The sequence below is a fragment of the Arachis hypogaea genome, chromosome 1 (genome assembly GCF_003086295.3).
Source record: "Arachis hypogaea cultivar Tifrunner chromosome 1, arahy.Tifrunner.gnm2.J5K5, whole genome shotgun sequence".
Classification (NCBI taxonomy): Eukaryota; Viridiplantae; Streptophyta; class Magnoliopsida; order Fabales; family Fabaceae; genus Arachis; species Arachis hypogaea.
The window spans coordinates 93842433-93985365 of NC_092036.1; the positions used below are offsets into that span (position 1 = coordinate 93842433).

Sequence of the window (142933 nt, forward strand, 5' to 3'; positions counted from 1 at the left end):
TCCTTGTTTTCAAAAATTTTGGAGGGAAAATACCAAGGAACACCAAACTTAAAAATTTTAAGATCAAAACACAAGAAAGACTCAAGAACACCTTGAAGATTCACAAGAACACCAAGAACAAAAGAAAGAACACCAAACTTAAAATTTTTAGAAAACCACGATAAAATTTTCGAAAATTATAAAAAGATTAACAAGAAAACACCAAACTTAAAGTTTGGCCCAAGATTCAATCAAAGAAAAATTATTTTTGAAAAAGATTTTAAAAAGAAGATACCTAATTACCAAGAACATAAACCAACGCTCTAGCCAATTGAGCTGTAAATGTAACACTTGTTTTAAAGAGGTAAATTTATTTTATTTTTTAATAAATAAAAATAATTTTTTTCAAAAACTAATGTTTTGAAAAAGCACAAGAAAAACAAGAAAAGACACAGAACAAGAAAAACTAAAGATCAAACAAGAAAAATAAACAAGAACAACTTGAAGATCCAGGAAAAACAAAGAACACAAATTCGAAAATTTAAAGAAAAATATAAAATATGCAATTGACACCAAACTTAAAATATAAAACTAATCTCACATAAAAATTGAAAATTAATAAGGAAAAATAATATTTTTGAAAAATTTTTTGAAAAGAAAATAAAGGACTCATTTAATGACTCTATAGCATCAAAAATAAATTATTCCTAATCTAAGCAACAAAATAAACCTTTAGTTGTTCAAACTCGAACAATCTCCGGCAACGGCGCCAAAAACTTGGTGCACGAAATTGTAAATCACACTTTTCACAACTTGTACCACTAACCAGCAAGTGCACTGGGTCGTCCAAGTAATACCTTACGTGAGTAAGGGTCGAATCCCACGGAGATTGTTGGCTTGAAGCAAGCTATGGTTATCTTATTATTCTTAGTCAGGATACCAATAGGGTTCTTTACCCTTGATTGTAAAAGATCAAAGAGCATGAAATAAATACTTATTATGCAATAATGGAGAATATGTTAGAGTTTTGGAGATGCTTTGTCTTCTGAATTCGTGTAACATAATGCTTCCTCACTTTCAAAAGTGCAAAGTTCCTTCCATGGCAAGCTGTATGTAGGGTGTCACCGTTGTCAATGGCTACTTCCCATCCTCTCAGTGAAAATGGTCCAAATGCTCTGTCACAGCACGGCTAATCATCTGTTGGTTCTCGATCATGTCAGAATAGAATTCATTGATTCTTTTGCGTTTGTCATCACGCCCAACAATCGCGAGTTTGAAGCTCGTCACAACCATTCAATCCTTGAATCCTACTCGGAATACCACAGACAAGGTTTAGACTTTCCGGATTCTCATGAATGCCGCCATCAATTCTAGCTTATACCACAAAGATTCTGATTAAGAAACCTAAGAGATACTCATTCAATCTAATGTAGAACGGATGTGGTTGTCAGGCACACGTTTGTGGATTGAGGAAGGTGATGAGTGTCACGGATCATCACCTTCTTCATGGTGAAGCGCGAATGAACATCTTAGATAAGAAAAAGCATGTTTGAATGGAAAACAGAATAATTGCATTAATTCATCGAGACGCTGCAAAGCTCCTCACCCCCAACAATGGAGTTTAGATACTCATGCCATCAAAGAGTATAAAATTCATATCTAAAAATGTCATGAGATACAAAATAAGTCTCTAAAAGTTGTTTAAATACTAAACTAATAACCTAGGTTTACAGAAAATGAGTAAACTAAGATGGATAGTGTAGAAATTCACTTCTGGGGCCCACTTGGTGTGTGCTGGGGCTGAGACTTAAGCTTCTCACATGCCTGGGCTGTTTCTGGAGTTGAACACCAGGTTGTAACCTGTTTCTGGTGTTGAACTCCAACTTGTAACCTGTTTCTGGCGTTGAACGCCAGACTGTAACATGGAACTGGCGTTGAACGCCAGTTTACGTCGTCTATTTTCGTGAAATGTATGAACTATTATATATTGCTGAAAATTCCTGGATGTCTACTTTCCAATCCAATTGAGAGCATGCCAATTGGACTTTTGTAGCTCCAAAAAATCCATTCCGAGTGCAGAGAGGTCAGAATCTAATAGCATCAGTAGTCATTTTTCAGCCTGAATCAGATTTTTGCTCAGCTCCCTCAATTTCAGCCAGAAAATACCTGAAATCGCAGAAAAACACACAAACTCATAGTAAAGTCCAGAAATATGATTTTTGCTTAAAAACTAATAAAAATCTACTAAAAACTAACTAAAACATACTAAAATCTACATGAAATTACCCCCAAAAAGCGTATAAAATATCCGCTCATCAGGGACCCACAGGCCGGGCCCCATATAGCCACAAATACTTTTTTTCAGTTTGGAAGGACATCACCATCAGAGCCAGGGAGAGTAGTCAGAGCACCACCAGAGTCAGGGAGAGAAATGTCCATAGGAGAAGGAGTGGAAGTTTCAAGAGCCTTCGAAGAACTCGGAGCATATTCTGGTCGGGGAGGGGATTCTATTATCCTCTGACCCCGAGTTTTTAACTCGGACTCAGACACAGGTCAAGGAGGAGAAACAATAGCCCCGTCGATTACGACCTTATCAGGATCCAAAGGGGAGAGATCCAGGTCGGGAGCAATAACCCCGACCTGCTCCTTAAAGACCCTCCATGCCTCCTCGGATCCCTCAGCAATGGAGTCCTCCAGATCCGTATAAGCATCCCGAGGTCTTACCAAATCTTTTTTAACCTCCACAAGGTCCTGGAACAAGCTCGAATAGCTCTGCTCCGCCTTCTCCCGCAGACCCTCCGCCATAGAGCACCGGCCCATCAAATTCTCCTCCTCTTTCCAGAGATTATCCCTCTCCTCATTCAGCTTGGTGACCTCCTCATTCAGACTCTTCTCAGCCTCCTGATACAAAAGAATCCTCCCCTCTAGCTCTTCAACCCTCAGGGATGAACCCAAAGAGATGAGGGGAGTCTTCTCAAAAATATCAAGGAACTTTGTGCACACCCCTGCCGCCCTAATACTCTCCTGAGCCAGAATAGTAAGGTGGTTTCAAACAGAAGCATCATTCATACTTATGCAAGTATGAGGATAGATATGCTTCCGAACGAACTGAGGCGCATCCACCTTGGCCTCACCTTCAAAAGAAGAGCTAGACTCTAAAGTCTTGTGCTCCTTCTTTTCTGGCTCAGGGGAAGATCGGGGAGGAGGAGACGGCAGAGAAGAGCCTCAAAAAAATGACAATAGGACGAGTGGGGGTCCCCAAATTGTGAGAAGGAGTGAGAGAGGAAGGACCAGTTGCCCTGGCACCGCCGACTCTGGCACGAGATCTCGCTTTGGCCTCCTGAACCCTCTGGTAAGACTCTCTGGAATTCTTCTTCGCCATTTCTACAAGAACAATTAGGTAGCTAAAGTCAGTAAAACAAGTCGGAAGAAATAGTCATACAAACATCAAGTTAGAAAATATGATAAACTAAGAAAAGCTACCTAATTGAGCCTGGACAAAGGTCGGAGACCCCTGGAGAAACTTTTTCATGTCCAGGTAGGGGGCTCTTCCCCATACTTCCCGGAGAAACCCCACACTGGCTGCCTCCACCTCATCCAAATCATCCAAACCATATTTTTCACAAAGAGAGACCTCTATCCAGTACAGGGGAAACGAGGAGAAGAAGTTTCATCCAGGAAAAAGGGGTGGTGACCCTCTATAGCTTGAACTTTGAAAAAGAAATTTTTGAAGTCATGAAAGGATTCATCAAAACGGGTAAAAACTCTCCGACCTTGTATGGCCCAGAAAGACACCCACTGCTGCTTATTATTTTGCCCACTGAAGGGCTTAGTCATGTGAAAGAGATAAAAGAAATTCTTCAAAGAAGTCGGAAAGTCTAAAGCATGACTGATAAACTGATAAATTTTCAAAAAACCTCAAGAATTGGGGTGGAGTTGGGTAGGAGCAACACGACAGTGGCATAAAACGACTATTTCGAAGTCGAAAAAAGGGAGAAAAATACCTAAACGGATAATCATGCTCTCATACATGTAGAAAAAATGAGGGGCTGCCTCAGAAGCCCTCCCAAAACAAACCCGGTCCTCTGGACCCGGGACAATCAGTTCATATTTCGGTTCATCCTCATCAGAAGTACAAAGCCTATGATGAGTGCGAAGGTTGGTGATGAAATCATTGTCAACAAGGGGTTCTTCCCCCAGAACCGTGACATCTACCCATTGAGCAAGGGTTTCAACAGAAGACATTTTGTTTTTCTAAGGGATAGCAAAACCTACAAAGGAAAAAGAAAAAGAATAAAAAATAGGGTCTCTAAGGGTCCGAGGCAAGTCTCTCAAACTAAGCAGAGAAACACCGAGACTACTATCTACACTCTACAGAACAAAACATGCAAAAAGAAAAACTCTATAAAGAAAGAGTAAGAAAAGAAACTGACCTTTTTCCTTGCACAGAAAGGTGGAAGCAACAGCACTCAAAAAGGAAGGAGTTTTCTTCTTTCAAACAGTAAAGGGTGCAGGTAGAAAAGTTTTCAGAAATGAAACAAGCGAGGAGAGGGAAAAGTATTTACAAACACGTTAGGAGCATAAAGGTAAAACGAAGCAAGCCATTTAAGAGTTGCACCGTTACCAATGTAACCGCCCCCGCGTATGAATGCTCAAACCTCTAAGAGACGCGACTTTTGATTAGACGCGACTGTTGAGAATTTTTAAAAAAAAAATATGTCGGTTCTGAAAAATCACGTCGGTTCCTTACCAGGTCGACTACGGTCCCGAGTTATAATACTCGACCCCATCTCTTAAAAGAAATTGGGCTCGAGTAGGGGCACTGTTCATACCCTGGCCCAACGCTAAGGACCAGGTCCAAACGACAGGCCCAACCCACAGGGTTGAGCCTCACAGTACACCGACCTTCCCCCGAGAAGTCGGTTCTCACCACGACTTGCTCTAAGGAAGTCGGAAACGAGGATTAGCTGGCAGATAATAACTGCCCCTAAAATCTCTCAACCCACTTCCAGGAGCCATATCGCAACTTCCCTAAGATAAAGGGACGGTTATCCACCTTAAAAGGTGGAACTACTCCAACGGTGGTTATTAGTTCACCACTATAAATACACTGACACTCCTCAGATATCTCTAAGTCCCAATACTCTCTAGACCTGCTCACACCCTTGCTGACTTAGGCATCGGAATGTCTTTGCAGGTACCACCTCCGTCCACTCACGCTCACAAGTCGGACGGAGGCCCCAAAGGTGCGAACCCATTCTCCGGTTACCCATCGTAACAGTATTATTACAAATATATTTAATAATAATAATTTATTATTATTATTAAAGAGTATTTTAATTAAATAAACTAAAATATATGTTATTTAATTATTGTAAAGAAGGAAGGTATCTATTTTAAAAGTAGTGGGGTGGAAAATGTGAAGTTAATATATTGCATACGTTATTATAACCGAAAAAGAAAGGAGGAAGAAAAGTGATAAGTATTCCATGCATAAATATGTAGCATGCATGCATCCAGCTCGATCACATACATGTGAAATAATATTATTATATTTGTAATTTTCTTAATATGATAATACCTACACATAGCGTGAGGCGTGTCGAAAGATAGAAGGAATTGGATTATAGTGGTGATGTGGCTGCATGGAGATAAATTAAGGAAATTAAAGGTACATATATATGTCAATTTAGGCAGGTAGGTTGTCACATTGCATTGCATAAACCTGGCCTATTCTGGGTCTTACACGATTATCGTATTAACTTGTTAGTATGTAGTATGTACACCTATAATTATAAATTTGTAACCCTTAATTTCTTGCTGTAATGTACCTCTTTCATTGAGAATTCACCTCTAATTGGTTTCTTTGAATTGGTAAACAATAGTTGTTTTAATTGGTTATGTGTGCATGCATGAATGAATAGATATAGTTTCATGTGATTCTGTTTTGAATTGAGAGTTATGGCATGCGTGTGCTGGAAGCCTTGTTTTGATTATTGGATTTGTTCTGCAAAAGACTTGCATCACAATAATTCAGATCCATTATTTGCTTAGAAGGCCCAAAATGGATATAATCTCAACTGCTATCAGATCCCACTTTTGTGGATAATATCTAATTCTTTAGACAATCATGTTGGTATCATAATTACATATTTCATCCGATAAATTCTTATTTTATTTTTATTATTTAAAAAAATATTGAATTGTAATTTTGAATGGAAAATAAGTATAATTTTGACTAAATTGGATCAGATTTGTTACGATATGCATAATGATGTGGATGTTCATTTAATGGGCAGTGGTTCACTCTTTTCACATATGAGAATTTACTTTTTCAATGTTAAATAAAATTAATTAACACTTTTTCTGTACACCTATAAAAGTTAATATTTTCCTTTCTCCCTCTATAGTAACAAAATAAATACAATTTTCTCTTTCTTTATTTTTAATACTTCTTTCTATCTTTATATATATATACATATTACAACATATAATATTAATGTATATATATATAAATCATTATTAAATTAATTATACTAGAACCTTTTATTTACATATTTTATTTTATATTTACATCTTTCTTATTTATTTAGTTGTTTTACAACAAGATTCGATTTGTGTAGACTCCAACATAAACCGAAGGATATAAATGTAATTTGAGAGTGAGCAAGAAATCACTTTCTGAAAGTGAAATAGGGTGGGGTCAGCTATGTTGTTCCTTTCAATAATGGGTGTCCAAATACATCCTTCATCCAACTATGCAAATACTTTCGAATCTTTCTTCTACCACAAATAAAGACAGTTTAATCTCGGATACTAAGGTTTTTTTTATTCTAATGTACTTTTAATATATTAGGTTTTTTTTATTCTAATGTACTTTTAATATATTAAGAATAGGGTAAAAAACACAAATAAATCATGGGAGAAAAATTTTTACATAAATAAGCCAAATTGAAGATTGATTCACGAATGAGCCAAAACATACTTATATGTAATTCGAACCTATTTGGTTCGAACTACATTTGCAGATAAATCGAACCTATTTGGTTCGAATTACACACGAATAGGTGTCATCACATAATTCGAACCTAATTGGTTCGAATTACGCATAGTTGTAAATCGAATCAACATGGTTCGAATTACTAAGGAACAGACCTGAGTATGTTACGTGCATGGGATCGTAATTGATGAATATGTTTCGTTTAAGGAGTTTTAAACGAAATGACTGTTGAACACACATGGGAATAAATTTGTCTACGAATTAAATTAATTAAGACATGATGCGGAAATTAAATAACATCAAAACGCAAAGTACAGATGTTTTCATAGTAACACATACATACATCTAAAGGTGGATACGAAGTAACACTGATAACAAAATATATAGACCAAGATAGGTAACATACAACTTGGCACAGAAATCATCTAAACAGGTGCGACCCCGTGAAGCAACGACGTGGAACCCGTGTCCTCTGACCTCTCCAGATAAGCGGCTCCTCATCCTCGATCTCGTCGTCCTCATCCTCGTCCTGTGGGGCTGGCTGTGCAGGCGTCCTAGGCTGGACATATACCGGTCGGGATGAGGATGGCCCGACAACTGAATGTGACCCAGCAGTATGTGCCGAAGCTGGGGTACCACCCAAAGCGAAATACTCAGGAGGAGGCACGGAGGGAGGCTCATTCAAATCGACATGTAACGGTGCCTGTGTCTCCGTCGTCTAACTCCGCCCACGGGCAGCATCATCATCATGCATGATGGCACTGATCTCATCTAAGAAGGGAGATCCACCAAAATCCCCATCATACCCAACACCGGCAAGGAAGTCTGAAAATGTGCTGTCCGGACTCACCCATGGCGTACTCTCCTGAAGTGTGTGGTCGTCAGAGGGAACTCCAACGAAGTAATCTCTGAGCGGCCCCTCCCCAAGTCCAGCCTCACCATGGGCAGTGGGATCTCCAGTGGCGTACCCCTCTCCACCAAGGCCACCATGATGGGGACTAACAACCCCGACTGCACCCCTACCCCCACCGTCCGACGAGGGCACCCGTTGCGGGCCACGACGATGGTGATCTTCGTCGTGGCCCGCAACGGGTGCCCTCATCCTCGACCACCACCCCTACCTACCTCATCAGCCTCCCCTATAGCCTGCTCTAGCCACCTCCACTCACGTTGGCTCCGTCGTGTCCCGACATGAGCTCTCCTCTCAACCCGACGCCTATCAGGGACGTCGTCGACTCGATCCATGTCAGGAACTTGCCCAGGACCCCTCTGTGACGCCTCGACAAGAATAGGAACACCCCTCGGATCCCCTAGATAAAACTCGGGTGATAAGAACCTCTTTCCATGCTGAATCCACCAGTCTAGGTAGGCGTGCGAAGGACCATGGTCGGCAACAACATTGAACCGGAGGACGTGGTCCGCACGGGTCTCCCAAAGAATATGCCAATGCTGTAAAGCGGACGGGAACCAACGATCACCGCCTCTCCCGTCCTTCGACATCAGAAAGTCGATGTTAAAGGTGGGATGTGGGAGGGGCTGCACACCACCGAACTGCGGTAGAACCCTATCTACCTAATACCACTCTACAACGGCAAAGTATATCAGCGACGTGACAGACCGCCATACCGCCATGTGTTGAGGCTCCAATGCCTCCGGATGCACAACCTGAAGTACCTCGGGTGAGCTATACGGCATTCAGATAAACTGCACAAAAAAATAGTTATGTTGTCACGTCAACTATTATTATACAGAAACATCTAATGTCTAGTTATTCAAATAAAAGTAACCAGAACAACACTCACATCCCAAGGCTGTAACATATCTATCTTCAGTCTCGTGCTCTGTACTCTAGAACCCTTCTCGCTGTAGGAAGGGCTGTAACCTGACCACCTGCAGCGCACATGAGTGTTATGTTTAATCAGAAGTATGACAGATTTGTAATACAGTACAAGCGTACATGATCATTAGCTATTTTAACTTGAAATAGAAAAGCTTGAGTAGCGTACCTAGATGCCAAAGGCCAGCTGCACGTATCATACCCAGCAGGCCTAAACCTGGAAAAGCGCCAGAAGATCCAGGACTGAAGTAGCTGAAGTGGGCCCGCTAACTTCACCACATGTCTATTTGCCACTCGGCACATGCACCGGTACAACCATGCCAATGCTGCAGACCCCCAACTGTAGGAACCCATCTCCTCAAGCCTAACTACGTAGGGAAGCCATCTGATGTGAATGTGGTTGCCGGACTTGTCGGCAAACAGCTGAGTGCCCAACAACATCATGATATAGGCACGAGCAAAGCGCCGCACAGTCTCCTCATCGGCTCCCTCGGGGCACTCTCCGAAAGTCTCCTGGAACCAGGTGCAGTTTACTGCGAACTTCTGAACCTGGCTCGGAGAAGGAATCACTCCAAGCAACTCCTCGAACCACACCCAAGCTGGACGTCCACCCTCGATATACATATGAAAATCTGTAAGTCAATCGCTGACATAACGCCCATCCACTGCCAACTCCAAATGGTACGCCACGTCCTGAAGCGTGATCGTGCACTCTCCGAAGGGCATATGGAAGGTGTGCGTCTCAGGACGCCACCGCTCGACGAAAGCGCTGACAAGGGGCTCATCCAACCGGAACCATCTATCGTTCAGCCTAGCCAGATGGTATAACCCTGCCATCTGCAGGTAGGGAACATAACGCTCATCGAGTGGCATGCCTTGTTGCCGCCGCATGCTCCTGATGCATCGCTGTGGCTGCGCATTAAATGGACCGCATTATAAGAACCACATACAATACTGGTAACAAAAATAAAACTAACATAATAAACCACTTAGATAAACCACTTACATAAACCACCAACACAACCGCATATAAAACCACTTACAAAAAACCACTTATCCCAAACCACCAACTAAACTGCATGCAAAACCACTAAAATAAACCATTTGCAATACCACTACAATAAACCACTAACAATACCACCTAACATAAACCACTTACATAAACCATTAACACAACCGCATATAAAACCACTTGACATAAACCACCAACTAAACCGCATGCAAAACCTCTAATATAAACCATTTGCAATACCACCACGATAAACCACTAACATAAACTGCCACTAAAATCACAGACAAAACCACTAACTCAAATAAACCGTGTGCACAAAGTTTTCTATGTACTAACCTCGTCGTTGATGATCCCGGCTATATGAGCAACCCCATCCAACCGGTACAGCCTTGCAGGATCGTCCCCCATCAGCTGAGTCTTTGGTTCTACTATTTCTCGGATCGAATCTGGGCCGTTTTCTCTGGGATTTAGTGGGGTATGGGAAATGAGAAATGGTTCGAATTTGCTTGATTCGAACTCCTTATATAGCTCAATTATTCGTAATTCAAACCAATTTGGTTCAAATTAGTAGTGGAGCTTAATAATGAGTAATTCGAACCTAATAGATTTGAATTATGTGATAGCACCTATTCGTGTGTAATTCGAACCAAATAGGTTCGATTCATGTGCAAATGTAGTTCGAACCAAATAGGTTCGAATTACATATAAGTATGCTTTGACTCATTCGTGAATCAATCTTCAATTTGACTTATTCATATAAAAACTTTCTTCCCAGAGTTTATTTGTGTTTTTTACCCTGAAGAATATAAAAAATATTAATTTGTGTTTTCGACAAGTATTCTTTAAATAATATCTTTTTTAACAAGTTAATTCCTACTTATAATAAACTCTGCCATTTAGTCCAAAGACTAGATAAATTATTAATATAATAAAAAAATTTAGCAGATTAATATTTTTTAGTTGATAATTTTATTTCTTTCTTTTAAAAAAAATATATTAATTAGTTGATTTTCTTTTTCTTTCTTTTGGTTAAATCTTAATCACATGTAGACTACAAAATTATTGATCATGTAACATAACTTATATATAATTATTCAAATTAAAGTTTAAATATATTGAACCTTGTTTTCTTTAAGATCCTATACCACTATGGCCCTATGGGTGTGTTTGAATTTGTGTTGGAGAAGAGAGAAGTGTGTTTGAGCTTCTTGAACATTTTATCTTTGTGTTTGGCAACATTTTTATACGGGTAAAAAACCATATTAAGCCAAATGAGTGAAAAAATAACGTAAATACGCCAAAGCAAAAATCGTTTCAGCAATAAGCCAGACCGCATTTTTATATAATTCGAACCAGCTTGGTTCGAACTCAAATTGGTAGTAAATCGAACCAGCTTAGTTCGAATTAGGGTAATAAATCGAACCAACCTGGTTTGAATTATGAATGAACATAATTCGAACCTAGGTGGTTCGAATTATAGAGAGAGGGTTTCTGTGTAATTCGAACCGGGCTGGTTCGAATTACACCAATCATAGGTCGAACCAGACCGGTTTGAATTAGTGTGAGACTGATTGAGCTGTGTATCTATGGACGAGGCAGATCCGAATCGGCCAAAGAGGTGCGGCCTATGTCGCCAACCCGGCCTATGTCACCAATCATAGTTCGAACCAGACCGGTTTGATTGTTTATGAATAATGCAACACTGTCCGTAGATGCACAATTTAATAAGAAAAAAATAAACACTAAACTGTTTCAAGATTTGTTGATCATACAAAGTGAATGTCCCACAAGAGAAATAAAAAAAAAACATAGGTGAACAGAGTATAACATAATAAAAAAAGTACAAACCACTATCATACATGATTGAACTTTAAAGAAAAAAATACATGAAACGTGAATCATCTAAACAGATGCGACCCAGTACCACGGCGACGGGGTACCCGTGCCCTCTGACCTCGGCGGATAAACGGCTCCTCATCCTCGATGTCATCCCCGTCATCCGGTGGGGCAGGCTGTGCTGGTGGCGCAACATGCAGGGGTGCCGCTGAAATCCCTGCGACAGACTCTGATGCAGCGGTGAAGGCGGATGGAGGAGTACCTCCGAGACAGAACTGGTGACCAGCGGATGAGGATGGAGGCTCATTCAGATCAACATCTAACGGGGCCTGTGTGCCTGAGGTCTGACCACCACTGCGCGGAGTCGCGTCCCCCTGCATGATGGCGGTGATCTCCTCAAGGAAGCGTGGACTCCCAAAGTCCCCAACAAGCGTGTCTGACCCAATGAAGTCTGACCACTGTGATCCGGAGATGCGCCAAGGTGTCCCCCCTGCTCAGGCTGGTCATCGGCTGCCACACCAACGAAGTAATCTCCAAGAGGGCCTGATCCAAGTACAGCGTCACCTGTGTCAGCCCCGGCACCCATCCCTGTACCATACCACTCACCTGCATGACCATGATCGTGTGTGGTAGTACCAGCAGATGCAGCAGCCCCTGAACCACCCCCACCAACGTGCCGATGCTGATCGTCGGTGTCGTCCCCATGGTCAGCACGACCCCTCGCCCTACCTCGCTGGCCTCGTCCTCCGCCTCTAGCGGGACCGGCGTCGTAATCATCGTGCACAGCATGGTCAGGCCACCTCCACTCACGCTGGCTCCTCCGTGTCCCCACACCCATCCTCCTCTCAACCCTACGCCTGTCCGGCACGTCCTCAGGACGATCCATGTCTGGAACTCGCCCCGGACCCCGCTGTGAGGCCTCTAATGGAATAGGAACTGCTCTAGGATCCCCCAACTGCGACTCCGGAGACAAGAACCTCTTCCCATGCTGACGCCACCAGTCAAGGAACGCATGCGAAGGTCCGGGGTCGCCTACAACGTCGAACCTCAACACACAGTCCTGACGAGAGTCCCAAAGGAGATGCCACCTCTGCAAAGTAGACGGGAACCATCGATCGCCGCCTCTACCGTCCTTGGACATCAAAAGGTCAATGTTCAGGGCGGGATGCGGAATGGGCTGAACCCCACCAAACTGCGGAAGAACACGATCTATCTGATGCCACTCTATCACAGCAAAGTAGATCAGCGCCGTCATAGAGCGCCACAACGCCATATGCCTAGGCTCCAACACCTCTGGATGCACAACCTGAAGTACGTCGGGAGTACTATACGGCATCCATAGAAACGGCAAAAGGAACTCACCCTTGTCAGGGCAACTTTACCACACAACTAGAAATGCTAGATTCTAAATGGACACTTATTAAGTAGCATACTCACCTCCCCATCCTGTAACCGGTCTATCCTGAGCCTCCACATCTGCACTCTAGGACCCTTCTCGCTCCCGGAAGGGTTGTAACCTGACCATCTGCACCATACACATTTGTTACATCAACAGAAATATTAATGACTACGCAGGTATGTATGTCAAATTGAAATAGAGAAGGCCTAGTATAGTACCTGGATGCCAAGGGCCAGCTCGACTCATCATATCCTGCAGGCCTAAACCGAGGAAAGCGCCAAAAGATCCAAGACTGGAGTAGCTGAAGCGGGCCCGCTAACTTGACAACATGTCTGTTCGCCACTCGGCACATGCACCGGTACAACCAAGCCAGTGCGGCAGAACCCCAGCTGTATGTACCCAGCTCCTCCAGTCTAGCTACGTACGGAAGCCATCTGATGTGAATCCGGTTCCCTGACTTGTCCGCAAACAGCTGCGTGCCCAACAACATCATGATGTACACACGGGCATACCGGCGCATAGTCTCATCATCTGCATCCTCAGGGCACTCCCCGAAGGTCTCCTGAAACCAGCTGCAGTTCACTGCGTACTTCTGAACCTGGTTGGGAGGAGGTATAACTCCGAGCAACTCCTGGAACCAGACCCAGGCTGGACGGCCACCCTCGATGTATATATGGAACTCGGACAAGCACCCGCTCACGTAACGGCCGTCCACTGGCAAACCCAGCTGGTATGCCACGTCCTGGAGTGTGATGGTGCACTCTCCGAACGGCATATGGAATGTGTGCGTCTCTGGACGCCATCGCTCTACGAAAGCACTAACAAGGGCCTCGTCTAGCCGGAACCATCGGTCGTTCAGCCTTGCAAGATGGTATAGACCTGCCATCTGCAAGTACGGAATGTATCTGTCATCAAGTCGCATGCCCTGCTGCCGCCGCATGCTCCTAATGCATCGCTGGGGCTGCTCACAAAATGAAACGCTCAGTTAGAACCGGCTTAAAATCCAACCGCAACCATAAGCAGCACGATAAATCATCAACATACCGTTCTGCTAAATAAGACCGCATAACATTACATCAAAGATAAGCAACTGGAAAACAAATCACCAACATAAAACCACTAACGGAAATCACCTACCATAAACCACTAACATAAACCGTTTGCATAAACCACTCGCAAAAACCGCTAACACAAACCACCAACATAAACCACTAACATAAACCGTTTGCATAAACCACTCGCAAAAACCGCTAACACAAACCACCAACATAAACGACTAACGTAAACCACTAGCATAAACCACTAACATAAACCGCTAACATATACCACCAAGAGATACCACTAACTTAAACCACTAGCATAAACCAATAACTTAAACCGCTAACTTAAACCACTAACATAAACCACTAACATAAACATAAACCACCTACATAAACCACTAACATAAACCACTAACATAAACATAAACCACCTACATAAACCACTAACATAAACAACTAACATTAATCACTAACATAAACCACCATCTAACCCACATGCAAAACCACTAAGCCACAAATACCGCTAGAATAAAAATTATTTCCATACTAACCTCCTCGTTGATGACCCCGGCTATATGAGCGACTCCGTCCAAGCGATATAACCGTGCCGGATCGTCCCCCATGAGCAGAGTATTCCGTTCAGCTATTATTAGGAGAGAATCTCGGTCGTTTTCTCTGAGATTTTGTTGGGCAGGGGGGAGGAATAATAGTTCGAATGAGGGTGATTCGAACTCCTTATATAGCCGAATCAATGGTAATTCGAACCACCTTGGTTCGATTTATGAAGGATCTCTCCAAGGGTAATTCGAACCAACTTGGTTCGAATTATATGCAACGCACAATTGGCCGTAGTTCGAACCAGCCTAGTTCGAATTACGTGGGACTTGGAGTTCGAACCACCTTGGTTCGAATTACATTGAAATCTGCACTCCTAATTCGAACCAACCTGGTTCGATTTATTCTAATACCTAGTTCGAACCGTCCTGGTTCGAATTACATAAAAATCGATTCTGGCTTATTGCTGAAACAATTTTCAGTTTGGCGTAATTAGGTTACACCATTCTTCTTGTGGCTTAATTAAGTTTTTTACCCTTTTTATACTCTAAATGTAGAAGTGATTTTTATGTTCAACCCACATTTACCAAAAGCTATAAATTCTAACTTTTCTGTTTAGCTTTTCACGTTGGATTAAAAATTGTTCTATCTACCAATTATATTCTTCATTATTCATATGTTTGTTTTTTTATAATATTTTTTCTAATACTCTCTTATACATATTATTGTTTTTTATAAAACTTCTATTTTTTTTTGTTTATATGAGTTTTTTTATTGTTATTGTTATTTTTTTTACATGGAATATTTTCTTACTTTGTATTATGATTCTATTAATCCTATTAGAGTACTAAAGAATATTGAGAATACTAAAAAAATATTAAAATTTATTTAAATATTTAAAATAAAATTATAAGATAACATAAAATAATTATTTAAATTCATGTCTTTTTCTGTAATTTTTCACCTAAAAGTGATTTTGAATAATGTAATCCAAACAATATTTAGTTTACTATAATCCATTTTGAATAAAAATTGCCAAATATAAATCACATTAATACTAACTCACTTTTGATCAAAATCAATTTTATATAAACCTCAATTTACAAACTGTATTCCAAACACACACACTATATCATTTGTAGTTGATTTTCTTCTGTCTAGTTGAATACATGTTTCTATTAAAATTAGTTTTGATATGTTGTTAATATAAAAATATAGTCCAGTTACACATTTAAATATTTTTGACAATCAAATTTAACTAAGTTGTTCCAAATTCAATAAAAATCACATTCATAACATTAGCATATACACATACGCATTTCAATAACGTAAAATATATCTTTCTTCATCTTCGTCTTCTTCTTCTTTTCCTTCTGTTCCTCCTCCTCCTTTTAAATTTGTGCACGTAGATTCTTTTTTCGTTATCGTCATCACCAACAATACCAATATTTTGCTAACATTTTTATTGTTTCTGATTTTTTCTGTGCTATCATTAAATAATTTTGATTCATTTTTTAGTTTATTTCGGTTCATTTGTGAATTAATTGAAGTTCACTGCTAATAAATATTGACCAAATTTTTTATCTCTTAAATAATTTTGGCTTATTTCTTAGTTTAATTGAGGTTTATTTGAATCCATAAATAAATTGTATGTGTTTTTATTGATAATTGAGTCTTTTTAATTATTTGTTCTAAATTGAACTGATTTTGATTCATTTACGTGTCAATTGAGGTTCACCTGATGCTTAAGTAATTTTGATTCATTTCTTAATTTTGACCAAATTTTTTATTCCTTAAGTAATTTTGATTCATTTCTTAGTTTGTTTGAGGTTTATTTGGATCCAGAAATGAATTTGTTATGTTTGTATTAATTGAAATTCACTTAATGCTGCTGATAAGAATTGACCAAATTTTTTAACAAAGAAAAATGAAATTATTCATTATCACTTTATTCAATTGCATTAGATTTCACTCTATTCCATTCAATCAGTTCAAATTTGAACAAGCATTAAAAAAATCTCAATCATCAACAAAAATTTATCAAATTCATTTTGAATCCAAATGAACCTCAATTAAACTAAGAAATGAATCGAAATTATTTAAGAAATAAAAAAAAAATTTGTCAATACTTATCAGTATCATCAAGTGAGCCTCAGTTAGTGCATAAATGAACCGAAATTAATTTAGATTTAAACAAATAATCAAAAAGTCTTAATCATTAACAAAAACACATCAAATTCATTTCTGGATCCAATTGAACCACAATTAAACTAAGAATTGAACCGAAATTACTTAAAAAAATAAAAAATTTGGTCAATACTTATCACTAGTATCAAGTGAATCTCAATTAACACACAAATAAACTGAAATAAATTAAGAAATAAATCGAAATTATTTAATGATAGCATAAGAGAACATCAAAACTAATTAAGATGTTTGCAAAATGTTGGTGTTATTGGTGACGAAAAAAGAAAAAAAAAAGAAAGAGGAGGAGGAGGAGGAGGAGAAGGAGAAGAAAGAGAAGGAGAAGGTGCGTAATTTAAAAAGTTATTATAACAATTTGGTTAAATTTGATTAAATATTTTACTTAAATATAAAGCTTTATTGATAAAAATATTTACACATATATTAAATCATATCTTATCACACTAGTTAGAATTCTATTAAGATTACAAGTTTAAAAACCATTTATACCAATAGAGGCACTATGTATAAAAAGAAATCATAATCTTTTAATTTTTACTATTAAGGATTTATTTTTTTCAAAATCTTTAATGCGAGTTGTGCATCCAACAATAAATAGATTTTTACACCAATATACTATACAATTATTATACCATAATCTGCTTAATTAAATAATAAGAGAGGAATAAAATATTAATGTTTGGTAGCAATCATACCCAGCATAATTCCAAGCAAAACTAGGTGCTTAGTCCAACCACTCCATGAATGATAATGATATTAACACATCCCACTAACATAACAAAACATAAACATCACTCTTATAAATACAACCCCTCAAGCACACATTTCCACTCCCCAAATTCTCACAAACAAATTAACAAACACCTCCCCTTCACTCACTAAACAACAACTTTTCCGATCATGTTGATGTTGGGGAAGAGGCCCAGCCCAATGATCGGAAAGTTGTCCGAATTATTGGTCTCCGGGGGAGGCCGTGCAGCCGCGGTGCTTCTAGACACCGCAGCAACCGGTAGCCCAAGAAGCCCCTTGGATATGAAAGCCCAGCAATCATCGCCAAGGGGCTTAAAGGGGTATGATCTCGGTGGTGTTGGTCTCAAAATTGTGGTGGCTCTTGATAACGAAGAGTTGCCCAAACGCACTGTTTGTGTCCCGAATCTGACCCGATCGAAGCCGATCCCGGTTTGTTCCATGAGAAAGCCAGATGGGTTCCAAAGGGTTTCTCCAAACGAGAATTTTGACGTGGGTAGAAGCTTGGAAGATTACACGTACGTGACATGCCACGTGCCTAACAAGACCTTCACTAAGGTGTACTATGATGGTGGTTATAGTGATGTTCCAAGACATGTACGGTGCTACAACAACAACAAAGGCGAAGAATTAGACGCTGGTGTTCTTAGAACCCCATCATCAGATTTTGTTGAACCTTCATGCGAACCAGTATTCCCCACATCAAATTTTCTGAGTTCATGCCATTTATGCAGAAAGAAACTTGATGGCAAAGACATATACATGTACAGGTAACGATTATTTTGATGTTTGGCAAGTGATACATATACCGGATGGAGTTTGGTTAATAATTGTTTGTGGATATGGCGTGTGCAGAGGAGAGAAAGGGTTTTGTAGCCCAGAGTGTCGTTCAAGACAGATGATGATGGAGGAACGCAAAGAGCTTTGTAGATCAGAAGCTGTAGAACTGTCATGGGAAGAACAAATATTCTCAACCGGGATTCTTGCCCTTTAATATAATCAATATACAACTCTATTTATCTACGTACATATATAGTGTACTATTAATTTGAGGCAGCTTGATTATCACTGTAACCATAAAAAGAAAATTTTGATCGGAAATAATGCTAGAGGATTCCGTTCCGTTGTACTTTTCCTGTATGCTAGTATGTTGCCAATAATTATCATGAACATGAGATGTCAAGTTTTTCTTCTTAAGTCCGTGGATACATTTAATCAAAGAATTTTTCTGGTGTGTGATAATAAATGTGATATTTGAGTTGAAAGCAACGGGAGTGGACTATGACGATGGAACCCACTGCCCACTTGCCATGGGCCCTACCATTCCCACTAACAAGCTAAGGATCACAAAAGTAGCCAACATAAATCATCAACACTTGATCAAAATCCCAGCTACTTTATGCTTCGCAACTCCCCTTTTAATTGTTCTTCCGAATATGCCATTAGCATATTGTATAAACCATTCTTTCTGGAAACAAAATGTATACAGAGAAATGCACCGGATTATTCAGTTTTTGCTCCGCACATCGGATAAAACATTAGGGCATGGAAGACAATTATTAAGGATACAAATAAACTTCACTAATTTGAGAAAAAAAATTAAAATCTGATTAAAGCATGCTTTATATCTCAATCAAGAATTTAAATTTGGCACAATCAATATAAAAGAGTTCATAAACATTTATTCGTTTATTAACATGTACACGAAAGCATTTGATTAGTGAGTATTGTCTTATTATGTTATGCCTTCAAACTAGTATAACTCTGGCCAAATTCATTTGCTGTTCATTTTAATTCTTTCCATTCTATATAAGCAAAGCAAAAATTACGAATTATACCATGCTTTATGCAAAAATAATTGTAATATGGTCCCAAAGCAGTTTATAGGTACTGTTGGTCACCCAAGAGTTAAACTAAATCTTGAACATATCCGCTTCCTTAACCTTTTCACGCTCCAATCCTATTAGTTTGGGTTTAACAATTTTCTTTAGTTTTAGAGCTAGCATAGTTGGCGTTCATTGGCATTAAAGATTAGAATATTACCAACTACCAAGTATCGTGGTCTCTCATTAAGAGCAAAATGGAGGTATCGTGTGTGTAATCTTTAGTCTCGCTAACAAACTAAAAATCATGGAATCAACAAGGCAAAACGGCCTACTTAACATCTATGTTTGAAGACCTTCTATAGAGGAAACCTGAGTAAGTTTGAGTATTTCTCCCGCAAGTGGAACTTGGCACATCTTTCGAGCATAGTTTATAGAAAAATATTAAAGGTTTAAAACATTTTGACATGGCGAGCAGGTTTTAATTTGTTATATATTAGGAAAAACACAATCATCGGCCACCCAACAGAATCATGCAATCTTTCCAATTAGAAAACAAGAGACACTATCGGTGCACACAGGACCAATTATAGTAATACACATGTACAAAAGCATAAATAGACGTACAACCAGCAACCGAAAAAATTATCTAATGGAAAGAGCTAAACATACGGGTGGAAGGAAGAGAAGAGAGAAAAGAGAAAGAGGGGGGGAGGAACCCCAAAAAAAAAGAGTAGATGATACTGTAGCTGTATTCTGGAGGTTCAATACTATATAATACTCCCTTCTTTAACTAGGGGAGTTGCATAACACATTTTACTGATAGTACATAAGGTGCTGGTTAGGAGCACCCATTCCCATGGCTGCCTGCTTCATGGCAGCATGCTGATTCTGCTGATGCATAAGTGCCGCATGCGCACCACCCATCTTGCTCAGAGCCATTTGACGTTCATACGCTGCAAGTCCCACAGGAGAAAAGCCAGGCACATGTGCAGTACTAGGTAGGGGAAGAGGAGTAGAGGCTGTTCCAGGAGGAGTGGGCTTGCTACCCCATGAACACTGCCGAAACACCAAAAATTTGGATCAGATACAATGCCATTATGCAGAGCCTTTTGAGTATGAAAGATTCCATTTTCCATGACAAAATTTATAGCAAGTTGTTTTGAGAGTTTGCGAGACAGGAGTTCCACGGTCAATAAGCTAGTTGGAATTTCACCAGATCAAATAATAATAATAATAATAATAAAGCCTCCAGTTGACAGCAAAATCCAGTTTAATAAACCCCTTAAACTTGAGATAGGAAAATATGAAACAACCAAGTCATATGCCACTAACACCATCTTAAATAACACAGAGAATAGCAATACGGCATCAAAGATAATAGAATTATCGGCAAACAAATATCCTGCAAACAGCATACCTTGACAGGTTTGCCAAACAGAATCCGAGCATTACCCATCTGGATAGCAAGAGCTGCTTCATCATGTGTACTGTATCTCACAAATCCAAAACCTTTGTCTCGTTGCACCCTAACATCTTCAATAATTCCAACACCAAGGGCATGAAAATGGTGATGAAGATCAACAGATGTAACCTGCAATTTCAATACCTATGAGAACTTCTAAAAAGTAATTTTCGATAAAGCTTAATTTGCATGAATATGTCGCATTTTATAGCTAGCAACCTAGCATATCTGTACTGCTAATACAGACAACTGACTGCCAAAGCACTCCACCTTTCAATAAAGCTATAAGACTAGGTTATATCAAAATGGCCAAAAAAAAAAAAAACCCTTGCCTCTGGAGCGAGATTGCCAACATAAACAGTGGTATATTGAGGATTCTTCTCTGGTGCATCATCACTGGTTACTTGCTGCGGTTCTTCTGCAATTAGAAAACAAGATAACCATGAAATGAAAATCATCCACCAAGCATAATCTACAATCAGGCAACTACAAACAATAAATGGAAAAGTATCCCTACATTAAAAAAATAATTATTTGAAAAACATCAACTATGAAATATTATGATACACATCAGCAGCATGAACACATAATATACTGAAGTGCCACCTTAAAATGATAATAAGAAAAAAAAATCATGATGTAATAGGAGCTTTCAAAAAGTAGGCAACGAATTCAACAATTTCTACAGTCTAGATGCAAACCACAGGAACAAAATGAAAAAGAGAAAGGGGGGGGGGGGGAGGAGCCACTAAATAGAATTTTAGAAGAATAAACTCAGTAGTCTCACCCGATGTTCCATTAGTTAACTCCACAACACTTTTAGAATCCGAACTCTGCTTTTCATCATTGCTGTTAGCCCCTTTAGTGGCCCAGTTACAACGTATCTGTCTACTTCCAAGCCACTTACCTAAAGTGTCAGAAAAATATTAAAAGTTTCATAAACAATGGAAGGTGCTAATGTGTGAACTACAAACTAGGAATGGGCAAAAATAAAAACAGCAGCTTATAACTCCAAGGAAAACTATCATTATCAATGATGAGAACCTCATCACCACAAAATATTTTCTCAACACTGATATAATTGGGAAAAAAAGGGTTATTTGATCCTTCAGCCCAAATATCTGGCCAATTAGGCCCCCGTCATCAGTTCCCCCCACCTGAGGCCTCGGCAGTAACAATATGGAGCAACATATATTAAATTTCACACAGTTCCTGAATAAGGTTTTCTATTATTAAGCTATCACATGGTTATAGCCTGTAGCAAGATTTGATATCGTAAGTTTTCCAAATATATATATATATATATATATATATATATATATATATATATATACACACAATGTTCCATTAAGGTGTAAAGAAGAAAAATATGTGATGAAAGAGACAAATTTTCTATAACAAATATAACATATAACAGACATAAACCAAAGACACAATGAGAGAGATAAAAATCTAGCAATTCCAAAACAAAAATCTTACCAGTTAAATCATTTATGGCACTTTGGGCATCCTGATAAAGTATATTACAAAATAAAGACGCTACATTAGCATGACAAACACACAAAATAATCCCAAAGAATATTAAGATAGGAAGAGAAAAATGTAATAAGTTGAAGAATTCATGCCTGCTGATTTCGAAAAGAAACAAAGCCAAATCCCCTTGACCGCCCTGTTTTCTGATCCCACATTACCTTCGCATCTCTGAAATCAATTTATCACAAGTTTATTGTTATTATGAATTGAATTCAGGTACATACTCAAGTCAAATTACTTCTCACGTCATGTTACATGTAACCTACAATAACAAAATGACATTTAGAAACTTACGAACAAGTGGGATACACAGAGAAGCAAGCAAACAAGGTTGCATCTGTAACCTCAGGGCTAAGGTCACCAACAAAAATATTAAAATGACCTGAATCCAAAACAAAACAAAGGGTAAAGTTGTTATTCCACAAAACAAGAACTGTAATAAGACATTGCAAAGTACATTTCAAGGAAAAATATATATATGTAACCTGAAGTATCCTCTCTCTGGCTGCTAGCATAAGCCCAGTTAACCTTAATAGGCTGGCCAAAGCTGCATAGTACATGCAACACATCATAATATGAATCTAGTAGAAGTTGTTCCATATCTCAAACAAAAAATTAAAATCAAACTTACATGTGCCTTCCATTGAGAGTTACAATTGCAAATGCAGCTGCACTGCGATCAAAGTAATCAACAAAGCCATAGGACGACTGCAAATTAAATGATTGAAGAAAACCATCATTGTGAGATGAGAAAGAAATACGTAGAAATATCTATTTCCAATAGCTGACAGGAATCATGGACTCAACTGTAAGTCATTTTATTGCATTTAAAAAGAATATTAAGAAAACTGACCTTATCTTTCCTAATGAGCTTGCATCCTTCAAGTGCGCCTGCACTTGAAAAAAGCTCTTGAAGAAGGGATTCTGAAACCTGAGGATGAATGTTGCCAACATAGCTGCATTTCATCAAATTTGATTAACGATTAGCAAATTAAAAAATCAATACACATCAAAGAAAAGCGCTTCATAAACCTAGAACATAAGAGAGTCAACTTGCCAACTACAAATACATAAACCAAGCAGAAACTTTTTTTGAGAAGAATTCTTGCAAAGGATATAATAAATTATCTAAGAGGCAGTGAAGTCAACGAGCCACTTCCTTACGGTACTAAAATACGGGAAGATGAACATGTCGAACTAAACAAAAATACTCGACATCTTAAAATACTATTTTTTAAAAAAAAAAGTAATAAAATGTTCATTAACACTCACACACTGCGGCATGAACTTGAATCAAAGCCAGGAGGCAGATTTCCACTCAAGATAGGCTCAATCTGCAAAATAAAAATGTAAAAACAAAGGGGAAAAAAACTAAAATCAAAATCATCTACTATTCTACTCTCCTCACAAGTAATCTAACTAAAACAATAGGAATCATAGCGTGAGTACCCAGCGTTTCACCTAAATTCTAGGGTAATTCAAACGTATCTAATCTAATACCAAAACATAACAAAAAAGCTTGAGCTTGACGAAATAGCTGAAAATTTAAGCAGCAAACAGTAATCACAAAGAAAACATGCTAAATTTTGAGAAGAAATGAAGCTGAAAAAAATCAACAATTAAAAACAAATAAATAAAGAGTAGATGAACCTGTGGAGGAGTTAGGAGAGCAGGGTGGTGGTAGAGAGAGTGCTGCATCATAGCATGCTGTCTCAACCTGTGTTGCTGCATCTTCGATTCCTAGGGTTAGGGTTTGAAGACGATGATGAAAGGATAATAACAAAAGGGAAGAACAAAAAAAAGGAAACGGAACAAATCAAAGTTGAAAACACAAAATATAAGACAAACAAAAAAAAAAAAGAGAGAAAACAAAAAGGAAAAAAAAAAGAAAAAAAAGGGAAAAGAAAAAACCCCTCGAAAGGGAGAGGGTGTGAGAGAAAACAGAGACAAACAAAGACGAAGAAGATGATACTGGAGAGGGACTCAGTCTCAGATACACTTACCCCCCTTTTAATACTTCAAAAATAAAATAAAAAATAAAAAACAAACAAACTAACTTCAATAATATTTTCCATTAAAAGAAATGGGGCCGGGGGTGAAAATGGAAAAGCATCCCAAAGCGTTTGCGGATAGATTTCTTTTACATATTTTTTAGGGGAGTTTTTTTTTTTTTTCTTTTTAAAATACCACGGCAAATAGGTTGTGTTTCACTGTACTGACCCTGTATTCAATTGAACTTTTTTTTTTTTTCGGTAAATCTTTTGTTGTTTTAAATTACAAAAAAAAAAGAAAAAGAAAAATACTCAACTAGCTCTCTTGTTTCGTACTAGCTTTGTTTTGTCATACTTTAGTTAAACTAACTTGGATTTTTGTCCAAATCATACTGGTCTGAAAATTATGTTCTTGTTTGTTGTTTAGTTTTTGAAGAATCTTGTTGGAATAAAAACAGGGACGTTCAATACCAATTCCATTATGCCGAAAAGAATCAAACAATAAAATAGGGCACTCTTTCTTTTTTGGTCATGGATTGGGTTGGACCCAGCCAACCAAACCAAGAAAGAAGACCCAGGTAAAGTTGTAGCAACTACATGACCAAATCGAAGGTTGTAGCAACAGGCAAGTGATAAAAAATTAAAAAGATAACAACTGGGCCTAAAGTGTACTCAATGTAAGTACCTTGACAAAAAATATAACATGTTTGATGGGGCAACCAAAAATACCAATTCTTTTATATTTTTCGTTTATTAGAATTATAAGTTCAATTTAAAATCTTAGTTCCTGTCCAAAAAAAAAAAATCTTAGTTTGTTGTATGATCCTATATTACTATGATAGTGATATCTACATATGCGTATAGTTAGGCCTTCGGTTTTATGTGAAATTTTGTTCTATTGTTATTGTTATTAGTTTTTGTGGCTGTAGAAAAATTCTAGTTAAGAGAGAAAAAAAGTGTTTGTTTATACCTTATACCTTATGGTTCTTGGCATCTTAGAAGAAAAAGAAAAATTCTATTCTCTGATTTGATAAACACCCTCCCTTCTCGTCACTTTTTTCTTTTTTCACTTGAGAAATGGAAAAATAAGTGCACATAAAATGGTAGAAAAGTGTAAAAGTGTCAATCTAGTGCCACTGCCTTGAAGAACGAAAATTCTTATATATTTAGTCGCAACACACAAAACATGCTTTTGACCTAATAAGATACGTGTGTGCAACTAATTCATTTCACTATCTATATATTTTTTATTTTTTGAAAAAATTAATCTCATTTTTCTGTAAAAGGTGAATGACCATCTTATATTAGGCATAAATATTTTTTTGTTTTATGTTTTTGATTTTCTACAAAATTATTCTTCAAATTTTGATCCTAAAATATTAAAAAGTGTTTATTTTAATATTCTTTCGTTAGTTAGTTTGTTTGTGCCATTAAATAATAATGTAGGACATTTTACCATGTTAATATTTTAATATTAACATTTAACTTATTATGTAATGAAAAAGCTAATAACAAAAACAAACAAACAAACCTTTATTAAAATTTTGTTGGATCAAAACTAAAATAAAAAATTGAATATTTAGGGATAAAAAAGTTATTAATCTTAAGCATCTATAGCTATAATAATTTTGTTTAAGTAGATTAAACACATGTTTTCAATTTGTCTCTAAAATGGTTAAAAAAAACTACCACATGTTCGGTAATTATTAAGTACCATTACTCAACCAGATCTCCTTCATGTTTGGCTAATTTTTATTTTCTTCTTCGTATGTACCTAAAAAGATTATTAGAGGCTTGTATACATAAGATGTTCTCTCATAATGAAATACACAAGGAAAATTATAAAAAAGAGTACCATTTAGTTCATACTTGTTGTCTGGTTTAAAGTATAGGAAAATTTTCAAATATACCTCGAACACGGGTGTTTTAATTATTTTAATCATTAATTTTAATTAATATATTATATATTTTTTTATAATTCATATCAACCTTTAAAATATATATTTGTTTCAGATATACTAGAAACTTCCTAAAATATATATTTGTTGCCTTCTTTGACTTATAACATTGGCTGAAAATGAGTAAATTTGTTTTCTCTATCTTGTCTCCAAGAAAGAATTATTTCTACATGCCAAAATAATGTTATCGGACTCTCTTGCATCAATATAGCTGTAAAATAGTGATGCCACATCATTCAAGAATAGTGGCAGAAAATGGGAAGAAGGTGCGCAGTTATAAAGGGCACAAGCACTCACGTACCCTAACTTCAAAATCTTAGGTAGTTGAGGCATGCGATACAGGTGCCAAAAGACGGGACCCACTTAGTGACACCACTCCAACTTTGACCAATTTCCTCCCTTTCCTTGAACCACCACATATAAATTAGTAGTTTGACTCCCAAAACGTGTTAATCATTTTACTTTATCACAATTATTATCAGATTTGGATATCATATAATATTTTATTAAAGATTAATTTTATTATCATTTCGGTTGATGAGGAAAGGAATTATTAACAAGAGGGAAAAAATTCATAAAAACATAAAAGAAATGGAATGAAATAGTATTGAATCCAAAATGTTTGAGATACTAATAATTACAAGGAAAGAAATAACTAGGCAGAAGCTAAATAGGAATAAAGTTAGATGTATATTTGTCTTAGTCTTGATATATAGCAGTGGGGATAGGGTGAAACCAAAATAACAAAAAGCCTAATTGAGCAGTCCACCAATTATGAACAAAACTGCTTTTGATAGTGTGTTGATTAAGCTCCTAACCCAAGCCATGCCATAGACGACTCAGCTGCTTTATTAGGGACCGAGACGGGGCTGCTGCTTTGATATGGTGCTTTTGAAGCAATTCTGCAAACACAACATAATAATTAGTCAATTAGGCCTCCAATTGATAAACCAAGCAATTGTTTGGGAAGCCTACCTATCCTTTCTCTTCTCCAGGAAGCGATGCAGCGAAGCCTTCCTTGCAATAGGTAGATCTGCACATAAAAATGAAATTTACCATTAGAGAATAACTCACAATGATATATCATTTTTACTCTAAATAAAGGAAAAGAAATTACCACCAACAACAGGTGCGGACTGTAGCTGGGAGTGGGGTTGAAACAAGTAAGGCCGGGTGTGCTGAGTAGAAGCGCATGCACAAGAGTTCCCTCTTTTAGCCAAGGACAGAATCTCCTCCGCTTTCTCAGCAGGAATGTCATCAAACACCATCACTTGTCCACCATAAAAGATTGTTAATTGTGCACCTTTACCATCCTTTAATGCACTGCACATGAGTAATTTTGTTAAACGCAGAAAAGAAACGGTGCGGTGCACGAAAAGCAACAAGAAACACGCATACCTTGTGTTTGCATAAGCAGGAGCACGTGGATAAAGAAGATCCATGGTTGTCACATTATTGTTCTCCTTTGTGGGAAATAACTCCATGGTTGTTGCAGAATAGCATGAGTTCTCAGGTGACCCTGCTGTCAAATAATAAACAGATTCAGAGAGCCGTAGAGAACGGAATACATCATTCAAGTCCATAGCACTCTTAGGATAAAAAAGATGATTAAGCAAATCCCTTGATATATGATTATCCTCCTCGTTCCCCGGTATCCACGAAATACGGTTTAATCTTATCCCAAAAAAAGAGAAATAAAAAAAACGTGACTCCTCCTCTAACAGAATGTTGAGAAAATTGGGAGCGGGTAACATGCATGCACTCCAAAAATCAAACATATACATTTCGTAACAGAAAATAGAAACGGAATAGGGGGCAATTTGGGAAATTGAGAGGTACCGTGTGTTTCAGGGGCGGGGTTGCGTTTTGTTATGCCGAGGGTGAGGTCACCGAAGGAACCGTTTTCTCTGAGGTATTGGCTCAACCGATTACAAGTCTGGGAAAACGTGGAGATCTCCGGCGACTTCACCGGATTTTGGCCGGAAACTCCAGAATACTCCGATGAGCTGGACATTTTTGCAGATATTAGCGAGGCTTTGATTTCTGAAGAGAGGGCGGATGGTTTCGTCGTCCTGATGAGACTTCTATTTTATATAGGAGAGGGTTTATAACTTGGAAAATTGAAAAAGGATTATTTTTAATTTTAAATTGCGGGGTCCAGGGAAGAGGGAAAATGAAATTGAAATTGAAGCACGAGGAATATGTGGGTGTACTCTTTCTTTTTAAATGCTGCTTTCGGCCTTTCTTTAATTTGTTGCCTTCCATGACTCTCCCAACTCTACTATTAGACTTTTCCGAGTCCACTCTCCCCTTTGTTTCTTTTCTTTTTTTTTTTCCATTCAAACTAATAAATTATTACTAAGCTCACAAAAATGAGTGAACAAAGGATAAAGATATTTGTATATACTTGATATTTACGATATTTATAAAAAAATAATTTATAATATTAATATGTATTTTGTAAAATTACCTAAAATCAATATAATATGAGTTTAGATTCGGATTTTTCGGATGAAATTTTCGACTTGATTATTTGATAAAGAAAGCTATCCAACAACACTTTCAAATGGATAATGATGGTACTTATAAGGAACTCTATTACTTAAGTCAGATCTCTTATTAATTTATCGGGAAGTAGACAAACAGACAAAGAGACGAGATCCTCTTGACTTACAAGTAATGGAGAACCTAACCTTTATGAAAGATTCAAATTCAAGTAATTAGGGACATTTGTGATTATAAAAATTCTGAATAAGTAATACAAGAGATACAATTGGGTTTACAAGGGAATTAAAAAAGAAGTTAATGAAGACAAAGAAGATGAATCTTTTTTAGGACTTCTACTTCCACCTGATTTTAAAAATGTTATTAAGAAAAATATAGCACAAGTTAGGATGGAAGAAAGCAAGAAATTAAGTAAAAATTCAATGATAAAAAGGTGATTAAAGCGAGAAAAACAAGTTCAAAAAAGAATGAAAGCATAAATAAAGGAAGAAGAACAAAAGATCTCACAAAAAAATAAGGGAGCAATCACACATCTATTAAGAAGAAAAGGCATAAAAAAGAAATAAGAGAAAAGTACCAAACAAAGAAGAAGAGAAGTGTACAAGATTTAGAGAGAAAAAAAAAGACCGTAAAACAAGTGATGCTAATGATATAGATGACTCAGAGGAAGAAGTAGGAGCATGAAATTTGCGCTCCCAACTAGGTTTACAATGTAGTAATAAAAAAAAACTGTGGTGGATCACTTTTGTAACGTAGGGCAGAGAAAAAATATCAACACAATTGACTGTACAATAAAAAAAAACCAAAAGAAGACGAAGAGCGGCGTAAAACTAGCGCTACTTTTGTTTATAAAGAATAATGTGTCCAAGGTATCTTTTGAAGAGTTAATGTTAGTGCCACGGTGTTTTGGTTATTTTTGACTTTTCGAGTAGGATATATTTTTTATTTGGTTTTTGTGTTGTGTCCGATGTTTTGGTGTGCCTTTTGTTAAGATGGAGTAGTTGTTTTAATAGTTAACTCAATTTAACTGTTTCGTTGAACCTTTGCTCTTTGTTCTCTGTTTGTGATCGAGCAACCCAACTAAAGATTAAAAAAATGTGTATTGTCATTTTTTTTAAGTAAGAAGCTCAGCACATAAAGTAGAACAAAAGAAGACATCCAACAGAACAACTTAAAACAAATAAAGAAAAATAAGCAATGCAAAGAACACTAATAGTTATCTCCTTCTCATTTTCGGCATTGCCATCAACAATAAAAATGATCCACACCTAACCACTCCATGTAGTTCAAAAAGGACAAGTTGATAATCTCGTCAACCCCTTTTTCTTTATTCTGAAAAATCATTCTATTCCTTTCTAACCAAATGTCAAAATAATCACACAAAAACACATCATCCACCTCTTGCACTCCTCCTTGTTAATTGATATCTGAGTCCAACTTTGAAAATGTTCATTTAGTGTCCTCGAGTAAGACCATTGCCTCCTAATAAATGATATTCATGCACACCAAATCTGCCAAGAAAAATTACAACCAAGAGATAAGTGGTGACCATGTTTAACACTTTTGTTACATAACACACATACAACATCTTTCTAGTTAACAATCCCAAACCGACTCAGCCTCTCCTTCGAATTGACCTTGCCAGTCAAGACAAACTAAACAAACAGTTCCACTACCACTCTTAGTGGAACTAGACCTTTTCAAACAGTCCTAATAAAGTTATAACTTGTTATATCCTCCGAAATCATTTTTGTTTGCAACACCTGCATAAAAAAGTTAGTAGAAAATACACCTTGTCTATCAAATTTCTACACAACTCTATTTTCTCTATCATATGCAAGTTTAACCAACCTTAAGGTATCATGCAACTAGTTCACTAGATCTAACTCCCATTGGAAAAGCTCTTACCTCCATTAGAAGTTTTATATCCACTGTAACTTATCCCCAAACCCACAATTCTCTATTACAGATCTCTTTGGTTTGAAACTGAGAAGAGTCTCAGAAACTGATCTTCCAAAGAATTACCACGCAGCTAGACATCTTTTCAGAATCGAGTCTTTCCTTTATCACCAACCTTCATAGACAGCCTAGCAATCATTTTTTGTCCAATTTGTTGATCCTTAAACTGTATCTGACAAATATTATTCCACATATTTCCAAACAAATAATATTTGGAATGACAATAAGACATTTGAATTTAGGTTATTACAATAGCAAACCATAATTTTTCATAATAAACAATCCTCCTTAAAAATATAAATTATTCATATATGTACTCAAGTTAGTCTAATTCAATTCGCTCAATTAATGTCTCTAATTAGATTGGCTCATTTTGAGATGACTTAATTAACAAAAGGACTCTCATTTTTTTTATTGGGTTAAGCGGATCAAATAACAAAAATTTAGATCATATTACCTATGATCTGACGTGATCTAAAAAACAAGTTAAGAATTCTCTTACTACTTTATTTATTGCTAATAAGATAATAATAAATTCATTCAACATATATAATTTTTTAATTTGGATCCTCTAAATTTTAAATTTTTAATTTAAAGAGTAAAGTGTGATCTTTCACTTTTGAATAATTTTTCTCTCATATTTACTTTTAATCCCACCTATGAAATGAATGATGAGAGATCACACTTTACTCTTTAAAGTAAAATTTAAAATTTAGAGGATCCAAATCTATAATTTTTCATATAGTAAAGAGTATAATTGTCCATCATCACTAAAAAATATTATATTATCTCTACTATAATCAAGTTATTACCCTATTTTATAAATGCTCAAACAACTCATGTACTTTTCATTCAACTCAAACTACACCTTATTAAAACTTGTTACTAATCTAAGCATCCAAATTTCTTCTTTTCAGGCACCCTTCACCTTTGTCTCTTTTTTTTTTGGACAGCGACCTGGGCCAACAGACCAGTCCAAGTCCAGAACAGAGATCGATGCCCCCCAAATCGACCCGTTATTCCCCGACCCAACCCGTTATCCTTTCCTGTATCCCACCCTTGCCGCGAGAGTAAGCAGCTCATCGAGGTTCTTCTCTGCACCTAGCTGGCGACCCCTGCATGGTTGCTGGCGCCACCGGATTGAGGACCACGAGGATTGAGGACAACGAGGGATTCTCCCATCTGAGCCGCCGTTGCACCACCTTGTCTCCTTAGCAGTACCCGGGCCTCCCCAACAGCGCCCTCCCTCGCCATCTAGCACAGATCCGTCCCACCTTCTTCCCGATAGCAGTTCGAAGCAAAGAGAGCCCTCTATCGCCATGTAGTGAAGATCCGTCCCACTTTCTCCCTTGCCCAGAACTTGGATTCCGCGGCCTCCGTAGATCGCAGTCCCTTGTTGCCAAGGACTTGGATTCCGCGGCCTCCATAGCTCGCAGCCCCTGAAACCACACTGTCCCCCTCTGCCTCACAATCCCGCAGCACCATCTCTGAAATAGTATCGCCTTGGATTGCATGCAGATCTTCTGTCTCAGATCATTGATGATCTGGATGAATTCCTTACTTTCCTATATCATTGCCTGGTTCGAGCACCTCCAATCTGCCTAATTACAGCCTTCTTCTTGTTCTTCTGTAATCGTTGCTTCACATATAAGCCTCTCTTGTAATGATGCTTTGTATATCTACAGGTGGTTTGATGCTCCAACTTGCTCGTAATGTTTCTGTTTCTGCTGCTTTTGTCACTGCATGGGCTAGCCAATTTCCGTTCCTGGGGGTCCAAGTTATTCTCTTCTCAGGTAAACTTTCCATTAAAATTTGAATGTGGATTATGGCCAACGCCTCACCTAAAGCTGTGTTGGATTTAATTGCTTGAACTAGTTTAAATTGTCGGATTCTATTAGAGTTCTGCCTATTTGTAGATTGTTTACTATGATCAATGCTTGCCTCATAGCCTGAGCTTCTGCAATAGTACTTGATTTGGCTTGAATTTTTTTTGAGAAACCTAATATAATCCTTCCCTTGTGATCTCTGATAACCACAGATATTGCACCTGTTCCAGTATCCTTCTTGAAGGCTGCGTCAACATTTGCTTTCAACCAGTTCTCAGGGGGAGATCTCCATTTCACCAGGTTAGTTTTGCTCCTATTTGCTTATGTTTTCTGTGTCTACTGTTTATCTGCTAGTTTTCAGTATGTTGCCTCTAGTGCTGTTGTCCTACAAATTGTCCATCTAGGATTTACCTCCTGTTGTTAAAACAATTTATTGTTCTTCATTTTCCATATCTCCAACATGAGAAATCCTAGTTTACTAATTCTCCTCTCCTGGTCCTCTCCACCACCTGCTCTCAACTTCTTTATGCATTCGACCATCCAATTTCCGATTGAGGTAACTGTCTCATCTGTTGGGGTCCATTGGCATTCCGCTCCGAACCATGTTGTCCTAGCCCAATCGCATAGTAGTAGTGCATGTTCTACTGTCTCTGAACTTTTTAAACATATTTAACAGACTAGATCTGATGCCATCTTTCTTTTGTATAAGTTAGAGCCTACTGGTAATATATCATGACATGCTTTCCATAAAAACATTATGATATTCTGTGGGACTTCCATTCTCCACACTTCCTTCCATATCTCCCTTTTATCTTCACTTGTTGATGGATTTCCAAATTTCATGCCCTGCCTAACTCTTCTTGCAGCATAATATCCGGTTCTTATTGAGTAATTTCCATCTTCCCTCTATGGCCAATACAAGTGATCCTCTTTGTTCATTACACTACCCGGGGTGCTGAGAATCTCTTTGCAGATTTTTTGGGAAAACTTGCTTTCAATCTTCCTTTTATTCCACCCTTCTCCGCTTACAATGAGATCCTTTTACCCTTGAATCATCTGTGCTATTTGTATTAAGAGGCTCGCTCCTCCCAACAATTCAATTATCTTTCCAGATGCTAACGTTGGAACCGTCTCCTATGCTCCACTTTGCACGTTCCCTTAGTAGCTCTCTTCTATGTAGGATGCTTCTCCAGACCCATGACGCGCTCTTTTTACCCTTCACATTTGTCTAAAAAGTGGACTAGAACACTTACGTCTAGACATACTTTCCTCATTTTAGTTTCAGCTAATCCAGAGACCACAAACCTAAATCCAGTAATAAAGGAGACAAAATTAATAAAAAAAATGTTGGAATAGTTTTTTTTTTTGTCAGTGCCAAGGCCCACCAAGTACCCAAAGCACAAAAAGTGGATGGACCCCCAAGACCCACCCAACCAAGAAAACAACTCCATCAGATCCCTTGTGCACCATTCTTCCCAAGGTTTCCAACGAAGTCAAACCTTCTCCACTGTTATCCCCCCACTTGCAAACGCCTGAATCCTGTTCGAGAACAGCGCAACATCGCCGTAGGGATTAAGAGACTTGTGCGCCATGAGGTTCAGGTCAGATCTCAGAAATTCCACCTCCAGATCAACAGTTTGAGAACTAAGTGGCTTCATGCATATCCACTACTACACAGGTCTTGTTGGAGGCCAACATTAGTGGAAGAGAAACCAGCAACCAGAGCTAGGTAAGAAGTGAATCGTCGGAGAGCTGTTGTTGGGCTCGAGAATGTTGTTCTATGTTTTATCATGGTATTGATTAAGCTTCTTCTTTTTTTTTTAGGGGTTGGAACCAGAGTTGTACTTCATTTGACACCCCGCACCACATCCTTCCAATTACATACCTTTCCTTCTGATTAGTTGTCAGTAGATGCACTCAGCGTAGAACAAAGTGAAGAAATCCACTGTAGCTAGTTCTTCCGGCAATGCAGCATCTTCAATCTCTGCGCTAGCTTCAGCACTTACTCCTGGAGCGTCGAGATATCCACCGGAGTAGCCTCAACCCCCTGTCTTCCCAAAAAGCTCCTACCTATAGTTAAGAACTGTTTCCCAACCTTGCGACGGCCAAATTATCCTTGCAGAGGACATTCCTGATGGAAATTGGCTTATGCATGACCCAATTTTGGTGAAGAGCTCCCTGATGTGTGAGTCTTGCCACTTCATGCGCTAATGAATTTGCTTCTCTGGGCACCCAGGTAAAACCACAGCTTGGAATGCCTCTTGCTAAATGTCGAATATCATCTAATACAACCTAAATTTCTGCAACTGATGCATGTGACTTTAGTGCTTGAATGAGAATCTGATTGTCTGATTCTATGATAACCTTTTGCATTAGAAAATTCTGTGACATAATTAACGCTGCCCTAACCGCTAATGCTTCCGCAACCAATGGCGAGGCTGCAACTATGGTGGAGTTCATTCCTGAGAGGAGGGTTCCATTGTGATCTCTGAACACTGCAGTCGTAGCACCCACAGACTGAGCTCCAGTGAAAGCTGCATCAACATTGCATTTGATCCAACCTTGCAGCGGCGGTCTCCAGGTAACCCTGCCTAATCTTGTTACAGTAGTTGCATGCTTTACTGGTTCTTCTATCATTTCCGCAAATTCTAGCTTCATTAGTTTAGCCTTCTGAATGACCATTATAGGATTAGGATTGATCTTCTGATATATTGCTAAATTCCTCACTTTCCACACCTCCCAAACTAGAAACCCAACCTTATTGCTGCAAAGATCATAATTAGCCCCTGCATTCAGCTTCATTTTTCCTAGAAGTTCCGTCATCCACTTACCAAAAGAAGAAACTGTTATGGCCGTAGGACAACATTGAATTTGTGCTCCAAACCAAGCCGCTCTAGTCCAGGGACATAGTAGCAATGCATGCTCAATAGTCTCTGGTTCCTGCAAACAAATAGAGCACATAGGAGTATTAGTGATTCTTTTATCAAAAAGATTTGCGAAGACAGGAAGAATATTATGCGAAGCCCGCCATAAAAAGGTTCTGATTTTTTGAGGAACTCTTAAATTCCAGATCTCCTGCCATAAGAACTTTAAGTCAACACTGGTGGATGGATTATTGTTCTGTAGGCTCCTTTCATTTCGAGCAACATGGTATCCCATTTTGATGGTGTAAATGCCATCCGATCTGAAAGGCCAACAAAACCTATCCTCCCTACCAAAAAGACTTACTGAGGTTCTAAGGATTTTATCAACTGAAGCTTCATCAAAATTCAACTTTAACTTATCCATATTCCACCCCTCTCCTTGAATAATTAGATCCTTCACAAACTCAATATCAAGGTTTCTAACAGCAAGATCATTGTCCAAGTTCATTATCCACTTATCCCCTAGAATTCTTACTCGCTCTCCATTCCCAATCAGTCATCTACCATTTCTCAAAAGAAAATCCCTACCATGAATAATACTTTTCCACATCCAAGATGCTGCCCTTCCCACCTTAGCGTCTTTAAAGTCAACCCTTGGGAAGTAAATAGCTTTTAGCACCTGTACCCAAATCGCTTTAGAATTTTCGAAAATTCTCCATGCTTGTTTAGCTAAATGTGCTATATTCTGACAAAATAAGTCCTTAAACCCAAAACCTCCATCCTTTTTACTGGCACATAACTTCTCCTAACTCTTCCAATGAATACCTCTTTCCTTACCCGAGGACGCCCACCAGAATTTGGCAATTTTCTTACTAAGCCGTTCACAAAAACCTTTAGGAAAAAGGACCACATTCATAGTATAGGCAGGTAACGCTTTAACAATTGATTTGATGAGGACCTCCTTCCCAGCTTGATTAAGAAGTTTTTGTTTCCACCCTCCTAACTTATCCAGCACTCTGTCCTCAATCCAACTAAGAGCACTATTCTTAGATCTTCCCCGGTGGGCAGGAATCCCAAGATACTTACCTGGATTATCCGAAGCTGACAAGCCCAAAATCTCCTCTATTTTTACTCTAGTCCTGACAAGAATTAGGTTTTCAAACGTGATCCCAGACTTGTCCAAGTTGATTCTCTACCCTGAAGCTTCGGTGTACAAATTCAAGATGGTAATGAGCTAGTAAATTTCCTCCTCACTGTCTCTGGAGAAGATTATACAGTCATCTGCAAAGAGGAGATGTCAGATGGCTGGTGCCGTAGGGGCGATTTTAACTCCTGAAATTCTACCATCTTCTTTAGCCTTATCCATAAGAATGGTAAAAACCTCAGCTGTTATTATAAAAAGGTACGGTGATAGGGGATCCCCCTGCCTAAGACCCCTCCCCGGCTCAAAAGTCGTCGATAACAATCCATGAATCTTAATCTTATAACTTACTTGGCTCACAGACTTCATCAACAACTTTATCCAATGCGGGTTAAACCCAAAAGCCCTCAAAGTTGCTTCTAAGAAAGACCACTCCACCCTATCATAAGCTTTGTTCATATCAATCTTAATAGCTAAGTTCCTGGAAGCCTTTGTCCCTTTCCTATTCAGATCATGAAACATTTCTTGAACTATAACCAAGTTATCTTGGATTAGGCGGCCACCCAAAAAAGCACTCTGGATGGGGGAAATGATCTTATCTATTATTTTCCTAGGCCTAATAACCAACATTCTAGAAATAATCTTATATATAAAGTTGCAGCAACTAATCGGTCTTAGCTGATTGAAGGTTTCCGGGTGATTAATCTTAGGAGCCAAGATTATAAAGGTTTCCCCAACACTGCTTGGTAGATTACCATCATGAAAAAACCTCTTAACAACATCACAGACTTCTTTACCAATAATTGTCCAGTACTTCTGATAAAAGAGACCATTGAGACCGTCCAGACCTGGCGCCTTAAGACTTCCCAGGCTGAAAGTAGCCTCTTTGATTTCCTGATCAGTAACCTCCTTCATGAGCTCCACATTCATATCCTCGGTCACTCTAACAGGAATATGGCGAATGCAAGTAGACATATCCAAGTTCTCCGAGGCCTTAAACAGATTTTGAAAGTGCCCTACTGCTAGCTTGAGAATATCCCTTTCTCCAGACACCCAATTTCCTATAGAATCCTTTAAACTCTCTATCCAATTTCTGTCCCTTCTTTGAATGGTAGAGGCGTGAAAGAAAGATGTATTCTTGTCCCCAAATTTCAACCATTTTACCCTCGACCTCTGACCCCAATATTTCTCCTCTTGCCTCCATAATTTGGTAATCCCCAATTTCAGATTGTTAATTTCCTCTTGCCGAGCCTCAGAATAATCGGCTTCCTGCAGATGTTTGAGGCGACACTTTAAATTTCCTATTTCAACATCAGCCCTCTTAAAACTGTCTCTACTCCATTTGATCAATTATTCCTTACAATTTTGTGTCCTTCGAGTCAGATTTGCCCAAATGTCATCCCCAGTATTTGCAGCACTGCTCCATCTTCTCCTTATAACAGAGTCGCAATCAGCATGGTCCACCCAAAAAGTCTCGAACTTAAAATTTTTCCTCCTTCGTCTTCTAGGATTAACATTGAGAATTAAATGAGTATGATCCGAACTAATAGGGGGGAAGGCTGAGAGCGTAGCATTTTGGAACATTTTTCTCCATTCCCAATTGGCAAGAACCCTATCTAGCCTTTCCTTCGTGACACAACCATTCCTTGGATTACTAAACCATGTGTATTTCATCCCTTGTAGCTCCAAATCCAAGACAGCATTCTCATGAACAAAATTCCTGAAAGATTCGATCTGACTACTCGGTTTAGGGTGCAGACCTACTTTCTCATCTTGTGAAATAACATCATTGAAATCCCCAATCAAAATTCTTGGCAGTGTCAAGTTATTATCTACGAAGGATAATTCCTTCCATAACTCCTTCATTTTCTTATAATCTGGATGCCCATAAACAAAAGTAAACTCCCAATCCTTATTATTACTACTACTAACTCTAGTTTTAATAAAATTATCACATCAGGCATAAACATGAATATTTACATTACTTTTCCAGAAAATACAAAGACCTCTGGATAACCCCCGGGACTCTACACAAACAAGTTATCAAAACATAACTTTTTCCTAACCCTATCACAACTTGATTTACTAGCTTTAGTCTCCATAAGAAACAAAATAGACGGCCTGTGATATTTACAAATACTTTTTAGCTCATGCACTGTCGAAGGGGCCGCCATTCCTCGACAGTTCCAGCTGACAACAATCATGGCTGATGGTGGGGCATGTCAAGGTCCGCCTCTTCAGCCATGTCTGTTCCAGCCTCAGATTTGTACTTCTTACCTGGTTGCTGCACACAAATTTCCTTGGAATTTTTTATCTCCTCCTCATAATCTGCATTGATGCATAATCCTCTTTTCCTTTTGAGATTCAGATGCATTCCCAAGTTGTAAGCCCTGCCCATTTGACATCATTCCTCTTCTGAGCCTTTGCAATGCAATCCTCTTCCATTTCTTGCTGATCCTCTGGTAGCTCAACAAAATACTTCTCCTTAGTTCCCACCCTCTGAAACACAGTTCTGGAACCTGCATTGATAACTCTTTTCATTTTTGGTTTTTCCCTGTAGCTCCACAACTGATCAGCAACTTGACTCAAACAATGTGTCCCCCTCCCTGTTAATTGCAGCATTCCATCATTGAGTTGATGATTCTGCTTGAACTCCTTCTTGCCAAAGAGCTCATTCAACTATTGTCTAATTGATAAGCGCCTAATATTATATTTGTTGCCTTCCTCTACCTGCTTGCTTGCTGTCTCTTTCTGAGTTACCGTTAGGCCAGCTAATCCAACCTCATTCTTTGTTGTTTTCATAATAAAAGGTAGGGCCTCATTATTTTCATACACTTGTGCACAAATCTGATTGCCCTCATCCCTTTGTCCACCATCCCAATTATCCCCTCCTGACGCTTGAAACTTATCCTTCCCTTTCCTAGTTCTGTTTAAAAGGTCTGCTAGCCTCCCACCCGATCCTGACTGTTTGTCTTCATACAAATCAGACCTGGGTGATATACTTACTGAATCATCATCGATCTGCACCCTTGATCCCTGGCTCTCTCTATGACTGAAATTTTGTTGATCCATAACACATTCAAAAGTTCTCTGAAACGCTCCCCCTACCCTGTCACCCGAACACTTTGCATCTGCTCCTCTCCCCTTGGGAACCTCCCATTCTCTGCACTCTCCACCACCCGCTTGTTTATTCTCCGACACCACCATGTTCTCCTCATCTTTTCTTAGCTCTAAACCCCTGGATGGAATAGGCTTAGCTCTGTTAACCCCCAACCCCGGAGCATACCTTGGTTTCAAAGGGTCCCAACATGCTGTTGCCATTGGGTTCCTACAGTCCTTCTTATTATGACCAAGAATTCCACAGTTTAGGCAATAGCTATCCTGAATCCTTTCATACTTCAAATCAATCCACAGGTCAGGAGCGTTTTCTCTAACTAGCCAAAAACCAGTAGGTAAAGGTTTAGTAATATTCAAAGTTACCTTAACTCTTAAAAAGGTTCTTTGAAGGATGATATTCCATCTAGGGTTTTCCGTTTCCATCACAACTCCTAGTCTTTTACCAATGATTTCTGCTGATTTGGTCGTTATGTACTGAAGTGGAAGCCCATGAATTTGTACCCATAACTCCATGGTTTTGTGGTCAACATCATATACTGACTGTCTGCCATTCTACATCTGCAGGTTCACAAGATTTTCTTTGATGCTCCAAGGTCCACCTTTCCTTATCTGAACACCCTTGCTGGCGTCTCTGAAGCTGATCAGAACCTTATTTCTGCCCACCTCTGTAATGGCCACTCCCTCCGGATTTTCCCAAATTCCCAGCAGTGCTGCTTTGCACGTGTTGAAGCTGACTTTCTTGTCAGAGATAATCTTGCCTACCATATTCAGATTTTCTTTAATAAAGCTCTCATCATATGCTAGGTTGAGACGGACCACATCTCCCTCGATAGACAGCTCCTCTGCTTGTGCCATGACAAGAAATACAAGAGTAAAAAAAACAGAAATATCATATAACAGAGAGATGAATGAAGACACTCCTAAAAAAAAGATTCTCCTAAAAAAGAACAAAGACGGTCTACAACGCTAAAAGAGCTTATCCTCTATAAGAGATTTTTTTGCACAAATGGTAAAATTTTACGTAAAAAAAAAAAACGAATCCTAATAGTTTTGAAATTGCTCTAATACACATTAATTAATTAATTGTTATTAGAACTTTGTCTGGAGTAATTTCCAACACGTGTTGTTTGCGTTTGTATTTGCGTAGGCAGAACGGAAGCGGTACACTTTTGTGGTTGGCTTTTCCTGTTATTCCTATGCCTTTTATTTTACGGCCGCGTTCGTTCAACACATGAATGCATGCGAGGTGCTTTTTTAATCTAACAAGGGTTACATGAGCAAACCTATTTAAATTGTTCATATTGTTCAAATTTCCGTTTTTTTTTTAATTTTTATTGAGTAAAATTTTCGGTCTATTATTTACATTATTCAAATTTTCTGTTATTTACCTATAGCTGAACTGGGCATAGTTACGCAATTCACGCGCAAGAAGTTGTAGAGGAAATGAGGAGTATTAAATTTTCCCACTATTGCTATGGCTTATGGGTCCTCACACCACCCACCCAAATTTCTTCCTTCCTTCTCTTTCATTAATGCACTATATTTTGATCACGTTCTATATATATATATATACTTACATGTGATGAGTGAGGACTGACAAGCAGGCAACTGCATTTGTAATTTTGCATGGCATGCAACAGCGCCCCCTCCCCCACATTTTAATTTGAGTGCAGAATGTTACTCTCAAGTCAATTTTGTTTTTGAGACTAGTCATGGAAATGGAATGATTTATTTTGTGTGTAACTATTAGGGGTTAAAAGTATCTCTCAAACATTATGTCATGCTTCTATTTTGGTCGTCAAAGATTAATGATTAATAACACATATATGGGTAAGTTATATTGACCTTCTTGCTAGTTAAATGATGGCACATGGAGGTTTTTGACGGGTTAACAGTATATCTGCCAACTTCTATCAATTTTTATTTATAATTGTGTTTAATGAAGGTATTTTTATAGATGTGTCTAATAAAAATATATTTTTTTATAGTTGTATCTAATAATACATGTGTTTAAAATATAATAATTAATTATTGTTAATAATAAATTGATAGATAATATATTAATCCTCTATACTTTTTCTTTGACTATTAATCCTAATCACTAGTGTTATAAGAGAAGTAAATTTTATTATTTTACACCATCAATTAATTAGTATTAGTCTCTTTATTTTTATTCAATTATAATTAGTACTTTTAACCTAAAATAGTAGAAGATAAATTCAGTTCAATTACATTATAAAAATTAATTAAAATACTACTATCACACCTAGGGACGGATCTAGAAATCTAAAAGTGGAGAATTTAAAAATTAAAATATTGTATAATTAAATATAATGCTATATATTTGATAATAGATATAATTATAATTAATTTTTTAATTTAAAAAATAATAAATACTTATCAAATAAAAGAATTATCTCGGTTTTTATAATTTTTTCATAATTTTTTATAATTTTATATCTAATAAAATATAAAATTATATATTTTAAAATATTTTATTAATTAATTTACTTTATTAAGTATTTATGTGACGGTAGGTTATATTTTTATGTTCTATATCATTAAGAAATATGACATAAAATAATATAAGTTAATTGCACTAATAATTTTGTTACGTAAATTTAAAATATATTAAAATATTTTTATATAATAAAAGGGTAAAAATTAATTAAAAAAGAATAAACAGCTAAATAAAATTAGAAAAAATAATATTATTATAAATAATATTAAAGTATTTTTATATGATTATAAATGTTAAAATTAATCATAAGATAAAAATGTAAGAAAATTCGAATTAAATAAAAAATACAAATAATAAAAATATATGTAGAATAATTTAAATCCTATTATATAAAAAATAATAACTCTTTTTTTATAAAAAATAGAGAGTTTCGAACTCACAACTTCTTAATTGAGTATGGAAAGAGTATGCCATTTATAGCTCATTAACAAGAATAATAACTCTTTTTATTATCACTATATTATTAAATTTTATTCTATACAAGATATCTATTATAATAATATATGAACTTTTAAAATTTGTTTGAGTGAAAAATGAAAGGAAAGAAAAGGGAGGAAAGAAAATGGGAAGAAAAATGATTATTTTTTATTGTTTGGTTGAAGAGGAAAATTGAGGGGAAAGAAAATGGATGGAAAAAAAACTGGTGGAGCCCACCAATTTTTTTTCTCTCTAACATTGGAAAGAAAATGGAAACCCAATACTACCCCTTCTTTTTTTTCAATATATATTATAATACAGGGGTAAAATTGTCTTTTTATATTTCTTTCCTTCTTATTTTCTTTTCAACCAAACATATCTAAAAAAAATAAAAACCCACTCAATTTCTTTCTTTTCCTTTCTTTCCTTTCTATTTCCTTTCTCTCTATTTCTTTCCTTTCAACCAAACATAACCTTAAATCCGTCCCTTCATCACACCTAAATACTTTAATACACTTAAATTAACTATTCTCCTTCGATATTATTATTAAAGAGTCATTAATTTAGACACATACATTTATTATGTCATTATCAATTTACGATTATTGTATTTAAATAATTCTATTAGAATGTTAATTATAAGAAAAATATACATAACCAACAATAATATTGTTGATGTATATATCTAAACTCCAAAAAAATGTATTAGATCATCACTCTCATACATTATTGTATAAAATTCTTAAATCTATTTCTTCTAAAATTCAACTTCCAATAATTATTATCATTACTGTATGTCCAGTTGATCAAACATGATTTCTTTATGTTGAAAATTACTTGTTCCGGTGATACATTATATTCTTTCAACATTAATTGAACAATCACCTCAAAACTTTCCATCAAAATATTTATATTAAATTTTACATGGATAAACTCAAGAATAATACAACTAGATTATTTTTAACATTTAACAAATATCCACTCATTATTGTGCATTATTTTGTAGACACATAATTCACACATAACTACCATGATAATACATTATGTCCCATCTTAAAAGTGCTCTTCAATTTCCTCTCATTTTTGTTAATTTCCTCTCTCAGGTCTTGATAGAAAACAAATTAAAAAAGAACACACTCTAACCACACTGGTAATGCTCCTCACTTTTAAATACAAGTAACATTTTAATCGTTAAATAAAAACAGTGGAAAACGCGGAGACAATAGGAAAGCTAGCTGGTGCACTTCGAAGCCCCTAAATAATTGATAAACAAGCAGAATCATACACGTGGCATAATGATATGCATCCTTAGAACGCGTTTAATTAACTTTTGCAGCTTTAATTTAATCGATTTACAACTGTGAATTGTTATGAGTGACCCAATTAGCAGCATATATAATACACATAACTCATAATATAATGCTTGGTTGATTAACAAGGCATAGGTAGGTATAGACGTTTAGTGGCGCCCTTCTTTATTAATAGAAAAAATATACATAGATAATAAAATATTAAATAATACGAAGAATTAATATATCAAATATTTGGCATATTATATTAATGAAATATTGAAATTTCATTTTTTTAAATATATTTTATATGATATAAAAATATAAAAGTATTAGATTTAATTTATCATAAAAACTATTTTGGAAATATTTGTATTTAATTTTATTAGTTAAACCAAAGTTAATTCGATCATTATAACAAATTAGATATATTTATAAATTTATAGAAAAAAAAGAAAGAAAAAGAAAGAGTTGTTATTTGTGAGTTTTTTAATTTTGATATGAACCCATCGATAAAGTATAGCAGCGATATGGGGATTATTGGTGTTTCACGGATTTGTGACGGTTGGGTAGCAGAAATCGGTGGCACTGACGGGTAGGAAGGAAATCGGAGGCACCGATTTCAGGGCGCGGTGGGTGCACAAATCGGAGGCACTGATTTGTGTTCCTTGGCCACGCGTCACGCATGCAGTTGCCTCCCTTGGTTGCCCGTGACTCTCTTGGTACAAAAGACCCATGTTCCCCCTTATCTGTATCCCTTTCACTTTCTATCACTCTCTTTCATTCTCGTCTCCCTCTCTTCAACATCCTCAACCCCACCATTTTTTTGTTGCACACCATTGTTGGACCACAACAAATTTTAAACAGAATTCAAAGAAAATGTCAAGAAGACAAAAAATTAAAGAAGTAAATCAACCACAGTTTCATATTGTTAATTATCTTGGAGATTCAAATTATGTAAGTTTTTATTTTTTAATAATCTGATTTAATAATAATAATAGTGATAAATATTAAATTTAATTAGCAATATATATTGTAATGGCATTAAGTAGAGATTAATTAACTCATATATGTGTGTATAATTTTATTATTAGGTGGTTAGAAATAGAAAATAAAATGAAAATTAATCATGTATTATGTATGTATGTATGTATGGTATGGAATGGTATGGTATGGTATGGTAAGCTGTAAATAATAATTAGTTTTTTTTTTATAGTTAATGAACTAATGAAATCAGATCCTGTATATGCTCCCTTAGAGTAGATTGTAGTAGTTATTATTAGCAGTAGTAATTGAGTTTAATAATTTATTATGATTAACAATTAAAATTTAATAAATTATTTTATTTATGATCATTAATAAATGAATTTTAATTTATTAAAATTTAGTTAGTAGTAACTAAACTTAGATTAGAAAATTATTATGCTGTGTTATGAATAATAATAATAATAATAATAATAATAATAATAATAATAATAATAATAATAATAATAATAATAATAATAATAATAATAATAATAATAATAATATGCTGTTTTATGAATAATAATAATAACAATAATAAAATTAGTATGCTGTTTTACTAATAAATAGTTTATCAGTCGTAAAATTATTCTGGTTAGTTAGTTAAGGTTAAATAATTTTTGTTATAAGGTAATGAATATGATTGAAAGATTTTTGTATAATAGATTAACTGTGTATGTGTGAAAGATTTTTGTATAATAGATTTACTGTGTATGTGAAATACAATTATGCTGGAATTAGTTATAATGGACATGTAATGATAATTATGTTTTTGAGAATATAGTTATATTATACTGGGACTTATAGTGGAAATGTGATATTGTAGGGTTCACGGATATTGCTGTGTGATCATTTAAAGCCGCCGGATTCATACAACCAAATTGTTGAGTCACACTTACGCGAGACTGGATTTTATTATGTTTCACAAGTTGGATTTATTCCATGTCAGTCAGCAATGATTAATGCTCTGATTGAGAGATGGTAGCTTGAAACTCACACGTTTCACTTTCCAGTTGGTGAGTGTACCGTGACCTTGGAGGATGTGGCGATGATTCTCGGTCTGCCGACAAATAGTCTTCCGGTAACAGGACCGACCATGAGTAGTTTTGAGGCATTGGAAGCCGAGTGCTTGCACCAATTTGGAGTTGCACCGAGGAAGACGGACTGTAGAGGGAGCTTTATAAAATTAACATGGTTTAGGGGTTTGAGAGATCGTATAGTGTTGAATGATGTTGTGCATATTCAAATGTATGTAAAGTGTCACATAATGTTATTATTTGGGACAGTTCTATTTGGAGATAAGTCGAGTTCAGCTGTTCATTGAAAATTTTTATCTTTGCTCCGTAACTTTTGTCAGATCATACAGTTTAGTTGGGGTTCGGCATGCCTGACACACTTGTATAGATCATTGTGTAGGGCAACTCGTGTCGACTGCAAGGAGATGGACGGTCCATTGGCACTCTTGCTCACTTGGACTTGGATCCGGCTACCATTTCTAGCGCCTATTCCCGGCAATCCCCGAGTGTTTCCAATTGCAAACAGGTAAGTTTGATTAAAGTATGCATTGAAGGAAATGATAGAAATTATTTTATGTTTTTCACAAAATTAGTTAACTAATGGATTGTCCAATGGTAGGTGGCGTAGCTGGGACCGTGAAAACTATGCCTACCGATAAAATTCTCATGCGCACTACCAGAAGTTGTTGGACGATCTACAAAAAAGATATGTATGTTGTAAAATCTGGAGTGAATTAATTGTAAAATCTACCGTGAAAACTAAGTTGTTACTATTTAAAAATTAAGTTGTACTATTTACTTAATGAGTATGTCAATTAGGTTGTTACTACTATTTAAAAATTAAGTTGTATTATTTACTTAATGAGTATGTTAATTATCGAATATGTTAATTACGTTATTATGACTATTTTTCTATCGAGTATGTTAATCAGGTTTGAAATGAATACAAGCACGAGTTGGTAAATTTAAATGTCAATGTAAATTCAAATGAAATGTAAAAAAGGTAACTACTACTCTTTCATTGCCTTGATTACTGCCTCCCTTGAACTGAATTCCATCCCCACTGTGAACTCACCATCCGCCACAACAGGAAGCACTACATACATTAAAAATAATAAATCCTTTATTGTGTACTTAGTAATAAATCATTTATTACAACTAAATTAATAAACACACTTTACCATGTAAGATGATAATAGTCTTTTTTATCGCTATTCTATCTACATAAAGAACAACTAATTATAACTCATAACAAAGAACTATTAATTAATAAAAAAACCAAATATTATGCTCACAAATGACTATCCACATATCACATATATTACTTATCTGACATAATGATCTGCTACTTAAGAGTTTCATACAGCTATCTAGTTTTATGCACCTGAATTCATATATTGCGGAAACTCCGGTGCGTGCATAGTCTCCAAATTCAACGACCGCATGAAAGAAGGCTCCTGAAACGGATGCGGGTTTGCTAGTGCATCTGCAACTGCCGCCACATCTACGTTCATGGCGCCGCCAGCTTCATCTTCGTCTTCACCTGGACCAACGATCTCATAGTTACTTTCAAATTCATCCTCGCTTTCACTATTATAATCTTCCAACACAATGTTACGGTCCGCTTCAGATTGCTCAAACTCAACATACAACTCGATATAAGACATTCGGTGGCGATTTTCCATATACATTGAAAACATTTCATGCATACTCACTTCATCCGTCACGTACTTGGTCTGAAATTGAACGAACCCACCAAACACAGATAAAGGATACCTGTACAAAATACAGGATACTCTCCTAGATCTTTGTGAATCTATCTTCTCACAAATCACACCTTTCAATTCCTCAAATGACAATGTGAATGGAATAACAACATTTACTGGATTTTTACACACAAATTGAACTCCTTTATATGTTTGCAACAAAATCTGTCCGTAACAATAAATCTTCAACATAACTCTATCATCCATATCAGTATACGTACTTGCCTATTCTCACACTCACTGAAATTTTTTTACAAGAATGACGGAGAAGAATAAGAGGAGAGGAGGAAGAACATCAGCTGAGACTGAGACCGGCGATGAAGAAATGAGGCTTCTATGATCTTTTTTCATTTTATGTAAGTAGTTACAGGCAAATCGGACCCACCAACCGTGTACCACAAAAATCGCTCGGTCCGATTGGTGCACTCCCGTATTAAAAAAAAAATTTTTTCTGTCCAAAATCGGTGGGTCCGATTACTATGCTATCTGTTTATAAAATAGAATTCCTACAAATCAGTAGGTCCGATTTGATATCTCTTTCTTACACAAATCAGCGGGACTGATTTGTGTTCCTTCATCTTTCTTCCACAAATTGGTAGGATCAATTTGTGTTCCCTCCTCTCTTTTCTTGAAATCGGACCCACCGATTTCTTCTCGCCCCAAATTTCTATAAATAACGTCGTCATAACAATGTAATTTCCCTCTAATGATCATAATGCAGCATAACTCACACCACTAAATCGTATAAAAAAAAATCAGCCGTTACTTGTTAGTTCATACTTCATAGTTGCGTTGGGAACATGTGTTGAATTTTTCAATAAAAGAAAAGAAAAGAAAAAGCAAAACAAAGAATATGAATACAATAATATGATGAAGGTGTCACGGGTGAAGACTGAGTCTTAAGGGAGTGGTTCGCTTGTTATTCTTCCTCTTCTTCATTCAGCATTTCAGCATATAAATAATAAACTAATAATATATCTATCTACTTTTCATCAATCCATTCATTATTTCATTATTCTTTTTCTTGTACAATGTCCACGTGATACTCGTGACTCATGATTACTGCACCTTTGATCCTTCTTTACGAAACACCCTTCCCCTTTATCAACAATTACAAATTCTAACCTCTACATGACTACATCAATTATCAATCACTAGTGGACTAAATCCCCCCATTAATTTTTCAGATTCATGATTTACACCGATTTGATATTCGAGATTCTAATTATTTTATTGTCGTTTCTCATATTAAATTTCGAACACTATAGTATTTTTTCGATTCTTTTTTTTGATAATGACTCAGTAAATAAAGTAACGTGATAATACTCCTTTTTTTGTTCCGTTTCTATTTTTTTTATTTTAGGGATAAAAATTTTGAATAATTTCATTAATTTCTGATGATTTTTTAAAACTGAGACCAGAAAATTTCTTTTACTTCTTCTATAGACCATATTTTTTATTAGCAAATTTATTCTTCTAACAGGATATAAAATTTTATGAGAAGAAAAAGAAGAAAAAAAGGGGATAAAGAAGATTACTGGAGTGAAACATGTGAGAGAAAAGAAAGAAAAAAAATAGTGGAACAAATTTTTAGGTGGAGAAATTATTTCCCTATTATTAAGAATGAAATATTGGGATGGATTAATAAGAAATAAAAAAAATTGGAAATATATAAAAAGAATTACAAAAAAAAATCTTCTTATTATTATTTTATGTATCGATTATTTTTATTTCTTTAAATTCATATATGATTTGTTTACAGGAAATACTTTTTTTGTTTTGGTCTCTATAAATAGATTTTAATTTTGAGTTGCATAAAGTTTTAACATTATATAATTTAATCTGACCAAAAGATTTATTTAAACCTTGTTTTAAATAATTACTAGTTATACGTCCTTATTAACTGTGAAATAATAATTTCGAGATAATAATTTAAATTAGTAACAGTATACATATAATTAAAATCATAATTGAGGTTGATAATAAATTTATTTAAAATTTATGTTCTATTAAAAATGTTAATTCCTTTCTTTGGAAAAAGTTAGTATTAATTTTGGTTTTAAAAAGCAAATATATTTGAAATTAAAGGCAATGGACTGGGTCTCGAGTCCAATGCTGTTTCCGTCTAGATAGAACGTGTTAGACCCACATTGAGCCCATATTTTCCTTCCAAATTCCGACACAGACCAGTCAAAACTCTGAATCAGCGACAGCGCGACCAAATCATATGCACAAGTTTCTTATCTAGACCAAATTGATACAAACATGGTTATTTAAAGAATTTTATGACTGACTAAGATATTAACGAAATAATTGTTTTTTGTTAGTTTTTAGTATAGTCAAAGTATTGAACTTCTAGAGTTACAAGTAGAAAGCATTTAAGATTTCACAATAGTGGACACTTCATCCACTAGTCCATCTTAATTCACATTTTTTATATGCACATATTGAATATTTTTCTACGGAATCCCTTGTAGCTTATGTCTCTACCTGTTACTAGATTTGTGCTCACTTTAAAATGAAAGTAAGTATCTCATGGACTTGGGAGTGAAAAAAGTGGCATGAATGTGATAAATGCTTTAACCTTACCCACCCGCCACCATAAACCTTAAGAAGCTGCCGGGTCTAGCGGAATTATTAGAGATTAGTAAAAGCCACGTGAAAAATATCAAGCCCCCAATTCTCCAACCATGTGCTTGTTAGTGTTAAAACTTAAAATAGCGTCCCAAATTACACGATTTACATAAAAATTAGTCTTTTTTCATTGGCACAATCGCACCACTATTTTGACCCGGAAAGTAATGCTGCAATGAATCTAAGCCCAAAAATGATGCTTCAAGTAACATGAGTAACTCTTGCTAACAATAAACCAAGTTGGGTTGGTCTAGTGGTTAGCTCACTAGTCCGCTTAAGTAAGTGTCGGGGGTTCGAATCCCGCCTTGTGCATGCAGCAACCCATTGGCCAGCGGCAAACCCTTAAATGGAGCTCAGTACCGCGACGGATTAGTCTTTGACCTGTCGGGTTGGGGGATACCGTGGGAAACCAAAAAAAAAAAAAACTCTTGCTAACAATAAATAATCAAGAATGAATGATAGCACATAGCAGCGAGTTCTGAATTTGTATATTCTAGTAAACACAGGTAAGCATCTGAAAATTTTCCGTATATACAACTCTACTTAATAAAGCTATAAATTGGAGTGTTACAAATAAAAAAAGAAGAAGAAGAAATAGAACATTTAACTTCCCCATAAGAAAAAGAAAGAAAGAAAGAAAGAAAATTAACTTGACTGTTACACTCCAAAAACATGATCTGATAGACAGAAACTTGAGGATCCGATGGATGATGGAACAAGGCCGGTAAATTTGTGAACTTGAAACCTCAAAAATCATAATCTATGTCTGTTACATTCTGGGAAGCAGAATGCTTAACTAGCTGTCCATGCTCATTGTACCGATCAAGGTTCTCACAGGGAGCAGGAAAGATGGTCCCTATTACGCGCCCTTGGACAAAGGCACACTGAAAGATATGTTTCTTCTTGTAAGTGAGGCCAACTGACATGTCCCGAAACGTCACATTTCTCACTGGGATCTCTTCGCTGCCATGAATTCGTACTGGCACACGAACACCCTGGCCATGGACGGTGGTGAAACTTATGTCTCTGAGTACAGGAAGTGCACTAGGGTCATATCCATCATCAGGGTGCTCGTTGTAATCTGTCTTAATTACTATTCCAACACGGACGTTATCAAATGTTAGATTCCGGTAAGTAATATGGCGAACAAATCCGCCTCGCCCAGGGGCCGTTTTAATCCTCACGGCACGCCTAGAACCCCATACAAGAAGATTCTCCACAGTCACATTGGACACCCCACCAGACATCTCACTGCCTATTGAAACGCCAGCACTGTTCCATTTCAAAAAAACAAGTCAGATATCTAAATGACGAGAAGCTAACAAAGATGCAGTGATCAAATTTGTAAACACTGCACACACCAAAAGTGATACATTGTAGATAAAGCATGGCCAGATGCATAAAGAAATTGTAATTCAGAAAGACAGATTTATTTACATTTTGGCTCTTAGATTTATGCAGAATAGCAGTCAGACAGCTAGTTGCTATCCAAAAATAGGATGTTGAAAGATATGCCAAAAGTGCAAGTTGCGTGAGTTAAGGATTAACCTGACCACGGAGCGGACAACTAGATTCCGGATCATTATATTCATGGATGGCCTTCCATAAGCAATTCCATACTGATCCCAGCCACTTTTTATTGCAATTGCATCATCTCCTGTACTTATGTAACAGTCCTCTATCAACATGTCCTCACAAGAGTCTGTTCATGCAAAAGAATTTGAAGCTTGTTAATTTGCCATATAACAACAAAGCTAATAGATACAATTAGCATTCTCAGGTTTTGTAACTGGGGAAGGTTAAATTGTTTGCATCTTATTGGACCACTAACAGACAAACATTTTATGCATATTAAAGAAATTCCATGTCAAAAATCCAAAATTATCCTTCATGGATTTGGTGACACTTGCAAACAGAGGTCAACTCACTCACTAATCATTAGTTCCCTGACTCAGTTGGAATATATATTGGTCACGAGAAATCATTCAGTTGACCAGAAAATTCAAAGTATTAACAGGATAGAGCTTCTCTACATTAGTGCATCAAATATATCCACAACATAAATGTGGCCTCTTCAAGTTCACTCTTTGCCAACCATCTAGATTAAGCTACCAAAACTATCCTCAACCAACAACAACAAAACCTTATGCCACTAGGTGGAATCAGCTACATTACTATCCTACATTGATGCTTTAAAAAGTGGAAAAACTGTTGATTTTTTTGGAGAAGTGTGAACAGTAAGCGTGGGTGAATAGCTTGGGTTCTTAGGTTGCTTCCCAACGCCCTAGATACCCAGCTCCATCGTATACCATTAGGTGATAAATGCATGCATATTTTCAGAAATAAGTAAACTAATCCTTTAACTTTTTTCTGAGACTCATGTTCCCACTGCCACAAAATAGTCGCATGACAAAAACCCAACAACTATCCACTATTCCTAACAAATCTAATATCATCAATCCTATGTGATCAAGATATGAATAAACATTTGTACTCAGTAAAAATATCACTTGCCAGGATCTATGCCATCAGTATTTGGAGCTTCAGTTACAGGAGCCAATATTGTAACATTTCTTATAGTGATATTTTTGCAGTCATATGGATGAAGTGTCCAAAAAGGAGAGTCGCGTAAAGTAATATCAGCAATGACAATGTCACTAGACCACATGATCTGAACAAGTGGCCCCCTTGTGTGGTTGAGACGTTTTTGACGATACTTTTTCCACCAGGTTTGTCCCTGTCCATTTATGGTACCGTTATGCCCTGTCAGTTTATTACAACAGATGAATCAGATCAACATGAAAATTTAACATAACAAAAGCTCAATCAACAAAACTATAGTTCACCATTAGCTTAAGCCTTTGGAGTATTGCTATCTAAGGTTCTTAACTACATAACAAAGTCACATAGTAGTACATAAAATACACTTTTTTATATTGATAGATCAAGACAAACAAAAGTTCAAAACCTACTTTTTCACACAGTGGAAGCAGGATGTAAATCCTAACCTGTTATCACAATATCTTTAAGATTTTGACCATGAATCAAACTGCCATATCGTGGTCCAGGATGCTCCCTCCCATACCCATACGATGGCAATGGTGGCATCAGTGGCCAATACTTCTCATCCTGTTCACCAAGAAACACGATGATAAATATAATGTAAGAAATATTGTTCAATTACAAGAGTGGCAGAAATATTTAGATTCTAGTGTATGCTTAATCAAAGAGAAATTCGGCAAGTCAAATTCATCCATTTAAAGCGTTAATTAGAAGATTTTATGTTGTAACCCCATTTTACATATCCTTAATTGTACAAACATATGCAACCCTTACTCCCTTCTTGTCCAAAACCTTTTATAAGGCTTTTCCTAGTACCCTATCATATATTTTTTCCAAGTTAATAAACACAATGGTTACTCCAATACCTATCCATCATTCTCTTAATAGATATATAGCTTTGGTCTCTAAAATACCAAACTGGTTCTCCAAAACCTGTTTCTTCTATCTGAACCTACATTCTATCACCCTCTCCCATAATTTTATGATATGACTCATGAGCTTGATATTTGGGTAATTTCCACAAATTTGTATATCTCCTTTATTCGTGGAGATAGGAACCAAAATGTACGAGACCGAATAACATACATAATGGGAACACAAGTCATGAGCAATGTGTTCAAGAAAGTAGAATCAATAATTAACAGCTTGTTATACTACTATCATCCTAGCACATAAGTTTTGAAGCTTATCATCCTGTTTCACAATCCTATGTACCCTTCACAAATTTAGTCGAAGACATAAATAAACCAGCATGTAGTGCCTTCAATAGAAGGGGGGGAAAATCAATATAACATTCTTAAAGAAAGGGAGAAACCACACTGAAAATAACATTCAAAGCTTAGTCATTTATCAGAATAAGGATATACTCAAACGATCATTAAAAGTTCTATTTTGAACTTTTATTTCCATTTTTGGAGCATTTCACTTCATGGAAAAATTGTGGCAGTTAGATACAATACTATCATTTCTGCTGACTGATCTGTTAAATTACTAGAAGTAAAATCAACAGAGTCCCCAAAGTTTTCATTTCAAACATGAAGCAGCACAAACAACAAAAATATTAAGAATTGGGAATAACAGCATGAACTCACATCAAGTCCAAGAATAACAGCATCTTGAGCTACAAAAAGTGTCATATGGCTGGTGAGATTGAAGGGCGCAGTAAGCCAGCGACCGGGAGGCACATTGAGCTGGCCACCACCTTTCTTCCCCAACTTGGAAATCGCAGAAACGGCCCTCTCAAATGCCTCAGTGTTGAGGGTGACACCGTCGCCAACACCCCCGAAATCCGTCAAGTTGAAAGCCACCGGCCTCAGCTTGGGAATCGGGCGCGGCGGGAGGGTCCGACCGAAGAGGAAGAAGCCTCCGACAACAACGTTCCTCTGCCAGATGAAGACGGAGGCGAAGGCGGCGATCCAGAGGACGGTGAAGAGGGTTCTGTGGGAGGTTATGATTGCGGGGAGACAGCGCTTGAATTCGAGTCTTTGGTGGTGGAAGCGCCCAAGCGTTGAGGTGTCCACCATCATTGCGAAGACGGAGTTGGATTTAGGAGGCGGCGACGATTCGGGTGTCTGGCAGCATTGATTTTGAGAGGGATTGGAGCTTCTGAATCGAAGATTGTGAAGTGAGTGTGTGAGAAATGAAGGACCCTTTTTGGGATCTGCTTCGATGGAGTGAATTCAAAGGGAAGCTGTGTCTCACTCAGTTGGTCGCTCGGACAATGATGGCGTCTCTTTCTTTATTCATTAAAATTGCAAAACCATAGATCATCACTCTTATCATTATTTTCCACTTTCAACACTTTGGTTAATTGCAACGTAATTAATAACCCCTTCAAAGTAAAAATATTTTAAAATCCTTAATTAAGAAAGGAAAAATATAATAGAATAATTCTCAATATTTTTATCAACTTAGACGTCAGATAAAAGAATAAGATAATAATGAATTGAATATTTATCTTCATAAGATAATTATACATAAAAATTGAGTCGGTTGAGTATTATTTTAGTGAGTGAAAAAATGACTTCAAGTTAACGAGTATACGGAAGTGGCGTATTTTCTCCAAGGTTAATATGTTATTCTTTAGTAACATTTAATTATCTCCCAGTTTTGGATATTCTTGCTTATGAACTCACCTTAAAAAACGAACTATTCACGTTAAAAAAGAGGCCAGTTTGTTGTATATTACATAAGAAATTTCATCTCGAAATGCATACACTAAAATGATAAAATAGTTATTTTAAATTCATTAGCAAATTAGACGTATGTTCTCTTGTGGCACTACCAAGCATTATTGTCATCTTTAATCAGCTCATGTAGTTGGTGAACTGGTGGTACATTCCTTTCTTTTGATTCATAAAATTAGTGGATGATGACAATAAACAAAATTATATATATATATATATATATATATATATATATATATATATATATATATATATATATCTAAACTTCCAAGTAACGCTGTTTTATTGGTCCTTTAATTCATTGAATATGAGGATAATTCTACTTGCATTAGTTAATATTAAGGGTTATGATCAGGACAGACATATCAGTGCCTCAACAACATTATCGCATTATGATTGCCCAACTCAAAATCATTTTCTTCTTGCAGTTGACTAAGCCAATTGATATACATGCAAAAAGTAGTGCATATAGGCAGAGCTCATACCAACCTTCGCATGGCGTAACCTTTCCAACTCAGAGTTTGTTAATTTGGCTCCTTCGTTTGCCCAATCTTGGCATGTCTGTAACGAAAATTCACTATGTTGGCTTTATTTACTTGTTTGCGCTGACAGAACCAAGTGCCTAGTAGAAATGATAAAAATGCTTAATTATAAATATATATGATATAAGAATAGGAGGATTAGGAGAGGCAAGAAAAGGTGTTTGACGGGGTCAACGAAAGGGTGAAGCCAGGGAGAAAGATGACTAAGAATAGTGAGTGCATGAAGAAAGAGGCCTCCCTAATCTTCTTCCACCCCCACAACAAGCAACCACGTAAACCAACAAACATGTCACACCCTCATCAATTCCAACAACACAACATTATTGCTGCCAAACAACAACAACAAACTCTCCCAGCGGCGGCCCATTTCTACCCGCCTCGGCAATGGCCGCTGCTCTTTTCTGTTTCTTCTTCCTCCTTCCTCTCCCTTCCTTCTCCATCACCGACGGCGAAGCTTTACTCAAACTCAAACAAGCCCTCAATAACCCTCCCGCCCTCTCCTCATGGGTCCCAAACAAGGACCCTTGCGCCCTCCCCCTCTGGGTTGGCGTCCTCTGCGCTAAGGACACCATCAACGGCATCAACCTCGCCAACATGGGACTCTCCGGCACCATCGACGTCGACGCCCTCTTGCAAATCCCCTCCCTCAGGACCATCAGCTTCATCAACAACTCATTATCCGGCCCCATTCCCAACCTCAACAGGATCGGCGCCCTCAAAGCCATTTACCTCAACACCAACCAATTCTCCGGTTCCATTCCGCCTGATTACTTCGACAAGTTAGCCTCCTTGAAGAAGCTATGGCTCTCCGACAATAAATTCTCCGGTAACATACCCATATCATTGACCAAGCTTCGCTTCCTTTCGGAGTTGCGCCTCGACAAAAACGACTTCTCAGGGACTCTACCTGACTTCACCCAACCAATAAGAATCCTCGACTTTTCCAACAACAAGCTAGAAGGTCCAATACCACCATCCATGGCGGGATTTGACGCTAGTTCCTTCGCCGGGAATCCAGCTCTTTGCGGGAAGCCTCTCAAGGAATGCGGCGGTGGGGACGCCGCTCCTTCTGAGCCGGCGAGCTCTGGGGGCAGCGCCGGCGATGGATTGAGTTGGTTCTGGAAGATCCTGTTTATCATTCTGCTGGCGGCGATTCTGGCAGGAGTGTTCGTGTTGGTGAAGAATCAACGGGACCAAAGTGATAACTTCAGCGTGATGAGCAGAGGAAACAGCCATGTGGACGAGGAGGTGATGCAGGTGCACGTGGCGAAGAGCGTTAAGGGATCAGAAGGGGGCAGCGGCACAGGCATTGGCGGAAAGAGAGGAGGTGGCGGGAGAGGGGGGATGGGTGACCTCATAATGGTGAACGATGAGAAGGGCGTGTTTGGGCTGACGGACTTGATGAAGGCGGCAGCGGAGGTGCTGGGGAACGGGGGACTAGGGTCGGCGTACAAGGCGGCGATGGCGAACGGGATATCGGTGGTGGTTAAGAGGATGAGGGAGATGAATAAGGTGAGCAGAGACATATTCGACGCGGAGATGAGACGGTTTGGAAGGATCAGAAACCGTAACATCCTGACTCCTCTTGCTTACCATTATCGCAAGGAGGAGAAGCTGTTTGTGACGGAGTACATCCCCAAAGGAAGCTTGCTTTATGTGCTGCATGGAGATAGAGGATCCAGCCATGGCGAACTCACCTGGCCAACACGTTTCGCCATTGTCAAGGGAATCGCAAAAGGTTTGGCTTTCCTCTACACTGAATTTTCAACCGAAGAGCTTCCCCATGGGAACCTCAAATCCAGCAACATTCTCCTCACCAACCAGTATGAGCCTCTCCTCAGCGACTATGGATTCCATTCGCTCATGAATCCCAACTACGCCATTCAAACCTTGTTTGCCTACAAAACTCCAGACTACACCGAATACAAACACGTGTCTCAGAAGACCGATGTGTACTGCCTTGGCATCATCATTCTCGAGATCATAACCGGCAAGTTCCCCTCTCAGTATCACAGCAATGGCAAGGGCGGCACCGATGTTGTGCAGTGGGTGTCCACCGCCATTTCCGAGAAAAGAGAGGCCGATTTAATCGACCCGGACTTGCACCCTAACAGCAGCTCTCTCCCTCAGATGCTGCACCTCCTCCGCATTGGAGCTGACTGCACGGAACCCAACCCCCAACGACGTCTTCCCATGAAGGAAGCCATTAGGAGGATAGAGGAACTACAGCTTTAATTTAATTTCTATTGTATTTTCAAATTAGTTTATATTAGTTTCAGTGCAGGCCTAGGAAAGGAAGGGAAGGAAACACCAACAACCACCATGCAACGTTAACTCTTCAATTCAATGTGTAAATCACTTTTATGCCTTCAAACTTAGCTTTCTTTCTTTTTTTTGGCCTCCCTTCCTTTCCTTTTTTTTTTCTTTTCATTTCTTGTAAATTGTTTTGTAACTAATGTTAGCTACTAAGAAATATGTTTAGTAATGTTCAATGCTATTATTTTATTCTTGAGCAATGCTAGGAGTCAGTAAGCTTTGTGATTCTTAGCAATCAATTAGCCATTAATGATGATTTGATGGTGTGAGATTGGTATGAAATTTCATCCAATGACTCATCTTTTTCTGTTGGTTACATGCTGGCTAAAATTCAATAAAAACCCTAGACTTTTTCTTTATTCTTTTCTCATCCTTCATTTGTTCTGCCGTGTTTGGACATAGAGCAAATTTAATTTCTTCAAAGAAAACAAAAATATTCTCTAAATTAATTATTATATATTTATATATACTTTTTTATATATGATTTCATATAATTTTAATATATATTTTATATTTAATTTATAATTTTACACAATTAATTAATAATCACTAATTTTTATATATGTCAAAATTATTTTAAATAAATTAAAAAAGAAATATAAAATAAAATTCTTTGTTATGAAATTGTCATAGGTATTGAAGAGATGCCAACAAATTTTGAATATGAGTACTCAATAGGGATAGACTGTACTCTCTCGGTGGATATATATATATATATTTTTTAAAGGCAACTACTCCTATGAAGATGCCAAAAACATCTTTTTATGATGATCTTTGTTTAAAAAGTGTAACTTATTTGTTTAGCAACACTTTAAATAAAGATAACACTTTTACTTTAAATAAAATCAAACCCTACAATCTATCATCTAATGGTCAAAATGAAATATCTTCATATGATGACAATCATAAAATCTTCATTGGAGTAGCCACCTTTTTTAAATGTTGCAATTGGTGGGTGGCAGAAGGTGCGACAAGTGGCGCAAAAAACGGTGATCTACGTGGCACTCCATTCTGTTGTCTCATCTTCTTTGGCACACAAACACATCTGCTAACCCCTTCCCCTGGCTCTGTGTTTCACTCACCGAACGGCGGCCCTTAATAACAATCATAACAATAATAATAATGTACCGAACCGCGGCGAAACGATTATTCTCCGCTGCAACTCATTCCTATCATGGTAATCTTCACCGCCTCCGGTTGCGCCCTCCACACTCTCAGATCTTCATACCCTATCGTTGCTTTTCTACATCCGAGGATCAACCATTTCCTATTCCACAATCTCCCGTTCATCCTGAAACCCCTCTCATACCAGATTCAGCTCCATCTTCATCGCCATCGCCGTCGCCGGATGAGGATCCCAGAACCAGAGGAGACAAGTACCAGGACGAAAAATCTCGAGTGCTCCATGCCTCCCTCACTCACGTTGTTCGTACTCTCTCTTCCTTCTTTCATTTTATTAATTCATGTATGTTGCGAATTAATTGAGTGAGAAATTGCGGTGTTTCTAATTTTGCAGATAAAGTTGGGATGGACTGAAGCTGCGCTGATTGCAGGAGCAAAGGATGTTGGACTCTCCCCTTCCATTGTTGGTTCTTTGCCGAGGAAGGAAGCTGCTCTGGTTGAGGTAGGTATCTCCATTATTTACTATTTCATAACCATGATTACATTAATCGTTACTGTTAAATGTTGTCACGATTGGTTGCTTGAAATTGCTTCACACCTTAAATTCGAAACAGGATTGTGCTTAGATAATACTGTTTTTAAGCTGCTTCACAATATTTTTAATTATAATGATGCACCATGTTACCATCTCATTTTACGAAAAGTAAAGGATGAACTGGAATCTTTTATGAACATAATGGCATACATGCATCTCCTAAACAAAAATCCGGTGATAGCATATCCTTGTAAGATCTAAGATATGACCTTTGGCTAGCTTCAATTTCAGGAGTTGTCAATGGTATGTATTAGTATATATTTTCAATGCATGATTTCCTGTCTTTCAGACTATCAGTATAGTCAGTCCAATGGTTTGCCATAATTTTGGAAGGCTTCATGCGACTCTCTTCGTGCAAATTGTTTGTTATGACTAATTTTTTGTCTTAAAAAATTTACCCGTGCCAGTTTTTCATGGATGACTGCTTACAAAAGCTTATCGATAGAATTGACTCTGATGAGAGTTTGAAAACCTTGACACCAAGTGAATGTATCTCTAAGCTTATCAGAATTCGTCTAGAAATGCAGGCGCCATATATATCAACATGGCCTCAAGCTCTTAGTATCCAGGTCTGCCAATGTACTTAAACAAACTTTGTATCTGGATTGTATGAGATTAAAGATTTCCTAATTTTCTAATACCGATTTCATTACAGGCACAACCAGTGAATGTTCCAACTAGTTTTAAGCAGAGGGCAATGCTCGTGGATGAGATTTGGCATGCTGCAGGTGACACTGCTTCTGATATTGATTGGTATGCCAAGCGCACTGTCCTGGCAGGAATATACTCAACAACCGAGATTTATATGCTGACAGATACCTCTCCTGGTTTGTTTTTCTGCCCCTTCTTTCTGAGCATACAAGTTTTCTCGTATTTTTTGTTTGATTTAAACTTTCCATCCATTATTTGGTGTTTTTTTGTGCTTTTCTATTTATGGTAATCACTCTGTCGACTGTTGTGGAGCAGTTCAATGATGCTATGACATCTTTCATCGATTATTCAGTTCCATTTGATTTCCCCCCTTCTCTCCTTCTCTCTTTCTTTTTTAGTATGTGAATAGACCAAAAATATTAACTGGGTTCAAATGTCCGTTCTCTCAAACTCCTTATTTTCTTCTTGAACTGAGCCTGTCATAGTAGCCAATTTTCTCATGGCAACCAATTTGAGTAGTAATTTGATAAAGTATGTAATCAGGGGGAAAACAATGGAATTTATTCTTTTATGCCCCACCCCACCCCACCCCACCCCACTCCATTAATATAGTATCTTATATTGAATAAAGTCCAATTTGGATGGATAACTAGCTGTTTGTGGCTCTGATGTGGTGGAGTTGTAACACGTGAGGACATTTCTTAATGCATCTTTCGTTTGTTTCTTGTTAGACTTCCGTGATACATGGGCCTTCCTGGATGCTCGAGTGAAAGATGCTTTCGATCTAAAGAAAACCATTCAAGAGGTAATTCTGAATCTGTCCTTCGAGTTTTGGAATTTGAGTTATTTACCATCATGCTTGGTGCATTCCGGACTTGAGTCAGTGATACTTTATTTTCTCAGGCACAGCATTTGGCAGAAGCGGTGAGCGCGGGACTCGGGAACACATTTCAAGGGTTTGTGGGGAAAGTTCTTCGTAGATAATATTCCACTCCACGGTCATATCATGTTTCTCTTGAACAATGAAACCATGATTATCACTTGTAGGAGATGCTATATTTACTAGTACTTATGGTTTGGATAAGTTCACATTTGTTCTGTGTTGGGCACTTCATTCAGTCAGCGCTCGAGTGCCTTATGCTAACACAATAATTTCACTCTTGTAAATAATCCCATTTTGGTTTTATGGCGCAAGGGACACATTTTTTAATGAGTTTCTTTTGGACTCTACAACTGTATTGATTTAGTGTTAATTTTTATGTTGTAACCTTCCGTATTATCAAGGGATGTGCTTGCAAATTAATTGGTTCTCACTTTGTGCAGTTTGCTACATAATAATTTTACGCTTGCTATCCATTTTGGTTTGATTGATTATATAGGAAATTATTGATTCAAACTTTTATTTCGTACTTGACAATGCTACTTTCCGCAAAATTTGACGAAATAATATTAAATAGCAAATGGTAAAATACTAGATAGTCATTACCTTGGTGTTTTATTAATCAAGATTCGAGAGGCCGAAATGAAGGAAGTAGAGTGTAGAGACATTGTTTATCTAGGTGTAAACTCTTTATTGCTTTCATTACGTGTCTAACCAGTAGTGTGCATATGAATATAAAAATAAAAATAAGTGGGTAGGTGTGGACTGGAGACGGTAGACAGTTCAATTGGTTTATAGTCCAAGATATAATCTCAACCTTTGATCTTAGTCTCAGGCAAGGACTTAAGTTAAGACAGCTTAGCGAGTAGCGCAGGCCGCAGGGCAGTGATAATTAAAGCAAAGAAGCAAGCATGTCACTGAAGGCATCCCAGGTGGCAACGAAGCTGAATCTGCAGCCCCACCCTGAAGGTGGCTTCTACGCCGAGACATTCCGCGACGGATCCGTTCAACTCTCCAAGTCTCAGCTTCCACCCCAATGTAAGTATTTCATAACCTTTTACAATTCCACTCTGATTCAGATTTTGAAATTGAATTTGCTGTAACAGACAAAGTTGATCGCCCGGTATCAACCTCCATATACTTTCTGCTTCCATCTGGCAGCGTGTCTCGCCTGCACCGCATACCCTGTGCGGAAACCTGGCACCACTACATCGGTGACCCCATAACAGTAGTTGAACTGAATGAGAAGGATGCAAGTGTCAAATTCACCCAGCTGGGATCCAACCTAAATGAGAATGAGGTGCCGCAGTATACTGTTCCTCCCAACGTGTGGTTTGGTTCATTCCCCACCGGGGATTTCAACGCGTCTCCGGAAGGCTCGTCGTTCGTCAGAGGCGAAGCAAAGGACTCTGAGAGGCACTACTCTCTGGTAGGGTGCACGTGTGCACCCGCGTTTCAGTTCCAGGACTTTGAGCTTGCTAAGCGCTCTGACCTTGTCTCTCGCTTTCCCCAGCTGGACCAACTCATCACTGCACTCACTTTTCCCGAGTGATTACTCATTCCACCACCTATTTAAATAAATAAATGAGTGTTTTCCAGCTTTGTATTCAACTGAAGAATCTCTACTCTTTAATAATAAATTTAGAAACGCTTCCTTCCTTGTATGGTTGCACTTTCTAATGAATGTTGTCTTTGATGCCTCATGGCTCTGCTCTCAAGTATTCGACTCAATTCACAAACTAAGAAAAAAAAAATGAAGACTTAAAACCACTTTGTGAAGCTCGTTATTACTTATCATTTATCAACCATCGCAAGCACTCAGTATCAATCAAATACAAAACGATGAAGGCAAAGAAGAAGGACACATTTGACTGGAAAATGACTCTTTCGTATATTCATATTCTATTTTTGCTACGAGTGTACAATTAACTTTCTATTGCATGTGTAATATACATTGCCAGAACAACTGAAACTATACTATATACAAAGAGAAATTTTCTGTGCAATAAAATACAAGAACCATCATACAACAAAATTGGGATTTCATCAGCCATCGTTTCCGGAACAGCATATCTCTGAACAACATGTGAGGCAGCCGAAGCATCCTAGACCAATGCAAAGCTGAGTCAATGCAGTTGCAAACTGGTTGTTCATCCGCGAACAGCAATCGATGCAGCACATGCAACAGCAGTAACTGCACATCCTGCTACAGCAATTTGAGGCCACCTTAAATATTTCAGCCACTTCAGGTACCTTGGATACATCTCCTGGAGGAGTATTTTCAGCCGTTGCTTTCAAGTTGCCAAAGCCAACACCTAAATGTGGGAGTAAAATCATCCTCTGCTCTTGGACGTTTTCCTCATACTGGGGCTGGCTCTTTTTCGATGCCTGTTTCCAATGAATCAAAGAGATATGATTACAGAAGACTGAATGACTTTATTCGTCTAAAGATATTTTACCGGTATTAGTCAAAAACCAAACAAGGGATGTTCCAGGATTCAGTGGAAGAAAATAGATTTTCAAAACACCAATGTTTTTCTACAGAATTTGAAAATGAAAGAGACAAAATCCACAATATTCATTACACGTACTTCTTTCTTCCCAGATTCCTTGACTTTCTTTAGATGATCACTCTCAAGTATTACCATACGTGTGTACTGAGACATAAAGCCAGTCTGCAGGCTCAGTTTTGCGACCTGCCAATTAAAGGATTGGAGTGAGAAATATAAAACTGAATGTCCCATGCACCAAGTAGAGTGATAGATTACAAAGTACCTTCTGTTCTAATTGTTTATTTTCTGAAAGCCATGCCTGAGCGGTTAGAAGCTCTATTTGATCTCTTGCAGAAACCTGTTTAAGAGAAGAAATGAGGAATTGAAAGAAAAACAGTAGTAACAGAAAGGAGACAGAATGGTAAATATATGCGCATTATTTAAAAAGCAGCATCCAACTAAAGATCCAAAGACGATGAATGCAAGAAAAGATGAACTGATGACAAGAGTATGATGATGGACACACCACAGAAATATAAAGTAGGGAAACAAGACCGTGGTTCTTTGTGAACACGCAGAAAAACACAATAAAGACAGGTTATAAGAGGAATCCCTTCTAAATGGTTAAAACTTGAAGCAACTACTAATTATATTGTTTCATAAGCAAACAGATTCTTCAAAGTCAAAAAAACTTCACATAGAACCAATAAATAGCTCTCCAAGCACCCTCTACAAATTTGGCATCTCCTGTCCAGAAATTGTATGTATAATTTTAAAAATAAGTATACATAGTGATAGAACACTTTACCCTCTGTAAAGGTATGTCCTTAGCTGTTTCTATCTTCATATCTACAGTAAAATTACTGAGATCAGCCAAGATACCTTTGACTTTGACAGTTTCGGGGAAACTTCCCTTGTACCTTCCAGATATAGTCAACGGACCCCCTGATGAAAGATCTGGAATATGAGAGGGGTGTACCTATCACAAACATTGCAGATAACTCCATAAGAAAGAGGCATAAACTCTTTGGACAAACATTCTACTTATATAATAGTATGTGTAACATTAAATAAGGGTATGAGGAGTATAATAAATGTCATTATTTTCAGGACAGGCCATTATAAAGAGGTTCATCCACAGCATACTTTTTTCCAATTCAATCTAGCGAGGTACCAAAAGTTTTTACCTCAAACTCATCAAGATCATCAAATATGTCTATTGTGATATTTGCTAGAACAAGAGATGAAGCTTTGTCAAACAATGCCAGCATTTGAGGCTCAACCAAATCTAGCAATCCAAAAAAAGAGGGCAGCTGTCAAATTAGATATAAATGCAGAAAGAAAAGAAATTCATACAAAGTAATCTAAGAAAATTTTCCTGTTTAATGCCTAAAGGAAGAGTTCCTACATAAATACCAAAATGGCAAACCAAAATTTCATACCAACAATGTCAATTCAGAACTTACCTACATCAAAAGCTGCATCATAGTGTCCCCTACTAATCACAGCTAGCATCCTCAAGAAATAATGGTTGCAAAATGAACCTGGGGTTGAATAAGGTGTTATATAACATACAATGAAGAATAAAAAGAACTTAAGACGATTTAACCCTTTTTTTTTTGGGACAAAAAGAATGTCATAGCCTAACAGATTATTTCAACTGGAAAGATCTGAAAGGTTCAAGGCCTAGAAACTGAGACCTATTCCAAAAGTGTAAATTCGGGGGCATATTGACTCTCCATCTGCCATATGATTTTTTACCATAGAACAAATTTGTCTCTCATCTTCAGCAGTTCCATCTGTAACTAGGAAAACTATTGGAACTGAACCTTGAGCACTGGATAGCATCTCTATTGCCTGAAATGAAGAAAATAATAATTGATTTGATGTTCAATAGATTCAGTACGTAATAACAGTTCAATAATATTCACATAGAAATGGTATTGAATATTTCAATGTACCGTGTTTAAGGGATGTGAAATATTTGTACCACCGCCAGCCACAAAATTCACATTAATCCACTCAATGGCCCTTTCAACAGTATCCTTGGAAGCCAATTCCATTGTTTTCGAAAATAGACGACTCTCTGCATTGAAGGCGATAATATTAAATGAATCATCGGGATTAAGCTTAGAGAGTGCTGCAGATAAGGCACTCTTTGTGTCTTCAATTAGTTTTCCCTGCATGCTTCCGCTGATGTCGATAACAAATATTATATCCTTTCTGAATACCTACAAATAGAGTAGGACCAGAAGTGAGAAGAAAAAGAAAATTTAATAGTTATATATAAAATAAGATAATATATACACCTATGAAGATTGCAGATATTACACAAACCTTGTCACGCTTTATATCTCCTGGAGAAAGGTATATGTAGAACATCTGTCTCTGATCAAAATCATGCATAGATGCACCTTCCAAAAGGATGGCTCCATTTATATAATTCGTCGGGACCTAAATAGACATAGCTATTCCAATAAGATAACCTTTCAACAGCTGAAATTACAATTTATTAAAAAAGAATTGATCGAGTCTTACAGCATATGAAAATCTAAAATCAGTTTTCGACCACGAGAGAACTTCGGTATCATATAAGAAACCCATACTCCCAGCATGCCGCTTCATTGCCTATAACAAGTCAGGTTCAAATGGTTCATTCATCATACAATTTGTAAACTTTCAAATGTTCAACTATGATCGTACCAAACACACACAAACAAATATGCACCTTTAGTTGATGGCTCATTGTCCTGCAAAGAATCTCACTTCCAGGAAGAGCATTTACATTGACTTGTATCTTCTCTTTCTTGGATAATCTCTTCCCAGCAGGGTTGACAAAATCAGGAAAGGTATACGGCAAATCCAAACAGTACTCACCCTCGGCGTAGACCAATTTCTGAGACCAACTAATTTTAATAGATAAATTGGTACCCCCATCAATCTGTAACAACCACAGAAACAGAAGGCCACAGTTACTAACAAGTAAACAGCATCAGAATAAAACTAGTTTTGGAAGGAGAGCAAGCATTTGATTCACCTTTGGTATAGTCAAAGTAAATATATTAGAGTTGACAAAGCCTCCATTTTGAAGGGAAGTGCCACTCTCATTTTTCTTGGTGTCATCATCCATAACAACCAGCCGAGTTGAATATGATTTCCTTGGAACCTCAACCTCAACACCTAGAATTGAACCCTGTTAGCCAAATGACGTTAGAAACACTTAATAATCATCCAAATGAATAAAAAAATAGAGTGATCAGAAAGAAGAAGAGAAAAGAGGAATTCACCCGGGAACCCATGGGAACAGCGAGACGGCAATCACAGCTTCGGCTTCCCATGATGCAATGGACACGCCATACGCCGGTCACCGTGACGAACGCGGTGTCGAGGTGGCAATCGACCTCCGCGGCGATGGCGTTCATCTGAAGCGGAATGAGCGCCGGCGGGTCGCAGCGTCCGTGAACGTGCGGCTGGTAGCTCGGAATGTCCGGGTTGTCAACGATCCCTGGGTCTTGAATGACGGCGTAAACCATGGGCCCCGAAGGAAGGAGCGCCCTGGCTGACTTGGCCATCGGCACCACCGGATTGGGCGGTGCCACGGCCCTGTCCTTGCCGAAGTATATTCGCTTGGAGAGCTTGATCCCATCATCAACGGCTCTGGCAAAATCCTCCGCCATTAGAGTTTTCGTGTGTGAGAAATGAATAAAGCTTGAAGAAGAATTACGAAAAGGGTGAAGAAGAGTTTGGAAGAAGAAAAGGGAGCAGAATATCTTTGCAAAAATAAAAGGAGGGTAATAACGTTCTGCTGTTATGGTGTAGTAGTGCTGTGCTGTGGTGGGGCCCTCCCCTATTCCCTATTCCCTAATACACCTTCTGTTTTTCCGTTATGTGGTCCGTTGGACCGTTCCTCTTCTGCCACGTGTTCCTCTTCCATGTCGGCAATTGTGTTGTGTGTTCACTCCATTAAAACTGCATAACTATAAGTTGATCAAATAGTTGAAAAAACAAGTAAAAAAAAAAAAGGATATTGTTGTTAAAACGACTTTTGCAATTGAATTTAATTCATGACTTTGCATAATTGACACATTGATTTGATATATTACTATAGTTTACGCGATTTCATTATGATATTAAGCATTATTAACAATAATAGATAGACCAGCGGGGACGTTGATCGCTACTATTAAATTTTGATATGTGAGGGTCCTGTCCATGTGATGCTTAACTTGATTAATAAATACACTCCAATTGTCTATATTTCCCATACTTGACCGTTGAGAAATTCATGAATTGTTTGTTTCTTACTGGTCTCACAGATTTGCGCACCACACTCCCTACATGCCTACATTTATGAGACTCTGCGTATTTCGCTTTCTGTGCTTTTTTCCCTTGGAAACATACATCAAAGGTGACATCTATTTTGCCATTATTAACACACTTATTTTTGAGAGATCCAAGTGTCCATTGCTTCGTGCATTTTCTGATTTGAAAACTTCTGATAATCAAACTACTATTTAGTATTTTTTTTTTAAATTCAAACGCGTCAATGGATATGCAGAACTTGATAAAAAAGAAGTATTCAACAAAAGGAGGGGCCCCCACATATAATACTCAATCCCGCCTGGGAGAGATACATTACATTCAATAATAACATATCATATTGTTGTGTAATAGGGTTGAAAATTGAAACCCCTTTAAGGTTTGACAAATCTGAAATCTAAGACTAAAAGACCACACTATTCCTTTCCACTAAATAAATGAAAAAGAGCAACAGTATCTTCCTATCCTACTGACCAGAACCTCTGCTGCTACTGCTACTGCTACACCACACAATAGCAACTCACGTTCCGCCAACATTCTTCAAGAGCTCCTATACTGCACCTTTGTCATCGGCCTTTCTGCTGAGGACTCCAAGGGGCCATGCCAACTAGTGCTTAATTTATATTCTAGTGTCTCTGAGCTTTTCGGCTTCAAATATCTCATAATATTACCTCAAGAGTTGGATACATTGTAACCCCATGACAACATCCTCTGCAAAACTATGGTATTCGAAGTTAAGTGACCCATTCCAACTCGAGGAATGGTGGTAATGTTTTTTAAGGCCAACCAAATACTCTCCAATTGTTGTGGTCAACAAACTAGATCTGTGCAAAGATTAGTTCATTCCATGTATCAGGAACACCCGGCAAACACCAGTGTAAGCAATCTTGCACGCCCGGCTGTGCTGTCAGGCTGTACCGTGATATATGAGCCTCGTCCCTAAGCTGAGAAAGAGCTGTTATGTCCAAGAGCTTCACTCCTGTTCCTTTCACTGCACTTGCAGCACTTTGATCAGTAGACTCTTCACCCAATATTTCCTTTCCTATTGACATTGGTCTGGTATTGTCACAACTGCCTCCAGTGTTCCACTCCCCACCAAAAAAATGCCTAGGAGAAATGGACCGATAAAAGGCCTTCAGACCAGGGTACTTTGGGAGCTGTGAATTCACCCAACTAACAATGCTGTGAATTGTAAGATTCTTGGCAACCCATATCACTGCTATTTTCCTATTGGTATTTGGCTTACCCCCAACATGCATTAGCCATTTGTTAGCATTGAGCTTTCCTCGATTCCAGTGGTGACCTGTGTTGAGAACCAGTACATCAAACCTGTGAAGGTACTGGCGCAAAAATGCCGGTGGCCGATCCAGGTGCATTGCATACTCTGTTTCTGGGTTGTTTATGTCAATTGGTTCAATATCACAGAGACTTGCTGACCAGTAGTAGAGAATGGTAGTATTGGTGCTTGGGAAACGGTAAGCCCATCCACTAGGGCGGGAATTTCCCTCTGTTAGAACCAATCCATACTCCGCACCCACATCTTGTACATCAGGGGCCTCCTTACCACCAGTGATCATGCACATTAAAGACTGGAACTGCTGCCGGCCCAATGAGTCTCCAACAAATGCTAGAGTTTTGCTTTGCATCCTGAATGCACAAAAGCTTATTATCAATTAGTGATGCATTTGTTGGCCTTTTTACTGTTGAACTTGAACTTAAATAGACAACTAAGAAGAAAGAAATGTAGATGTGAAAATTAGGGGAAATTTGTTCCTCTATATATCAAAAGCTGCCTTAAAGAGTAAAGGCATCTCAAAAAGCAATAGTCACATGTGACCACAAAAAATAATTTGAGGGAATCATTCAATAATATGCTAACACATGCCCCAACCAAAGCTGACCTATCCTCTTTCAGGTCCATTGAGAAGCATCCTATTCCTCAATCCTTTTGGAATAAGTGAGTTACAGGCAAAAGAAACAAAAACTCACAATTTTGAGAATCAAATCCCTGAGGGTAGACTCACGATTACATAAGCATAGAATTTATATATTCAAATACAATCGAGAGAAATAGAGAATACCTTGTCAAAAATTTAGAACCTTCAAATTCCTCCATTTGACAATCATTTGGCTGCCATCTGAGCTTCTCATAAGTAAAATCAGTACGTTGCATCATGCGGCATGCCCACATCGCTGACAGCCACTGTTTGCAATGAAATCCAGAATACAAAGGCCGCTTGTCATCTAGAACCCATTTTCCTTTTGCGTAGTTACAGACTGCAGAAAAAGTTGGGGAGGGAACATCCATTAGTTAACAGTGCTTATAAATAAATAACCCATCATTCCAATAAATGTGCAGGGAAACACCCTCCTGAACAAGATAATGATCTGATAAATCTTTTAATGAATGAAGAAACCAACAGATGCAATAATATCGGAAGAAAAACGTACAACATAAGTCAGCATGTCTAATATGAGAATTTTCTTATCCAAATATTAGTCTAAAGTATGTTTTTCTGTTTGCTAATCACACGTTTAAAATAGTGGCCAAGGGCTATCAAGATAATAGTCTACCTGTAACAAATGGAAAGAGTACAAGAAACAGACAAATTCTAACTTGAACTAATTATAAAAGGTTTCTTAAAAATACACCAAAAGAAAAGGTAAATATAGGAGGTATCCTTCAATAGAAAGCTTATTATTAGAAAACATCATGACAATTGGGAACCAATTTAAATTTACAATAATGTATCGAGCTTTCTCGAAAAACAATAAGGACTGCACAAGGATCCCCCATTATGCAGAATCAGGTAAGCCGACACCTGAAGGATGTAATATATCCAACCTAACCTTATGCGAATGTCAGTGGTTGATTCTATGGCTTAAATCCATGATCTTGAGATCACACAAAGACAACTAAATCCTTGTTCCTAGCATAACTTCTTCGTTTAGAAACAATAAAGAAAAATGTTTCTGATAAAAAAAATCTATAGAACATGCTGACAAGTGTGTGTGTGTGTTTGTGTGATTCACCCATCAAAACATTCCCAAGCAACTAAACTTTTCACTAGAGTTAATAGAAATAAGTATGAATGAAGAGTAGTCAGCACCTTTACTTTCTGTAGCCTTATTTGAATTCTTGTCTTCTCCACTAATTAAAGAGCTTCTTTGTGGATCTTCGTTTGCTGGATGTTTTATATTTTCTTCTTGTTTTGAAGTTCTCTCCGCCTGTGCTTCATTCCTTTCAGTCTTATGCGCTGTTGGATTCGGAAAAGTTTGTATAGCATGATTTTTCCCAGCTTCCGAAATTCTGTCATGTTCTACTTCTTCATCTGACACATTGGAAGAATGATTTGCTTCATTTGACACACTGGAAGGATGTTTTACTACATCTGACACTCTTGAAGGATGTTTTACTACATCTGACACACTTGAAGGATGTTTTTCTTCATCTGATACATACGAAGGATGTTTTACTTCATCTGGCACACTTGAAAGAATTTCTACACCATCGCATAAAAGACATGTTAAGCTGCAGAAGTCAAAATGAGATTCCTTTTTCTTAAAAAGATTAAAGAAGAGGGTTGTGGTAAGGGCTATATCCCCCCCCCCCACCACCACCACCACCACCACCACCACCACCAAGACAAAAGAAAAAAAAAACACCAAAAAAAAAATCGAGAATTCAATATAACAAGGTGCCAACATCTAGCAATATATTCAACTGAACCCCCATCAAGGCATCAACTAAGCTTAACAGGACAGTGGGTGCAGCATTCTGACCAGATTAATATACTTAGTACTAATAGTGTTTTTCTTAAGCAGCATGAACTATCAATCAAACATTGGTACAAAAAGATATATTAAGGATATTCTAATCGAAATTCCAAATAGATGAGATTATGCTGAACAACAAGCTAAAGATTGGTTTCCAGCTTCATCACCCACAGGGACAAAATGTGGCGAGAGATATTTTAATTCTAAGTTGACAGAAAGATTGCAAAAACATACAGCAGAAAAATATATGCCAGATAGTTGTTCAAGTCTATAAAACAATATTTGTCATACTGATAGAGTATCATATCAGTGTGTTTTGAAAAAGAACTATTTTATATACATATGGAAGCAAACCTGAAGACAGCTGCAATGGATCTTGCGGAGGGAAAAGGGCAGTAAGACGGGGTGTTTTCTCCCAGTTCCACAAAATGATAGTTGCAGACATGACAACAATGGTAATAAGAGTAATTTCTTTACCCTTCAATCCATTTAAGCCTGTCTTCATCCTGCAAAAACATAAAACATAAAATCAAAAGAACAAAAAGGAAGAAGAGAAGAGCAAGCTCTCATCTAAAAGTCAAGTGGACATGCATCAGCAAAAATAAGAATAAACAATGATCACTAGCAAGAACAGAGAGCTTCAATTTCAGCAAACACATGGACACTGCACACATCAAGAATTGGCAATAGAAGCTCAATATGTTAACTCTAAAATGCAGCAAACAGAACCAGAAACTGAAACAGCAACCCAGCAATCCAGCAACTAACATTAGTTTAAAAACATTTTAAGCTCAATCTACAAACAGACAAAAGGAACAAAAATACACAACCTTTAACCATATATTTTTATTAGCTTAATCATCCAAAATAAATAGATTTTACTGCCTTAGAGTTAAACACCAATCCAAAATAACAATCTCAACCTATTAAGTCCTTCCTCCCAATCACGTAAGAGCCACCCTCCCAATTGTGGAAAAACTGAAACCTGAACGCGTCCTCTACCCTGATCTTACTAATCTGAAAGAGGAAAATTTTATGCCCAATTCGAAAACTTTCTGCATCGAAACCTGGGCAAGTACCATCTTGTAAGCCAAGTATGACATAATCTCAGGAACATCAAAACATAATTTTTATTTGTTAAAAAAAATCCCAAATCAAAGTTCACGAGCTAGCTATACGCCTATCACAATGGCACATAATTTATACATCGCAAACCTCGCACGAAATTGACAATGGATCTGGCAAGTTCACAAGCATAGACAACAACAATAACGGTACCTGTTCTAGGTAAGATCAAAATCACCCCAAAAAAGGGAAAATAGAAAAATCAACTTTGCCGAATGCGGAAGAAATTAGATGCCGAATTGAGAACAATGTCGCCGACGCCAAGAAGAATAAAACCTGGAAGAAGAGAGGTAAGGAGCTATGTACCTCTGAGCGTACGGTGTACGAAGAACAACGCAGTTCGCGGCAACGCTTCACCGTCACTCCTCAAAAGTTCAATGCTTTTATTCTTTTTAACAATATAAATAATCATATAATCATGCTCATGTGCTATTCTTAACCAACAGAAAAAATAATGTTGGCGAATTATGTCAGGTTATAGTTAATTAATTATGATTTAATCATAGTAATAAACAACTTGATATAAATTATCACTTTGTAACCTTTTCAATATAATATAGTTAGTTTTAGTTTTAGATACAGTAACTGATTTTGTTCTCCCAAGTTGACCATCATTAAAGGAATAATCCTTTAGTAATCTACATTTGTTCTGCATATTTCTAAATTTGGAAAGATTTTTTATTTTCTTTATTTATGAGCATTTATCGTATAGAATATAGATAATGATGAGACTGCTTAACCATTCTTTCTTAGTCCATACAATAATGTGGGATATTCTTCGGCTTGAGAAACGCTTTCCAAGGGGCCATGCATTAATCCATATTAATAATCTGAGATTTATGATTAGTTTAATTTTTTGCTCTTAAAATAGTTTTAGTCTCACACACTATAATATTCAGGAAATTCTGTTTATTGTTACTAAATTTCTCATAATTCTCTTCTTAAATAAAAAGCGTGGAACTTCGAGCTACTTTGATTGTGCCACTGCCACTACTTAAAAAAATAAGTCTTACAAAATCTATTTTAAAAGAGTAACGTGAAGGAATTAATTTATTAAAAATGATTTTATTTATTTTTATTAGTAATAATAGAAAATTGGAAGAAAACGTCCTTTATTATCATTCATGCAGTGGAAGGTGATGAACATTTGCAACAATGGTAATAAATAAGTTTTCAGTGAAATTGGAAAACTCCAAAGCTTATTTCACAGAAATCATTACCTTCCCATATGGTGTGTTCAGAAATTCTGCTCTGATCTTGTTGAATTCAGTTACCACATTTACTACCATTGCCACTTATTTACCCTCCATGCATTGACCTCGCTAATCAAATTTATATCCTTATATTATTCTACCATGGAGTGGCGCACAAACTCCTTTATTTCAGAATTACGGGTAGTAATAACATACTTTAGTTTGTTTACATCTTTTTCACCACTTTGACAAAGATTCATTGGGATAAGTTGTTTTAACTTTCTTGATGTATTCATAAAATAATGTGTAAAATACATTATATAAGAGCAGTGCATGCATTAAGAAAATATGTCACTTGTTTATTTAAGGTTGCATGTAACAAGATTACAAAAGACACATATGATACTTTTGAGCACTACTTGCTCAACAACAGATCTTGTAGTGCAGCCATAGTGGCTCCACCATAAAAAAGCTTATATGTATGTCTAGGTATATATGTATGTATGTATTAGGATACCGTACTAACATGAACCAAGAGTTTAGCAATGATGGGACCAACAAGTACCAACCAATGAAACCACTTGGACCAGATCACTTCGCCCTCATGATCTTTAGCTCTACAAGTACAATCAATAATTCCAGTTTTGCCCTTAAAAATATTTCTGTCTAACAATATTTATAATGAATGGATGCATCATGCATGCCACTCTCTATGTTAGTAGTTAGTATGAAATGTGTATAGCTATATAGTATTTATGGATATGCATATCAAATTTGTTAGTAGGTACGTAGTGACTCTTGCCAATAATAATACAAGTAAAAGAGATTCCCTTAATATCAGAGAGTTGTACCTCACTCTTGTCATCTTCTGCTGCAAGTTCCTAAGTCCTGCATGCATTGTGATGGTAGTTCCCTTTCCTCTTGTCCCTTTCTTAGCTTGCAATGGATTCCCCAGGCCACCTTCAAACCCTACCTAGTGTCTTTTATTCAAACATTTAAGTGTGCTATTTAATAACTCGCAGTCCTGCCCTTTAATTTGGATCAAACTAGAACCTACAACGACAGTTTCACATAAAAATATTTGAAGATGATGGAAATAATAATTAAATATATAGCAAATTAACTACATTGAGGAGTAGTATAGCATGTGTGCAACCTTAAGAAACGAAAACAGTAGTGTCAGCATCTTATTCTTGTGTATGGCAGAATTATGATTCACATTCCCATTGATTCTAGACTCATTATTTGTGAATATGATAGGACCATGCTCTCTCTTTTGCATGTGACATGAAATGAAATAAATAAGAACCGCTAGGCGCTTGTAACTCTTAATAAGAACTCATAAAATACATTGAAACAAAAAGCTGTTTTTCACATGTTAAAGTAATTGCCAATCAATCAATGCCTACAATGTTAGTAGCAGCAAATAATGATACTAACAAGAGGAGGATTGAAATTTTGAAATTCTTTTCCTTTCATTTTTATATTTCTTTACTTAGGCAGGTCATAGGTGATCTAGTACCTTCCAATCACATTCCTTACCGACATCTGTCCATCACAAACCTTTTGTTTAAAAAACGAAAAAAGGTGATAATATTTGTGTTATTTATATAATTAAAGAAGGGAGACATTGACATTAGGTTAGGAAGAGAAAGAGAGAGAGAATTGATGAAAAGAGAATGGGAATTTCTTCAGAGTGTGAGCAAGGTAGTAACAGTGTCAACGGTAACCGTAACGGTAACGGGAACGGGAACGGGAACGTGAACGCAGTTGAAGTAGAGTGCGTGAAATGCGACTCATGCGGCTTCACGGAAGAATGCACGCCGGCATACATTTCACGGTTGCGGCAGCGCTACCAGGGACGGTGGCTCTGCGGCCTCTGCGTCGAGGCTGTCAAGGACGAGCTTCTCAGATCCGACACCCTCATCTCCACCGAAGAAGCTCTCAACCGCCACATCTCTTTCTGCAGAGACTTCAGAGCTTAAGCCAAACCAGAGCACCCTCTCTTCGCCATGGCACGAATCCTTCGAAGAAGTTTGGATTCCTCTTCTTCTTCTCCGAGGCCTCTCCGGACCAATTCCACCGGGGCACTTCCACCGCTTCATCGTGTTCAAACTGCTCCACCAGCCGCTCTTCTTCGATCCGACAGTTGCTTCTCATCTATATCAGGGGTATAACACAACTCCATGATTACGATCACTTCCTTTCTTTCTTTTAATCCTTCATCTTTACTGTATATACATCTAGACTGCTTAACAAATTCTTCAAACTTTTAATTCCTTCTTGTTCTCTAATTTTCTCTGTTTTTTTCTTAATTTTCTTTTCTACAAAAGAATATGCTGAATATTCCATGAATTTCTTCTTGTAATTTAGATATATATTTCTTTTTGTGAAAACAAAGCTTATGAGTTAAGCTAAGAGTATTGAATTAGAATGAGAACAAAAAAGACAGCGCAAACTCCAGCCTCAATCCTTTAAAAAAGAAAGAATTTTACAATCCATGAGTGATGATCACATTATAGTTGTATGACGAATCTTAATTCCTAAGCCTTTCCAAACTAATGATTCTCACTTTCTTAGCTGTTAATGTCCATTTTCAGCATGCCCATCATTAACCATACTCAATCAAAAGATTCTCTCTTTCTTTCTTTCTTTTTCCATACAAGAAAGAAAAAAGAAAAGGAGGAAGGTGACAGAAAACGAAAGTGCACGGAAAATTCCCAACGTTGTTTTTTGGTGCAAGAGTATTAAACTTTTCAGGGCAAATTTTAACTACTTAGGTACATGAAGCAAAGCATGCATTCGAATGAAGCTGTCAAATTTTCCATTTTGTCTTTTCTTTCTGCCTCTTCCTTCAACCCCAAGGCCTTCTAATGCCTTTACATGCTTCATAAATTGCACAACTTAATTGGTTCTTTTACATGAAAGCTATAATAATTGGTTTAATTCCTATGTGAGATGTGATTAAGAAACACAGATAATTAAGCATATATTACTACATTAATAAAAATATCAGTTTGAGACCAATAATATTCGGAATGATTAGCGAGCAGTAATTTTTATTTATCAGTTTGAGACCGAAATTTACTTGTTGCCTGTATGGATAGATAGTGACATAAAAAAGAAAAAGAGTAAGAGTGATCTGAACCTTCCGGATGTATCCACCAGGTGTTTATGTGTGTTCTGACAAAGGGATCGAGTGTGAGTGGGGACACACCCCCAAACCATTTGGATTATCATTGCAAATTGTTGTTATTATTTTATGATGATGTCCTTTTTGGTTCTTCGGTTTGCGTGTTTGTGTTGGAGACTTGGATCTCATTCACTCTACGTTTCTTATAACAATCAAGGTTTTTGCTACCACATCTTAATTAGATATTTCAATGTTTGTGTTTACGTGTTGTTGTTGGAGTGGATTATTGATATTATCTAATGCTAATATATATATAAAAACTAAATTAGTAGTTCATTTAAATATTGAAGAGTCAATTACTCATGGTATCACGTTTTATTGTGTTACGATAATTGCTAATTGCTTAGCTAAGATCATATATCTAGAATCTAGAAGATATTATATATCAATTCACCATGGAAAGTTTCTTTTGTGAATTGATTAGTTTGGTTTGATGCTACAAAAGTTAAAAAAGCAGCTCCTATTAGAAGCAAAAAAGCATTAAAATAGGTATCTTCAGGTTCAAAACCAGAATCAGAAGAAACCAACACGAACTTTTATTGACGTAACGGTGTACGGTGCCACATGCATGCACCAAAGCCATCTATCATTGAAGGGTGCATTAAAATGTGGTGTATCTCATGATAATGATAAATAAGTGTATCACTCAGAGTACAACGGTGCCCATTTTCAGCAGAAGTTTTCTCACTTTCACCTACTTGCAATGCAAGTAGTAAAAAACATAAAGTAAAACAGCAGAAGAAAAGGACTTAAGGGACCAAGTGAATTTTTCCAAGGAAAGGTTACTTTTGATTTTCAAAGAACATAAGAATCCAAGATATTTAACATTTTCCAATTTTCCTAATGCTATTGCCTCACATATAGCACCATAATCCATTTTCTTAGTCATCAAAGTAATTTAGTCAAACTGAATTATTATTCATATGGGTCACCAAGAAACAATTTCCATTATATATGCTCTTTTGTTTAAAAGGTAGCTTACCTAACCCCTCATATAGTGCCCTTTGTTCTATTTCTTGTGCAAGTCCACTCTGAAAGAAAAACATCCAATTTTAACCCAATAATACTGCCCTTTTAAAAAAGAACATCATAGACTTCTCTTTTCCCCCCATTTTTCTACTAGGACCTTAGCTAAGGAACAGGGACTGAACGTGCAAAAGCATCATGTGATTTTCTATGACCCCACATTATATTGACCATAGAGATCAATAAACATCACCATTGCAGCAAGTCCAAGAAGAACTTCTTAACTGCTCTAGATTTGCATATTTTGGAGTTTCTCTTATCGTGAGGGTTTCAAAGTTCAAACCATGTGACTTGTATGTTTAGGTTGCAACAACATTATTTATCACCTTATTTAGTTGTTAATACAATTATACTTTTGCAAAACGTGAGATTGATCTCTCCTTTATTCTGTTGTGATAAACTTATTGAAGAAAGTGATCAATGAAAATATGACAAATGAACAAGAGCAAGAGCGTGGTACATCAAATTAAAGCACTGGAAGTTATCAGAAGTTACAGAATCCAGAGAGCTCTGATGAAGAGCATGGCTTTGCAGTCCCTTTTTCTTTGTAAAATCAGCATCAATGCCAAAATTTCAGGGAATAATGCAAGAGTCCAGTGAAGGCCATCATGACTTTGTATAAATATGGAAATTGCTCGCAGCTGAGGCTTAGCTCAACTAGTAACACCATGTGCCTCTTAATATGCTGCACTCGGGTTCAAATCTTGGTGAGTGCACCAAGTATTGATTATGAACCCTTAAAATGTGTGTGGGTGAGTGTGTAGTGTGGGTGAGTTGTGATACCTAGGATTGGGGGTTGTCCAATCCACTTGACCAAAAAAAATAAATATGGAAATTGCTCAAGGCAAATTTCATAATTCATCTAAGCTTGCAAAAGCACTTATAGACAAAAAGAGACTACATTCTATTTGAAGACTCATCATAATAACATAGAGCTGGCAAAATCTCAATAATTAGAATGGTCAGTCTGAAACTCATTGGCTCTACTCTCTTCTTCTTGACGTTTTTGGTCAACACTCAGTCTAATTGCATTGGGCCAAGCTTTTTTTGACCCAAAGAAGTACCAATCCCCGGTGATAGAAGAGCAATAGTGTTTGACCCAAAACAGAGTGATTGAGATTAGCAAGACATTTTTGGACCAAGTGTTGATCTATAATTTTGACAAAATTATAGTAGTGGTGAATGTGCATTACATATTATTTTGAAACTAATTCATGTACTTGTTGCATTTTCCCCCTTCAACGAAAGGGTGCAGGATTCGTTGAAGCGCTCTGCTTTAAAACGAATAAGAAAAAAAATGCATGCATGTATATAGATTGTAGAGCATCCCTCCGTCACCAAAGAATCATTTCAGCCACTTTTTTTAAAAATAGAAAGCATTCATTCCACACCATACATAGAATATTACTTACTCACATCATATTAATCAAAGTAGCAAATTAAATATATAAACAAGCTAAGTAAAGTAAGACAAACCCATCATGGGATCATGTTCTTCTCATTCAAAAGAATATTTAATCTGTACATTTGAATTCAAATTAGGATTCACGATGGGCAGATAGTAGATTCGCCGTAAATGTAGTCAAGGATAGCAATGACACCGAAAACAAAGGCTTGATCGATCCCTGGATTGACGACTACATGGTACACATCCTTGAATGTCTCCAATTCCTTGGTGATCCCAACCACGTTGCCTTGACAATCAAGAATGCTGCAACACTTGTCAGGAAAATATCCTTTGATCTCGAAATCCCAGGATTTGTTACTAAAACTCCTCGGTTGAGTGGTGATTCTGATTGGGCCACCTCCTTTTGAAATAAAACAAGATGATGATGACTCCTTCAAACTGAAAACCAGCTGCTTCTTCACCACTGATCCAGAGGCTTCCAACTGATCTAAACGGTAACCTTTCCAGACCTTATTAAAGCAGAGCGCTTCAACGAATCCTGCACCCTTTCGACGCATGAGAAGCAAAGGAACAGAGTCAGCGTCTCTTAGAATGAGTTCATCCCTTTTACCAAGAACACCGCAACCATCCACCCTAAACACAACCTTGTGGCTGCTACAATCCGTCACCACCAAACCCCCTCCGTACACCGCATGCGGCCTCATCCTTACCACGAATTCCGTCGCACCACCCCGACAGTACAACTTGCTAATTATAGGCAGCATCTTTGCGTCTCTCAAACTACAATATATATGTATATGTGTGTATATATACACACACAAAGAGAGAGAAAGATCGAGAGATCAAGGGGGATTTTGTTGAAGGGTTTGGCAAGTTTTTGACGTGGGAGATAAGACATGATGCATGGATAATATTGCCGAGGAGGTTGCTTGTGGAAGAGATATAGACTGAATTAATTCATCAAAATCAACTACCAACTTAAAATTTATATTAGAATATAAATATACATTAAAAATAAATTAAATTATAAATATACTAGTAGCCTGATTTTAGTGTGATGTACGTAAGTTAATTAAGATACCCAGAGGCGTTGAAATTGTGTGCAGCCGTGTGAGTTTGAATATTGTGTTGTGGCTAGCTGGCTTGCTAGGTAGCATGGATGGGAGCATTTAGTTAAGTGCTTTTCACTTCAAACGCAAAACCTATACATTTTATTGGCCTAATCATTGGTGGCAATTCCAAATACTTACCAAGTTGTTTTAAAGACAATAAATGTATGCAAACTTTTGAAATTCCCTACACCTCCTTCAACCCCATTATTTATTTACTTGTACCTTAAATTTGATATCCATTACCCTCTTTTTTTTTTTAATTCAAGTTTGTTGGATAACCAAAGTTAACGAGGTTAAATAACACAACTATATGAAAATAGTATAACTAACTGATAAAGGTTATAATTTCTCAAAATTTACTCATTTATATATTATGAATATTTATACAAGTAGATTATCAAAAATGTTAAATATACTAAGATAATTTATTATATATTTGTGTATAAATATATGGATATTTTAATTCATTTGTAATAATTAATTTTAGTATATATTTAACATCGTTGATGAATTATACATATAAGAGGCATACTAATCTAATTTTCACTCACTAATCTTTTACACACAATTTTTATCAACTTGTTTTCTAATTAACCATCTGCGAGATTCTTTTTTACAAAAAAAAATGACTCTTAAAAAAGTGAACAAAATTTCTTGAGTATATAAAATTAAAAGGTAAAATATTATTTTCCTCTAGTTTCATTTATAATTAATATATTTATATGGGATTATTGTTTAGCCAAGGTTTTAAATAGAGGGAATAAAGCATATATAAAAAGGTAAAATGGGTTAAGTTGTGGCTTTTATCCAAAAACAGGAAAAGACCATATATTCGATTCTTGTGCATCCGGGTTAACGTTGAAAAAAGTGTAAGCATTGGGAGAGGAAAGTGGAGCACGTTTTGTGGTGAGTGGTGAGTAGATAGATGGATGGATGAGTATCGTAAATGTGGAAGAAGCATAGTACAACATTCTCAAACTCAACCTGGATTGGACCACACAAGTTTCATGTCATGTTCATGTTAAATGTTTATTACATCAGAAACGTAAAAATATATGTATGCTCTTCCTCTGCCATGCTATGTCCACAGCTTCTACTTCACAGAAGAAAAATCACCTTTTTTGAGGTCTCCTCTCTTCAACTCTTGAGTATCTAGATTATTTTTTTATTAATAATAAATTTACTATTGTAATTATTTTTTAGTGAGAGTACATAAAAAGTACATAATATATAAGGTGTAATAATTCAACAAATATTTTTTTTTTGAGAAAAATAAATTTTTCTCATTGTTGAAGAGAATAAAAATTTTTATTTTGGTAATGAATGTGATCCATTTAACATTTAAATGTTCAAAGTTTTCAATGTGTGAATAATGAAACTGGTTTATTGTCATTTGCTTGTGATTAGGTTGCAGCTATGCGGTGTCTTGATGGTCATATGCTGGGCCTCTATGAGTCGGTATAACAGAATCTCCACTAACAGCTTCATCTATTGCAATCCATATAATAGCTAAATTGCATTAGGATGATCACCATGACAACGTTTGATAGAGAAGACATGAGAAACATCTCCTTTTTTAGGATTCCCTTCAATAATTGATAGTGTTTGTTCGTCCATATCAATAACAGCAGTGCAGAGTGTGTGAAGCAGTGGACCTGTCATGTAGATGGGGTATTTTCTGTCATCTACATCTCCTAATAGTGACGGAAAATCCTCTTTTGATTTTTTTGGTCAGGGCAGCTGCCCTTTTCTGCCTGCTGATTGAGTTCTCATCATGTACCTGATTAATTTGTAGGTGGAGATACATGTTTGCATGAAAAAAAGGTGGTTCCCCCACCTCAAAAACTGAATCCCGCTTCCTAGAGGCAGTTTCTACATTGAGTATTCTGCGTTTACTTGTTTCAATTAAGTTGTAGCAATGCCCGATAGAAATTTTTTATGACCGGATCCGACTGATGGCATCCTCTATGCATGTAGCTTAAAGAATGTCTCGAGAGATGAAGTTACGGCCTATGCTACCGGTCACGATCTCATCTTCAGCCGGCGGTACAGAATCCAGAGTGAAGGCTAGTCCATGGGTATTGAAGCCAAAGGCACAGTTTGGAAGCTCTCCAGCATAAGTGTAACCAACGAAGAACATTCCATCCGGCAAGATTCCTTTGATTAAATAGGTGTGGCCAACAAGCCAACATTTGCATCCTCATTGTGTGCAGCAATGGCCATAGATTCGCCCACAACAAGAACATTAGAGCATTCATCCAAGGTATCTGCACTGGAACTCTTTGCCCCTTTTGGAATGAACGCAAGAATCTCCTTCCTGAAGTTGATAAGTAAAATATGAAGAAGAGGCACTGCGCTGCCTGCTGCAGTACCCAATAGTTCATCCTAATATCTTGGAAATTTTCTTTGATTACTATAAAAAAGAGTTTGGAGGAGTGATTGGGATTGAAGGGTATTATTGGTAAAAGGTAGAAGCTGATTATGAAGAATGAGGTCAGTGGCGAGTCTAGTCTTTATGAGTTTGGAGAATCTTTTGCCAATTAAAAATCCTAATTGATATGCATCTTGGCATAGTCCAACTTGAAACATCTCTACTTTTTTTCCATCTCTGTTCATATCGGAACTTCACATTTTCGCTTAGTTTCCTCTACTCTTTTCTACTGAGTATTACACCTTATATACTATGTATTTTTTATGTACTCTCATTACAAAATAATTACAATAGTAAACATATACTTGATAAAAAATAATCTAGGTAACATCCATCCGCAAGCTAGAATTGTGTAAATCTAACAATCCTAGCTTAGAAACATTAGAAGAAAAGGATCCGGTGACAGAATTTTAGTAAGAAAATTAGCAAGTTGATCTTTAAAACTGTGATTTACTTTTTACTCTTCCAGTTAATGAGAGAGTTCTTAAAGAAGTTCAAAACATTAACAAATCGTTATCAGCACTTGGGGATGTGATTAGTGCATTGTCTAATGGTGGTCAACACATTCCTTATAGGAATCACAAATTAACTATGTTAACGAGTGATTCCCTTGGTGGTAATGCTAAAACTCTCGTGTTTGTAAATGTTTCTCCAGTGGCATCAAACTTAGACGAGACGCATAACTCACTTATGTATGCATCGAGGGAGGTCAATAGTGAATGATCCTAGAAGAACGTTTCTTCGAAAGAGATAGCACGACTGAAGAAAGTTGGTTGCTTACTGGAAAGAGCAGGCTAGTAGAAGAACCGAGGATGAAAAATTAGAAGAAATTCAAGAAGAAAGACCAATTAAAGACCGGACAAGCTGGGAAAAGGCTTGAGTATGAAGTTCTCCGTATATACTCAAGAATGTTAAACCAAATTGGAAGAACATGTAGGATATAGTCATATGGTCTATTTTCTTTTCGAATTGTTGTATAATCTTACAATTATTAAACATGTTGGAAAGATTTGTAATTTTGTAGAGTGATCTAACTGTATAGCTTAATGATGGTATGTATATATTAATCCTTTCAACTCATGCACATATACATATGTTAAATACTTATTTTAAAAAATGTGAAAGGTTTTCTCTTTCTGAAAAAAAAAAGTTAAATTATTACACCTTATATACTATATATTCTTTATGTATTTTCACTAAAAAATAATTACAATAATAAATCTATTATTGATAAAGAAATAGTCTAGATAACAGTCCATGTTGCTACAGTTGCAAATGCTCCTTCACTTGCTCTTGATCCAGTTGTCCAATGGTACACCTTTCAGTTGTTATTGTTGCTAGTTTGCATATTATGTTAGAATGTTGTAATGTAGGTTAGATTTTGAGCTATTTGTAAATTGTATAGTTGAAGCAAATGTCATAGATCTGCTTGTGCTTTTGAACTATTATGCAGAAGCTACGTCAGAGGCACGTGCTTAAGAGATTAACACGTTTCTCAAGAGCTATTATCTATTTCATTGTTGTAACAATTTTAAGTTTATTATCTCTTTGTTAAGCTCATTGTATTTTATCTTAAAAATTAAGTAATTAATCATCAAATGGTGAGGTTGTGTTGTATTATTATTTTGTGTGTGTGACTGAATTAAATAAAGGAAATACTCTCACTTTACATAAAAATAATATTATGAACTATTAAATAAATTAATATATTTAACTAATCATCTAAGAATTTATAATATCATTTTCATATAAACATATCATTACCTGAGTATTTTCCTTAAATAAATGTGATCACGGAAGGGAACAGAATCGCTGAGCGCAGGGCACGGAATACGATCCCAATTCCCAAATGGAGAAGATTTCTTATACCGGGCTTCCCTTTCCTTTTTAATTTCTTTTATTGGGCCTATATAAAATAAAAATGTCTTACTTGAAAATTCACAATATGTAACTGTAAGTTGCATTGACGTCACGTGCGGTCTCAGGTAAGTTAAGAAATTGTCAAAACGTAATTAAGCAGCGCTAAGCATGGATTAGTAGCTTAGTTTGCAGGTTTTGTTTGCCGTGGTGCTTGAGGCTCAGTTTCAGTGACTGAAGCAAAAGCAAATGGTGGTTGAAATTCAAATTGAAGCTATTTTTGTTGTAAATAAACAAAAAAAGAAATAATTTAGTGGTGGCTCTGTTCTGGGTGTTTCATAATTATGTATGGGGATGTCAGAGGACCCAATTTACTGCACCCTGCCACTCTCACTCACTTGCACCTAACCTAACCTTATTTTCTTCTTCTTCTTCTTCTTCTCCTTCTCTGCACTCACTCACTTGTGCCTATTCCCTTTTCTTTCATCCCTCCACTCCAAGCCATGGCCACTGCTGCTTCTTCTTCCTCCCTTCCTTCTCTCCCACCACCTTCCCCCAAGTCACCCCCTGACTTGTACGGCAAGCGCCGCGACACCGCCAGGCTTCACATGCTGGACAGAGAAATCACTTTTCTCGAGGTCTCTCACTTTTCTTTTCACTTTTCATGTATCCGCACTGCACCATTTCTCTTTATTCACAACTATCTTTGCATCTGTCAGGTTGAGTTGAAAAATGTTGAAGCCCTTCAACCAGCTTCAGCATGCTGCAAAGAGTATGTTATGTTCATTCTCTCTTCTCCACTTCCTTCGTTATCAAACTCTTCAAGCTAAACAAATTTCTTTACTTTAATTTGCAGGGTTGCTGATTTCGTGGTCGCCAACTCTGATCCTCTCTTACCTTCGTAATCAATGTTCTTATTACTTCTCCACAATCTTTCTTTCTTACTTTTAAAATGGCATCATCGTTTTTATACTTTTTTTTTGTTTCTCTTTTTCTTTCTCAAGCAGAAGCAAGAAGAATCGCAGGTCATGCCGCTTTTGGAAGTGGCTCTGGTACTACTACTACATCTTCTTACTTAGAGTGTAGATACCAAATTGCAAACCAATGTCTGAGATGCAACTAAAATACATTGGACGCATGAAAATTTAGTTGCTATTGGGAAAAAAAGGTTTAATACATAATGCATAAAGTGCTAGTGTGCCATATAAAATTAGTTTTCAGTAGTAATTTTCATTTCTTGATACCTGCTGTCTGGTGCAATATTTGTAGTCCATTTTCCACTGAATATTTTATATAATGAAAGGCGTAATAAAGAGAAACAGGCTATTAGCATGTAAGGACAATCAAGGTTATTTGATGAATAATATGTTAATGTTGTTTAGCTTTGAAGATTGAAACTCTCAGTGATCCCTAATTTTGAAGAGTAATAGGTTTACCTTGTTCATTATTAGTTTCCGTTATGCCTTAATTGTTAAGCTCAATTATTGATGAAGCTAGAGCAACCTCTGTCCAAGTATGCTTATTTATTTACTGTCATGAAAAATGAACATATGAGTAACTTTTATTTTTTTTCACTGTACAGTGGTTTGCCATGTTTAAACTTGTCTTGGATCTGCTGCTGCTGCTTCTGCTGTGAAGGCTTACCTGTACATCTGAAATTACCAAGCTGCCACTGCTGCAGGCCATGCAGTTGCTGCAGCTGCAGCTGCAATTGTCTTCCCTCCATCAATTGCTCCTTGCCAAAATGGCTGTGCTGCTGCTTGTGTCCCACTTCGTCATCAAATTGCTGTAAAGGGAGTAACTGCTGCTCATTTTCCAAATCAAGTTGCTGTAAATGGAGCAGCTGCTGTTCTTGTTCCAGATCAAAGTGCTGTAAATGGAGGAGGAGGAGCTGCTTCAGTTGCTCTTGTCCTGAATCAAAATGCTGCCAAGGTAGCTGCGGCTTCGGAAACTGCTGCATTCTCCCAAGCAGTTGCAGTTTTCAGTGTCCATCTTGCCCTTCTTGCTGCAGTTGCAAATGCTCCTGCACTTGTTCTTGCCCCAGTTGTCCCAAGGTACACCCTTGTTGCTGCTGTACAAAGTCCTTTTGGAGAAGCGCTTTCTGCTGTTTCTGTTGTTAGATTTTCAAATTATATTATATTACTTGCTCAATTTGCAATTATGATATAGTTAGAGTATAAATTTTGGAAATATAAAGGAGTTTTTTTTATTATAAAATGTTATAAGCGAAGTTAGATTTTGAAGTATTTGTATAGTTAGTTGAAGCAAATGTAGTAGTTCTGCTTTGTAATTTGTGGGCCAGATAAATTTGGTCCTTTATTGTCAGCATTTTTCAGTGTTGCATGTGAGATGGAAGATGCAATAGTATAAATTTATAAAAATGGCCGTTGAAATATGGCTTGATGGTTTGTTCAGCTTTATTGCTTAATTTTGAGTGTTTTGATTAGTAAATCCAATGAGATTCTTTGGGCACTTATGGTAAGGAATGGCAGTGGCAGCTTCTTGAAAACTTTGACAAGCATATAAGAGTTTTTACTTTTTATCTCCGAAAAGAGAAGTGTAAAAGCGATTTCTTTTTTGTCCTATTATCTTTTATTTTCTACAAGTTTTAATCTCGGTGGTCCTACAAGAAAGTTGATGATCAATGAAGTGATCAAACGGGAAAAGAAGTCAGGAAAATATGTGATGGGCGTGAACTACTTTTTTTCTGCATTGCTGACAATGACACAGAACTCAGCAAATGTCTTTTCATTCATTCAGTACGCAGATTTGAAGCCAATCTGGCTTTAGATCGTTTGGAATGAGACATTTCGGAAAAAAAGAATATAGAAATTAGAAATTCAATTCAGAGTAAGTTTTCACTCAGAAAATGACCCCCTTTTGTGTGCCTATTATAGAGATCTACTGCGGTAGAACTAGAACTAGAATGCTAAAAAAATATCCAATGAAAACAGTGATTACACACGGGGGTGGTGTTCAGACCACAGAACTGTCATTGCTATTTTTCCATATTTGTGAAGTGGGTAAATATATATGCACATTGCACACACACACAGCATTCTTAAAAATTAAAACAAATTCTGAAACTAGCTAGCTAGGCATGAGGGAACAAAAACAGGCATAATAAGCTGCATATAATACTCGTTGGAGCATTATATTGAACATCATAATATTACATACATATATAGCAAGGACTGTGTGTTTGCTACGTTAGCTTTTTAGTACTGGGTATAGAAGGAATAATTAAGTTCACGAATCACGAATCATCAGTCCATGCAAAAGCTACTGGGCTCCTAACTTGGTGCACTTGATTGCTCCACACAATGCTACCGAATTTGGAAAGAAGAGAGTAATCATCAGCAGTCTTGTTGGACACAAAGGTGACCGTGTAAGATTGCTTTTCCCCAACTTGGGCGAACTCAAGCCTTGTGGGCTTCACCGTTATTGCCACGACGGATGGTCCATCAACATCCACATCATACACGGATCCTGCTGCCCCAACATTGGTCAACGTCCGAGTGTACGCGACAGCCCTCTTCTTGCTCCCAAACACAACCGAAAATGACGGGTAGTTCAACTGCCCCGCCTCATCAAATCTCACGGAACAATTCACGTTGGGATTCTTAACAATAAGCTGTATAGTCTCAGGCGTATAGTAGTCCAAGGAGCACAAGAAGGCAACGTAATCATCGGTGGTTGCGTCGTACACAAGCCCTGGAGAGAATGCCTTTTGTGGGTTCACATAGCCGGCACCGTGAGCCCAGGGCGTTGAAAAGTCTCCTCCGGCAGCATCCTTAAAAGGGGAATTGGTGTTGTCGTGTGTAGAAGCTGTTGTCATGAGTGCCGATTTGATGGCACTTGGACTCCAATCTGGATGGGCTGCTTTCAACAACGCACCCAATCCGCTTATGTGTGGACACGACATTGACGTACCTATAATTCAATTTCCAGGTCAAATTATAATAATAATGACATCTCACGTGATCAAAATTAACTAACTAGTAACTACCTGACATGATATTGAATTGGGTTTTGCGAGTATCCTTCGTTAACCCAGATGGGCCAACAGCCTCGGACCATCCCGCCAAAATGTTAACACCAGGCCCAATAATATCGGGCTTAAGAATCTGAGGCGTAACTCCATTGGGCCCACGGGAACTGAACGCGGCCACAACTGGCGAAGGCCTCACGTTCAGAACAGTTCCACCGAAGCTAAGCACAGCCGTTGGATTAGGATCCAACGAAGCGTACTCTCTGATCTCATCTCCCGCGCTTCTCCCCACAGCTACGGCCGGTACAAGATGGCTGTCCGCCACCACTTCCTCGCCGCTCACCGCCGTGTTCGCCAGTATCATCCCCACACCTCCAGCTTCTTTCACCACCGCGCTCTTCTCCGCCCGCGCGTTGAGCCCTCTGTCGCAAATCACCACCTTCCCTTGCACAAGCGACGGTTCCAGCGAACCGGGCAAGCAAACGCTGCTCGACGAATTGGATTTATCGGTGAAATAAACCAATCCGACCGGTTCGTCTCCTAAACCTTCTCCACCGTAAAGAGAAACACCGCTGAATCGTTTTCCGTTTCCGATTTTAACATAAGCTGGGAAATCCCGATCTAGGGTTCCGGCTCCGACGGTCATCACCCAGGGAGCCACATTGGCGACAGATCCCTGACGAGGACCATTGTTCCCTGCCGAGCAAGCCACGAAGATTCCTTTCTGCACCGCCGCGAAGGTTCCAATGGCAATGGTGTCCCGGTGGTAGGCGGTGGAGGAGCCTCCGAGAGAGAGCGAGAGCACGTCGACGCCGTCCTGGATCGCTTGATCAATCCCCGCGAGAATGTCGGAGGCATAGCAGCCGCCTGTCCAGCAGACCTTGTACGCCGCGACTTGCGCCTGTGGGGCCATACCACGCGCCGTTCCAGTGGCGTAACCAAGTAAAGTGGCGTTGGGGACGGCGGAGCCTGCAGCAGTAGTAGCAGTATGGGTTCCATGTCCTTCACGATCGCGTGGAGACACTTGGTCCTTCTCCCTAACCATGTAACCGCCACCGGAGGACAATAAGTAGCCCTTGGAGAAAGTCCTGGCGCCAATGAGCTTTCTGTTACAGAGGGAAGGATCGAAATCCGGAGCTGGCTCGCATTGTCCCCGCCACCTTGTGGGAACCGGAGGCATGCTGGAATCGTCGAAGCTGTTCGTCTCCGGCCACACCCCGGTGTCGAGGATTCCGATGATAATGTCGTTGGAAGCATGGTCGAGATCCTGAATGGTGTGGCCTTCCCACAAGTTTGAAGCCTTCTGGAGGCCCAAGAACTCGGGTGTCCTTGTTGTGTGGAGGGTGTAGCGTGTGTCCTCGTAAACCGCAAGCACCGAATCGGAACGGCGTAGTAACTGTGCCTGGTCCTTGCTGAGGGAAGCGGCAAAGCCGTTATAAGCGGTTTCGTATGAGTAGAGCAGGGAATCGGAGTGGGAGTTATGATATTCGAGTGTGGCTGTGTACCACTCTCGCTTGGAAGGGTTGTTATGTTTGCGTTTCATGTGAACTATGTAAGTTTTCTTTGTGCTGCTGGCCATCACTTCACATAATAGACATTGTAGCATCATCGCTATCATAACCATGGAGAACGAACACGTTGAGGCCATGCCCTGCCTGCCTTGTTGCTAATTAACTCTTTGTTAATGCACAGATATATATACAATGCAAGCAGCTTAGCCAAGCCAATGAGAGCTAAGTTTTCTATTATTAATTTTGTAAGGTAGTGGTGTGATTTAATTGCCCTCATGCAACTACTGCATACACTTATAACTACTTGCTAATAAGTAGCCATGTCTTTGACATCGCTTTGACTAGCGCTCAAAAGAGTCCAAATCATATATATCTCTCTTCAGAAAATAAAAATGTACGTTGCATTGCATTTCCTTCTTACATCAATTTCATAATTAGCGTGAAAATATATGGTTTTGTAGTGCATGGGATACATTTCAGAATTCAGAGTAATTTTTTGTCTTCACTATGCATGGGTTAAACAAAAACAGCTGTAAACGCGTCATGGTTGAGGGTCCACCAATCTTAGCCATTCTTTGCTGATGCAAGACCATGTTTTATTAGCGCAAATCGTTGTTCAACCAAATCTCTTCTTTTGATACGCTCAATCGTTCCTCTTTCCCTTAACTTAGCCTTATGATATGCATGGCTGAAATTAAAGCAAACCTTTTTGTTTTAACACTTCGTTGATCCAAATTCCAAACTAAATATAAAAACACTCTTGCTGGTGATAAAATATTGAATATTGGGTTTTTAATTTGTCCTGTCCATTCACGGACTTGGCAACTGTAATAAAAAATAATACAAAACGGGAGCAGGAGTTATAAGATAGACAAGGAGATATTTTGTTGTACGTGCATGCTTTATTAATTTGCCCCACTCATAAGCTCAACAGTGTTTGGATGAGAGTTATTTCTTTTCTAAAAAAGAAAATCTCCTAGAAATCTAATCATAGTATATTCGAAAGGAAGTACAGCACTATGGATTGTGGTGGAAGCAAGAATTTTAGTAAAAAGAAATGACAGACCACAGTATGATGCACTATGCAGCAGTCATATAATTATGACTGAGTGAACCAACAAGTGTTTTGGTTTCATACAATTTATTCCTCATCAGAGAAAGCTGTGCCATTATTGGCTTATTGGTAACAGATTCATGCGGTTAAAATCAAAATAAAAGGAAGCATAGTGAGAAAAATTATTAAAGTTCATCTGGTTTTAAACTATCTTCAATTCTCGTGTTTATTTTATTTTATTGAACTTGAAAAATCATAAATTAAATTATATCTGTCATCTGTGTTTGCCTTTAGTGTAATTGCTGTCGTGCATGGAATGGAATTCTTGCAGATAACAAGTTAGAAATGCAAAAATAAGTGCTTTCGTTTCAACTGATGAAGGATAGGATCAGGCAGGGTAGGTATTGGTACAAATCAGAATGTTCCGTGCCTACATTTGTTTTTGACTCTTTCTTAGATTGCACATGCATAGATAGATATACTCCTTTAATTTAAGCCATCTGTAATTGTAATTATTTAATCTAAAACATTAATTTGCGGGCCTGTGATTCATCTACTACTAAATAATATGTATTGATATGTTAATGGAAATCAACCTGAAAGTGGTTCATAAAGCTACACATTGCACGTGTGCCTCCACAACTTTGATGAACTATACACAATACAGACATACACTGCATAACTTTGTATTTATGTTCATTATATACTATTATATGTGTATTTGTGCCTTATTGATTTAGTTTAAGGGGGAAAATCCATTTGAATTATGTGTAATTAAAAAACCTGGGTACCTCATCACTGATTCACTGCATTGTAATCTCCCCATTCAGTGGTTTGTCCCCTTGTGTAAAATATCTACAAAACGTCATCGTGTTCTTTGTCTGACACAAATTCACGGGTTCAGCTGAATAAAAGAGATGCATGCATGGATACATGGCCCATGAATATCAAAAGCAAAAATGATATTAATTAATTGTAACTCCTCTAAAATAGGGTTACATAACAAGTACCTTTGTAATTAATTAATTATTTCTTGAAAAAGAATATATATTTTTAGAGTATCATCTAAGGTTGGTGAAACAGATGATACTGTGTGTATTTATTCTAACAATTAGAGGATGTTATTCTTAGCCTAGTATTTGTATAATTATAACCATAAACATAGTATTATACATAGTTATTAGGAAAGTTGATACCTAACAAGCAAAAATGTGTATTCATTTTTATTTGCTGATATACTTACTAGTAAGGGCTTCTTTTTAATACCTAGGGCTAATTTTTAGGTAAACTTAAACTTACTTTAATATATATGGTTTTAACTTGGTTTGAAGCTTCTTACCTTGTAAATTAATATGTTCGAGACATGAACAAGAGTCGCTTTGGCCGAGTGGTTAAGGCGTGTGCCTGCTAAGTACATGGGGTTTCCCCGCGAGAGTTCGAATCTCTCAGGCGACGATGTGTTTAATATTTTGCCCTCCAAACCTCTGATATGCAGCTAATATAATAATGCAATCAAATTGAAAATAAGACATCTTGTTCTGCAAACTAAATCATTAGTCAATAGGGAGGCGCCAGGTAGTTAGAGAGTTCTTTACAAAGAAATGAAATAACGGTTTGTTTTATCAGAGGCACTGGAATGACATAAAAAAGGAGGTGTGTGAGGAGTTCTTTACAAAGAAATGAAACAACGGTAAACAACCGTTGTAATTTCACGACCTATCAGCTGTTGTAATTTCATTTATAAGATTATTTCAAAGATTCTAGTAATGAGGCTGAGAAAGATTCTAGGTCCCCGACTCAGAGTGTCTTTGTAGGATAGTTCAAGAAGCACTACATAGCCTTAGAAAGAAAGGAAGGAGGGGATCAAAAAACTTAGCTATCAAGTTGGACATGAATAAAGCATATGATAGAGTGGAATGGAATTTCTTAGAAAAAGTGTTAATGGCCTTCGGGTTCACTGAGGATTGGGTACAACTAGTCATGAAGTGCGTCAGAAGTGCGAGCTACAGGTTTAAGGTGAATGGGGAGTTATCGCAGAAGGTGATACCGCAAAGAGGTCTGAGGCAAGGAGATCCTTTATCTCCTTATTTGTTTATAATAGCAGCAGAGGTTTTCACGATTCTTATGAATGAGGCTCACACAAATGGAGTCATATCTGGTTTCAAAGTCACACCCAATGCCCCTACCATCATTCACCTCCTATTTGCAGATGACTGTATTATTTTAGCTGAGGCAAAGGAAGAGGAGATATACCAGATCATTTTGATTCTAAATGAATACACCGAAGCATCAGGTCAACGCATTAATTTAGAGAAATCAGACATAATTTTTGGAGAGCAGGTGTCGATACAAGTAAGAGTGAATATTGAAGAAATACTTGGTATAGCTGCGTGGGATAATCCGGGGAAGTATCTTGGCTTACCAGGTCAATGGGGGAGATCCAAGAATAGAGCATTGTCATGGATAGAGGAACGGGTGATGAGTAAGTTGGAAGGATGGAAAGAGAAGTTACTAAATCAAGCAGGAAAGGAAGTATTGATTAAAGCAGTAGTTCAAGCAATTCCAACATACGCGATGAATGTAGTTAAATTTCCTAAAAACTTTTGTCAGAGATTAAGCGCCAAAGTGGCGAAATTTTGGTGGGCTGCACCGGGCAAGGAACGCGGAATACATTGGAAGAGTTGGGATAAGATAACTATGAGTAAAAAAGATGGAGGTTTGGGTTTCAAAGATTTCCATGTTCAGAATTTAGCTCACTTGGCCAAGCAAGCATGGAGGATCGTAGAGAACCCGGAGTCTCTGTGGGTAAAATTTGTGAAAGCAATATACTTCCCAGATTGTTCTTTTTGGGAGGCTCAAAGGAACGTAAAAGCATCCTGGATGTGGAGTAGTATTCTAGAGGGGAGGGACTTTTTAAGGAGGAACGGTAGATGGAATATCGGGAATGGGAGGAAAGTAAAGGTGTGGGAAGATAACTGGATTATAGGTTCCAAGAAAAATCAGGATGAACAACATAGGGAGGTGCAATTTGTTAGTGAACTAATGGATCTAGGGGAAGGATGGAATTCTAGGAAGATCAGTTCTATCTTCAGTTCAGAGTTAAAAGAGAAGATCATTAAAACTCCTATTAGCTTATTAGATAGAGAGGATTGGTTGGTGTGGCCATATACTTTGGATGGATCCTACTCTATTAAGTCGGGCTATTATGTGGCAAAAAAGGAACACATGGGAGTGAAGGGAGGAGAAGCGTCCACAAGCAGTGACCTAAAAGAATTATGGGCAGAAATTTGGAAGATTAAAGCTCCTCAAAAAATAAAGACATTTATGTGGAAAGCTGCACATAATATTATCCCAGTGAATGAGAACCTATTCAAAAGAAGAATTGCTAAGAGTCCTATGTGTCAAATTTGCAACCTAGAAATTGAAAGCACAGAGCATGCTATTCTATTGTGTCCTTGGACGAGAGCTGCCTGGTTCGGCGCCCAGTGCCAGAAATGCCCAACTATGGATACAGTTTCATCATATGGAAAGTGGATTCTCGAACGTATACAAGAAATCAGACGAAGCGTAAAAACAGGGCAGGATGTTTTGATCAGCAGGATAGCCTTTCTTAGTTGGGAAATATGGAAGACTAGAAATGAAGCAGTGTTTCAAAAAACAGGAATCAATCCAGCCAGCACAATTCACAGAGCAAAAATGGCAGAGATACATTTCATAGAAGCAACACAGGATAGGCAGATAGAGAATAAAAAACTAGTAAAAAGAAAAAGTAAAACCCTTACCTGGAGACCTCCCCCAGAGCCTTGGGTAAAGGCTAATGTTGATGCATCCTTTAAAGCAACAACAGGGACAGGAGCCACTGCAGTGACAATCAGAGACAGTACAGGAAATCTTGTAATTGGGGAATCAACAAAAATTATGGCGGGTTCTAGTCTAGCAGCGGAAGCTTTAGCAATCAGACAGGCCATTATTCTATCAAAAAATATGGAGATGAAGAAGGTGTTAATAGAATCAGATAATATAATGCTAGTGCAAACGTTAAAATCAAAAAGCAGAATAGGTGAAATTGATCCTATTTTACTGTATATTTTTGAACTCACAAGAGGGGAAACCGAATTTGGCTTCACATGGACTCCAAGAGAAGGAAATCGGTTGGCTCACAAGTTTGCAGCATTGGAGGCTATGGGGACGCTGGAGAGATCATGGATCATCAGACCACCCTCAGAAATAATTGTACAGATGCGCAAAGATGCACCCTGCAAGTTGGAACAACATAACTGTAAGGAAGGAGCATCGATGAACAGAAGTGCAGCAATGGCAGGAGAAGAGAGAAGACAGCAAAGCGCGAAATTGGAATAACAACTCAACAGGTTATTTGGCGCAGTATCAATACAACCTCCGATGAAAGACGACGGTGGCAACGGATACCAGGCTGAAGAAGAAGAAGAATGGCGTTGTCATTAGGAGGGGTTGGAAGAGATCGTGAGGCAAGAGTTTGGAGAACCCACCGTGAGAGTTGGCTAATTTGAATATGCCATGGAAATTGATTCAACGACAAATTCAAGAAGAAAAGCGGTAGTTGGTTTCAGATAGATTGGGAGGATTTAGTTGAATTTAGGTTTTAGGTGGGTTGTCTTGTTGGGCTTATAGCCCATGGCCAAAAAATATATATATATATATAAATTTATATATTTTTCTTCTGTTTATTTAATTTTTACTCATAGGAAGGGTTGAGTTAGTTACTTACACTAAATTTTTGGCAAAAGCACGGGAATAATGGACCATCTTTTGTTTGTGTTGCAGTTAAAGATATATGTAGCCTCTCTAGTGCAAAAGCAGCAGGAGATATCAGGATTTTATTATATTCTACGTTCAGAATGATTTCGGCCTAACACATACAACTAATAAGAAATCACAATAATTATTGTGTAATGCACATACTTACCTTTGATAAACCATTTAAAGCTCAAAGAATGCACATGAAAGCAATGAGCGTTTTTTTTTTAAGCAACGAGCTCAACACAGTATAGTGGAGTAAATAAAGTAAAAAAAAAAAGACAACAATCATTTAGAGAGAGTATATGATATCACAAGAAGAGACCTCATATTATCTTTAGCATAGTCATCAACAACTAACGGGATCCACACATTTCCACTCGTTGAAGCTCACCACGGTCATGTTGATTATTTCTTCCACACCTTTACTTTTATTCTGAAATATTCTTCTATTTTTTTTCAGCCAGATGTTTCAAACGATTGCGCAGAAGCACCTTAATCGTTGCTCTTGATCCACCTTTCTCATCGGTTCCTCAGTCCAACATAGGAAATGTTCTTTCATCGAACCCGGAAAGGACCACTGTCGGCATAACATCGATATTCAAGCATTCCACACCTGCCAAGAACAATAAAACACATACATTATCTTCCTGGCTGATAATCCCAAACCAACTTAGCCTTTCTTTTGTATTCACCCTACCTATCAGGACGAAACAAGTAAACAATTCTACTCTTGGTGGCACTAAACCTTTTCAGATAGTCTTAGTGAAGCTGTAGCTGGTAACCTCTTCTGGGATAATTTTCTACTACAAAACCTGCACAAATGAGTTAGTTGAATAAACACCTTGTCTATCATATTTCCACACCATTCTATCCTCTCTGTTATTTACTAGTTTCATAGGTCTCAATGCCTCATGTAATTGACTCAGAAGTTCCACCTCCCATTGAAAGAAATCTCTCCGCCATTGGAAGTTCCAAATCCACTCTAACCCGTCCCAGAACCCACAATCTCCTATAACAGATCCACATTGGTTTGAAATAGAGAAAAACCTGGGGAGCCGATCCTTCAAAGGTCCACCAAGTAACCAAACATCCTCCTGAAACCGAGTACGTCACCCATCACCAATCTCCATAAATAAGCAAATAACCATCTTCTCCCTCATATGTTGATTCGTTATCTACATCTGGCATATATTCTTCCAGGGCCCGCCTCTAGTATGTAGCACTTGAGTTGAGAGAAGCTCATTAGGATTTAGATTATTGCAGGAGCATACCACTTTCTTCCACAACGGACGCTCTTCCTTCGCAAATCGCCACCACCACTCAAACAGCATAGCTGTGTTACGAATCATAGCATCTTTCACTCCCAGCCCAACAAGTTTCTTTGGAGCCTGCACCACTTTCCATCTTACTAATGCCATCCCATTACTACCATCCTCCTTACTCCACAGGAACCTTCTCTGCAGTGAAATCAGCTTCTCAGCAACAGCTTTCGACATCTTAAACAAATTCAAATAATATACTGGCAGACTATTTAAAACTAATTTGATCAGTACCAACTTTTCAGCTTTGTTCAGTACTTTAGCTTTCCACAAGCTGAGCTTCTCCTCCACTTTGTCTATTATAGGCTTCCAGGTTTTCACCAACCTCGGATTTCCTCCTAAGGAGATTTCCAGGTATTTAACTGGAAGAGAATCACGCTTACAACCCAACAAGTAGCACAAACGCTGGATCCACTGTTCGTCACAATTTATTGGAATCAAACTCGATTTATCAAAATTGATACTGAGCCTTGACATCAACTCAAAGCATCTCAGGATTCGCTTGTAATTCTTGATAGTTTCCTCTTCTGGTGGACAAAACAGAATTGTATCATCAGCAAACTGTAGATGTGATAACTCTATACTATCTCTCCCAACCAACGAAGGTGATATGCTGCCGTTCCTCACTGCCTCTCTAACCATTCCATGCAGCACATCCACAACCAGGACAAACAACAAAGGAGAAAATGGGTCACCTTGTCTCAGCCCTCTTTCCATTTTGAACGGCTTAGTTGGCGAACCATTTACCAAAATCGACATAGATACTATGGCCACACACTCCATAACCCACGATTTTCATCTATGTCTAAACCCCATCTTTTGCATTACTGTGTCCACAAAACTCCACTTGACTCTATCATATGCTTTTTGAAAATCAAGCTTGATTATTGCAGCCTCTTTTTTTCCCAGTTTAAGCCAGTTTACAATTTCACACGCGATAAGTGCCCCCTTCATGTATTTTCCTTCCCTTTACAAATGCGCTCTGAGTCTCCCCTACTAACTCTGGTATCACTGATATCATCTTCCTAACCAGCACCTTGGAAATAACCTTGTATACACACCCAACCATACTAATAGGTCATAGGTCCTTAATCTCCCTTGCACCAATGAACTTCGGTGCCAGCGCCACCCAGGTGACATTAGAATCAGCCGGTAATCTGGAAGTCTGAAAGAATCCCATCACAGCTGCCATGAATTCAGCTCCAATCTCGCCCCCAACATCTCTTAATGAACTTCATATTATATCCATCACAGCCTGGTGCATTAGAAGACTCACAATCCCACACAGCCTCTCTGATCTCCTCAGCCGACGACAGCGTCTCCAAATTCAAAGAATCTTCCTAGTCTATCCTACCCACCAGACCGTCCCTGAATTCCACCGTCGGAGAATCTTCCTGGTGATTAAATCCTTATAGAACTCTGTAATTGCAATTGTTATTCTATCTTGATTCCTGACCAGTCTGCCGCTGATTAATAGTGTGTCAATTCTATTATTTCTCCTTCTTGCTGAAGCTATATTGTGAAAGTATCTTGTATTTTTGTCCATATCTTTCGCTTGCCTAGACTGATACATCTGTTCTCAATGAACTTCTTTTCTCATATACCACCTCTCACAACAAGTAACTAGCGTCTTTCTTCTAACCTCAATCGTTCCATCATACATTACATTGCTTATCATATTATCAATATTTTTAATTTATTCCTCAAACTTTGTAATCTTCTTGTCCATCTCACCAAAGTTGGCCTTGTGCCACCTCCTTATCGGAGTCATCAAAGCCTTCAATTTATCCGTAAATTGTATCTCTCCCAATCCTCTCCACTCCTCCTTTACCATTCTGAGAAAACTTTCATGTATAAACCAGAAATCTAAGTTTCGGAATGATCTTGGACTTCCCCTTAATTTTTTGTCTTCCACTAAAATAAGACAATAATTTGATAAGTCCTTAGACCCACTTCGTAATCAAGTCTTAGAAAATTCTTCTAGCCACTCTAAATTAACTAGAGCTTTATCTATATGACTACAAGAACATTTCTAAAACCATGTGAATTTACGATTAATGTGCGATAAATCCATTAAGTACATGTTTTGTATTCAATTTTTAAAGTCATCCATAAATCGAAGTAAAATAATAGTATTTTATCTTTTCTCTACATATACTATTTTATTAAAATTTTCCATGTAACAACAAGAAATCTGACATAACCAATCATGTAATGGGTTAATATATAAAAAAACAATGAGTTAAATCATGATAATGATATGTGTGGCGGTGGGTTATATATAAGGTGGTTGAATATGAACCTTATTAGTTTCATCATTATTATTGACTTACATATTGTTGTTTGATTGATTATGTGCGCCTACATATATACAGATCCCAACTCCTTTTCCACTCCTTTAATTTACTGCTATGCTAATTTATAATTGGTTTGCTTTAAGACATGTTTTCCGCCAGAAAAACATTATCATACACATGTTAATTTGATGTTAAACTTAATATATATCTAATGTTAGATATGATGATCATGCACCGGATTAATAATAATGCGCCCCAATACCTCCTTTTTTCCCATTGCACTTGAGTGAATTTGTGAATATTATATTAGAATAATATTATACATTCAAGTCTTTTATTAAATTAAATTCAACTAAATTGATCTAACATAATAAAAATTAATTATAACTAATATTATTCTAAATTTTATTATTTAACTTAATTTATAAAAAGATTTAAATATATAGTATTATTTATTATTATATTATTATCACTTATGACAACTGGCTGGCAACTATAATCTCTGCAGTGTCAAGATTCAAGAAGGCCGCTGATTCCTTTAATTTGATGATAAGAGTCACGTTTAGATTAGATAAAGTAAGACATCAATCCCTCAAGGGGATGTTTGATATCAGAACAGAGTGATCAACCAACATCCAATATAATTATTAATTAAGCCACCTAGTAAATAACACCGCAACTAACACACAATCTTTTAAAATTGGTGGTTGCTTCGCTACGATCATAAACTAATACATGTCAATACTCAATACAATAAAATGTGATAAACAAAAAGACGATTAAAAATTAACAAAAGTCAACCATAAAATCATGACTAGCTAGCTAGAAAGCCACTAATGCAAAAACAATATGCTTGCAGAGAGAACAATCTAGATCTACCAGAACTATAGTGGCATATATATATATATATATATATATATATATATATATATATATAGTTTTACCAACAAATTCAAGTATAGCAGCCACCACAGTAACTCAGAATTCACTGAAACCAAGTTGAGATATTGGTAACCCAAAAAATCACAGCATGAACACTCTCAAGATATATTGTTCGGTAGGGCGGTTACCGAACAATTCGGGTGGATGTTTGGGAGAGTGAGAACGCTTCAATCGTGGTCGTGCTGAGTTCGGGTCTGCCGGGTAGCCGAGCTCTTGTTGAGGAAGAGAGGGAGTGCCACCTGCAAAGACACTCCGACGCTCTAGTCAGCTAGTGTGCAGGCGGGGAATAGGTTAGGTGGAAAGTGTGACGTACCTCGGAGGAGGGTAGGACCCCTCCCTTATATACCATGTCAGGTGTGGGTCCCAGGAGGGCAGAACCCACCTTCTTCGAAGCTTCCTTGTATAGCTGTGGTGGCCAGCTGTCCCGGAAGGATGCGCGGGTTGGATAGGTTCGGGTCACCTGACCGTTGAGGTCGGGTGGTGATCGGGTCGGGTAGGCCCAAGTTCTTTCTTGGGCCAGGCCGTAACAGTGCCCCCGATGCGTAAGCAGCAGCCGTGTGGGCTGTTGGTGACGCGACGTTCCTGACCTCATGTGTTGTCGCCAATTCGGCCGTCCGTGGAGTGGACGTGCCTTTTTCGCGCGTGCCTGTTTGTTGCTGGGATGATTAGTTACCGTCTCGTTTTTCGCACCGAGCATTAAACGCTCATAATGGGTTTAAAACTCTTTATGCAAAGACTGATATGCCCCTCGACTTTCGCGCTCCTTTTGGTGGTGGTTTTAAAACTGTTCAGTAGTGCTTTCGGGATTCATTTTGGCGATTATCTCTTCCAGTTCCAATTCTGCCAACCTCCATCCTCTTCTCCCTTATCAATTCCAGGGCGTTTGTTGCTGCCTTTTTCCCAGATTTTTTGCTATCAATACAGGTAACTTCCTTTATCTTTTTGTCATTTTTTGCTTCTGCCATGACTTCTTTCTGTGCATGCTGTATGTTTATCTTGCATGATGGTTGATCTTAGGTCCTAGGGGGGTTGCCATTCTTAGTGTGACTTTGTTTGGACCTTTTACTTCTTAATCATGTTTAGCCTTAGTTGGGGAGTAGTGTGAGGGTAGCTTCTGTCTTCGTTCCGAGCATCCGACCTCTTAGACTGACTGGATGGTCCCCCCATGTAGGTATGGCTCGCACCGCCTCCTGGGCTTCCCCTTCTCCCGCGGCGTATGACCCTTACGCCTGGGTTGTTTCTGATGTAAAGGACTCTCCTAACCAAATGGGCGAGGAGGAGCTCACCGAGTTCCGTCAAAATGAGTACTTGTGCGGAGGGACTGACGAGGAGGCCAATTACGACGTCTTCGTCCCGGCTCCTCATGAGCGCTTGTACGAGCTCAATTTCCACGCTCCCCGAGTTGCCGACTGGATTTGGTTCTACAAATCCATGTTTACTCAAGTGGGGGTTCGTATTCCGTTTTTCGCCTTCCAAATGGCGCTTCTAAGTCAGATTTCCGTGGCGCCGTCGCAGTTGCATCCGAACAGCTGGGCTTCAATCCGCTGTTTCGAGATGGTTTGTGAATATCTCGAGCTGCCGGTGTCTGTAGATGTTTTTCTTTTCTTTTTCAATCTTACAAACCCTTCGAAGGAGGGGAAACATAAGAAGGGGTTCATGTCCTTCCGGTCTGCCCAAGGTCGGAGGATTTTTGGTCTGTTTGAGGACTCCTATCACGGATTCAAGGATAAATACTTTAAGGTCCGCCCGGTCAAAGGTCGCCATCCCTTTTGGTTGTCGTTGGAGGGGGCACGCCTCATCCTGACTTATTGGAGCTTCGGGGCAGGATCCAATGCCTTTGTTAAAGTATCCTATAAGGGCATGTCTACAGTGGACAGGAGGGTTGCCGACGTGTTGCTGGCAATCTTTGGGAGGAATCATGTGAATCCTCACCTCCTCATGGGTGACCGGGAGGCCGGTCGGAACTATATTTGTGAGAAATCTTTGCTTGTTTTGTCTCTTAGCTTCTTGCTTTCCCTAATAACTCATCGTGACTAACGGACTTCTTTTTCTTTTTTCAGTGGGAATGTCTACCGAGATAACGGGTCTCCCTAACTTATTCCAAACCTTCCTGTGCGCGAGTGACGACGAGGGGGGTAATGAGAAATCTACTGCTCCCCCGGAGGACAAGGCCGCTTCCGAGCAAGGAGCTGCGTTCGATGAGACCGGTACCTCGGCTCAGGGTGCCTCGATTCAAGGTGACAAGGTGGCTCACGCTTCCCCCTTCCGCGAGGTGGTCGGCACTGGGAGTTCGACGTCTAACCCTGATGCCGATGACGAGGTGGAGGAGGTCCCTAGCCTCAAAAGGAAGAGGAAGATGTCCTCTAGTCCTGAGGGGGTCCTTACTGTCATGGAGAAGAATTTCGATGCCGGGAACTTTATAGATTCCCAGCTGATTCCTGGTACCGAAGAGCTTTTTCATGGGTCATCCCTTGCCGGGCAAGCGAGGTGGATGTATTGTACCCTCTTGCGCGGCGCAGTGATAGCTCGGAAAGCCGAGTTCGAGTTGTCGGGGATGGAATCTCTTCGCAGGAGGCTGGAGTCTGCTGGGAAGGCCAACAATGAGCTCAAGCACGAAGTTGAAACTCTTCGGGAGCAGTTGACCCAATCTAATGAGAAGCTTGACGCTGCCGAGAAGAAAGCTACTGTTGCTGAGAAGAAGGTTGTTACTGCGGAGAAGAAGTTGGAAGAGTCGGACGCTACGGTTTCACGTCTTGTTAAGCGCGAAATGACTCTAGAGAGTCAGGTCGGCGCGGCACAAGGACGGGTGGCCGCGATGGAGAAGGAGAAGCAAGCTGTGAAAGCTGAATTGGCAGCGTTGAAGGCAAAGTACAAAGACGTTATCAAGCAGGGGAAGGGCGCGATCATGGCAACTGAGGAGGCCCTTAAAGCTCAGGTCAAAGTTGTTGCTCCTGACTTCGATACGTCGGCAATCGGTGTCTTCAAGGTGATCGAAGACGGCAAGATTGTTGACGTTCCCAAAAAATGATTCCTTTCTTGTATGAAACTTTTGGTTGGCCGTTTTGGCTTTTCGAACTGTCGTATTACCGGGTTGTTTGCCCGTGTTATTATAACCAACACTTTTTTATTCGTCTGGTTGTGTAGTTATTTACATTCATCGTTATTGGTTTGCGGTTGTCATTTGTTTTACCGTACTGGTAATATTTCGGCTAAGTTAATTGAGTCGGGTCGTGGCTTTTCGTGTAGCCGTTTCGTGTTGTGGTAATTGATGGGCTTCCGGGGTGATCAGTCCCGGGGTTGCGCGTTGTTGTTAAGTAGGGGGTTTTCGCTTGCGTAGTGGAACAAAACAAAAGAGAGAAAAAATTGCACGAGTATATTTTATTCGGAAATTGCGTAAAATGCCCTAACGAAAGGTACAATTCAGACGCGTTAAATACTTAGCTCGGATGGTCGGTATGTCGCCTCATGTGCTAGGAGTAGAACCTTCTCAAGTTGCTCGCATTCCACGTTCTGAGGACTTCTTTGCCATCGAGCCTTTCCAGCTTGAAAGCGCCTTTACCCATCACTTCTTTGACTCTATAGGGGCCTTCCCAGTTTGCTGCCAGTTTGCCTTCTCCTGGGGTCAGCAAGCCGATGTCGTTCCGCCTTAGGACGAGATCATTTGGTTCAAACTCTCTTTTGAGCACTTTGGCGTTGTAGCGTAGGGCCACTCTTTGTTTCAGTGATGTTTCCGTCAGATGGGCCATTTCTCTGGCTTCATCTATCAGGTCCTTCTCCACGGCTTCCCCTACTCCTTTCAGAAGTAGCCGCGGGCTCGGTTCCCCGACCTCTACGGGTATTACTGCGTCTAACCCGTATGTTAGTCGGAAAGGGGTCTCCTTGGTGGAGGACTGTTCGGTTGTTCGGTAAGACCAGAGGACCGAGGCGAGCTCGTCTGCCCAAGCGCCTTTTTTATTATCCAGTCGCTTCTTAAGCCCTAACAGGATAATCTTGTTCGCGGACTCCACCTGTCCGTTTGTTTGGGGGTGTTCTACCGAGGAGAACTTCTGTCTTATACCCAAGCCGGTAAGGAACTCCGTGAAATTCTTGTCGGTAAACTGTGTGCCGTTGTCTGAGATAACGACCTCCGGGATCCTAAATCGCGTTATCACATGCCTCCACAGGAATTTTCTGCAATTGGACGAGGATATGCTGGCCAGCGGCTCGGCCTCTATCCATTTGGTATAGTAGTCAATGGCGACTATAAGGTACTTGACTTGTCCGGGGCCTACAGGGAAAGGGTCCCAGGAGGTCAACTCCCCATTGTGCGAATGGTCGGGAGGCCGTTAGTAGGCTTAGCTCGGAGGCCGGTGCCCTGTGGAAATTGGCATTTTCTTGACACTTGGTGCATTTCCTGACGAATTCTTTAGAATCTGCCATCATTGATGGCTAATAGTACCCGACCCGAACTAACTTTCTTGCTAAGGCTTTGCCCCCTATGTGATGTCCACAGCAGCCTTCATGGACTTCCCTAAGGACGTAGTCCGTCTGGTCGGGATGTAAGCATTTCAGTAGGGGCTGGCTGAACCCTTTCTTGAATAGCTGGCCCTGAATGACCGCGTATTTGGCTGCTTCCCTTCTCAGTTTTGTGGCTTCCTTTTCGTCGTCTGGAAGTTTGCCGTTTTCTAAGAAGCTGGTGATGGGGTCTATCCATGAAGAACCCAGCCTTGATAGGTGTAGGGTGACCGTCGGCTCCCTCGTCATACCTTGGATGAGAGACCGGTTACCCTCTCCCGGTTTAGTGCTGGCCAATTTTGATAGGAGATCTGCCCGTGTGTTTCTTTCTCTGGGTACGTGGTGGACCGTGACCTCCTCAAACTTTCGGCTCAACTCCTTGACTTTCTCCAAGTACTTTTGTAATAATGAGTCTCTGGCTTGATAGCTCCCGTTTACCTGGGAGGTGACGACCTGCGAATCGCTGCATACTTCCAGCCTTGTTGCCCCGACTTCCGCTGCTAGGGTTAAGCCCCCCATGAGGGCTTCGTATTCTGCCTGGTTGTTTGAAACAGGGAATTCGAACCTGATTGACTGCTCGTATACGACTCCAACCGGGCTCTCCAGGATGATTCCGGCACCCCCAGAGGTCTGGTGGGAGGCTCCGTCCACGTGGAACTTCCACCGTGCACTCACTTCTTCGGTTGGGTCTCCCGTTACTTCCACTAGAAAATCTGCGATTGCTTGCACCTTGATTGCTTGTCGGGGCTCGTATCGTATGTCATATTGAGAAAGCTCGATGGACCAAGTCATCATCCTTCCCGCCAGGTCGGGTTTTTGGAGCACTTGTCGGATCCCTTGGTCCGTTCTTACGACTATCCGGTGACTTTGGAAATATTGTTTTAACCTCCGTGAAGAGGTCAAGAGCGCTAGAGCTAGCTTTTCTAGTTTGCTGTACCTTAATTCTGCCCCTTGTAAGGCTCTGCTCACGAAATAGACCGGTTGTTGAGCCCTCCCTTCTTCTCTTACCAGAACCCCGACCAGAGCTTCTCCTGTTATGGCGAGGTATAGATACAGCGGCTCCCCGACCTTTGGTTTTCCGAGAACTGGGGGTGCCGCCAGGATTTCCTTGAAATGTCTAAAAGCTTCCTCGCACGCTGGCGTCCATTCGAATGCTATCCCTTTCTTCATGAGATTAAAGAAAGGCAGGGCCTTTGCTGCCGAGGCTCCGAGAAAACGAGATAACGAGGTCAGCCGTCCTGCCAACCTCTGGACGTCCTTGATACAACCCGGGCTCTTCATCTGGAGGATCGTTTGGCATTTCTCCGGGTTAGCCTTTACCCCTCTTTGGGTTATCATGAATCCCAGGAACTTTCCAGCTTCCATGGCGAAAGCACATTTGAGGGGATTGAGTCTCATGCCATGTTGTCGGAGAGAGGCGAATACACTTGCCAAATCATTCAGGAGGTCATCGGGTCGCGTTGTCTTTGCTAGGATGTCGTCTACATAGACCTCTACAGTCTTGCCTATGAGGTCATGGAATATCTTGTTCATTAGCCTCTGGTATGTTGCTCCTGCGTTTTTTAGCCCAAATGGCATCACCTTATAACAGAAGGTTCCTTCCGGCGTTATAAACGCCGTCTTGTCCTCGTCGGGACGGTGCATCGGTATCTGGTTGTAGCCGGAGTAGGCGTCCATGAAGCTTAGATAACGGTAACCTGCCGCAACGTCGACGAGTGCATCTATGTTGGGGAGGGGAAAACAATCCTTTGGGCATGCCTTGTTAAGGTCGGAGTAATCTACGCAGATTCTCCATTTGCCGTTGTGCTTTTTTACTAGAACTACATTCGAGAGCCATGTCGAGTAGTCTAGTTCTCGTATGAAACCTGCTTCTAAAAAGCTGGCCGTCTGCCCGGCCACCTCCTCTGCCCTCTCCCGCGACATCTTTCGTCTTCGTTGGGCTACTGGGCGTGCATCCGACTTCACGGCCAGGTGGTGTGACATAATTTCGGGGTCTATGCCCGGCATGTCGGCCGGTGTCCAGGCAAATAGATCCCCATTGGCCCTGATCATTTCTACCAAGGGCTCCTTCAATTCATGTGGGAGGTTCCTGTTGACGAACGTGAACTTTTCCTCTGTGTCGCCGACCCTGAACTTTTCCAGGTCCCCTTCTGGTTCCGGTCTGGGCTTGTCGTCTACCCTGGCGTCTAGGTCAGCTAGGAACACCCCCGACGCTTCCTTAGATTTCTTCCTTAAGGACAGGCTGGCATTGTCGCAAGCGACCGCCGTCTCCAGATCTCCCCTTATTGACCCTACGGACCCGTCGTCGGTAACAAACTTCATGACTAGAAGCTTTGTGTTGATTATCGCTTCAACATCATTGATCGTCTTTCTTCCTAAGATGATGTTGTAGGCTGTGGAATCTCGGAGAACCACGAATTCGGCCATTGCCGATCTCCGGCCTTGTGCCTGTCCCACAGAGATCGGCAGGGATATTACTCCGTCTGGCTTGATGAAGTGGTCGCCTAATCCGATGACCCCGTGTTGGTGCGATGATAGGTCGACGTCTCTTAATCCTAGAGCGTCGAACACATTGCGAAACATGATGTTCGAGTCTGCCCCCGTGTCGACAAGGATCCTTTTGACGAGACCGGTTCCCACCATGGCCGTGATGACCATAGGTGGGTTATCGGGCGCCTCGTCGAACCATTGGTCTTCGGGGCCAAAGGAGACGCATGGGGGCCTCTTAGAACTTCGCATTGGGGTGGAGGAGATCGCTAGGACTTTGGCGTCTTTCTTGTGAGCTGACCTAGACCTCGGCGTGGAGTTTTTGGCGGTTACTACGTTTATCACCGTGAGACCGTGGTCTTTGTCTTCCGGCTCTTGTCGCCGCTTTGCCGCTCGGGTCTTGGCCTCTTCGCTGTCTTGATCGCGTTGCCGTCTCCTCGGCTCCCGTATGAGATGGGAGAATTCAGAGAGTTTGCCATCTTTTATTGCTTGCTCTAGTGCATCCCTCAGGTCAAAACAGTCTTGTGTTTGGTGTCCGTAGCCTTTGTGGTAGTCACAGTAGAAGCTCTTGTTCCCCCCATTCGGTCTTTGAGTGGTCGGGGCTTCGACAAGATCCCTCTTTCGGCTATTTGCTGGTAAACTTCCACAATGGGAAGAGTGAGTGGAGTGTAGTTGGTGAACTTCCCGATCCGGGGAAATGATCTGTGTACCTTGGTCGGCCCTGCTTCCCTGGTTTGTTCTTTGTGTCTTTCCCCGTTGCCCTGTTGCCTTGGTTGATTGTAGCCGAAGTGCCGTTTATTGGCGGCCACGACCTGGCTGACTTCTTCGTCATTTATGTATTCTTTAGCCACCGTTTGGATCTCGTGCATCGTCCAAACCGGTTTCGTGGTAAGGTGTTTTCGAAAGTCCTCGTTCAGGAGGCCGTTCGTCAGGCAAAGGCTGGCCACCGAGTCGGTTAGGCCGTCGATTTCCAAGCATTCGTTGTTAAAGCGATCCAGGTACTTTCTGGTCGGCTCCCCGGGTCTCTGGGTTATCCCGAGTAGGTTGATCGGGTGTTTTGCCTTTGCTATCCGCGTCGTGAACTGTGCCAAGAAGGCACGGCTGATGTCCGAAAATCCGTAGATGGATCCCTGCGGGAGGCCGTTAAACCACCGGATCGCTGGCCCGGCTAGGGTGACTGGGAAGGCCCGGCACCTCACTTCGTCCCCTACTCCCTCCAGATTCATTCTAGCCTCGAAAGCCGTGAGGTGTTCCAGAGGGTCTTGAGTTCCATCGTACCTCATGTCCGTCGGTTTGTCGAAGTGCTTCGGCAACCGGACCTCAAGGATGGACCAATGGAACGGGGTGGCGCCCATTATCACGGGTTGCCGCGTCCTCACAGGCCTTCCTTCCCCGCCTTCTCGATCTCGTCTGGTGTGGTACGTTTCCTTACCTTGGGAGTAGATAATTGTGTCGTTTCGTCTCCTCGGGATGGGAGAGTCTTCTCGGGTGCTTTCTGCTTCCGTTCTGGAAGCGGAGGCGAGCCGGGGGTGGCTTTGGCGGGAATCTCTCTCCCGGCTCTCCTGGGACGGGGAGTAAGTAGGATCGGTGGTCCGCCGATCGTGCTCCTGATCAGCTAGTTGTCGTTCCAGATTCTGGACTCTGTGGCGTAGCTCCTGCATTATTCGGGCGCTGTCACCGCCAGTTCCTCCGAAAAGGTCGCGTCTCTCGCGTCCTTGTTCGCTGTTCAATTTGTTGCCGGGGGGACCTTCGCCGTCCTCCCGGTGATGCAACAGAGGCTGCCGCCTTTGCCCCGGCTGCTCGGCCTTGGTCTCCAAGGCCCGGCACAACTTCCATAACGTCCCCACAGACGGCGCCAATGTTCGATAGGGCGGTTACCGGACAATTCGGGTGGATGCTTGGGGGAGTGAGAACGCTTCAATCGTGGTCGTGCTGGGTTCGGGTCTGCCGGATAGCCGAACTCTTGTTGAGGAAAGAGAGGGGGTGCCACCTGCAAAGACACTCCGACGCTCTAGTCAGCTAGTGTGCAGGCGGAGAATAGGTTAGGTGGAAAGTGTGACGTACCTCGGAGGAGGGTAGGACCCCTCCCTTATATACCATGTCAGGTGTGGATCCCAGGAGGGTAGAACCCACCTTCTTCGAAGCTTTCTTGTACAACTGTGGTAGCCAGCTGTCCCGGAAGGATGCGCGGATTGGATAGGTTCGGGTCACCTGACCGTTGAGGTCGGGTGGTGATCGAGTCGGGTAGGCCCAAATTCTTTCTTGGGTCAGGCCGTAACATATATATACTTAATATGAAGTAAAAATTATTTCGTACATTATTTATATCGTATAATTTTCCAAGGAATTGGTCTTCCCTTTCAACTTTTACGAGCTCTGATTAGCTGGCTTGGCCTCTTAATAAAATTTAAATATTTGTGGTAGGTAATAATGATGTATGTCATTCTACAAATATCTATCTTTGACAATCACCCAAGCGTTTAATTTGTCGTATTTAATTTATAAGAATAGAGAATTACCCAAGTGGATAAAATAAAATAAAATATTATTGTCGAAACCCACAGAATTGCAGAGACAGCCCTTGTTAATTTGTCAACTACAACGGCTACTAATTTTCATATTAGTATAATATTGTCTTCCATTTTGGAAAATATGGCCTGATTGCCATTGTAAGGGAAAATATCTGCATAAATTCTTGTGGTAGCTAGGGATGTGGGCTAATTGTTGATATTATTCATTAAATTGATGAATTCCAGGCTTTTGCGCATCACACGGTCACTCAGACATGCACGTTTTCATCTTCTTGTATCTATTATTGCTACTCTCTATGACTATGAGGACCACATAATATTATCATGGAACATATGTATAATGTATGTATATATCTTTTTCTTCTACAAACCTTGTACTTGTTCACACTATATAATATTTACGAACATATTTGCTAACAAAAACAAAATAATTAAAATTTGTTTTATTTAATATTACAATAATTAATGAATAATAAAATAAGTTTAGATTATTTTATTTTTTTAGCATGACTAATAATATTATAACATACCAAATTTGCGGTTCGCTCGGTTAATCAGAGTCTTACTGCCTTACATGATGGCAATTAAACCTTATTGAAATGAGTAAAGTTAGGAACCAAAAATATATCAGCTAAAACTCAGCTAAATACTTTTGGATGAATTCAAAATTTTTACGAGTTAATATATATGGATGTTTCTTCTACTAAGTATTAGAATGTTTCTTTTTCATATTAAATGGATGTTCTTTTATATATTTTTCGAATTTGTGATTGTTAGAAGTGGATAGATTAATGTGAGAAAAAAGAAAAAGATTTTTATAGGTTTTAATTAGGTTTACTTAATCAATTTAAAATTTTTTAAATTTTAAATTTAAAAAATTTAAAATTAATTAATTATTGATATAAATTAATATAATTTTATTTAATTTTTGGCACATAAGCTTTTGTTCCTTATACTTTTTCTATTGCCTATTGAAATTAAAGATTTCCCCATTATTTTGTCTCTTCATAATACACTCCCAAAGTCTCAACCGACACAACTCTTTCAATAAATTAGTTAGATAATAAAAATTCACATTCAATTATTTTCATATAAAATCAATAAAAATTTAATTAAATTTATTAAATTATGTAACAATTTTTACTATAAATTTTACAGTAAAGACAGCGTTCAATAAATTAGTTAAAGAATGAAGCTTGTTAAACATATCCAGTCAATATTTAAATTAATTATAACACTCGGCCTAGCAGTTAACACGATACAAAGATACTATCGTCAATTATCTATGATTTTATTTGATTGATTGAGCATGGCTGGAATAAATTATTACTATAATGAATTTCATTTGCATGAATAATAATTTATCAAAAACCAAGATATATAGCTAGATAGCTAGCAAGTTAATAAGTTGACGAGTTGAATCGTGTTCAATATTTAATTCATGTACTAATTGAAGTGTATGTATATGGCATAAGAATACAAAAGTAGAAAAAAATTATATTAATAATTATATAGGAGAGCAGGTGTTAGTGCTGTCCAGCACTGGGGTATGATCTGATTGGCAATTTGTTGTGTATATTATTCACATGTATGTGTTCCGGTCAAACCGGTCAGCTATATCTATATATGTAATCTAGCTGTACTCGTTTTCTTTGAAGATATGTTTTTCAACTTCATTCACTCATTCAAACACAACAAATCGTAGTTGGTAAATAATTGTCCAATTGCTGAACTAGTCTCTCTTCTCTTCTCCTACTTCAAATTTTCAAAACGCCCCATTACACTCTAATTTAATAATAATAATCTCTCCTTTAATTTGGCTTGAAGGCTCATTACAGTGACCATAAAATTACTTACCTATATATGTATGTATGTATTATTTACATTTTACAGTATAATATTGGAGCTTAATTAATTAATTGGATTTGTCATCGGGTGAAGTAGAAGCACTTGTTGTGGCATGATGATTGTGTGAATCTGGTGAAGACTTTGGCGACTTGAGAGGATGCCTACGGTGGTGATGGTGGTGAGTCCTCTTCCTCTCCTTGGGAGTTTGAGCTTGTGTGGTAGCATTGGTATCAGCATGATTTGGAACAGTGTAAACAAAGGGTCCAATGGGGACATCATCATAGTCCTGGAGTGGCTCAAGAATCTTAACGACAGCGGGCATAGAAGGACGGTTCCTAGGCCTATGGCTGAGGCACTGGTAAGCCAAGGCTGCTGCTTTCTTTGCACCCATCTCAGAGTACTGTCCCTCCAGCCTTGGATCCATGATCCTCCCCAGCTTCCTTGAATCGTTGAGTGCAGGCCTCGCCCATTCCACCAGATTCTGTTCTCTTGATGGACGCCCCTTGTCCACTGATCTTCTTCCTGTCAGCATCTCCAACAGCACCACTCCGAAGCTGTACACGTCACTCATTGCTGTCAAGTGACCTGTCATCACGTATTCCGGTGCTGCATACCCTTGTGTCCCCATCACTCGTGTTGACACGTGTGTGTCATCTCCTTCAGGCCCGTCTTTTGCCAACCCGAAATCAGATAGCTTTGCATTGTAATCCTGATCATCATCATCACTTACTTCAACAACAATAATCATAATAATGCAAGAGAAAGATTGTATTGTATTGTGACACTCACAGAGTCTAACAAGATGTTTGAAGCCTTGAAATCTCTATAGATTACTGGCTTCTTTTGTTCATGGAGAAAGGATAGACCTTTGGCTGCTCCAACAGCAATCTTCATTCTTGTTGACCATGGCAATGACGCAGAGTATCCTGCAATTTCACACATTAGCATATTAAATACATTATCATAGTCAAACAAATTAAACAGTAATAACTAACCCAACAACTTACTTCTAAAGAGTTGATTCTCTAAGCTGCCTCGTGGTAAATACTCATACACCAGAAGCCTATGTTCCTCTTCACAGCAGTATCCAATCAAATTCACAAGGTGCGGGTGACTCAGTTGACCCAGAAACACAACTTCAGTCTGTCATAAACCAGAACAATTGTAAGGTTTAATTAACTACTAAACAAACCAGAATGAATCAAAAGAAAAAGAAAAGGGACTTACCAACCACTCCTTGTGGCCTTGAGTTCCATCCAAATCCAAAAGCTTAACAGCAACAGGCTGAGCCTTGAGACCAGGCCTTACCTTATCATCAATGAAGCCTTTGTGGACAGGTCCGAAGCCTCCTTCACCAAGAAAGTTACTCGATGAGAAGCTCTGAGTAATGATCTTGAGTTCAGCGAGTGAGAAGACATAAAGGTTGGTTCCTGCTAGAGATATGGAGAGATCCTCAGAGAGCGTGGTAGCACTTGGAAAACTCAAATCGGTAACGGAAACCCTGTTAGAACCGCTCCTAGTAGTACTATGACCCTTGGTTGCCACCACTTTGTTGTTTGATTTCTTAGGAGACTGTGGGTAATCAGAATGATCACCCTTGTAACAACTCAGGAACAAGGAACTCAATGTCATCTTCATCTAACCAAAAGAATAGAAAGAATTAAAGAATAATGTTTGTTTTTTCTTGAGGAACCTCAGAGAATTGGTGACATATATAGATACAAAGTGTTTAGGCAGCAGAACTTGTTGGTTGTGTTGAATTTTTCTCTTTGATTTGTGTAGCTCCTATACGTAATGGAATTATTCTTCTTCTATGTGCCATTTCTTTATTTATAGGGGGGTGCGGTGGTTGTGGTGTTTGGCAAAGCCTTTGAAAGTGATTTAAATTTAAATAATTGGATTAATGGAGAACCGAGTATATCTTATTCTCAAGTCTAAGATGTTGGGTTTCGGTAAAATGACATGTCTACCCCTCCTTGACTTTCTCCCTTCTTAGTAGGAATGCCATCTTCCAGAATGTTTCCTTAGCTTTCATTTCATAACACTCAAATGCTATAATATAAGTGGCGCTTTAAAAAGCTATTACAACAGTGGAATATACTACATAATAAATTGTAAGTAAATAAATGAATCTTACAATTTTATTTTCGCCAGAAAAAAATATAGTAAAAACTCAGGTGAAGTCGTGAAGTTCACATGAATTTTCACCAACTCATATTTTCAGTCAATCTTGTTTCAAAAAAAAAAATTCCATAATTTTGTAAAAACATAGCAAAATAGAACTCCATTTCAACTAAATTGTTTATTGCCTTTACGCCGGCGCCATCCTTTTTTTCCGATGTATATGTATTTTCTAAACACAATTTTTTTTTTTTTTATCTATTTCATCACTATATTTGGCAGCTAGCAAAGGGGTAGACACTAGACAGATGACGTAAACAATTAAGTAGGCGACTCTTCGATCAAGCAATGTGTGAACATGATTTAATTTGTTTCTTCTTTCAGATACAGAGAAATGGAACAACAAGCAAAGTCGATGTTCTTGCAACATTGTTAGATTATAGTTTATAGAAAATTTTAATTTGTTTCTAGTTAAAACATCAATGTTTATTAAACAGCAACATAAATTAAAAAAAAATCATAGTAGTTGGAAACTTGGAATTATATGCCTGCGGTTCAACGGCAACGAACTATTAATTATTAGTTTATGTTTAGTTACGTTAATTTTTTACAAAAAAAAATCATGTGTTATATTTTATTTGGACGAATCGCGAGTTCATTTGAAATAATAGACGAAATACTAATTATTGTTTTAACTAATGAGTTAGGTGATTTGGAATTTTGGATGAAAAATATTACTAAAACAAGGAGGAATTATTTATGCAACACGTTAATGGCCAATTGCCCTTTTATATAAAACTTAGATTATTCAAGTAACTCTTTTTTTTTTTGGAACATCTCCACGTACATATATAGCAAGAGGAATCTTTAATTTCGTGACCACCTCGTATAAGTGAAACATAATTTGAGAAATTGTTTGGTATGTAGTTAGTAGAAATAGAACATAGTGCGGAAGAAAAGTTAAACACCATAATCCACAAAAGTTGACAGCAAGTAATAAATAGGATGCTTGATTTTAATGGATCCACCTGAATTTATGAAATTAATTTTAACCAACTTATCCTTTAAAAAAAATCAAGCAGTGTAGAATTGAATTATCTCAGTTACATATGCTATGTGGTTTGAGAGTTAATTGTTATAGGGAAGGAAGGAGTGTGAGTCAATGAGTCATGGCCGTGCGGCGGCGGGGAAGGTAGTTGGGATCCGCCGCATGATTGGATTGTAGTATATTAATTATTAATTATTAATATTAATTGTTATTATGAAGAGGATTTAATTTAGTATAGAAAAATAAAAAAATGAGTTATGAGTTGATATGATCCAAATAATTTGGACTTAAATGTTGTGTTGAGTGTGGGCGAATTGAAAACCGCGGTGCGTAACAAACTACGATTCCTGCAAATCAACGAGTGCGCGGAATGAGGACAATTTGGTCAAATCACCAAACCCGATTTTGGCGGAAGGATAGGGAGGTGTTTCCTCACTAAAAGTCAATGCGTGTCATTACAAATAAATTAACAAAAAGTCATAAAGGGCTTAACTTAATTTAATTTAATTTAGCATGTGATGGTAAAATCTTCATCTTTATGCAATTATCCAATTTCTGTAGTATTAATTACCATTTCTTTTATAAGTACGGAAGTACCCAATGCTACAAAACTTTTTTCCCCAAATATAATACAATATATGATATTGGAAAATTATATTTGTCATACATACACAATTACTTGTGTTAGAATTATAACAAGTAAAAAGTAAAGGAATTAAGCGGTCAAAACTCAAAAGGCGCAGAATTGAAGAAAAAGTAACAGTCGTTACGTTGAAGTAGTTTATAGGAAATTAAGTGTACACTACCACGAAGGCTACCTATCCTTCTTTAATTTAAACGATATCATGATATGCATTTCGAAGAAGTGAGGAATAAAGGGTGGTGCTCGATTAGAGGCTCATTTTTTTGGAGATGAGAAGTATGTGTGTATTGTTTATTATTGTGAAAAATATAAGTGTTAAATATGAATGTGGGAGTTTTTTTTTTAAAATAGGAATAAAGAAATTAGTTCGATTTTTTTGTTAAAAAAATTAAACTTACTAATCAGACTGTTTGATTAGTATGAAAGAGAAAATTTAAATTTTAGTAAAAATAATCGAATCCTCTAATTTGTATATTTAAAAATTGGACGGTTTGATTTTTGCTCCTGATATCACACTTACATAAAGTATCTATACGTTTCATATTTGAGTCCTATATTATTTTTCCTCCGTATCTAATTAAAAAGTGTCGATTAGACTCCAAACACATAAAAATTAAACCCCACATATAACAAGCTGCTTTTTAGATTTTTACTGTAATGTATTTCTATATTCTCTTTCCTGACTCTTATTATATTTATTTTTCTGTCTTCAATGATTAATTGCAAAAATATATACCCTTTTCTTTATCACATAGTCTATGCATGCAGGTAGCTAGTAACAGTCAAATGGTACTTTAATTCATCTATCAAAATTTCAGAGTAAAAACAAACACGTGAAAATGATAAGGATGAAAACTATTAGTTTATATATATATATATATATATATATATATATATATATATATGAGGAATAATATTATAATACAATAAAAAAATTGTAAAAAATCTGCATATATATTTCTTACCTAAAAATCACTTGCTAAATTAATTCTTCTGGGTTTATATATAAATATATAGTGTTTAATTTATTTTAATATATATTTTATATTTTAATATATGATAAAAACTCAGGTGCAGTCGACTTCACGTGAAGTTGATAACTGAAAGTCGTTAAATGATTTGACTGATTAAAGTCAATTTCACTCGAGTTTTCACCTTAATATATATATAAATAAATAATTTTTAGTGTGTATCTAACATAGTTAATTTTTTATATTAACTATTTGACATAGAAAAGTGTTAATACCCTGATCCAACGCTAGAGCCCAGACCCAATCTAAAAATTGGCCTTCGCTACCAGCCGACCTCCTTATAAGAGGTCGGATCGAATACAGATTCCACTCTAAAGAAGTCGCGATCGAATGATAGCTGGCAGATAACACTTATTCAAATAAGTAACTGCCCCTAAAATCTCTCAACCCACTTTCAAGAGCCATATTTTAACTACCCTAAGATAAAGCGACAGTTATCCTCCTTAAAAGGTGGAACTATTCCAATGGTAGTTATTGGTTCACCACTATAAATAAACTAATATCCCTCAGGTATCTCTAAGTTCCAATATTCTCAAAACCTCTAAAATCCTTTGCTGACTTAAATATCAGAGTGTCCTTGCAGGTATCACTTCCATTCCATGATACACACAAGTTGGACGGTACGTAAACCAAGTCGAAAACCACTTCCTCCTAACGATTGGGTCAACTATACAAGCCCAGCTCATTAATCTCTAGTTAATCACCATAACAAAAAGTATGAAGTTTGTTAGGTATAAAAAAGTAAATTATTTTTTAATTAATTACCTATAAAATAATTATTTTTTAATACGCAAATAATTATACACAAAAATTTAAATAATAATTCTATAGAATATTTTATATTATTAATTTATTAAAATTTAAATTATTTCTTAAATCATACTCATATTTGTAATGTGAGTCATAAAAGTTGACAATTTGACATATACATAATCATAGGAATGTGATTTTTTAATATTTTTTTATCTAAACCAGTTTCTAATATAAATTAAGATGTTATACATGGCATATAAAATTAATATAATTGAATAATTAAATAGATACATACAGTCAACTATAAATTGATTTTTCTTAAATTCGTGAATCATCTATATCTCATATTCTCATGAATTCGAAGAAGAATGTTTTTTTTAGATACCGATTACCTAAATCACTAATAATCATATTCTCATGAATTCTCCGATCCGAGGCTTTAGATGCTTCCATTTTCAGTAGTCTTAGACCTTAGTTAATTGCGCGTAATAAGGAGCTGTAGCACACTTGGGGATGATTCATTTTTTATTTTGTTTTTTAGTTGATTTTATCAAACAAATAAATTAATTAAATTATAGCTAGGTCATCATGTCAACGTACTCTCACAATGGGAATGTGAATGTCAAACTCCAGTTGCCTTTCTTGGACCATCACATTATGCGTTATAATTTAATTCCGTATTCTCATATGACCAAACCATATCATTCAATGAAAATTGGATGGTGAGTTTTGTGCCCGCCCCTCAGTGGTAATTATCTAATTATTACATAGTTACTACTATAATCAGCCAGGCAACCCTTTTTCCCGTTTAATAATTATTCTGATAGCTTTAATTTCTCTATATTGGTGTGAAACAATTGATTTTTGCGAGAGAGGAGCTATTGGTGAGTCTCTTTTAGTAGCAGATCAAGTTCCGCGTATATTGGTGTTTTTGTTAAGAGTTAGATTACAAAATTAAAGTGAAGGATTATTAATTATTTTCTGCTATTGCGTGTATTGCAAGAATCACTATATTCTCTCACGAATCATAAATATAGATGACATATTTTGTTGTTTATCTAGATATTATATAGGCATTACGACTTTGGTCTGGTGAATATGTATGTATACATCTTTCATGTATCTAGATTATTGACTGTTAAAAAACGTATGTTACATCGATATATAATATAAAATGGAAAAGTCTAGGATCCAACAACTTTATTAAATTTTAGCCAGCATGTAATCAGCAAAACAAAAGTGAGTAATCTTATATTATTTAATGAAATCTCACATAATTAAAAACATCATTAATAGCTACTTGATGGTTGCAAATCACAAAAATTACTGGCCCTAACATTCTTTATATAAAATTTGTGATTTACAATAATAGTGTTTAAGCATGCATTTTAAAATTGTTTTAGTTATTATTTAAGCATGCATTTTAACTCTTAATCTAATTCTTTTAATTTAATAATTTAATAATATATTTTATCTTATATTTTTTAAAATTAATAGTTAACTGATGACAAGAATAATAAAATTTGATAATATTCTAATATTTATTATTATTTTATTTAATTTCATTGAATTTTTTAACGTGTTGATCAGGACATTTTTCACATTCAGTTTTTCGAGAAAAAAAATTAGAGTACGTGCAACTAAATTAAAGGTTGAAAAAACAACACAAACTAACCCCGATTATACTATAATAACATAATTTATAGCATCGTTCTATCAATACGTTAATTAAACCACCTAACATGATGTGATCGATGAGAAAGAAAACGAAGGATTCTAGAAGGCAAAATGGGATGATGTTTTTTGGCCTTATTAACTCTTATGTTCGGGAACTAAAAGAATGTTTAAGTGTGTATATAAATAAATAAATAAATAAGTTGGGCAGTGATATTTAATTTATATAATATTTGGAATTAATTTACCAAATAAATAACAAAAATTTTTAGAGAAAAATATGAAGAATAAATGTCACCAATTGTTACCAATTAAATCTCTATTCTATTAATCCAACCATCAATTATTTGTATAGAAATATCGGTGCAAAAATTGAGGCACCAAAGAATCTATACTAATTGAACCAACAAAAAGGGTAAAAGCTATGCTACGTTTAATTTGAATACAAGGCTTTAGGGCCTTTTTGGGTCTGTTAACAAAGGTAATTCAGATTGGTGACCCATGACGAAAAAAAAAAAAGAGATTCGTGACCGAAAACCAAAGCCGCTAAAAAATGTAGTGACACTATTTAATATAGAGTCTGAATTTGTTCTCTCTCATATTTTAAAAAAAATGGAAGAGGAAAAAACGTACATTTTTCCGTGGGAATTTGTTCCTGCTTCCTACTTTTCTAGCATGAAGGCTCCATTTAACAATTTAACACACTGCATGCAGCTGAGGTAGCAGAGGTCTAGACCAAGTGGTAATTATATTGTCTTTTAAACAAGCTGCACTAAGTTTAAATTTTAGCTGAGACCGAGATGAGGTTTGATAAAATTTCAAAGTGTGGGCATATGTTGTGATATCTAGAATTAGAAGTTGTTCAATTCACTTGACAAAAAAAAAAAAAATACACTGTATTATATTAACATGTAAGATTTATTTTCTATATACTGAAATAAAATGTCTTAACTCAAAAAAAAAAAAAACTCTGGATGCTACTATGTTAAGTATATATTAAAATTAATTATTATATATTTATATATAAAAATATATAATTTAATTTATTTTTAATATATATTTTATGTTAATAATTATTTTTTATGGCTAGATTTAATACAAAAGTAATATTTTTGTATAAATTGAATATATCACATAGTTGATAGTACTATAGTAACTAGCAGTAAGTAAAATAGACAGAGGTAACAACACTATTTGAATTTGTGAGTATTTATCCCCTTAATTCGCTCGAAACAAATTTTTAATGGGATGAGTATTTGGACAAAAATTTTATAGGACTTGCAAAGTGAGGATCCAGATTGAAAATTTCACCTAATTACATTTTTTTAATACAATCTGTACATATCTAAGAGCTATTTGAGTATTTTCTTTTTTATCATGTTTCATTTTTTTTATACAAAACGTTCTAGATAACCTATCTTCTCTATATTCTATTATTTCTATAAATTGTCATTCATATACTTTTTTCACTTTATTATAAGAAAAATCATTATCTCTTCTCACTTCCTTATTACCTTCACTCTAAATCTTATGCCAAACTATTTACAAATTTCACTCATATATTGTTCGATAATATATCTTCTCTAAACTATGCAAACTACAAAATATGGAGATTTCCTTTCTATCCAGTCAAAGATTCATACCTACATCAAAATATACACAAAATCTAGCCGTGGAACAAGTCTTTCTTCACTAACGAATCGTATCTAATTGCATTGGAATATATATAGGAAGTTCATTGGAGGTAGGGGTTTTATACTACCTTTTTTATATGTCTTATCTTAAATGTTTTGAATATAGATGTTAGCATTATATATCATTATATAATGTCTCTTTATTTCATATGTATTATGCATTATAATAACCATCTTACGTGCATTAAAGAACCGAGGGAATGATCTTTCGGTAAGCGAAGTGATCCCAAAGACAAGATAATCAAAATGATCATTCGATAAGGAAAGGTGATCGAATCGAGATGATCCTTCAGTAAGAAAAGATGATCGACAAACTTTTGGAATAAGAACTTTCAATAAAGAAAGGGGACTCCCATCAATTTTATATAATAATATCCCTTTGTTGACATAACTCCCTTTTTTGTGTGTCTAAATAAGCTTGATTGTAAATTGAATTGAGGGAATAATTCTTCGGTAAGGAAAGGTGACCCCAAGGACAAGATATCGATATGATCCTTTAGTAAACGAAGGCGATCGCCAAAACATTTGGGATAAGAACCTTCGGTAAGAGAAGGAGACTCCCACCTTTTGTATCGATTTGAGCTCAATACCTTCTATAAAAGTTACGAGAAAAAGTAATGAAAAGTACAGAAAAAAGTGTGATTATGATTAATTTTCTTTTATTTTTTCTGTTTGATTTATGATTCTGTTTATTATTCTTATTTTATTCAAAGATCTTTTTTTTTTTACTCAAAGATCCTTTTTGTTTGATTTATGATTATGTTTATTTTTCTTATTTCATTCAAAGATCATTCTTTTATCTAAAGATTATTTCTATTTAATATATTATTATGTTTATTATCATTATTTTATTCAAAGATTTTTTTTGTTTGATTTATCAATGCCAATATTACTATTCTTTTCTTATTTATTTTGCCTTGCTTTATAACCTACAAGAAAATTAAATCAAGGTTGATGAGTTTGCATTCTATATATTTTAATGTCATAGGCATTTCGTTATGTATCACATGTGTCATAACATAATTAAATGAGAAGCATCTAAAAATCACATCACTCCGACTAACAAAGACTTTTGAAAATAATAATTGAATAACATTGCATCATCACTATTTTTATTTTAAAATCCGGAGTAGTAGTTAGGGATGGATATGATGACACCATATAGAGAAACTATTGAGAAACGTTTGTTTCTCACCCCTCTCTCCATATCATCTGCAGAAACGACACAATACAAAGCAATACAGTGCTCGATTGAGGTGAAAAGACAAGTATACAATTAGAAGCGAGATATTAATTAAGGACGTAGATACGAAACGTTAAGTGCTTACCAAATTCATATTAAGGAGGAAGAATAGGCGATTGTTTTAGTCATAGTTATACAAATTATGAGAATTAAGATTTTTTGTGTGTCTTGTTTTATTTTTATTGAGTGATTGCAATTGTGGCTATGATATTTTTTTTCATGATTATTTGATATGAGTAAAGTTTGTCATTGTTTGTGCCTTTATCGTTTAGCACGTCCATTTTTCATGTTAGTATCTCTAGATTCACTTATATTTTTCAACTAGTAACAATTCTAATAAAAACTAGTTATTCACTATTTTTATATATATAAATTATTTTATATAAAGATTTTTTACTCTTTAAAATTTTTTGCAAAGGTTGAATATCAACGACCAGGAGTCCTAAAGATGTTACTTCTTTATTTTGGTTGCTAATTCAGTTGCTAAATTAAAAAATAGCGACGGATTTTAGCGACCAACTTTATTCTGGTTATATAAAAAAGTGATCGGTCGCTAATTCGGCTGCTATTAGTGACCGATTTAGCGACCACTACCTTAGCAACTGATTTTGTTGGTTGCTGAATGTAATTTAGCAACCAACTTTTTGTTGATCCTATAAATTCTATATATGTTGCTATTAGCCACTAATTTTTTCAATCGCTATTCTAATAATTTCTTGTAGAGTATGACAAAAAATATTTAGAATGGAGTATATAATGGAATTAAGCTCCTTCATTATTTTAGGTTTCGTTTTTAAAAAAATTGTATCAAAATTAGAGATACAACTCGAAAGATTTGTATAAGTTTTTTAATATTCTATTTTTTTTTTAATTCTCATCAAATACTTTACACTAGGTGATTTTATTTAATAAAATTTTAATATTATTTTTTAACATTCCAAAAAATTTCAGCCATCTAGTGTACTAATGCATTGTCGTTAAAGAGGCATAAAGATAAACATAATTTCTTAATGTGGTAGTTATTACAATTTTTCGTATTCATAGACAACTGATGATGAGGTATATTTAAAATAAAATATAGTCTAAATTTATACAAATTTTATATATTTAATATAGTTATAATATTTTTATTAGTTGTTTTAAGAATAACTAATATATATGTATTTAAGATTTAGCGTTAGATAAGTCAAGTATTATTTAAATATTTTTGTTTTAGTATAATGATATGATTAGTTTTTGTTATTAGACAACTATATTTTTTTAGTGCAAGTAATTTTAGACTTTGTTGCATAAATAAACTAAAATAAATCCAAATTACTAGAATCTTCTCAAACAAAATTAATTATATGAATGTCCTCTTTTTAATATAGTATAAATAATCATCCCATGATGATGTCAATTTGGTTGATACATAAATTGTTTTTCTAGGATGGCACAATTTATCTGTTAAAATTTTAACTCATTTAACAAATAAATCATCGTGGAATGTAGTTATATATGTTTGTATATAAATAGTCCTAAGATTTTACAATTTGTGTTAAAATTTTAACACGTCTAACACATAAGTCATTTTAGGGTGTAACTATTTAATTACATAAATAATTTATAATGCTCAATTTTTTATTACATAAATCTGTTTGAAAGATAACATTACAAAATAGAGGCAATATTATCTATTCCTTCTAAAATTAATTAAGCAGAGAATAATTGATTAGTTAAAAATTTTCAAGAAATTAAAAATATTTGTCTATTTTATTTAATATTTTTTATAATGTTACGTATTTAAATTTTTTTGTTAACTAAGTTCAACCAAGTTAATTTAACATAACAAAAATTAATTATAACTAATATTATTTCAAGTCTTATTATTTAATTTGGTTATACTTTATTTATAAAAAGACTAAAATATATAGAATTATTCTTAAAAAATATATTGTACAAGAGAAAAATATTAATAAATACGAGCGATCAGTGTAAAATGAGACAAGAAGAGAAATAACAAATATTAGGCTCTGATTTAAATTAATTTTTTATTTTTTTGTTACATATATCTCATTATATCCAATATTTTTTTTAGAATTTCATAAAGAAAAGGTAAAAATAGAAATAAATTAATATATTTTTTTAAAACATATTTAAAATAAAAATACAAAAAATGTCTTATTTAAAATTTTTATGATGATGGACTTTTGTCTTTATCTATAAGTCACAGGATATAAATTGTAATAGCTTACTATTAGAATAAATTAATTTCAATAACCCAAATCATCCATATTAAATTACCAAAAATATAACATAATACAAAAGTGTACATTTACATATAAGAGTCAGAAATTAATGGAAAAATTTAAATGTTGTGATTTTTTCGATCTTTTTCAACCAAAGCCTTCTGTATTTTTAGGTGGCTGAACTGTAACTCTTTTGATGAAGAAAGAGCAACAAAGGCGGTTTTGTTATATTGGGGACCGAAACCCTGAAGGTCTATTTATATTTGAGCATGGCACCCATTAAACCCTAAAACCCAAATAAAATAGTATCTAAATCCCAAAAGATAATATATCTAAAATCCAAAAAGATAATTATCTAAGGAACAAAAGATAATATCCGGTTTTATTCTCATTTAATTCCAAATCAAAAGTAATAATGACTTGTTCAATTTAGCATTTATAACAATAAATGAGATCACCATTATATAAGTCATTTAATTTGAAATAGCATAATTTGTGATTATAATTAATATATATGTATTGTCCATAAACAAATTAGGAAATTAAAATAATTTCCTAACAATCTTCCACTTGAGCTATACATATATTCTTTCTTGACATAATCACATCTTACAAACTTTATGCGCGCATCTGAATGCTATTTCTCTCATTACTTTAACAATCTGGTCCGTCTCATACATTAGATATGGGACTACCGCAGCTTTTATCACATTAATTGCCGTGACTAAACCAGGCCAGTCACCATCTTAATATACTTAACGATATAGATCAAATTTGGATGAGTAATATGGAAATTACATGCCAAGTGATCTCATACATGTCTATTTCCAACTGGTCCAACTTTATTGAGATCAAATACAATACAAATATTACAAAATAAACATTTCACATAACATGAAATAAACCATCAACTTAATTCTGCAGAAAAATAACTCAATATCTGTCATAGGACATATAATATAAAATAAACTCCCACTAAACCAAGGCATCACTAATATTGACACTCATCTGAGTTAGGCATGGCAAAAATTCCCGGCGGGACGAGTATCTGCGGGGATTTACCCGCCGGAGGGCAGGTATGGGGAGTGATTTATACCGCGGGGACGGGGGACGGGGCCCCGTATAATAAACGGGCGGGGGCGGGGGTAGAGGTCCCCGCTCCGTGTAGACCCGTTAAATCCCTGTTTAGATGAAATGACGTAAATGCCCTTATATATATATATATATATATATATATATATATATATATATATATATATATATATATATATATATATATATATAATATGTGACAGAGCCATTGGACAACAACCCTAGCCGCACATATGCTTCCCTGAATCCCTGTAAGAGTCTCGTGATCTCGTCTCCTCTTCTCTCCACTCCTCCTCAAAGCTCAAACCGTTAGTCCTTCTCCTTCTCAAACACCGCTGAGCGCCGACTGTCGACCACCAACCGTCGACCGCCGCCTCCCACCTTCTGTGTTTCTCAGCGTCGTAGTCTCGTCTCGTCTCCTCTCTACTCCTCCTCAAAGTTCAAACCCTCAGTCCCTTCTGTCTCCTTCCCAAACACCGCCGACCACTGCCTCCCACGACCCAGCGCCACCTCCCACCTTCTGAGTGGCTCGGTCTCTCATTGGAGGTCCCGAGCTCACCGTGGCTGGTCGTCGTCTTCTCCTCTTCGCCGTTTGTCTGCCAAATCGCCGGTCTTCCCTGTGATTTCTGCGGCGGGTAAGTTGATTTCTGAATTTCTGAACTTCTGATTTGTGATTAAGGTAATTAGATTTTGAATTTCTGAATTATGGTAATTAGATTTTGATTTCTGAATTTCTGAGTTCTGATTTGTGATTAGGGTAATTAGATTCTGAATTTCTGAATTAGGGTAATTAGATTTTGATTTCTGAATTTATGAACTTTTGATTCTGATTTGTGATTAGGGTAATTAGATTCTAAATGGCATTCAAGCATTAGCTGAGATGCCTGTTTTTGCTATGATTTAATGGGTGTTTTGTTTTCATTTGTTCTAAATTAATTTCATTTTTACATTGCACATAACTCCAACAATGCTACCATATATCCTTAATGAAGACAAGCAAACACATTCATGCAGTATTTTCTTATAGTTAAATTATAATTTTTAATATGTAGGGTTCCATGAACTGAGGAGGAATAGAATATTTTTACTTGGATTACAAAAGTTGGGCAAAGGTGATTGGCGTGTAATTGCAAGAAACTATGTCATATCAAGGACCCCTACTCAAGTGGCCAGTCATGCTCAAAAGTATTTCATCAGGCAAAATAATGTGTCTAGACGGAAAAGACACACCAGCTTGTTTGACATTGACGCAGATAAAGTTTTTACTCTTGTCTGCAATTACTATCCATGAAATAATTCTTTTTATGTTTTATTTTGCATCAAATGAACATTTTTGCCACATAATCTACTCATGTTCATTGTTAAAATTACCCAATTATTTTTATTTCTTTAATGTTGTTGTTGTTAATGTTGTTAATATCTTTGGAGATAAGGAACATGATATTAATGTCTTTGTTGTTAAATTTTTTGGAGACAAGGAACATGATGATTGATATGGTTTTTTTCATTTTTTCCAATTTTTTTCATTTTTTTTTTTAATTTTGTAAAAATCCGCGGATATCCGTGCAGTTCCCGATCCCCGGCGGATACGGGGTCCCCGTTATCCATGGTGGGGACGGGGCGGGGACGGGGACGGATATGGAGGCGAGGGGCGAGGGGCGGCGGGCATGTCCCCGCCCCCATGGGTACCCGTTACCATTCCTAATCCGAGTAGTGTGCTCGTGAAAGACTTTAGGGATCAATCCCTTGGTTAGTGAGTCTGCTAGCATGTATTCTGTTTCTATATGTTCTATAAAAATCTATTTTTCTTAACCTTTCTCCTTGACAACTAAGAACTTGATGCCTATATGCTTCGATTTTGTTAAGCTCTTATTGTTGTTGGAGTATAATACTGCTGACTTATTGTCACAAAATATCTTTAATGGCCTTTCAATGCCATTTACTATATGAAGCTCAATGACAAAGTTTCGCAACCATATGCCATGAAATCGGAATTAGAGTGCCTAATGATCTCCAAAATTTTTTGATCTCCGATAAATAAGCATGTAATCCTTTGTTCTCTTTAGATAACACATTACGTGTTTAACAGCTATCCAATGATCCATGCCTGGATTGCTCAAGTATTTATCCAACACTCCCACTATAAATGATATATCAAGATGTGTACAAATTTGAGCATACATTAAGCTCCCTAGTGATGATGCATAAGGTTTATCATGCATTGCTGTCCTCTCAAGATCATTTTGGGGCATTGTTTGAAACTAAACTTATCTCCTTCAGCTACGGGTGTGTCTATTGGTCTACAACTTTCCATGACATACCTACTTAAAATCCTTTTTGATATAGTTCTTTTATGATAATACAAGAATACCTTGAGAACGATCTCTTAGTATCTCGATTTCTAATACAAAAGAGGCATCACCAAGATCTTTCATTTCGAATTTGTTCGATAGAAATTTCTTAGTTTCATGAAACAAGCCTGTATCGTTGCTGGCAAGTAGAATGTCATCAATATATAAGACCAAAAAGATATATTTACTCTCATTGAACTTGTGATATACACACTCATCTATGATATTCGCCTCAAAACCATATGAGGTAATGACTTGATGAAACTTGTGATACCATTGACGGGAAGCTTGTTTGAGACCATAGATGAATTTCTTTAACTTACAAATCATAGATTTTGAATCACCTGATACAAAATTTTCTGGTTGTACCATATACATCATTTTATCAATGTCACCATTGAGAAACACTGTCTTTACATCCATCTGATGTAGCTCCAAGTCAAAATGAGCTACTAGTGCCACTATGGTTCTAAAGGAGTCTTTCGATGATACTGGAGAGAAAATATCTTTATAGTCTATGCCTTCTTTTTGAGTAAAGCCTTTAGCGACTAGACGAACTTTATATCTCTTAACATTACCCTTAGAATCCCTTTTGGTTTTAAATATCCATTTACAACCAATTGGTTTCACACCTTCAGGTAATTCTACGAGATACCAAATGTCATTGTCTTTCATAGACTTCATCTCTTTTTTCATGGCATCGATCCACTTTTCAGAGTTAGAAATTTGCATGGCTTGAAGAAAATTGATTGGGTCATTTTCTGTCAAACCAATGCCATTCTCATGTTCTTGGAGATAGACAACATATTCATCCGAAATTGCTCTTCTCCTTTCTCTTATGGATCTCCTTAATGGCACTTCTTGAGGTTGTTGACCTTGCTGTATGGGTTGGGGTTGAGGAGGATTCTCATCATTTTCTTGTATTGTACCAGTATCTCAAGCAACAATAATATTCTCATTGTTCTCTTGTACTGTAACTGGATCTATAGTGGAATTCTCATTTTGCTCTTGTACTATAACTGTATCTTGAATAACAATAGGCACAAGGACCTGATCATTGTCAGTTACAGAATTCTCATCAAAAGCAACATTCCTAATATTTTCTTCCCCCCCAAACTTAACATCCTCAAGAAATTTCGCATTTTCCGTTTCAAAAATAGACCTTGATGCAGGATTGTAAAACTTGTAACCCCATGAGCGCTCAACGTAACCAACAAAGTGGCAACTAATTGTCTTTGAGTCCAATTCTCTTTCATGCGGCCTATAAGGTCGCGCCTCAGCTGGACATCCCCAAATATGTAGATGCTTTATACTGGGCCTTTTTCCAGTCCAAATTTCATATGGGGTTTTGTTAACTGCTTTGCTTGACACCCTATTAAGGATTACATTGCGGTCTTTAAGGCTTCTCCCCAGAGTGATTCAGGTAAGAAAGAATGACTAATCATACGTCTCACCATGTCCTTAAGAGTTCGGTTCCTTCGCTCTGCAACACCATTCATGCTAGGTTTGCCTGGCATGGTGTATTGCGGAACAATATCACACTTCTCCAGAAAAAGAGCAAAAGGCCCGGGACGTTACTCACCTAAACTGTCGTATCTTTCGTAGTATTCACCACCACGATCAGATTTGACAGCTTTAATTTTCTTTCCAAGTTGAATTTCAATTTCAACTTTGAAAGACTTGAAAACATCCAAGGCTTGAGACTTTTCATGAATTAAATATAGATACCCATAACAAAAGTAATCATCTATGAACATAATAAAGTACCGTTGTCCATTCCAAGAGACAGCAGGGAATGGGTCACATATATTGGTATGTATTAGTTCTAAGACATCTTTAGCTCTCTTGGCACCTAATTTTCTTTTGTTTGTTGTTTTTCCCTTTATGTACTCAATACAGACTTTAAAGTCCGCCAAATTTAGGGGTCCAAGAATTCCATCCGACACGAGCCTCTGAATTCTCTGTTTAGAGACGTGACCTAGGCGTTTGTGCCATAATGATGCCAAATTCTCATTTAGTTTTCGTTTTGTACCCGTTTGCAGTATTTCATTATTATAGGAATTTAAGTCAAGCCTATATAGATTATCCACCAAATGACCAGAGCAAATATTATTCGAATTATAAAAGAGACTGACTTTATTGTCTCCGAACAAACAAAAATAACCTAATTTGTCCAAACGAGAAACAGAAAGCAAATTCCGTCTAAATGACGGTACATAAAATGTCTTTAATAAATCCAAGTAAAATCCACTCGTGGAACATAATCTAAAGGTTCCTATAGCTTCGACTGCAACTATATTGCCGTCTGCCACATAGATGTATCTTTCAGCATCACTTGGCGGTCGGCTCCATAGGCAACCCCTTCTTTACACTCCAAGTGGCATATTTGGTACAATCCTTCTTCATGTGTCCCGCCTTCTTACAGAAGAAACAGGTTGAAACTTAATCATGTTTCTTAGCCTTTTTCTGCTGAGAAGGTATATCCGCAGTAGTATCACGCTTTCTTTTATACTGAGAAGATGAAGCCATGTGAGCACTTTCAGTCTTATCTTGCTATAGCCTCTCTTCTTCTTGCACATAGTGAGATATAAGCTCATTTAAGGACCAAGTGTCTTTCAGAGTGTTATAACTCACTTTGAATTGCCCAAAGTGTGCAGGAAGGGAAATCAAAATGAAATGCACGAGTAAATCTTCAGACAACTCTAATTTTAGTGCTTTCAATTTTGAAGCAAGATAAGACATTTCCATAATGTACTCCCTAATGTTCCTTTTACCTTTATACCTTATGGAGACAAGTTTGCTCAAAAGACTACTTGTTTCCGCCTTTTCATTCTTAGTAAAGAATTTTTCAACACTCTTTAGGAACTGTCTGGCATCTTTATCCTCGTTAATTGAGTCCCGAAATGTCTTAGGAATTGAGCATTTCATGATCATAATGCTCATTCGATTGGATCTTTCCCACTTCTCTATTTTAACCTCATTGAGATTTTCCGGAGTGGAAGTGGGTTTCTCCTCTCGAAGAGCTATATCTAGATCCATACAACCGAGGACAATCTCCACGGTATATTTTCAAACTTTAAAATTTGAACCATTCAGCATAGGAATAGTGCTAATTTGTGCAGAAACATTGGTAGCTAAGGCTATAGTTTCTGGATTAGAACAAAAGGAACATTAATTTTCAATCTTTGGATAGAAAAATTAACTGTAAGTGATACTCTCATTGTAGTAATCAAATATTGTCAAAATTCCTGTCACACATTAAGCCTTTCTTTGGACCGACTTAGCACACATGGAGACTTAAACTTCGCGACCTATTTATTACCGCATATATTTTCTATTAATTGGCCAAACAATAACCTTCCTTTGGGTTGATTATTGACCATATAATTAATAGAAAATAAACAAAAGTGTGCAATGCTTATTATTTGGCCAAACAATAAACTTTCTTTGGGCCGATTATTGTCCGCATAAATAATAAGCATTACTTTATTCTTAATTTGTTACCCAAACAAGTATTTACTATCAATATGTGTATGTAATTCGGCCAAATATAGACATTCCTTTGGGCTGACCAATATTCGCATAAATTACATAACACCATATTCTTAATGTTTTAAATAAATCAATTTTCACAAAAGAAGCTACTTTGGCAGCATAATATTCAATCAATTTATTCCAAAACCAAATCTTTATAAAATGAGTGGGTATAATAATCCAAATTATTACTAATTTTCTTATATAACAATTAAAAAAACACTTATCCCAAAAAAAAAAAAATTCTTAATGTATCCTTTCGGATAAAAAAAAAAATAATTATAACGGTAAAACAGGTTTATGTGCCAAAAGGATTCTTGATCCATTAAAATTAAAAAATTAATCATTATATAAATTAAGTCCCGAATTAATCTCGTATAATATATTTATATACATATATAAATATACCTTTCCTGTATAACCAAAAAATGATAATATCCATCAACATACATACATATTAGTACGTCTTTACATACATGTAGAAAATTCATGATGCATCAGTAAAAAAGATTTTTAAAAATATCCAATTAACAAAAATTTAAAAAGTTTAAATTTTTAAGACAAACTTATTCTATATTTGTTAAAAAATAGAACTATTCGGTGAATAAAAAAAATAAAAAAATATTCTTTAAAAAAAATTTAAGATTTTAAAAGATTATTTTTTATTTTTTTGAATTTTTAAATTTAAAAATTAAATTTTTTATTTAAAATGCAAAAATAAAATAAAATCCAGAAATATTAAGAAGACAAGAAAAAAAATAAAAACTTTTTATTTTTTAAATTTTAAAACTAAAAAATAATTTTTTTACCAAAAAGTTGTAAAAATAATGACTTTTAAAAATTATATATATATATATATATATATATATATATATATATATATATATATATATATTCACGATGCACATGGAAACAATTTCACGAAACGTGCAGCAATTTTATATGTAATGTAAATAACGCATATGTATATATATTAATCTAATAAAACAAAATCAAATATTTTTAATGATTAAATTATGGATAGTTCTGATACCACTTGTTAGAATAAATTAAGTTCAATAATTCAGATTATTTATATTGAATCACCAAAAATATAACATAATACGGAAGTGTATTTTTACTCATAAGAGTCAGAAATTAATGGAAGAATTTGGATTTTGTGGTTCTTTCGATCTTCCTCAATCAAAGCCTTCTATATTCCTAGATAGTGTAACTCTTTTGATGGAAAAAGAGCAACAAAGGCAGCTTTAGTATATTGGGAACCGAAACCTGAAGGTCTATTTATATTTGAACATGGCACCCATTAAACCCTACAGCCCAAATAAAATAGTATCTAAAACCCAAAAGATAATATATCTAAAATCTAAAAAGATAATTATCTAAGGAACAAAAAATAATATCCGGTTTTATTCCCATTTAATTCCAAATCAAAAGTAATAATGACTTATTCAATTTAGCATTTATAACAATAAATAAAATCACCATTATATAAATCATTTAATTTAAAGGGGCCTGCTACACATACAAGTAAAAAAACCGTACAAATTTTACAAGTTATCAGCCCAAACTTTATTAACACGCGCACTAACTCATTTTGAATGGAGCGTAACTACACGCGCCCCACTCAAACGGTTCCTCTTCGTCTTCTTCTTCTTCCTCTTCCTCTTCCTCTTCCTCTTCGTCTTCGTCTTCGTCTTCGTTTTCGTCTTCTTCCTCTTCCTCTTCCTCTTCCTCTTCCTCTTCCTCTTCTTCTTCTTTTTCTTTTTCGTTTTTTTCGATTTTCATGGTTTCTGAAATTCTTCTTCTTCTTGCTCCACGTTCTTCTTCCTCTTACTCTTCTTCTTCTCCTTTTCTTTCGTTTCTGCACGTTCTTCTTCCTCGTTTTCTTTTTCTTCTTCTTCATTTACGTCTTTTCTCTCTGTTTTCTCGTTTTTTTTTTTTCAATTTTTCATGGTAAAATCGTTTTTGAAGAAGAAGAAGCAGCAGAAGATGAGGAGGAGAAAGAGAAAGAGTTCTGAATTATGCATAAGATGTACTTCAACGAATTTTGGGTGTATTTTCTTAAATCCTTTGGGTGTATTTTCTGTAACCCTTTGGGTGTATTCTATAATCGTTTGGGTGAATTTTTGTAACCGTTTGGGTGTATTTTCTGTAATCCTTTGGGTGTATTTCTGTAATCATTTGGGTGTATTTGAGTGATATCTGACTGATATCTATGAGTGTATCTGACTCATATCTATGGGTGTATCTTACTGATATCTATGGGTGTATTTTTCATTTCAGAAAAAATAGCAGGCATTACAGAAATACACCCAAACGATTACATAAAATACACCCAAGAGATTACAGAAATACACCCAAACGGTTACAGGAATTCACCCAAACGATTATAGAAATACACCCAAAAGATTACAGAAAATACACCCAAAGGATTTAAGAAAATACACCCAAAATCATGCATAATTCAGAACTCTTTCTCTTTCTCCTCCTCATCTTCTGCTACTTCTTCTTCAAAAACGATTTCAGAGCTTGATGTCAAAAAACAATAGAAATCGAGAATAACGAAAAAAAACAGAGAGAAAAGCACGTAAATGAAGAAGAAGAACAGAAAGAGTAAGAAGAACGTGTAGCAAGAAGAAGAAGAAGGAGGAGAAAGAGAAGGCAAGAAACGTACCTTGAATAATATTTCTTCGTTTTTTCTAGTGATTTTGATGAAGGAGAAAGAGAAAACGAAAAGAGGAGAAGAAATTTCAATAAAAAAAAAGGAGGAAGAGAAAAAAAAGAGACACAGAGAAAGAAGAAGAAGAGGAAGAGGAAGAGGAAGAGGAAGAAGAAGAGGAAGCACGGAGAAAGAAGAAGAAGAAAAAGAGGAAAAAAAACGTGAAACAGCATGAATAAAGCGCGTGTAAGTGACGTAGGAGTTGCAACACGTTTTGATAGATTAGGCATTAATAAACTTGTAGTAGTTACAAGCCCTAATCGCTTGTATACTGAGCTTTTCCCTAATTTAAAATAGCATAGTTTGTGATTATAATTAATATATATGTATTGCCCACAAACAAATTAAAAAATTAAAATTTTTACCCAAAAATTTGACATCGCCAAAACTATTTATGTACAAATATAAATATTATTACATCTTTGGATAATTTATATATTAAACGAGTTAAAATTTTAACACATAATTAAAATTTTAACACATAAATTGTGCCATCTTATAACATTATTTGTGTACAAACTAAAATAACATCATTCTAGATTATTTATATATTATAATGTTATAAAAACATATTTTTGTGTAATTAATTTATTTTAATTAGGAGATTCAGGTAACTTAAATATTTTTTAATTTATTTATGCATAAAAGGTAAAAGCCATAATTTTAGGTTACACTTATCAAATCACAAATTAAACATACAATTTATTGTTTACAACTTAAATTAAATATATTAATAGTATTGAAACCATAGGTAGAATATAGAATGATAATTTTCAAATGCTATTATAAAAAATAGTGTATCAAAAGATAAGATAATATCATATATAATATTTTTTCACTTTTATTTCTGTTTTTTAGTACGAAACTTTTATTCTTCAATTACATAATATAAGTATACAAAGAGATGTTTAAGTATTATAAAATCAATTAAAGCAAACAACTTTTGCCTTGGAAATTATATTAGGAAAATTAAAAGAGGTGTCCCATGCATATTTAAAGGTAACAGGATGCGATCTAGAAATAGGTCGACCATTATTAACAAGACAAAGTCCTCCTTTCTCTTTGCCCAAAATTGATGTATTTATAGGCTCCACGGTTTGAAATCCTAAGCAAAATATACTTACTTCCCGAAAATCACATACAACACATGTGGTGCTTATATTTACTAGCCACTCTGGCTTTCCTTGTACTTTAGCCCCTGTTGGGTTTTGCGTAAAATGAAGATCAAGAAACTGGTCGCACTGGCTATAACCTGATGATTAGTACCAAAACAACAAATAAATTAAAACTAGTAGTCGTAAAAAAAAAAAAGTTTTTAAATCAGTTATAATTGTATATATATACATACATATTATTTTATATTCTTTATATTCTAACATATATTTTATATTATGACTCATTTTTATTATACACCTAATTTGAAATTCTCACATTCGCAATAAAATGAAAAAAAAAAAAAAGAAAAAGAGTAGAAATTCATGCATTTGAAAATAATTACATTGAGAAACCAGGGCAAGAAAGAGGAATATGACGATAATTATGTTGTTCATGACAGCCATCTTAAATTTTTTTTTTTTGAGAGATTAAATCAATGTTGTCTCGATAAATTCTTGAATTTATCTAATGTATTTCAACACTGTTTTGGTGTGCCTTTTATAGTTGCACAATCTTATATCAATTAATTACAATGGCATATTTTGAATAAATTAAATTTATATTTAAGATATTCAAATATAAATAATTAATTCTTTGATTTGCTAATTAAATATATAAGTTTAAATCCAGGGAAAAAAATGGTATGATTTGACTTCCCAAATCCGATAGAATCTTGTATTTTAGACTTGGTTTTGGATTTGATTTTTATTTTTATTTTTTAAAACTAACTTAATAAAATTAGTTTAAAAAAATAATTTATATTTGTTAAATTAAACTAAAAATGATTTTTAAAAGCACAAGAAACAATAATTATATTTTGTGAAATAATTGATAAAATTTAAAAAGACTATAAATAAGGTCATGTCTAATAATATAATAAGACAAGATACTGAGAATAAAATACAGAAAATAAAAATACATAAATTAATGTTTTTATATTTTATTTAGTAATAAACTAAATATAAAATAGAACAAATAACAAGAAGTCTAATTTACTGTTATTTTTTTCAAATAAAATTTAGAACAAAAATAAAATGATAAAATATTTAATTTTAAAAATTTGATAGTGATAATAAAAAATAAAAAAATAAGTTATCTCTTCGTCCAGAGTCTTATGTCTTTCCTGACAAAATACACTAATTCAGTGTTTTAAGATATAAATATATAATAAATTATCTATGTTTTACTTATCAAATACAATTTTGTGTCTCTATTTTTATGTCTTAATATTCTGTCCTAGTAAATAAAGACAGTCTAATAGACATAAATATAAGAATAAATTTTGATATAAAAATATTTTTTTTCAATACTTTTAAGAGTATTTTTTACTTTTAAATGCTAAAAGTATTTATCTAATATATATATATATATATATTCTCTATCAAAAAAAATTTATCCAACTAAGCTTTAATGTTATTCTTTTAAAAAAAACGATATTTAATACTCATGATGACTAATTGATAACTACAAATCATAAAATTTGCTAGTATAAATACATAATATTTTTTATTTATCAATGCTAAAAGTATAAATACATAATATATATATATATATATATATATATATATATATATATATATATATATATATATATATATTCTATATCAAAAAAATTTATCCAACTGAGGTTTAATATTGTTCTTTTAAAGAAAGATGATAATTAATACTTATGATAATTAATTGATGACAACAGATCATAAAATTTATTAATTTTCTAGCATTTCTCAATATTTTGCATATGGTTAATAAAAAAATTTATTTTTATTATTTTTCGATAATATTTATGTCATTTGACTATATGAATTATGTATGTAAAATTATTAATAATATTAAAAATCTAAATTATTTATTTATTTTACATTCAAATAAGAATGAGAAATTGAATGACAGTCAAAGTCATAATAAGTATTTATTATTATATTATTTTAAAATGCACATTATACTATTTTAAAATACATAACAATAGTATGTCAATGTAGTGTGTTTTGGCTTGAATTTTTATCCGATCCATCTCTCTTTTCAACGTTATTTGTGAATAATATTATATATTTATGATGATATTTTTTAACAATTAATGAATATCATAAGATTTGTTATTAATTTAAAAAAATAAAATACATATAAAATGTTTTTTAATTAATAAAGTATCTAAATTATGTGTCTTAGTCATGGGATTTTTATTTATGAAAATCAAATTTGTAAGATTAGTTAGTAATTAGATATTTATATTTTATTTATGAAAAATATTTTTGATAAGATTTTACAATTAGATTTAGTGTCGAATATTACTATATTATTACCGTCGGTTTTACTAGCAAATTTTGCGATAATTACAATACTAAATTCGTCATCTACGAGACATTATCGTCAGATTAATATTTTTTACCCTAAATCTGACGGTATCAAATGATGCGAAAATAAATTTAGATGACGTGTATTTTACTATTGGATTTACGATTGAAAAAACTTATGGTAAGACAATTAAAGGAAATGCCCCATTTTGGTCACAGGCCCCATGTTATTTGCGAAAAATTTCGCTAGTAAATTCACCGGTAAAATGGACCCTAAATTCGAATTTGCGAACCCTTTCTCCTATTTTTGCAATATTTTCAATATCACTTCTCTCCCCTTTCTCTCTCTCTTGCCGTTAGTCCTACCATTGCCACCATTCACCGTTGTTTTGCTGTCACCAACTGCTTTCCATGACTCCAGTCATCGTTGCCATTGAGGAGCATCCATTAGGAGTTTGTTTCTACCGTTGAGGAAATTATTTCTCCCTGCGAGTTGCTGGCTTCGTCGTTTGCCGCTGCCGCCAGTTGCTGCCTCCATCGTTTGTCACTGCCACCAGTTGCCACCGTCAGTTGCGACGTTACCTTTCTTCCTTCATTCAGGTATGTCTTCTTCTCTTCTTTCTTTTATTTTTTTCATTGTTCGTATTTGTTAAACCCTAACCTTACACTCCTTTGTCCTATCATTTGCCGTCGCTATCATGATGCTGAAAAAGTCTTTGTGCTGCTACTGTTTCGAAGTAAGTAAATTATTATAAAATTGTGATATAAAATAAATTTAGAATATTTAGTTTAGAGTAATTAGTTTTATAATTAGTTAAAAATAATTAATCTTATAATTAGTTTAAAGTTATTACGTATTTTTTATTTCTAATTATGACATAGTATTTTAATTCTTATTTATAAATAATATATTGTGAAATTGTGATATATAGTAAATTAGCTACGCTCAGAGTATTTAGGATTTAAATTTTGTTAGGTTAAGGTTTAGGGTAATTAGGATATAAATTATTTTAGGTTTGGATTTAGACTAATTTAGACTTGATTTTAGATTAATTAAATTAATTTTATTATTAATTAGAATTTTGGGATTAGATTAATTAATTTTACAAATATACATAAGTTTTTATCATTAATTTTTACATTTCACAAACTTTATTTCTATTTTATAATTTTCTTTTTTTGTTTGAACGTTGTGTAGTTTTAATCGTGGGTTGTTCATGCAGTATTCAGATTGGTTTTTTGTCTCTAAATATGCTATATTGTTTAAATTTTATGATATACTTATTTTTTTAATGATAGAGTTTTAAGACAGAAGTGGGAGAAGGTTGTCTAGTGGAGCCTTCTCGAAATCCTTGTTTGCTAAAAAAAATTGCAGAGTAATAAAAGGTTGCACTCTAAAACGGCTAGAATTTGATGTTTTATTGAATTAATGTTTATTTAATTTATGCCTGTAACAGTTTTCTTCGTAAATTGATAAATTTTTTTGGCGAAGGTCTTTAAATTAAGGAAAAATTCTGCCGATTTTCATTAAAATTATTTAAAAATATGTTTGGTTTGTGAGAAAATAAAAATTATATTTGGCTGAGAGTTCAAATTATAGAAGAAACTTTGCTGAAATTGCAATACCCTACCACCCAAAACTTTACGCTATAGTCGTAAATCAGAGGTGGTGAGGCATTACAACGCCTAAAAAAAAGATACATACATATATTCGAAAAATAATATAATTAGGAGCCTATGAAAGAAAGATGAACAAAGCGATAACCGTTATCACACTCGAAGTGCATAAGATAAGAAAGCATCGGTATACAGAACTAAAGATATATATAAGATCCATAGATAACATACATAGAGTACTAGTCTCGACCTGCACAAAAAGGCCGGCTAAAATATAATACAACTTGTTTCTCCAAAATACAAAACTCTGAGAGGGATATACAAATACATATAAAAAAAGTAGAGAAAAGTACTACATAGATCAAAATAAATCCAAAAGTAGTAAAGTCTTCACTTCATCAAGAGTCCAGCACACTTAGCGAGGTGTCTCACATCCTATATCTAAAAATCAACAAAATCCTACAACGGGTGAGAACTCAAAAGTTTTCAATGAGGTGATAATACCAAATAGAGACTATGTAAAAATATATGAACCCATTAGGTAATTCTAAACTCCAATCATTCAAGGTTCAAGCCTAGGATCCTTTCTAATTCAAACAAGGTAAATAGACTAAGTCTCAATCATACTAGTGATCTCAAATCTCAACCCAAAGCAAGTGGGACAAATCACAATCCTTTTTTCTACCCAAACAACTCAAGTATCAATCAAACTCATTTTGATTATCCAATTATATCAATATATCACAACACGAACAACCCTCATCGTTACCATCGCCATCATAAGAGATTTCTCAGTTGTTCGAACACATGCAAAACAATACAAAGAATACACAAGTAGAGAGAACAGATAACGCAATTAGTTCAAATAGCATATAGATACAATTATTCAACAAATCAAGCCAAAAGCAAGCCAAAAACAAGATGCACACCCAATCAATACACACAAATATAGATGATGCATGTCTATTCCTAAATAGGCCATGAGCTCACATGTTGGTTGGTAGGCCGTCCCTATCTCAGAAAACATCCCTTCCATTGGCGCTACATATCACCATCCTCATGGGGGATCATTCATCCGGTCTCTAGTGAGCGTTACGTATCGTCGTCCTTACAGAGTTGTACTCACAATTTCGCGTGGACATTACATATCGCTGTCTCCACCGAGCTGTACTCTTAGTTTCAAGTATAGTGGGTGTTACGTATCGTCGTTCTCACTTATCAAATTCGTTTTCTCCATGAGCCTTATGTATCGCCGTCCCCACTGAGCCTCATGCACATTATCTCAAGTGAGTGTTGCATACCACCGTCCTCACGAGATTGTGCCCAATATCAATTCTCAATCATAATCATAACACAAGAGGGGATTCTTCATCCTAAACTTGCCTAATCCGTGAGCAGGATGAGACCTCTGTCCTCACCAAATCAATCATATTCATGGTCTTTAATCAAATTCACAAGTTATTAGATTAACATCATGTACCTATAAGAAATAAAATGGGTCGGCGTGAAGGCTAGGGAGTTGGATACTTCCGGATTCAAACTTTGGTATACAGGAAAAGGTGAAGAATAGGACTGGGGTAAGTATTATCGTAGATAAGCAGTGGAAGAAGGACGTAGTAGTTGTCAAGAGGGTGGGTAATTGAATCATCTCTATCAAACTTATGGTGGAAGGAGGTACTTTTCATATGATTAGCACCTATGCACCGCAAGTGGGTTCGAATGAGCAACACAAGCTAAGGTTTTGGGAGGATCTAGAGAGTTTGTTCCAAGATATACCTTTGGGAGATAAGATTTTTTTAGAAGGAGATTTAAATGACCATGTTGGAAGAGAAGTGACTGGGTATGGAAGTATCCACGGAGGTCATGGTTTTGAGGTGGTCAATATCGAGGGTAAATACGAACCAAAACTTTAATTAAGAAAACGAAAGGAGACTTTATTTTAAATAACTTAATCACAAAAGTATATATATTCAGATAGCTTTATATACATAAACTTATTTAAAGAATCTGAATTACAAGTCATACCCCTCTAAAAACTAAAAGAATAAACGATGAGCAAAAAATAAATTCTAACAACTCAACTCGTAAACATACTCTTCTATGCTCCTGCAGCTCCACAGTAAACCTTCACACCTATAGCTGAAAGGGGTAGAAATAGGGGGTAAGAATTGGGGAGTTCTTAGTAGGGTTAGGAGTAGATAATTAAATCCGTATTATCAAAGCTCAAACATTTGCAGCCTGACACAAGGACCCAGAACAATAACCAATCATAGAAGTTCAAATTAATAAGCAATGAAAATTACAAACACACTCAAGCAATCATAAACAATTCACAACACCAAACCAAATGTAAAATATGCAAACAAGGATGATGCATGTTGATAATAGGAATTTATCGTTGATCTAGATTTTCACAAATTAGAATTCCATCATTGAAAGTATAGTCTAGACCAAGAATTAATTCCCTAATCAAATGTTTAATCCAAAGGATATGTCACAATCAAAACACAATAATAAAGCGAGAGTATTTAGACTCCCGGGTCTTCTTTTCTAGGAGTTGCAATTAAGTGTCAATTGTTGGCTATGAGGGATTGGGGATTGTGATTGCAAGAGAGAAGCAAGAAATGTAAATAGTAAGGAATGTAAATGATCATGCAAGAAATTAAATGAAAAGCAAGTCAATGAAAATGGAAATTGGATACTAAAAGGAGCTCTTGGTGAGAATTGGGGAATTAAGGA

The 142933-nt window shown here is 36.8% G+C and overlaps 13 protein-coding genes, 1 long non-coding RNA gene, 1 other non-coding gene and 1 pseudogene across 28 annotated transcripts; 7 read left to right on the forward strand and 9 right to left on the reverse strand.

Moving 5' to 3' along the window:
• The first annotated feature begins 17416 nt into the window (after nt 1-17416).
• On the forward strand, nt 17417-18807 carry LOC112696376 (FCS-Like Zinc finger 14). The gene is made up of 2 exons (XM_025749116.3): nt 17417-18380; nt 18466-18807. Exons 1-2 carry the CDS (start codon nt 17764-17766, stop codon nt 18602-18604), a joined length of 756 nt encoding a protein of 251 aa, XP_025604901.1. The 5' UTR covers nt 17417-17763; the 3' UTR covers nt 18605-18807.
• A 1142-nt stretch (nt 18808-19949) lies between these two features.
• On the reverse strand, nt 19950-24547 carry LOC112696368 (oligouridylate-binding protein 1). The gene is made up of 12 exons (XM_025749105.3): nt 24082-24547; nt 23704-23765; nt 23285-23387; nt 23063-23139; nt 22917-22978; nt 22726-22813; nt 22524-22599; nt 22378-22408; nt 21686-21805; nt 21231-21316; nt 20854-21027; nt 19950-20492 (listed from the first exon to the last, which is right to left on the reverse strand). Exons 1-12 carry the CDS (start codon nt 24160-24162, stop codon nt 20250-20252), a joined length of 1203 nt encoding a protein of 400 aa, XP_025604890.1. The 5' UTR covers nt 24163-24547; the 3' UTR covers nt 19950-20249.
• A 2416-nt stretch (nt 24548-26963) lies between these two features.
• Nucleotides 26964-28775, reverse strand: LOC112696383 (protein TIFY 10A). 3 transcript variants are annotated; one of them, XM_025749154.3, is made up of 5 exons: nt 28220-28775; nt 27779-27899; nt 27498-27703; nt 27356-27413; nt 26964-27282 (listed from the first exon to the last, which is right to left on the reverse strand). In XM_025749154.3, the coding sequence occupies exons 1-5, from the start codon at nt 28392-28394 to the stop codon at nt 27186-27188; spliced, it is 657 nt and encodes a 218-aa protein (XP_025604939.1). In that variant the 5' UTR covers nt 28395-28775; the 3' UTR covers nt 26964-27185. The 3 variants fall into 3 exon arrangements, with proteins under 3 accessions (XP_025604939.1, XP_025604931.1, XP_025604923.1); XM_025749146.3 differs by having other exon boundaries at nt 27779-27902; nt 28220-28726; XM_025749138.3 differs by having other exon boundaries at nt 27498-27899; nt 28220-28574.
• Nucleotides 28776-50881: 22106 nt separating this feature from the next.
• On the reverse strand, nt 50882-55312 carry LOC112696406 (probable polygalacturonase). Its single transcript, XM_025749164.3, has 5 exons — nt 54613-55312; nt 53467-53587; nt 52973-53221; nt 52007-52160; nt 50882-51730 (listed from the first exon to the last, which is right to left on the reverse strand). Exons 1-5 carry the CDS (start codon nt 55045-55047, stop codon nt 51205-51207), a joined length of 1485 nt encoding a protein of 494 aa, XP_025604949.1. The 5' UTR covers nt 55048-55312; the 3' UTR covers nt 50882-51204.
• Nucleotides 55313-56633: 1321 nt separating this feature from the next.
• LOC112696414 (pollen receptor-like kinase 3) lies at nt 56634-58484 on the forward strand. The gene has a single exon (XM_025749176.2). It carries the CDS (start codon nt 56634-56636, stop codon nt 58482-58484), a length of 1851 nt encoding a protein of 616 aa, XP_025604961.1.
• A 1028-nt stretch (nt 58485-59512) lies between these two features.
• On the forward strand, nt 59513-62246 carry LOC112696429 (uncharacterized). The gene is made up of 6 exons (XM_025749200.3): nt 59513-59990; nt 60082-60189; nt 60690-60851; nt 60938-61109; nt 61665-61738; nt 61837-62246. Exons 1-6 carry the CDS (start codon nt 59688-59690, stop codon nt 61915-61917), a joined length of 900 nt encoding a protein of 299 aa, XP_025604985.1. The 5' UTR covers nt 59513-59687; the 3' UTR covers nt 61918-62246.
• Nucleotides 62247-62388: 142 nt separating this feature from the next.
• Nucleotides 62389-63531, forward strand: LOC112696438 (uncharacterized). Its single transcript, XM_025749211.2, has 2 exons — nt 62389-62851; nt 62920-63531. Exons 1-2 carry the CDS (start codon nt 62725-62727, stop codon nt 63363-63365), a joined length of 573 nt encoding a protein of 190 aa, XP_025604996.1. The 5' UTR covers nt 62389-62724; the 3' UTR covers nt 63366-63531.
• A 148-nt stretch (nt 63532-63679) lies between these two features.
• Nucleotides 63680-68267, reverse strand: LOC112696422 (uncharacterized). The gene is made up of 13 exons (XM_025749188.3): nt 67593-68267; nt 67343-67498; nt 67034-67246; nt 66844-66933; nt 66643-66759; nt 66267-66536; nt 66006-66162; nt 65772-65849; nt 65493-65593; nt 65114-65284; nt 64589-64663; nt 64405-64509; nt 63680-64201 (listed from the first exon to the last, which is right to left on the reverse strand). Exons 1-13 carry the CDS (start codon nt 67980-67982, stop codon nt 63860-63862), a joined length of 2265 nt encoding a protein of 754 aa, XP_025604973.1. The 5' UTR covers nt 67983-68267; the 3' UTR covers nt 63680-63859.
• A 643-nt stretch (nt 68268-68910) lies between these two features.
• LOC112696448 (protein trichome birefringence-like 16) lies at nt 68911-78060 on the reverse strand. Of its 11 annotated transcripts, none has more exons than XM_072237197.1 (6): nt 77869-78060; nt 75572-75773; nt 72757-72908; nt 71736-72128; nt 70707-70902; nt 68911-70272 (listed from the first exon to the last, which is right to left on the reverse strand). In XM_072237197.1, the coding sequence occupies exons 2-6, from the start codon at nt 75616-75618 to the stop codon at nt 69444-69446; spliced, it is 1617 nt and encodes a 538-aa protein (XP_072093298.1). In that variant the 5' UTR covers nt 75619-75773; nt 77869-78060; the 3' UTR covers nt 68911-69443. The 11 variants fall into 11 exon arrangements, with proteins under 11 accessions (XP_072093298.1, XP_072093471.1, XP_025605024.1 ...); XM_072237370.1 differs by lacking the exons at nt 75572-75773; nt 77869-78060 and adding exons at nt 73326-73469; nt 73834-73964 and having other exon boundaries at nt 71736-72077; XM_025749239.3 differs by lacking the exons at nt 75572-75773; nt 77869-78060 and adding exons at nt 73326-73469; nt 73834-73964.
• LOC112696489 (uncharacterized) lies at nt 76307-77750 on the forward strand. Its single transcript, XR_011882287.1, has 2 exons — nt 76307-76891; nt 77321-77750. It is a non-coding gene; the product is annotated as an uncharacterized lncRNA (long non-coding RNA).
• A 2213-nt stretch (nt 78061-80273) lies between the features above and the next one.
• LOC112696481 (protein LURP-one-related 6) lies at nt 80274-81260 on the reverse strand. Its single transcript, XM_025749280.3, has one exon. It carries the CDS (start codon nt 81109-81111, stop codon nt 80485-80487), a length of 627 nt encoding a protein of 208 aa, XP_025605065.1. The 5' UTR covers nt 81112-81260; the 3' UTR covers nt 80274-80484.
• A 1610-nt stretch (nt 81261-82870) lies between these two features.
• On the reverse strand, nt 82871-84075 carry LOC112696473 (uncharacterized; annotated as a pseudogene).
• A 1888-nt stretch (nt 84076-85963) lies between these two features.
• Nucleotides 85964-88142, forward strand: LOC112696500 (uncharacterized). Its single transcript, XM_025749300.3, has 5 exons — nt 85964-86385; nt 86467-86519; nt 86604-86648; nt 86755-86799; nt 87330-88142. Exons 1-5 carry the CDS (start codon nt 86251-86253, stop codon nt 87865-87867), a joined length of 816 nt encoding a protein of 271 aa, XP_025605085.1. The 5' UTR covers nt 85964-86250; the 3' UTR covers nt 87868-88142.
• A 562-nt stretch (nt 88143-88704) lies between these two features.
• On the reverse strand, nt 88705-92014 carry LOC112696512 (subtilisin-like protease SBT1.8). Its single transcript, XM_025749309.3, has 2 exons — nt 89757-92014; nt 88705-89680 (listed from the first exon to the last, which is right to left on the reverse strand). The coding sequence occupies exons 1-2, from the start codon at nt 91384-91386 to the stop codon at nt 89004-89006; spliced, it is 2307 nt and encodes a 768-aa protein (XP_025605094.1). The 5' UTR covers nt 91387-92014; the 3' UTR covers nt 88705-89003.
• A 1662-nt stretch (nt 92015-93676) lies between these two features.
• On the forward strand, nt 93677-93758 carry TRNAS-GCU (transfer RNA serine (anticodon GCU)). The gene has a single exon. It is a non-coding gene; the product is annotated as a tRNA-Ser (tRNA).
• Nucleotides 93759-112798: 19040 nt separating this feature from the next.
• Nucleotides 112799-115009, reverse strand: LOC112696520 (serine/threonine-protein kinase RIPK). 2 transcript variants are annotated; one of them, XM_025749324.3, is made up of 4 exons: nt 114228-115009; nt 114008-114143; nt 113790-113926; nt 112799-113694 (listed from the first exon to the last, which is right to left on the reverse strand). In XM_025749324.3, the coding sequence occupies exons 1-4, from the start codon at nt 114636-114638 to the stop codon at nt 113068-113070; spliced, it is 1311 nt and encodes a 436-aa protein (XP_025605109.1). In that variant the 5' UTR covers nt 114639-115009; the 3' UTR covers nt 112799-113067. The 2 variants fall into 2 exon arrangements, with proteins under 2 accessions (XP_025605109.1, XP_025605105.1); XM_025749320.3 differs by having other exon boundaries at nt 112799-113709.
• Nucleotides 115010-142933: the final 27924 nt, after the last annotated feature.

Excerpts from the sequence above, each read along its gene's own strand:
- LOC112696438 (XM_025749211.2), top strand. The coding sequence starts at position 62,725 with ATGTCACTGAAGGCATCCCAGGTGGCAACGAAGCTGAATCTGCAGCCC. Across the intron at positions 62,852-62,919 it reads GTCTCAGCTTCCACCCCAAT|ACAAAGTTGATCGCCCGGTA; the intron begins GTAAGTATTTCA and ends TTGCTGTAACAG.
- LOC112696414 (XM_025749176.2), top strand. The coding sequence starts at position 56,634 with ATGGCCGCTGCTCTTTTCTGTTTCTTCTTCCTCCTTCCTCTCCCTTCC.
- LOC112696500 (XM_025749300.3), top strand. The coding sequence starts at position 86,251 with ATGGCCACTGCTGCTTCTTCTTCCTCCCTTCCTTCTCTCCCACCACCT. Across the intron at positions 86,386-86,466 it reads GAGAAATCACTTTTCTCGAG|GTTGAGTTGAAAAATGTTGA; the intron begins GTCTCTCACTTT and ends TGCATCTGTCAG. Across the intron at positions 86,800-87,329 it reads CGCTTTTGGAAGTGGCTCTG|TGGTTTGCCATGTTTAAACT; the intron begins GTACTACTACTA and ends TTCACTGTACAG.
- LOC112696376 (XM_025749116.3), top strand. The coding sequence starts at position 17,764 with ATGTTGATGTTGGGGAAGAGGCCCAGCCCAATGATCGGAAAGTTGTCC. Across the intron at positions 18,381-18,465 it reads AAAGACATATACATGTACAG|AGGAGAGAAAGGGTTTTGTA; the intron begins GTAACGATTATT and ends TGGCGTGTGCAG.
- LOC112696448 (XM_072237197.1), bottom strand. The coding sequence starts at position 75,618 with ATGCATGCAGGACTTAGGAACTTGCAGCAGAAGATGACAAGAGTGAG. Across the intron at positions 72,909-75,571 it reads CAGAAGATGACAAGAGTGAG|GATGAAGACAGGCTTAAATG; the intron begins GTACAACTCTCT and ends ATGTTTTTGCAG. Across the intron at positions 72,129-72,756 it reads TCCATTGCAGCTGTCTTCAG|AAATTCTTTCAAGTGTGCCA; the intron begins GTTTGCTTCCAT and ends GCGATGGTGTAG.
- LOC112696406 (XM_025749164.3), bottom strand. The coding sequence starts at position 55,047 with ATGATGGTGGACACCTCAACGCTTGGGCGCTTCCACCACCAAAGACTC. Across the intron at positions 53,588-54,612 it reads CTGTTATTCTTGGACTTGAT|GATGAGAAGTATTGGCCACT; the intron begins GTGAGTTCATGC and ends CTTGGTGAACAG. Across the intron at positions 52,161-52,972 it reads TACTGATGGCATAGATCCTG|ACTCTTGTGAGGACATGTTG; the intron begins GCAAGTGATATT and ends TTGCATGAACAG.
- LOC112696422 (XM_025749188.3), bottom strand. The coding sequence starts at position 67,982 with ATGGCGGAGGATTTTGCCAGAGCCGTTGATGATGGGATCAAGCTCTCC. Across the intron at positions 66,163-66,266 it reads TTTCACATCCCTTAAACACG|GCAATAGAGATGCTATCCAG; the intron begins GTACATTGAAAT and ends TCTTCATTTCAG. Across the intron at positions 65,285-65,492 it reads ATGATCTTGATGAGTTTGAG|GTACACCCCTCTCATATTCC; the intron begins GTAAAAACTTTT and ends TGTTTGTGATAG.
- LOC112696368 (XM_025749105.3), bottom strand. The coding sequence starts at position 24,162 with ATGCAGCAACACAGGTTGAGACAGCATGCTATGATGCAGCACTCTCTC. Across the intron at positions 23,140-23,284 it reads AGCTCATTAGGAAAGATAAG|TCGTCCTATGGCTTTGTTGA; the intron begins GTCAGTTTTCTT and ends TTTAATTTGCAG. Across the intron at positions 22,814-22,916 it reads CCAGAGAGAGGATACTTCAG|GTCATTTTAATATTTTTGTT; the intron begins GTTACATATATA and ends TTTTGGATTCAG.
- LOC112696383 (XM_025749138.3), bottom strand. The coding sequence starts at position 28,394 with ATGTCCAGCTCATCGGAGTATTCTGGAGTTTCCGGCCAAAATCCGGTG. Across the intron at positions 27,414-27,497 it reads GTCCGCACCTGTTGTTGGTG|ATCTACCTATTGCAAGGAAG; the intron begins GTAATTTCTTTT and ends TTTTATGTGCAG. Across the intron at positions 27,283-27,355 it reads CTGGAGAAGAGAAAGGATAG|AATTGCTTCAAAAGCACCAT; the intron begins GTAGGCTTCCCA and ends TTGTGTTTGCAG.
- LOC112696520 (XM_025749320.3), bottom strand. The coding sequence starts at position 114,638 with ATGAAGATGACATTGAGTTCCTTGTTCCTGAGTTGTTACAAGGGTGAT. Across the intron at positions 113,927-114,007 it reads AGAGAATCAACTCTTTAGAA|GATACTCTGCGTCATTGCCA; the intron begins GTAAGTTGTTGG and ends GTGAAATTGCAG. Across the intron at positions 113,710-113,789 it reads CAAACATCTTGTTAGACTCT|GATTACAATGCAAAGCTATC; the intron begins GTGAGTGTCACA and ends GATGATGATCAG.
- LOC112696512 (XM_025749309.3), bottom strand. The coding sequence starts at position 91,386 with ATGGCCTCAACGTGTTCGTTCTCCATGGTTATGATAGCGATGATGCTA. Across the intron at positions 89,681-89,756 it reads CCAATTCAATATCATGTCAG|GTACGTCAATGTCGTGTCCA; the intron begins GTAGTTACTAGT and ends ATTGAATTATAG.
- LOC112696481 (XM_025749280.3), bottom strand. The coding sequence starts at position 81,111 with ATGCTGCCTATAATTAGCAAGTTGTACTGTCGGGGTGGTGCGACGGAA.
- LOC112696429 (XM_025749200.3), top strand. The coding sequence starts at position 59,688 with ATGTACCGAACCGCGGCGAAACGATTATTCTCCGCTGCAACTCATTCC. Across the intron at positions 60,852-60,937 it reads CTCAAGCTCTTAGTATCCAG|GCACAACCAGTGAATGTTCC; the intron begins GTCTGCCAATGT and ends ATTTCATTACAG. Across the intron at positions 61,739-61,836 it reads TAAAGAAAACCATTCAAGAG|GCACAGCATTTGGCAGAAGC; the intron begins GTAATTCTGAAT and ends TTATTTTCTCAG.